We start from the raw sequence: 121,896 nt of genomic DNA on the forward strand, positions 1-121,896 counted from the left end.
TCCTCCAGCTGCACAGAAGGCAGCGCAATTGCAACCTGTGCTGTGTGCTGCTCTTACATGTATCACTTGCTTGAAATGGAGATGGCATCACATATGCTAACACATCAAACATTTATATGAGTAGAACTGCATATGCGGTAAATGTTTTACCAGTACAGCTACCTTGGTAAAATGAAATTATAGCCCTGCCTAATTATAATGAAATAAAACCAGGCAGTAGACCAAGACACAGTGGTTAATTCTTTATTACAGTGTGTTTCCAGCTGCAACAGAGTATAAATATCACCTTTTCCCGTGTGGGTTATTTTAATTTTTTTTCCATAATGTCAAGGATTTATTATTTCTAAACGCAATCATGACATCAGCTGCAATGGGAACATTTTTATCTTTGCCCCGTGTTCTGAATAGACAAACCTCTGTAAGGCAAACAGCGAGCTCTCAAAACCCAGCTTATCTCCGTGGTTAGACAAGGTGTGGCCACTCTCGGGGCCTCCTGCCCCACGCAGATGCTGCTTTTGCAGCCCCTCACAGTGGTCCTCAGTCTATAATGTGAGGAAAGTTTTATAGCTCTATATTTACACGTTTTTAGCGCCGCCGTACACTTTGTTTTCAATGGAGACATTATATTTAGAAGTTGCTCAAAATGTGGAGCATGTGTTAAATTTCTTTTGCGTAATCTGTCAAGACTAATTTGATTCGAGACCGGTGCCTTTTTTCCCCCCATCTGTTTGGGAAAGTGCAGTTGTAGAGACATCAGTCATGTAACACTTTCTGCGGAACAGCTTTACTGACAGTTGGGAGTTGTCAGTAACCATGTGCACTTCAAGCTCCCAGTCTGGCTGAGGAGAGAAAAACCCTCTGACACACAGTTTGCACAGAGCAGCACAACGCTGGGCCGGCAGCACCAGCACCAACTTTGGAGTGACCTCCTGCCTCGTGGTCAGAGTTACTCGTGCTTCGGGCCTTGGAGATGCAGAACCGCCAGTGCCTGGGACCAGCATACACTGCACACTCCCTAACACACTGTGTTAGGGACAGTTCTCTTCAGTGTTTTCATTAACGACTTGGATGCAGGAACTGAAGGTACACTAACTCAGTTTGCAGATGATGTTGAACTGACAGGAGCTGTTGACTCTTCTGAGATTAGAGAAGCATTGTAGAGAGATGCTGATAAACTGGAAGGCTGAGCAGTCACCAACCACGTGAAGTTTAGCAAGAGAAAGTGTTGGATTCTGCACCTGGGTTGGGGCAGCTCTGGGTACCCGTACAGACTGGAGGACGAGACGACAGAATGCAGATCCATAGAGAGGGACCTGGGGGTTTAGGCTGACAGCAAGATGAATGTGAGCCAGCAAGGTGCCCTGGGGTGCACCAGGCCCAGCAATGCCACTGGGAGAGGGAGGGGTTGTCTGCTCTGCTCTGTGTGGCCTCAGCTCCAGCACTGGGTGCAGTTTGGGTGCCACGATATAAGAAAGATATAAAGCTATTAGAAAGCATCCATAGGAAAACGACAAAGGTGATGATGGGTCTGGGGAGCATGATGTGTGAGGAATGGCTATGCTGCCTGGCTTTGCTCATCCCAGAGCAGAGGAGCTGAGGGGAGGCCTCATGGCAGCTGCAGCTCCTCAAGGGAGCTGCACATTTCCTTGTTGAACCTTGTATTTCTAAAGCACCCTCCTCACTGAATCTTTGCCCTTTGTCCTGTCAGGCCAAATAGTTTAATGTCATCAACATATATGACTGTGTCACCATCAAAGTTGTGGAAGAAGGTATTAAATGATGTGGATCTCAGTACTGACCTCTTGGGTGACCTGGTTAGTGGTGCCCTGCCTTATATTGGGCCACTGATCACTACTCTTTGAACCCAGCGTTTCTTCCATGTTTCAGACAGTCTTCCAGTCTGTCCTGGCAGCCCACACACTCTGAACCTTCAAGTGACAGTGTTGTGCAAGATACCATCAAAACCCTACTAATGTCGAGCGTAGATTACATGCAAAACTTTCATCTTCACACATTCAGTCATTTCCTCTTAGCAGGTTTGGCTGGGTCCAATTTGCTGTCTGTAAATCCATACTGACTGTTCCCAAGTTGTCCTTTATAACCTTAGAAAGAGATCCCAAGAGGGAAACACTCCATGATCTTCTAGTGACTGAGATGATGTCCACCAGCAGACAGTTCCCCAGTTTCCTTCCCCATGTTTCCCACCCATGATAGGTGACGTGTTAGATCTTTTCAGCTATTGGGGACTTTCCCAGTCACCAAAGCTGTCACAGACAGCACTCAGCGGTCACACAACGACCCTGAGCAGCTCTTTCAGGAAATGGGTGTCTTCCTTCATGTCCAGCTCTGCTGTGCTTCCCTTCTGCATTTTGTTTCAGCAGGAAGATGCTCATGTACTGATCAGGTCTTCTGCCAGAATTCCACCTTCCTACATAACAGGGTTGGTTTTTTGCTGAGCTCTCAGTAAGTGCTCTTTAAAAATCATTCAGATCTTCTGGGCACGTTTCCAATTTGTGGTTGCATCCCAAGGGATTCTATTTAGCAACTCCCTGAGTTAACTGGGCTTCATTTGCTGTGAAGTCCAGAGCTTATGATTCTGCTGCTTACTTCCCCAGCTGCCTTCTAGATCCTGAATTCACTTGTGGTCTCATCAAAGAAGCCCAGGCAAGTGGTGAATATAGTCACAGTATACACACATACCTACCTACCTACATGCATACATACACACACACACATATATATATATAGGACTCCCCTGCATTCACAGCAAATGAACACCAGTGCAGTGTAAGAAGCTCCTGCATTGCATGCTTAGTGTTGTGATGTCCTTTCAGCACATGCCTGGGTGGTTGGAACCCTCCAGAAGGAGACTTCTGACAACTGTCTCTAGAAAGCCCTGTGCAGGGGGATCTCCTGGGTGGGTGCTCTGTGAGAGGCTGCCTTGTCTCCACTGGGATTTTCCTCTGCTCTACAGAGATCTCCTACCCCCAGCTTTCTGGCTGGAGCTTTGTGCCATTGGGGAACTCCTTAACAGCAAGCATAATTCATTGCTCACGTTTGATTCTCCGTGACTCACTAATCTTGACTCATTCTGAGTCTCTTGATTCACGTCATTCTCCTTTTCCTGATCAAAGTGTTACCAATCTCTAGCCTTATAGTCAAATGCAGTTGATTCTCAGAAATCTAATTCCCCTCCTTATTATCTGCCCTTTGTGTAGAACCATATGTGACAATAACATACATTTATTTGTCCTCCAGCTCTTTGAGCCTGAACCGCACAGAATCCAGTACTCTTCAAGTCAAGACCCTCGTGCATGATGACATTCAAGGACAACCATACTGTCCACAGACAGCTGCACTTGCACCCCAAAAAAGTGGGAGGTATCAGAGGGAGATGAGAGCAAAACTTTGCCCTAATGAAAGTACCACACCAATGTTAATACCGGGCTGATCTGGCAGAATTTTGTTCTTTATTGGTTAATCTCCCACAGCCCCGAACAATCACACACAGAACAGACTCTTTGGAATGAGAGTCACATATTAACCTGGTGTTTATATTTTGCTCCAACTCCAGTTGAGTGATCTTTTTTCCCCTCCCTTTCCCACTCGTGGGTTTGACCAGGACTGCATATAAAAGAAGAACAGAAGCAAAGTTCGTAACTCTTCGTTTTAAATCAGAAATCCCGATGCAGAACTTGTGCTGTTCCCGCTGCCAGGAGGCAGAGCAGCCTGTCTGAACGGTGACTCATGGCCCTGTGCCACATCACAAATAATGCTTGTATTAATCTCTCCTTGCTTTGTTCTGGCCCCCCTCCTCCCGGTGTCTGATTTCACGGTGCGGCATAGCCAAAGGTCAGATAAACTACACGATGGCCGGAGCTGCTACTGAGGAAAGAAATCGGAAATGCCTCTCCCAGCATTTCCAGCAGCAGGAATGAAAGATCATTTCTTTTACTATCAACCTGCCTGATTTTTCATCTCTGGTTACCGGTTCAGTACAGAAAGCTGTGGTACAGACAAGGGGAAGTGGCCAAGCCCAGCTCTGCTAGAAACGTTTCTTGGTCTGCCTGGCTGGGTGCATTTCTTCCACAAAACATTCTTTCTTCAGGCGTTTGATCATTTGCACCAAATGACAGTCCTGACCTACAAGAGATGCTGAGCTTTGCCTCCGTGCTGATCTTACTGACTGATTCATTAATTACCCACTTTTCCCCAGGTTTGATTCAACGTGCTGCTCACAAAAAGATAACTAGTCACAAATTAGTCAAGCTGAAGTTCCATGCGCTTTGCTACAGGGCAAATGTTTTAGCTACCAGTTTCAGATGACTGATTGCTCCTGTGAAACTCGCAAGTGCTTCTCGCGTGTTGTTTCTTTTCCTCCATGGCTACCAAAAGTGTTTTTATTCAAATGAGAAGGAGCACACACGCACCGGGCTGGAGCGCTGTGCCAGCAGTTAGCGTGAATGGATCAATCGTGAGCGCTTACTGTAAAGGTTGCGTGGTTTTCCTTGCTTTCCTTTGAATCATGTGGGCCTGTGGCTTCTGATGACAGCCGTCTCTGTGCTACAGGCTCTGGGTAGTGCTGACACATAGAGGACTTATCTGGAAAAAGGGAGAGGAGCAGAAGACAAAAATCACTTCCTGTAAGCAGGCTTGTCTTTCTCTGTCAGATGGCAGGAACCTGTCAAAGCTCCTTCCCAGAGAAACACCCTAGGTTGTATTTGAGTGACTTCAAGGACCAAGAGAAGCTGCCTATGGTTAGCAAGATACGGAAAGCAGTAGGCTCCTTCTGCAAAAGCTTCACGTAGCCATGGGTAGGCACTTCAGCTGCAGCTTCATGTTATGACCTTCAAACCCACGTGTGAACAAGCTGACAGCATGTGGGGCTTTGTCTTGAAGCAGGGCTCTTGCTGCCCATGTAGATGTCAGGCTGCTGGTGGCTGGACTGGGCAGCGTATTGTTCCAAGTTATGGCTCAAAGCACACAGAAGAGGAGGGAAGGATCTAAGCAGTCTACGTTCAGTTTGGACTTTGTGACAGGCAGTGCCAGACAAGGACATGGAGAGATGCACAGGCTTGGCCATGTAGATGGGCAAGCAGAGGTGATTAATGGTGATATGTGTTCTTTTAATTGAGTCATGTTTGGCTTCTCGCTTTTGTCAGCACTCTGTTTTTTGCTGTCGTGGTGGTGTGAATTTGGAATTTAAGTATAAGAAGAGCCCCTCAGCTGGCAACATGGATGAGACTGAAAATTAAACTGCTATGTAAATCTCACCAGATCAGGGCATAAACTGCAGCAGGCTGTGGGATGGCTGAGGCTTGAAGATGCTGGAAAGCCGCTCTCTACTTCAGTCCCGTTACTATAACATCAATTTACATTGAATACGTTTTTCTCAAATAAGCACTCACCCCACGTGATTTGATGTTACCAATGAATGCAGGAACTGGATCTTAATACGCTCCATGGAAATATTCCACGGAGGTTTTATTAGTTCTAAAAATACGTTGTGGAATCGCCATACTTTGTCATTAGAATTGCCAGGTTCAGCGACACAAATATGCTGGAATTGTAATTAAAATGCTGCAGCACCAGCATCATCATTCTGTGTTGAAATCCCAGCTCCTTTCCAAGGGCTTTAGAACCACAGCTGATGAGGTCCTCCCGCCGTAGCCCTATGGTGTTTATTGGAGTGAGAAGACACGGGTAGTCCTCTGTATTGTGTAATGGTGATGGTGCCCTGGGGGGTGTCTGCCAGGGCCACACAGGGTGATGAGCTCATGCACATCCTCTGCCTTGGGGTACCTCATCCTCTCCTGCCCATGGAGAGCAGGCCATCAGTGCCAGCTGTAACACTGGGATGGGGAGCACATGAAGGCCATGAGCTACAGGCGAACAGTGGATCCTAGTGCTGGATGGTTGCTGGGGATGGCTGCAGCTCTGCAGTCCCCAGGGAAAGCGGGAGGGAGCCCCACGGACACAGAGGCACGCGGTGGTGAGAAATCCCACCGGGCCTGGCGATGAGAGGCACGGCCAGTGCAGCAGCATGCCTGCCACGCTCCATCCCCATGACGGCCGAGATGGTTGCTGAGATTAAAGCGTTCTGGCAGGGCGGACGGATCGCAGGGGAGTTCAGTGCAACCATACAGAGCCCTCTGCTTGTAGGTCACTGGCTTAAACCTGCCTCCAGTTCGGAGGAGGTGGAAGTCCCCGCTCTTCGACAGTTGCTTGGAGCTCCATCTGCAGCACTGTTGGGGAAAATAACATTTGACGTATGCTGCAAACTCTTCAGCTGGAGACGGTTCGGTGTCAGCAGCAGGGCCTGCGTGCTGCGGGCTGATCTTTGAAATACAAAGATCCCATGGGATCTCACTGGGGCCTTTTGAATGTAAAGCTTGCTGCTGTCTCAAATATGTTGTTAGGTGTCCAGGCCCAGGTGAAGGTTAAGATCCCCAAATGAAGACTGGCAGAGGAAAAGTGCGGAGATGATTTACAACAGCAGTGTTAATATTTTCCAAATCCTTTTCAGCCATAGTTACAGCTCCCATTTATTCTGTCACTGATTAATTTGATCAAACATTGTGAACAAATAATTTGTATTAAAAATCATGCAAGTTCCACCCTTTGTGTAGTTCGCTCCAGGCAGGTATTTATTGGATAATATAGTCTCAGACTAGTGAATGTTGACATTTAATTAATATGGAAGCTTAGCACTGTGAATATGAAGAATAGAAAAGGGCCCAAGAAAATCCTGTGATAATGAAAGGAGATGACAACCAGGTTCTGCCAGTCAGACAGTTCTGTTGACATTGAAGGGTCAAATGTAGATATCTGGTGGAGGGCTGCAAATAACACACTGTGGGTCAGGTTTTGCATGTACAAATAGCTTCGCGTGATGCCTGACTTACACCTGCTTGAGCTGTTTGCACTTACGTCTGCAGCGCCGTGCAGGGTATTTTTGTTGTGCCTGCACAAGGAAGATGCTACCAAAACAGGGAGGTGGTATAATGTACTGAGACAAGTGCTGTGGTTATGAACGTGTGCCGCACAGCCATGGAACTGCTTTCCTGGTAAGAAACGAAAATTAGGTGAGTAAAACAGCATCTGTTTGAGGGGATTAGCCATTGTGACCTACATACCTATGCCAGCAGAACCCTGTAGTAGCTCACAAGCACTGAGTGCTGTCTAAAGTGTGACGGGTAACATCCACCCCCACAAAAAGCAAACAAACACAAAGGACTTGATTGCAAGAAAAAGAAAACATTTCATCATAGAAATCTACAGGAACTGTTTCTCTTGTCATTCGTAAATCACAAGCACGAGGATATCTGAATTTTCCATTCCATTAACCCCGCAGTTCTTGAGTTTAGATGAAAACAGTTTTGGAGAAAGGAAACAGAATGAGCTATTCTGCACTACATGGTGGTGATGCAGCGAGACATGCTAAATTGCCCAGCCACGCTGATGGGCATAAACCTGCCACTAAGTTCTATTCACTCTGTGGCTTACCTTAGAACAGGGATTGTATTCAGGATGCAGTTTATGGTGCGTCCAGGAAGGATGCTATTCTTTCTTTAGATTACTGGGCTTTATACTGGGCTTTATTACTTTATACTGGGCTTTATAACGGCACCCCTGTACTTTCATCTGTTCCATGCTGAAATTTGACAGAAAAAAAACAACAAAATAATCCCAATAAAACAAAAGATAAGTCTGTCTTCCTCTGTGTCACACTGAGATTGGACAGAGAAGTTTCTACTGAGTGGAAACAGATATTCCATTAAAAGTCCACTGCTGTTGTGTAATTTAAATGCTTTTTCAGCACCGCAAACTACCTCAAGCCAAACAGCTGGTGTTGACTAAGAACAGTGTTTCAGACTGTTACATGCTGTGATTATTACTTCCCAAACAAGAGTTTATACTTCATTTTCAGCGAAGATTAAATTAATTAGGGTGGCAACGTGAGATGGGAATAAGGAGGTGAGTGAAATTAACAGTTTTCACCTACTCTGAGGTTTGTTTAATTAACTGTTTCCATTTGGAAGAGTTCTGCTGGGACTGTCTTTTAGCAGACATGCTTCTTTTTGAGCAAATATTAGACTTTGTAGGTCACACAAAACCCAAAAGCTCACCAGGAAGAGTTACTTCTGTTTTGACTACATATGACATGCTAAAAGGAAAAAAAAGTCATGCTGAACAGACAGCAACGATGTATTTTCATGGCATGTACTGCAAAGCAGCAGCGATCTCCTGATAAATAAGAACTAAGGGAATTTATGAAGAAATCGTATTCTGCTTCTTTATTACGTTTGAGGAAATTCTTTCCTCGTGCTGCAGGGAAACTGTCACACAGCAGAGCTATCGATTCCTCTTTTCCTGATTAAAATATAGTGAACATTATCCTAAGCCATCAATATCGTTTGGAATGCTTCTCCTTCCACGGAGCAAGGATTATTCCCCCGTCATCAATAACAGAATGCAATGTTTAAAAGCTTAGCTCTGCATTCACAATGCATTGCTGAGATAAAAAATCCTCACTATTCTTACAGTTGCCTCAGTATTCCAGCAATCATTTAAAAATGGCATAGAACATCTTTAGGGACCAACCCCTCAGAACGTGACTGTACACAAGCATTGGCTGCCCTCACGTGCCCTTAATGACCACTTATTGGCAGTAACATAACTTCAGGTTTAAATGGATGCTTAACTAGGCTTTTGACTACACAATAGCATTTGTAAAAAATCTAATTATCACGATGCCGTAGAAATTAGAAAGCAATTTGTAAACCTTTAGATCGGTGTGATTAATACAGTAAAACCACAGCAGCCCAAGCACGTGTGTAGCTCTACAGATGGCAGCAGCCTGCACCTAAGGGAACCGCCTACAAATTACTGCAGGTTCAGGTCACAGAAGGTAAAGCAGCATTTGTTTGACTGGGTTTTCATTGCCACAGAGATGTGGTATACAGCATAACCAACGCTCCTCCAGCTCCACAAGAATGGCTTATATTCCACCAATTGCGTGAACAGTCTCTTTTCTGATTCGACTGTCAGCTGTGAATACATGCTGAGATTTGATCACATCTGTTATTTAAAATCATATGAATAGAACAGAACGAGTGCATCTCAGTTCACAGTTTCTTCACAAGAAACTCCAGATGAGCATTTCGCCATCAGAGCAGGATCCCAAGGAACACTTCTATCCCTCAAACACAGCCTGGAGGTTCCACCATCCATGGCAGTCAAATCCAGATTCTTTTTTATACATGTATTTTTGGTTTAAAACGACCATATCAGTAAGAGTCTCATGGAGGTGGGGCAATATTTTGTCCCTCTGAAGTACATTTGAAAACAGTGGCTACAAAAAGAAAGAAACAGTGAAAACAACTTAATTAAACAGCAGAAACAATCTGTCTCATCGCTCCAATGTAGCAGCCCTCCATATTGCCAGTGTTTTGCTTCAAAACTTAACGTTTCAAAAAAGAGCAATTTAGATGACAGGTCTGCTATTCCAAAGAAGTTACAGTCACGCAGTTCCTTAACAAATTGCCCCTTAGTGTTCGCTGACCAGGGCTATTGTTGCTCATCTGCCAAACTACGCTCTGCCTATGCAAAAGTCATCCATGAGCAACACTTGGCAGCATAGGACCGATGTTCAGAGTGGTGCTTTTTGACAGAATCCTTTTAAAAATGTGTTTCCTTTTGTAATTTGGATACGAGCGAGCCACCCATATTTCATAGCGACAGAGAGGACAGAAGCATTTTGTTTCTGTGCAGTGCAGAGTACCTGTTTTGAGTTAGCTCTGTCTCGTCTGCCTCCCCTGAATGATTCTATTGATTTCAAGGGGTCTCCTTGCATGAGAACAGTGAGCACAGAGACTGGATGCTAGTTTTATTGTTTCATCCAACACAGATTCATTTTCTAGGATCAGTTATTCTGTGTGATGAATGGGAAGTGCAACTAAAAAATGGAACCTAGAAGCCTAACATTAGCAGAGCCCCTATGAAAGTCTGCCTGTGAAATATGATCCAGAGCGCATTTCCTAACAGACAAAACTTGAGAATCATTTCTCACACGGGCAAGACTGTTAAAGTCAGTAATAGTTTGCTTTTCCACTGCAGCCAACAGGACTCCTGCTGCACAAAGGCTGAGCAAAGCAAAGACAGACAGATCTGCTAATCGGAGCAGCTCGACTTTCATTTACTGACACCTCGTGCGTGCAGAAGGTGGAATTAATTCAATTGCAAATAAAAGTCGAGAAATAAATGAATGGAATGGTACTAAATTTCGCAACAAAAATATGTTATGCATAAGATATTCCTTTGTGTCCCTCGTCTTACAGAGAGCGAGACAAAGGAAACAGGGCAGGGGAAAAAAGGCTGTGCTGAAAGCACATGCAGAAATCAAACACAGGAAAACTGTTGGGGACTTAATAGTGCTAGAGGTAAATTGGCCACTATTCTTTCTATCAGAAAGAGACCAGAGTATTTGATTAAGTTAAACAGGAGCCATTTCTTTGTTCCCGAGAAGAGAGAAAGCAGCATTTCAACCAGACAGCCGAGACAGGGAACCCAGGGAAAAAAATCTATTAAAGAGATGACAAAAGGGAAAAACACTTAGACTAATTCTGTCAAAATTCATACAGCATCCTGAGGGGTTTATAAAGGCACTGTTTGTCTCAGACACATACAGACCACACCACAGCAGAGTATTTAAGGTAGGTCCAAAGGACCGGAGATTTCTCTGCATTTTTAAAAGTTCAAGGCCCAGTAAAGCCTCTGAAATAAGCCAAACAACTAAATCTACAAGGACCAATCGAACGGCACAGCTGCGTGGGACTGAAATTAAATGTTGTGAAGACAAAAGCATTCCACCTCCAGAAACACTGAGCTTTTTCAAGGGGCACTGAAGATAGACAGGGCAGCAGATCTGATGAATGTTTGATCTATTTTACCTAGAACAGGCAGCTCTCCAAATGCAACAAAGGGGCCAGTGCTGGCAGAGCTGGGAATAAGAGGGTAAAAATCTGAGATCTCTTCAGATCAGTCAGATCATATTGGTGCCCTTCTGCCTCCACTATTATTTATAATATTTATCCCTGCCTACACCTATATTCGCTTCAATCGCTGTTCACCCTAAAGCAAAACCAATTCTAACCATCCGCTCTCATTTATTCTTTACAATTTTATATGTGATGAAATCAGCTATATTAAACAACAACAACAAAAAAGCCTAATTCTTCTATTTCTTTTGAATTCGTATAGAACATATTTTACAGCCATCTGTACATTGAACATGTTTGGTGCAAACACCTCGCTCTTACTGGGACAAAACCAGAGTAGGTAGTGATTTGAGAGCAAAATATAGCCCACTACCTTCCATATTTAGGTTAAATGCAAAGATTTATTAGTCCTCTAGGTAAACATTGACCTTGGCTTCACCTTGGTCAATATTTACTTCTCAGGTTAATAAATCTTTATATTAACTGCAATTGAAGTCACTCTCTGCTTAAGAGATAAAGACCAAACAGGACCTCATATGAAGACAGCATTCATCAGATAAACTCTGCAGCTTGATTTATCTTCATGCCCACTTGTCTTAAAAAATGCTAATCCACAGATACTGCAAGATGTTTCCCTCTGGAAGGGGAGGGATTTTGAACCAGTCGTTCTGCGCATTTCACCTGCATTTTAAAGTCATGGCACATGTTTGTGTCTCTTGTGCTTAGAAATGGTGAATGTTTCCAGGGCATTACTTGAAAATTTATCTTCACGGAGTCTATTTATCTATGGGCAAAACCTGGAGACTGTTTTAGCAGTGACCACCCCTCTCCATCACAGAGCTGGTCACTGCTCAGTTGTTTGGAATACATTGTTATTTTGGGAAAAAAAGGTGCTCGTTGGGGATGGTGAGAATGACCCTGCAATCAAACAGCAATAATAAATGAACCAACTAACAGGTGGTGACCTCGAAAAGCAGGAAGCATTGAACTTATCAGAAGAGAAGAGACATCAAAGACTTCACCCAACTACCAGGAATGGGGACCTCCATTCCTGCACAGGAAAGTGCCGTGAGAAGCAGCTGGAGAAGCAAAAAGATGAAGTTACAATTAGAGATTTCCTTGAAATTAACAGTGAAAAGGAAAATCAGAAAAGAACAGCTCTGTACATCTCTCTCTGCAATTTCAAACACCACAGCACTGATTAAAATCCCACTGTGCTGTTTTCTCTGCATTTAAGATGTACTTAAAATCCAACCAACCAACATACGTTCTGTCCACGGGTCTATCTGGCTGAATCCAGACTAGATCGCACCTCATTTCACTTTCAAATGGATTCAGTGCGGTATGAAGGATTTCTGCTCAACTGCTGTCCAAAAACAGAGGACTCGGAGAGAGATAATTGCTCAGATTACAGAGAAATTAAAAATGGAACTTTCTGAGGAACAGAATCAAAGCAGCATTAACCTCACAACCCAAAGAGCCAGGCTGTTCCATTAAAAAAAAACACACATATTTAAGATCTCACTTAAATAAACATCAACCGCTTTACTCATACAGGATTCCCTTTGAAGTCAATGGGATTAGCCATGGATAAAATTCAGCCTAAATTCTGCGCGGAAAGACAGGTACAAAGTCAGTGATTCATTTAAATCCCACAGATTCTCAGCATTAGGCTTAAAAGCTGCACAAGTCTCTTGTTAGTCCTTAGCACCGCAGTGTTTCATCAGCTGCAGATGCGAGGGGCAGGACCTGTCCTCTGACACACGCAGGGACGTGTCCTGCGTTCCTCTCCTCCGAGCTGTGCGTTCCGGATCCTATTGGCTTCTCCACGCGGTGCTGATGAGTTTACAATCAAGTCTCGACGCCTTTCTGCAGGCAGCGCCGGGAAATGTCACGCAAACTCCATTAATAAATCATTCTACAGGCGTAAACTACCGGAATGGCACAGCCAGCTCTTCTGGCAAGGCGCTATATTTTCGTGGTTACGCGTGCGAGAACGGGTGGGCAAAATCTATACAAATACACCGAATCGCCTTCCAAGCCCCAAACCAACTGAGCCGCGCACCTATTTCTTGTTCTTTTTTTTCCCTTGGCTGGCAGCAGCAGCTCACCCGGCGTGCGCAGGACTAAGCGCTGCACGGAGCCGCTGCCGAGCGCTGCCCCTGCATCTCCCTGCGAGTGGCGGAGCTGCGAGCACTCAGCGCCGCCTGCTCTGTGCGCCTCCTCATTTCCAGCTGATGGAAATAAAACACACCCGGGGTTCCAACGCGATTTAAAACATCAGCCGAGATTTTAAGAGGATTCTTTTAAGGATAAACGTAAATATAAATATATATTTTAATTTAGTGGCACTTGTATTCCGGGGTGGGAATTAATCCGCTTCTGTTTGAAGCCCGTACTGCGGGTAAACGGGAGTCTGAGCAAGGGACCGGCAAACAAATCGCGGCGCTGGCAGCCGATATTGTGCTGCAGTTGGCGGCGGTGGCACGAGAGAACCGGGAGCAGAGCGGAGCCAAAGCTGCGCTGCGCCCCGCTTACAGCTGCGGTGCGACAAAGCGCGGCGCTACGGGAGGAGCAGCGGCGTCCGCGGGGTGCGAGGGAGTTTATTCCCTCGTTAACGGCAGCGCCCGCGGTCCGAGCCGCGCCGCGGGTCTCGCCTTTGTTTGTGCGGCCCGGCGGCAGCGAAGGCGTCGCTCGGTGGGAGCGCGGCGGCCCCGGGAGCCGCGGGCAGGAGCTGCCCCCGCCCGCACCGACCCATCTCCGGCCCCGACCCGCCCCGAGGGGACGCACCGGCCCCGGAGCCGGGCGCGGGGCGCGGCGGTGTCAGCAATAAAGCGAATTAAAGGGATTTAAAAATTAATTCTCCTCATTTAGCCACCAATCTGTTAATGAGGCGCGGAAACCCCCCGGGGATCGATAGTCGCGGGTGAAAACGAAGTAGGTGAAGGAGGTGCCTGCTGAATGGTAAAAGGTTTATAGAGGAAGTATCCGCGTTTCGGACGCTGTAAGCGAACAGGAAGGATCCGGATCAATCCTCCCCTGCTCCCGGGCTCTGTTTCCCATCAGCGGCGTTGTGCTCCGCGCAGCGCTGTGCAGTGCGCTGTGGCCGCGCCATCCACACGGGCAGCCTCGTCGTCCATGAACTGCCGGCACAAGCAGCCATGGAGCCGGCTGCCGTGCAGTGCCACGCGGGCACCTCTGCCTGCTCCTGGACGGCTGCGAGAGGCGCCCCTCCAGCTCCCTCGGGCGTCTGCCATGTTGTGGCTTTTGCCGGTGGGACTTCAGCCCCCGCCGCCCTCCTGGTGCAACTGGGCACAGTGTAACAGCTCCGCTGCAAAGAGTGGGTTTGGGGATCTCCTGTGGGGAAAGACTGAGGGAACTGGGCTTGTTTAGCTTGGAGAAGAGAAGGTTCTGGGGAGACCTCATTGCGGCCTTCCAGTATTTGAAGGGAGTGTATAAACAGGAGGGAGATTGTCTATCTGTGTGTGTGGACAGTGACAGGGCAAGGGGGATTGGTTTAAACTGAGACGGGGAGGTCTAGGCTAGATACTAGGAGCAAGTTTTTTGCACAGAAGGTGGAGAAGCACTGGGACAGGTTGCCCGGGGAGGTTGTGGATGCCCCATCGCTGAATGCATTCAAGGTCGGGCTGGATGTGGCTCTGGGCCACTCTGTGAGTGTTGGCTGCTCTGTAAATTGCTGTGGTGTTTGTTAGTACACAGCCTGTCATTTCCCCAATTTTTGTTGGTGGGACGGGATGCAATGCCAGTAGGGCCCTATTGAAGTCAGTGGGAGATTTCCACTATCAGTGTTTCATTTGGGGCAAGAAAAGTCCCACTCCTTTGCTTCCTTAAGTTAAGCCAAGGTCAGTGTGGACATGGTGAGCCCGTAGTGTTACAGACCGGTAGATACTGGACAGGCCTGCAGATACTGTTCCTGCTTTAGGTAAACCAAATTGTTTTAAATTCCAGTTTCAGTAGATGTGATAATGGCCACCTATGAGGAGAAAGCTATGATTGCATATGGATCAGCGTGCTGCCTGGACTTGGTCCAGGAAAGTGCTTTGTTTATGTTATAGAAGCTGTGGTTCATTTAGTAGGTAAGTTTGTTACTTGGATGGGACACCTCCCTAAGAGGACAGGTTGAGAGCTGGGGCTGTGCAACCTGGAGAAGAGGAGGCTCTGGGGAGATCTGAGAGCAGCATTTCAGTATCTACTGGGGGGGCTGTAGGAAAGAAGGGACAGACTCTTTAGCAGGGTCTGTTGTGGTAGGACAAAGTGAAATGGTTTCAAATTAAAGGCAGGGAGATTCAAATTGGATATGAGGAGGAAGGTTTTTACACTAAGGGCGGTGAGGCACTGGCACAGACTGCCTGGAGGGGTGGTGGATGCCCCATTCCTAAAGGCACCCAAGGTCAGTCTGGATGGGGCTCTAAGCAGCTGATCTAGGGTAGGTGTCCCTGTTCATTGCAAGAGAGTTGCACCAGATGACTTTTAAGGGTCCGTTCCCTCTCAAACAAATCTGTGATTCTATAATTCTATGATTTTTAGATAAAAGCTCGGCCTCTGAGCAGCAGGTATGGTCACTGTTACTGGCCCTCCGTCCTTCTGCAGCGATACCAGTTGCTTTGTGTTTTACTTGCCTAGTATGTTATTCACAGTAGTGTTAATAGCTTTGTTTGCGATATTAATAATTTAGGATTGCTGTAAACATGGACTTAACTGTGTGTGGGAAAATATGTGGGATGGCCCTCACACACCTATGAATGATCTTTCACAGTGCAGCCCATTTACCAGCACACTGAGTGTGGTGAGGGAGCCCGGCCTTGCAGGCCCTGCTGCCATGCCCACAAGAGGGGCAGCAGCCCAGCAGCAGCACAGCAGGAGGAATCCCGAGGTGCACGGCTGGTCTGCAGTGCCTGGAGCTGCTCTAATGACATGTAAATGGCATGCAGGTGTCTCTGGCCTGCCTGGTAGTGGAGGAGGGAGTGAGGGTGAGCTCTGAGAGAAATGAGGACGCTTTCCTTGAAAATATATTTTTGTGCTGATAATGGCTTTCCCCTGAGTACCTCCACGAGAGATGAAAAACACTTAATGAGATGATGCTGAGATGCTTTTTGTCCAAGCACTTGTGCTCATTGCCAGAGTGGAGCCCTTGCTAGCTGTGCTGCTGAGCATCGTTCTGTCTCAACCCAGACTTTCTTTGGGTTGGAAAAAAAGCTCCGAGCAGGAAGGCGAGAGGGACGGTATCCCCTGGAAACTGCAGGGGGCACAGTGTCATTGCTGGAGGTACGCCGGGCCTGGATAATGAGATGCTGCTAACTTAGCTTCCCTAATGAGAAACCAACATGGAGTGCAGAATGCCGGATAATGAAGTCCCGGGTTTGATAACTTGTATTGATGCTGAGGTCTGTAAAAGCTTGGTGCTTTTGCCCACTGCCAGTTGGAAGAGCAATACCTGCTGGAGTATCTATTTCACTGGTGGGGCAGTTGGTCATTGAAGGAGCTCTGCTGCCTGGGCATTCCTTTGGCCTCACCTCACATAGCACAGGGCAGTGCAGCTGCAGGTGTATGAGCGGCTACAGCAACGTAGCAGACCGTGAAGCGTGGGTGGCTGGTGCAGACCGACAGCATTACTAAATCAGCACTGTGCGTTTCCTTCAGCTGCTGAGCCTGGTTCTGAGCCAAGAGGCAGCTCCACGGGCAGCAGTGCGAGCTGACAGCGAGGCCTGTCAAGAAGCCCCATGTCACATCACGGACAGAGCTGCTGTCACCCTGTAACACAGCATTTGTTCTGTGCTCATCAAAAGAAAATGCGACGCAGGGGGATTTGCTGAATCCCAGCATGAAGGGTTTGAGGGGAGAGGTTCACTTCTCCTTTTCAGAGTGCTCAGAAGCACTTTGCGTTGACTACAAATAAAAATAAATAAAGAAATAAAGTTAAATTTGAATACATTCTACTGATAAATAATACTTCAAAATGAGCTGGTTTGGAAGCTGAATATATTCCATGTTACTTTGGGTGTCTTTTTTCTTGCATCTGTGAGAGGCACTTCCCTCTCACCTGTTCTGGTGCAGCGGTGTGAGGAATTCAAGCATCAATTCAATTTCAGTGTGTGGCTATAGGTACAGTCATTCCAATGGTATCCTGTTGTTGGTTGCTTTTTTTTTCCCTGTAGCAATGCCTCATAGAGCTGACATCACCAGCTCAGCAATCTACAGTGCTGAATAATCGTAAACATGTTTGTCCTACTTATTCCCCTGGAGGATTTTTCTGCTTACAATATTTAAAGGAACACGTCCTTGCTGTGACGTGGGTGTATTGCAGAAATGCCCGAAGATCATATACTAATTATGAAGTTCATGGCTTCAGCAGTGATCTCCCCACAATTAAAACTCCAAATGTTTTGCTTATAGACAAATAGCGCTGCCAGTTGAAGATGTTATAATTGTCCAAGCAATAATATTTGTTTTATTTTTGGAAGGCATCATCTGATACTAAATACATAGGTGTTAAGGGAATGTTTTGTCTTCAAGCTGATGCATTAACTCTAGAAATGCTGGTTTCTTGGCATCTCTGTGAAGTGCAGCCGGCTGAATAACATCTGATACTGCTGCAGAGCTTGCTTTGCTGTACACCTGTGATAGCACTGGGTTATGTAGACCTTTTCCCTTTAACTAATTATTATCTGAAGGACTGAAGATGCAGGATTTTTTAATAAAAATGATTTATATGAAAAGGGAAGTTGATGAGAGAAGGATCGCTCCAAATTGTTAGCAACAAGGATCGGTTGCTGTTGCATGGGGTTAATGTTTATCTTTGGTGCTGGTGTTGTTTGAAGCTTATCAGTCAAACGAATGCCCCAGTGTGCCGTGCTTTATTCACATTCCTTCCTACAAAGCTGGTTCATTAAGGAAATGTATTAAATGCCAGCTGGGAGATACCAGTTGTGTCACTGCAGTCATTCTGATCATATATCCCCCTTGATCATATATCCCCCTTGTACATAAAATGGGATTCTTCCATTTATCTTAGCCCTCCCAATAGAGAAGAACCTGCAAAGTGCTTTCCAGAGGTGGAGTTACTTGAGTCTGGTTTTTAACTTGAAAGGCTCCTGTGGTGACAGGGGAGTGGTCAGAGAAAGTACACAACGCTGACTCGTGCAGGTGAGTTGTAGCTTAGGGCTGGGTGTGAGGTCAGCCCTCACCAAGGTCTGCACCCTGTGACGTGAAGAAGTGCCTCACCCCAGTGTAGCTGTAAGCGTTGGAGCAGCTGCACCAAGCAGAGACCTGAGGGGATTCTTTGTTCCACCTCCGCTCTTTGCTGTCAGCACCTTTCTGCAGCTGTGGCCAATCTCTGGTATTTCTGAGGAAAACCAAAGCAAATAATTCTGTTAATCTGGCTTCACCAGCGCCAGCACGTTCAACAGATTTGTGTTTTGTCGTCGATTATGAGCTCAGCGTGAAGCTCTGCTGTGATTGCTATGTTCTCACTGTGCCTTGGTCAGTGCCTTGAAGTGTTACCTTGAAGGATCGTACAACCTTCCTCTGTGCTAGGTTGCTTACGAAGTCCCCTTTTCTACCTGAACACTTGCTTTAAGGCAAACATGTAGGAACTTTGTAGCTGAAAGTAATCAGTGCTCCTCCATCAGGATTGGATAAAGCTGGCAGGAAGGTCGCTGGGCTGGGCATGTCTATGGGCACACGATGCCTGTTGGTCTGTGCTTCTTAGGAAGCAAAGTTGCAAATGACACCCATGTCTTCTAAGTTCAGAAGCCAAATTATTACATCTGTGTGCAGGGGGAAATCCTTTCTTTATGACTCCTGTACTTGGTAGGAGAAAGCTTAAAAACAAAACTTGGAGGAACAATTGCTGTCATAATGGAAGGCTGCAAAACTTCTGAGCCTGGCCAGCAACCACAGAGGAGCTGTGTTGGGAGCACGTTCCGGGTCAGCCAGGGCAAAGGCTCTGCAGCCCAGCCTGGCTGTGTGATGGTTCCTTGGCTCAGACTTTTACAACTTGTTTCCCAAATCGTTATCAGTTTTGTGAAGCTGTCTGTCAGGAAGATGAGAGGTCTTTGAGAAGTGGACATCAAGACTGAACATAGTAGTGTTCTCAGGAATGCAGTGTACTGCAGCAAAATGAATTCCTTTCACTCAGCATTTCCATTCACACCTTGTGCCACAAGTTTGCTTTCTGGAGCTCATTTGAGCTGACCCTTCTGTTCTGAAAGGACGATTTCCTGAGAAACTGATTTTCAAAGTGGTCTTCTCTCCTTCCAGCGTTATCTGTATTTCTGATTAGTGTGTGAGCATTCCAAAACATCCTGTAGGACTGTGAGTGCTTAGTGCAGCTTGTAGGAATAACCCCATGTCTACCACTTTCTGCAGCTCTTTGTGCCATGTGCCTGCTGTGCTGACCAAAATCCTTGTGCAGCTCATTGCCAAGTTTCTTAAGTGAGAAATAGTCCCAGAAGCTTCACCCAGGAGAGTCTCTTTCACATCCTTTCTCATACTACTACATCTTATGTTCAGGTGTTTTTCAATAAGGTAGATTTGATCTGTTTAACGTATGCCTTGTTAACTTCAAGTTAACAAGCAAGTTGTGTGGCACTGAGTTGGATGGCAGGGAGAGATCCAGTGACAGAGTAGCCATTGTTGGAAGTGGAGTTTGGCGCTTTCCTGTGTTGTCCAAGCAGCTGGGAGTGCCCAGGCAGAGAGCTCAGGATGACAAGTATGAGATGCCTGTGGGTGGAGGACAAGGCAGGGTGAGCTCAAGGAGGAGTGGAGATGGGTGTTTGCTCAATCATGCCCCTGTTCAAAGCAGGGATGGGATCCGGGGTTCCTCAATCTCACCGTTCTTCTGCAGTCACCAAATAGCTGAGAAATTTTCTGATGAGTTGTGCCTTTTGTTCCCACCCAGTGTTGGTCCACACAGTTATAACAACCTGCTCTTGTTGACAGTTGCTTCCATACCCTGAGGCTGTTTGATGTGGTGGACCAAAGGATGTCAGCCCCAGCAGGGAGCCTTGTGGGTCAGCATGAGTCCATATGATAGATTTTTTTTTTCCTCTAATGTAAGAAACTTCAAGCATGAAGAATGTCTGAAAAACAGTATTACTAAAAGTGCAAGTTCAAGCACTGGAGAAACTTGGTACCTCAGAAATGAGTGTAACTGTTGCAGATCTTTAACTGAGCACCTGTAGATCATACCGTGTGTATGGATTTGATTCCATGTCCATACATGTTTTCCACGAGTATTGTTGAGCAAGGTGCCTATTCTAGGGAATAAACAATGCCACATGGTGAAAGATGAGATGGACTGGACTGCAGGCTGATTTCATCATTTGTTGTAGAGGTGGTGTAGTGGAAATGCTAAGTTGGCTTGAACCAATGACTGAGCACCTGGTGGGAAGGCAGGGCCAGCCCAGGGGAGCTCAGGTGCATACAACCTCACTTAAGGGCTGACAGTGGAGGCAAGGCTCTCTTGCTGAAGATCTCTGCCTACTGGAGGCCTTCCAAAGGTAAACAGTTTTTCTTCCTTTGTTCCTGTGTCTATGGCTGCTGAATGTGGGTTTGTTCTGCTTTGCTGTAGCCTAGGATTGTGCTATTCCACTTTTGCTGCGGTACTTGCCATAGCATTACAGGTGTTAAGAGCATTGTGTAGAATTTAGAGCAGTTAAATGATCTGTAAAACTGGACTCTATGCTGGGCATTGCTACAGGCCTCTGCATTTTCCTGGTCAGGTTATTTAATTAAAAAGATTATTTAATAAAAAAGGTTATCACTGTTTTCATATTTGGAAAATAAGTCTTGTGAGAGTGCTAGATGCTCAAAGGTGATGGCGACCTAATGGGAACTCTGCTTTGAATCTCTGAAGTTCTATATACCACAAAATCCATTGGAGAGCAGGCTCTCTCTAAGTGTGACTTACTTTTTCCCCTAATCTGTCTGTGTTCTGTAAAATGGGAGTAATAATATCATCTTCCAACCTAAGAGAACAGTAGTAACAAATTAGCGAAGTATTCCTATATAGCAATAAATGCTCATAAAGAAAAGAGGGTTTCCTTTTTTTGGTAGCGGAATTTAAACAGCACATAAAAAAAGAATGTCTTGGGTTATACCTTGAGAACAGGAAGGAAACAAAATGCTAAGCTGCTCATTAAATTAGCACTGTCTTCTCTGCATGGAATAACGTAGAGGCCTTGCGGAAGGATGGTGTGTGACTGCGTAATGAGATATCATATATGGAAATCTAATGAATATTTACGCTTCTAGAGGCAAATAAAAGTTGCACAGATACTTAGTTCTATTATTTTCCCAAATTAAATGTCATTAATCCACTAATGTGAAATATTTTGCTTCAAGAAACTGCATGAAAGATTATTTATCAGGAAAACATAAAGAGCATGACGCGCTGCTGTGTGTCCATTTCCGCACACTCCCCTCCCTGCCTGTTGCCATGTCCATATCGTAAATCCTCTGCATTGTTGCTCTCTGAGGAACTGTGCAACTGGTTCATTGTTCGTATGTCAGTTTGCATATGCAAATGACACGATGCCATACATTTCAGCTGCAGAAAAAGCTGTTTCTGTAATCAGGAAAACTAGCAATTAATGAGCTGGGAGTAGGAGCAGATACTGCTGTGGGCAGGAACAGCAGGCTTTTGTGCCCTCTATGACTTTCTGTGTATCTGCTTGGCTTTTAAAGCTGCCACATCACTGACAGCCTCTGGTTGTCTGTCTGGTTGATTCTGCCTTCCAAGGGCTCAGTGCTATGTGAACATGCAATTGAAAGCTTATTGGCTCCAAAAATGAACTTAAAAGTTGGGAGGCTTGATCTGAGAAAATATGTAAGAGAACAGCAAGCTTATAGAGATCTTGTTTCTTCAAGCAGTTGTGTTGCTCTCCAGGTTGTCTTACAGTTGAAGGAGGGAAAACAGAGCAGCAACAACTGAGGCAAGCTTTCATCAGAGGTAAGCACATGTATGAGCTGGGAGATGCTGTGCAGAGGGACACGAAGAGGAGGCATTGCCTGCTGAAGGCTTGCTTTGCTGTGCTTTCTGCCTGTACTTCCAGGTAGTCCTTGTGTTCTTCCACCTTTATGTAATAGCAGCCTACTCTAGTACAAAGTAACATACTGTGCAAGCGCTTTTGGATTGTAGCATGGTATTTAAAAGGAAACACAGATGTTAGTGAACAATTCAGAGAGGAAATGAAAAGAGGAAGAGCATCTGGAGCCTTGAGTCTGGGCTGGAGCTCTGTTTGTGGTTGATTTAGTACTGCTGGGCCTTTGCAGTCAGGTCTGGACTCTGCTTTTGAGTAGGTGCCCCAAGTATTCCCCAGCATGGCTGAGTGTGCTCTGCTCTGGGTGCAGTGCTGTGCAAAACCCCATTTAGAGGGCCTGGAGAAAGGACAGCTGGATTTCTTTGACATCAACTCCAATTGCAGCAGCCACAGCCATGAGTTTTACATCCCTTTCAGTTCTTACCAACCTTTTGGAAACATTTGGCTGCCCAGAGCAGCTGTGTGCGTTTACCCACATTTAGCAAAGGGCAGTTACCCAGAGGGAGGGAGGCTGGGGACTCCTGTATCTCCAAGGGTTTTGTGTGGTTCAGTCACTTTTCTGAGCTCGGGTGAAGGTGGTAAATCTGCTCCTTTTATAGATTTAATGGAAAGGTTTGTGAGTGTCTGTAAAACAAACTGTTACACCACCTGTGGTGATAATAAATATTTTACGCTCTGCAGAAGTGAGTTTGTCTTAACAAAGCTCTTGGTTACAGTTACCTGCGTGTTTCTGTTTAGCTTGCGCATGTTTGCTGTATCTGCACATCTGAGCAGACCTGCCAGAGCATTCCTGCCTTTATTCAGCTCCTCTCGCTATTTCCTGTGGGTGCGTTTGCTCAGCACCCCAGTACTGCTGTATGTGCTGCCCTCAGCATCTCGGTGTCCTTGGTGAAACAGATTCAATGAGCTCTGTGGCTTACACGTGTGCCAAGTCTCTCTTTGGATCTCTGTTTTATTATTTAAAGAAACAGTTTGATATTTTGCAGCCTTCCATTGATTTATCAGTGTGTCCTGGAAATACAAAGTGAGTTATCTTTTGCTATCAGGGACGTGGTTCATGTCTCCTAATAAGTAATATAGGCATTATCTGTGTTTAATGTAGAAATGCCCACCCTTCCATGAGCCTTGGTGCTGTATATTGCATGCTGTCTAGATCTAGGCAAACTTAAAAGCAGCCTAAAAGACATTTGATGGGATCAGCCTGAAGGTCAGTTCTTTGTTGTCTTTGGAGCTTGACATGAATAGTTCCAAGGAAAGGGTAGAACCAGAGAGATGGGAAGGGACATGGATTTTTTTTCTTCAGACTATTTTTTTCCCCCAGTATATATTCAAAATGATAAAATGCTTCAGGAATGTAAACTGTAAGGACAGAAGTTGTCCCCCTGCCCCCTTTTTTCTTTTAATTATTTTTTATTTGTGGGGATGTAGCAATTTCCTCCTTATTTTTTCCCCCCTCCAGTTAGAAGGACATTTTATTCAGCTCTGGGGTATTGACCGTTCTAATCCTCAAAACACACTGTTCAAACCTCCTGGAGGTTTCTGCCAATACAGCTCATTCAGGTTTCCAGGAGTGCAGGGAGAGGAAGGTATTAGAATACATGCAACACTTGTGGAGGCCAAAGGTATTGGAGGCTGAGGGAGGGGTAGGTCCGCTGAGAGCTGTTAAACGTAATGGTCCAGATGCAGTTGTGTTAGCAGAGATGTGGGCTCTAAATGCAGGCAACTTGGTGCAAGCAGGAGATATTGAAGTGTTTGTGTATTTGTGTTTGAAGACGCTTTTATTTAGCGTGTAGCTGGTTTCTAAATACAAGTCATATATCTATTCTGCAAACGTATTGGTTGTTTTCCTTTCTCAAAAGACAGAAAAGAAAGTGTGTCCAGCTGTTCTGAAGCTTTGTCTGAATAATATGCAGGGGAGTATGAGGGCTTCACGTTTAGGCCATCTAGACAATGCTCTTCATGAGCGACTGCTTCTGTTCTTTCTGGAAGTCCAGTACAGTATCCAGTACAGTACAGCGATGAGCAGACTGAGCCTCTAATGCACAATACATGAAATGTAGATGGACACAACTTCTATACGATAACACTGCTGAACACAGCAAGTAACAGAGCGTACATATGGGTTATGTGAGCTGCAGTATTTAGAGGAAAAATGATGAAAAGAAAGAAGAAAAGCAAGCTGCTTATGGAAATCATTTTCCTGCTATCCTGGGTCATAAATAATTTGTGCCAAAATGTGAAGAACTAAAAATATTTCTTCAATACGGGTTTGACTTTTGCAGTATTGGACCAGGCTGTTTAGTTTGAACAACTGCTGAGTGCACAGGTTATGTATATGTGTGTGTGTGTGTATACACTTATAACTTATATTTATATTTATATGTAACCTATAACAATTAATTGCACCATCCCCTGAGGTCTGATGGAATAACTGTCATCTCAGCTACAGACACAAGCCTGGTCTCTGATCAGCCTTTAACGTTTTACAAATGAATGAAGAAGCTGCACCCGTACACAAAGATTTAACTCCTTTATAAAACCCAATGACACCACTGGCTCTATGTGAACAAGAACATGTGCTTTTTTATTTTAACCCATATTCATTGTCTTTTAAAGACACTGCAAGTTTTGATGGTGCCTTTATGTGCCATCATTCTCTTCATAATGTGAAAAATGCTTTCATGTTTCTGATAGGGAAATGATAATTTGCAATCTTGAAGAGATTGTCACATAAAGGAGACTGCATGCACTAAGCTGCATGTGCTGCACAGATGAGGTAATGTCTGTGGTGCACACCAGATTAACCTGGTTGGAGCACAGAATACCATTTTAATGATGAATTAAAAACACAAAGGGGTGCGTGTGTGTGTGTGCGAGCGTATTACTTTGGGCTAAAGGGTGAACTCCTCCTCAGAGAAGGTTAAACGTGAGAGAAAAGGGCTGTGCTGCAGAAATGAACCGGAGAATTAATGCATTGTCAGAGGGAGAAAAAGAGGATCGTCCCGAGTTGACGTATGGCATAATGAGGGGCTGGAGAAATGGAGTGGAGGTGTAGAAGGGAAACAGATAAAAATAATTCTAGTTTCCTCTTCCCATCCGAAAGCCAGGTGTTACGTATTTTCTTTGCCTCTTGAGTCTAATAAAAGACCTGTGGGAGTTGATGAAAATATTCTTGTCTCTGTGTTCTATTTTTCCCCAATAACAGAAATTTCGAGGAAAAAAAATGAAACACCGTGGTAGTCCTTAAGGCATTTCTTTAGATGATGTAGATTGGAAATTATTTCCTTCCAGGATGAACGGTATAATCCCAGATCAGAGTTCAGCTTTTCAGACAGTTTTGATCTATTTTCACAAAACTAAGACTTAAGAAATTTAATTGCCAGATGGTTTGAGAATCTACTTCCTATTGCACGTGCTGAGCTGGGCTGGGACGTACCCTTTAGAGAATAGTTTTGGTGCCATCAGTGAATAAACTACCTGCAATGACATGCTTTAAGTACGGAGTGGGGGAAGAGCACGTTTCATACATGACTGCTCTGAAGATTCAGAAATGTGGCACAGTATTGGGTATCTATATCATTTTTAGCAAATGCTGAGACTTTGTAGCTTAATGATTGAAAGTATTTACATTTTCCAGATGGTAGGAATTTCAGTCTCTGTTGTGCAGAAAAACTTTCTGCTTTAATTATATATATGTCTTTTAAACTGGAATCAGAAGCTGCTTCACTGGCGTGCTCCATTTATCATAGAAGTCCACCTTCAGAAGTAGATTTTTCATAACTGCAGAAATAGAGAAGCAGAGAGATCGGTCCTTGTTAATTAAAGGCAGCTAGTAAACGGATGTGGACAATCACAGATGTGAGCAAAACCTCGGTTGTCTGCTGATGTGCCATTACTGTGATCAACAATGCACTACGTTCATACTAACAGTCCGAATGAGTGTATTAACACTGTAAAAGTCTTTCAATGAAGGTTTATGTTTGACTATCATTTTTGATAGCCAAGTGCCTATTAAGGAATTGTATTCGCTGTCAGTAGTTTTATGCCAGCTGATGCTAATCCTTCACTCTAGGGAGACAACTTTGGTAGACTTCAACCCAAGGATCATTCTTGACGTCAAAGTACAAGTGCTATTGAGCAGTGATTTGCATTGATGTCCCTTCCTGCACAACAACTGCAGAAGAAAGAAGTATGTATGACTCCTTGCTCTGCTTCATGTCGCGCTTCAGAATAGGAGTGATCCTGGCTGCAGCAGCACCAGAGATGGGTGCTGCCAGGTGGGCTGTGGGGCTGCTGTCCTACAGCCACATCTGTCAGCCATCACCCCACTTCTTTCCCATTAGTGTTTCCCTGCAGAATGACTGTGACTCCCAGGGGCACCTCTGGGAATGTTCCTTTGGTACACACACCAAAGGTACCTCTTTTGTTTTTGTTTGTTTCAACACGAGCTGTGTTTGTCTGTTTGCAGCCCCTGCCCTGAGGCCACACTCACAGTCAGCTTCTGGAGCCAGGGGTCTGTCCCTTCACCGCCATAGAAAGCAAAACCCCAACCTCGGTGAACTTTGACTTATTTTCCTAATTGATGTGAATGGGATGAAAGGGAAAACTGACTCCCGTGACCTCCGCAGCCTAATTGTGTACCATGTGTTGCGTGAATAAAGGGGCATCCCATAGCTGCACAAATGTGAACTGACACCATCCTACCCTTAACAGCTTTGCTCTGCGTCCTCCAGGTAAACTAACAGCTGTTACCCTTTGCTCCTCTTCTGCTCACCTTCCACATACCTGGTTCGTCTGCATGATGCAGCTTGGTGTGTCTCACAGGTTGGTGCTCAGCATTGCTGGGATTCTAAATCCTTCAGTGCAACTGTCCAGAACGGAGCAGGCAGAGCGCCGGGGCAGGTCCATGCCAAAGCGCATCGCAGTACTGCATTGCTTCAGCCAATCCAAAGTTGAAATGTTCATGCTTGTGTTCTGAGTTATGCATTTAAATCTCTTTATTCTAGAACTGAGAAGAAGGTCAAATAATGACAGCATGAGCTGAGCCCCCTTTCCTTGCCCTCAATTAGGATAGAGTTTCCCCACCGCGTGGAGGAGTGGAATGGTACTAATTATGATCTAGGAACACTAGCACATATTGTATGCGTGTGCTGGAGCCCTATTTGTCCTGCCCTCATCTGGTCTGTGGGGATGCATGTGACAGTCAAAGGGATGTTTGAGCTGCGGGAGCATCAGACAAATGGGCTGGAGATACTGCTCAGGAGAAGGGCTGTCTGAAGGGCTGCCTTGTCTCTGATGGTATTTAATAGAGTCAGAATATATTACCTCTAACCAAATGAACCTTTGGTGACAGGTCTGGCTCACCTCTTATGGCTGCTGTTGTGGTTTTGGTACAGATGTACATACAGTGCAAATCGGGATATACTTCTGGAAGCATCCTAAATACTGAAATATATGATATGCATGTATAAATACAGATATATAATGTACATATTATGTACATGAGTAATACGTGTATTTATAGAAAGACTTCCACCACAGTATGTTCAGATCCATAATTAGAGAAACTGGAAATATGAGTTTGTGCTGGTACTGTCAGAACAGCAGCACCTTGTAGTTTCAGCAGGACAAACCAGTGTGCGTTATTGCTGATGCAAATGTTCTGCTTGAGGAGTCGGGTTCAATACCTATTGTGTTCACAGGGAGCCTTTCCTGGGCGCTGGGTCAAACTTTGATTTCTAACTGTAGGTAGTTGTAGCTAGAAGCCACTTCAAGTGCCTTTGGGCTTCTTTTGATATGTGGAGTGTGTTATAAAATAAGCAATGGTGGAAAGGAAGGGCTCGAGCTTGGCGGAATGGGCTTCCTGTTTTAGAAACAGTGCCACTTATGTCTGAGCACCGTAAATCTTAGCTATAGAAAAGTCACACTTACAGCAAGATCTGTCTGTGGCCAGTGTGAGGGGGGACCTGCTGCAGAGATTGAAACACCTGAGCAGGGCGCTCTGGGTGTGGAATTGGTTTGGGAAGGTAAGGGCACATGTTGTGCAAGGAGCGAGGAGGGGCTGAAGAGCTCCACGTGAGCAGCTGGCTCAGGGCGCATCGAGCTGTATGGGAGGTCTGTTTAAAACCACTTTGTTTAGCAGAAAAGCAACAACTAGGATTAGAAGCAGTTTGTCTGTTAACATGTAGAATTAATTTCCTGGCTCTGACTTCATGTTGGCATCTGCGTCGTGAAAGAATTAAAGCCAAACTTTGGTCAGACATCCACAGAGAATCTAGAAAGTAGCAGAAGTGTCTGTATGTGATCCCTGGCTGGGGTCTATGAGCTCACTGAACTTTTCCACCTCCCATTGTCAGGGTGAGCTGGGACATGTGCCTCTGGTTACGCCGGGCTGTGGAACTGCATTTCCTAATAGCTGGGAAGCCCCATAATGGTGCAGCTCCACGTATTGAGAGAAGGCAGTTCTAGAAATATGATGCTCAGTGAAGTCCATTGGCTTCCCCTGTGGCCCCTCCCTTCCCCAGACAGCTCAGCTGAGTTGCTTTCTTCCACAGCACAGCCCCTATTGTTATTTGTGCTGTGGCCCTGCAAAAGCTGTGCAGGAACGTAAGGAAGAGCAGCTCCTCTCTGGAGGTCTTTAAGTACAGAAACTCCCATTTAGGAGAGCAGTTTGTGTTTAATATATTTGTATTCTGACCTTCCCGTGCTTCCACATGCCCAAGGCCTGACCCTGCAGCTCAGTATGTGCTTGGCAGATGGGCGACTCCAGGCCATCAGCCTCCCCCTGCTCTGCCACAACGCAGGCATTGGGTCTTGTGGAGGGGTGGGTAAGTGGAGCTGCTGCCCTTTCCCCACGAGGGCAATGGGTTCTAACTGGTGCCCTGGAGACTGGGGGTGATTGGGCCACCTCACTGTGGGCCTTAGGGGAATGACAGTACTTTCACATCTGTCTTCTAATCTCAAAACCCCGTTCGTTATGGATGGGCCAAGTGGGTCCATCGTGTAGCCAGATGGGAGCTGTGTACAGGAGGAGGGCGTGCAGGCTTTGGTGCTGTCAGCCAGTACCTGTATGGGGTTCTGTACACCAGGCAGGATGTGTGCAGAAGCATGGCTGAGATTTCCTTACAATATAACTCTTTTTATGGGGGCAGTGGTAAAGTACATAGAAAGGAAGTGAAGTGCTCCAGTCCTGGGCTTCTGATGCAGAGTCAGGGAGAAATAGCGGAAATACTGGAAATGGAGAATGGCAACAAGTTAAATCATGTTCTAAGCTTGTGTGGAAGTGAGAAACTGCTGCAAAACACTTGGCTCTCACAACTCCATTGACACCAATGGGATGCACGTGGCTGAGTGAGCAGGACAGGGAGCAGAGCAAATCTTTATGAACTTAGGAACAGTGGGCAATAACTGAAATGCCCGAAAATCATCACAGCACCAATAGGTGTGAATTTATGCCAACTTGCAAAGAAGCACTTTTTGTATCTTAATTATTGAGGAGCAGATGATCATGTTATGTCATTTCACTGGAGGGGATGAGATTAGAAGCCTGGGGAATGGGAATAGCATTAGAAAAGCAAAGATGTTATTTGCTTTGGGAAAAAGTCCATAAGAGCTTGGCATTGTTCTGCAGTTACAGCAACAACTGCAGCCAGCAGCTGAGTGCCCACTTCCACACCGCGCTCTGTTCAAACAACGATGGCTGTGCGTTCCCGGGATTAACTGCTAACTGGATTACTGGGAAACTCTCAAAATAAAACGTGTAATCCCTTTACAAAATGTAGCTGACAATCGAGAAGCACCATTTTAGTGGGTTATTTTTATTATTATTATTTTAGATTTTGGCATTAAAAATAGAACAGAGGTCATTCTGCCTGGCTCAACTGTGTTGATTATTTTGTTAAATAAGGGGATATTCACATTCTAATATGTGCCAAAGCTAATATTTACTTTGTATAGGACGTAAAGGCAGAATCGCACTGAGTGAAACTGAGAGCGGAAGAGAACAACCTCTTCTCAGAGTCCACTGTAAATAGAACAAATACTGATGGATTTAAATTGTCCTAATGCAGCCAGGAAAGATACCAGGAAAAAACGTGTGTCAGTCATACAGAAGTGAGGCATGGGAGGGGTAGCAGATCTCGCTGGTAAGCATTAACCCACTTCTTGGCAGGGTTCACCTGCAGCAGAACTGCTCCAGGACAGATGTAGCTCCCTCTTGAAGTCCTTTCTGCCCCCATTTTCTAATGCTTTTAATAAGGCTGTTGTTTGCCAGTTCAATCTCCCACACAGTCTTTGCCACTTGAAGATGCTTCTCCCCAGCTCAGCCACTTGTACACATAGCTGTGCAGCATGGGAGCTGTGCAGGAGCTCAGATTGATGTGAGGTGAAGGCAGCACTGCCGGCAATGCACAGCTGCTGCTCTTTGCTCTGCATTGTGAGGGGATGGAGAGCGCCAAGTTGCAGCACCAGCAGCTGCCACAAGGGAATTGAGATGGAAAGGAAGAGGTGAGGCTGAATTCTCCACTAAGTTAACCACTTTATTTCTTTTCCCATTACATAAGAAATAGGAAAGTTTGAAAGACACCAAGAAGGAGGGATAGCAGAGACAGGACAGACACTGCACAACGCTGGGGTGAGAACATTGGAACATAATGAGCCCATGATGTGGGGACTTGCTGACCAGTACCACAATGGGAAAGGAGGGGTGAGCACGAGCGGGTAAGCTGGTGTTTAGATTGGATTATTTAGATTGGACATTTACATACACAGTTTATGTAGAGAAAAAAGGTTGCCAGTAAGATTTCATTTCTTTCATTGCAGTCCCAGCATGAGTGAACCCATTGACTCGTATACCCTAATGGCCACTACTGCTTTCTTCAGGTTAGAGGGGAAGAAAATGTAATCAGAAAATATATTCTTTTCCTACACCGGAGCACATACATGCACCCCAACTGCCTGCTGGAGCCAGCAGTGCTTCACACACTGTGTGCCAGCAGCAACTGCAGGGAAATTCGGTATCCATCATCCCACACTTGTGGACAGGCAGGGACAGCACCAGGATGGGCAGAGAGGTTGGGGTGGGGGCAGTGGGTGCCAGCTGGGGGCTGCTGCCACACAGGGCTGCAGAAGCAGCTCAAACGGTGACCTGGACAGGCACCCGCTGCCCTGCAAACAGCAGTCCTGGAGCAGCATGGCTGTGCTGCAGCATGAGCAGCTGGAGCAGCCGTGCCATGTGCAGGCTTGGGTTAACGCTGGAGGTATCATTAAATGAGTAATTAAGAAGCGGATTCTCTCCCTTTCCCATCATTTCACCTGCTCTTAATAGAACAGCTCCTGCACAGCCTTCCCTGTGGGGAATGTCTGTGTTATCATTAAGTCTGTCGGGTGTATTCCACAGGTAACAATATTTCTGAAAATGTTGTCTTGCTACGTCTGTGCGGTAAAACAAAAGGAAGTGAGAAGTGACAAAGGCATTAATTAAGTCAGTCAGAATAAAGAACAAAACCTCCTTTTCTGCCACTTGGGCTGTGCAGGCTGTTTCATGTGCTGGGAGCGCTGATGAGCAAAGCCTTGGAATTCCAGGGCAGAAAGCCCCTTCTCCTCCCAGGAATTATCTGGGCTTGTTCCCAAGTATTTTCACATGACTCTTAGCTCAAGCCCTTACATGTGTTGGCAAATTCTGCCAGTCCTTCCATCCCTTGATAAATGTAGGACATCTTCCTTTTCTTATAGTAAGACCAGGACTTTTGACTGTGCTTCATGGTATTGGCTACGCACTCATTTTAACGCCCAAAATTCGTCTGTAAGTGAGCAGAAGCGGCTGAAACATGAGACCAAAGGAATTACCCAGTGAGTCATCAAAGTGCTTTATTTTATAAAGCCTTGCTCATGGTTGGAGTGTAATCTAAGCACTAACATATACAATAATGAGACTTCCTTGCCCTGTCCAAATAAACAGTTTATCAACAATAATGAGTGACAAAACTGCTACGCAGACAGAAAATGGTACATTTCTAAACTGGTCTGAAAACGTACACACTGATTGGCCGCAATTGAGCATCTACTCCAAGCACGTGTACCTCATTTTGACTTCAGGGTCTCGCTGCGGCCTCACGCGTCAGGAAGCCACAGGAAATGAAACTCTGGTGATAAATGCAGACAATGGAGGAATACGGGAAAAGACAACAAAATATCAAGCCACAGTACCAACTGATTTAAATACATACAATACAAAAGTATACACATACATTACAGTGCTGCAGACATCACTAAGTCAAACGTAACAAAAAATCCTGTAGGAAAGGTAGGGGAGATGAGAAAAGAATTAGTACGCAGCAACAGGGATAGCATTGCCTCTGGCCACCAAAGAGTGAGATGGGCTGCTATCTATAGGCTCCTCGGAAGTAAAACGTACATTATGCACAGGTGCAGGCTGAGTAGCGCTGATGTTAGTGATGGAGAAGGCATGCTGGCACTCCTGATCTCAGTTAGAAATGACGTCGGGGAGGGCCTGACTTCCTTTAGATTGCCTACAAAACCTAACAATTTCAATAAAGAAATCTCAAAGGCACGGCTTTAGCACAGTGTATAAGTAGATAAACTTTAAGCATATGTAAATTTGTCTTTCAAGCACGGAATCTGCCAGGGAAAAAATACAAGAAGAGAAGAATTACAATGTCGTTGTTTATAAATTTTAAACAAGTTAAACATGATGAGCTCAGTTTTAGGCAACGCGCTGTACAATCAGATTCGAGTACACGGCAGGACACGTCGTTCTGCTGATAAAACAAAGGCGTCCTTGGGAAAAATCCCCCTGCAACATCCTGCCCCATTTCACTGTAAGAGTCTGCTGGGGACATGAGTGAGACATTCACTGTAGTACATGGCTGCACGTTACACTTGGAAGGTGCCGAACATAACTTCATCTGTACTGCAAAATAACTTTACATGTAAACTTAAAAGTCATATATTGTACACAGCTCTAAAATTCAGAAATATCCCTGCTTTCCTAATCATGTAAACAGTAAAATCCGGGGTTAATTTTTAGAGGGATAATCCATCATAAAATACTGCTGTTTAAGCAGTACAATGTAAGCATTTGAACTGCAAATTCCCATTAAATTACAAGAGAATGGAGTTTCCATCCGTGCGCACATCTCTCGCGGGTGAGACACAGCTACTACTGCCAGAACTACACGCTCCTTCAGATAAGCTTTTATCCACTTGTAACATTATTAGTTCGTCTACTGCAAGAATATAAAACAAAGGGAAACTCCAGGTAACAAAGTGAAATAAGCGAGGTTTGCCCTTAATGTAAGTTCACGGTAGCATAGATGTACACACAGCATGAATTACACGTTAGCTCTTTGTAAGGTTGGAGACATCAGCTCCTGGTGCCTGAGAGCCCAATGTGACGTGTGGAAGAAAAGGGAAGAAATTGGAGAGAGGGAGGAAAAAAAAACCAACAAACCCCCGCGGCTGCAAGAACCCAATGGGAAGAGCTCCGGCAGCACGGGCTCACTGCTGCTGTTGGTAAGGAGTGCCAGTGTGCACGGTGTAAGTGTAACATTCGCAGTAAGGTTTTTATTATTAACATCATCGTCATGAATACTGTCACGGATCTTTTAGTTCAAAAAATAAACTGGTCCACAGTTTACAATTTGCTATCAATATTGTAGGTTTAACATGCATTTACTCTCCCCACCCCCACCCCACACCTCTTTGCTCAGTTGCTCCGTTTCAGCTGGTAGCGTCAGAGTGGGACCGTCACAGCGCACTCTGAGTAAGCTGTTCTATTTATTTAATTTAATGTTTGTTTGTTTGTTTGTTTTTGCACACACAAAAGAGTCAGAAATAGCTAGAACTATGCTGGGAATATCAGGCAGCTGTTAAAGCGAGTATTCCACCCCACTTCAGTCATCTTTGCCAGCAGATGTAAACAAAGGGGTTTCTTTCTGCAAGATGAGCGCTTCTCTGAGTTCCTTTTTCCCCACCCTCGTAGTCACTGCTGCTGTCCCCAGGTCTCGTGTCTGTCCGGTGTGACAGGAGGGGTTACGTCAAGATGTTGGCAATAAAGTCCAAGAAGCGCTTTGAATACTGTTCAGGATTAACGGTTGAAATTTCCGCACCAGCCTAAATTGAGGATGGAGAGGGAAGAGGAAAGAAGGAAAAAGTGTTTAGTGGAGGCTTTATCACCAACAGCATTGTGACTGCTTAACTTGTGCTCTCAGAACCAGATACGACACACATGCACTGTCATCAATTCCACGGCAGAATATGAAGGGCACCTCTTTAGGCTTCACACCGCTACAGGTATGCCAGGCACCCACAGTGTCCTCCTCCCGGTTCCACTGGCTTTCTTTGCTTTCCTTATTCCTCTTTACTTTCGTTGTGTTTCATTCTCCTATACAATTTCCACTGCTCACACCTAAGCACACTACCCACAGATTCCCATCTTTTAAACAGCAGCCTCTTCCTGCAGAGAAAACTGAACTACTGCAGTTGGATCCGATGCATCCCAACTTGGCTGATGCACATTGCTATCTGAATGCTAACTCAGCTGGTCTGGAATACATGGGAACAACGACACACATTTTTTCCAACATTTAAACATGGGCTCTCCCAATTAGCTGCACTACTGCCACCTTGGTGAGCTCACAGGTTCATCCAGACTTTCACTGGATGTTTTCAGAGCCTTAACCACACTTACATTTTCCTCATTTTATGAAAGGAAAAGAATGCACGCATGCAATACAGAGCCACCTTCAGTGTCAGGTGGCTGAGGATGCAGGCAGTGAAAGAAAACAGAATGGTCACACAAACATCATGTTCTGTAGTAAGCTTTAATAATCATAGTTGTTATTCACAACACATATTTGTCCATTCTTTAAGCCAGAAGTGTTTTGTTTTGTTTTGTTCTGAAGTTCATTAATAACTGCCAGCTAGTGGCTGCATATGGTCTGCATCGACTTTCAGCTGCCTTGAGAATGGAGAGAGTAATGAGCATGTTGTACTGCAAGCCTGCCCAGGGCTCACTGCTTGGCATTCTAAGTCGCCTTCTATTGGAAACTCAAAAACCCCAAACTCTTTGATTAAAATCATCCACAGTGCCCTGATTCTTAGAGGAGGGACCCCAGCCTCATAAATGATTATGCTCTTTTTAATGAGCTTAGGAACTTCTGACCTCAAATCACCATAGAGTGATAATGGAAAATACAACTCTTCATTTTGGAAGACTGGGCTGCTTTGCCGTAACTCTTTGGTGTCTGCTGCTCAGCAGCAGTTTCAGCCAAAGATAAAGAAATCCGTGGCAGTCAAATACAAGCCTTCACTGAATGGTATCCAAATACCTAACATGTACATTTTGTACTTAAACCTGCAAATTGGACTTTTGATTTTTTAAATAAATCTTTTAAGGTGAGCCACATTATATGCGGGCAGGTTGCACCCAACAATGGAACCACCACCAGGGCCCCGAGTCACAAGTAAGATTCACAACAGCTTCCACAGAGCTGTAAGCTAATACAAGTGCCTGGTGAATAGCTTTGTCCGCAAGAATAAAATACATCCCACTAACGTGGGACAAAGCCCTAAAAGGGCAGGTCAGTGCTTCTCTGGTCTTCTTTACAGGTAACAAAAACATGTGCAGCTGAAGAGGGAGCTTTATGTATGCAATGTATAGAAGTTACTCTGTATTGGTGTATCACATATGAGACTAGGAAAAAACAATCTCTCTCCTTTGCACAGAGCTCTTAAACTGTGTTTTATCAGTGAACTAAACAAGAAAAATGCAGAAATATAAATTGTATCAGAGGAAGACAAACAGGCACTTACCCCATGCTTTACCGTTTTTGCAGCATGGGCAGCTTTCTTTTTTGCGTCATAGTGAGTAAGAATGTCAATAATGGCCATAAAATATACTTCCTTCCTAGGTGCACCTGCAAAGGACAAGAAAGTGAGAATGGCATTTCAAACATGACTTTTCCTTCCAGCAAAAGAAACTTCTTTAGGATCACTCTGCAGCTCTGGGAGGGTAATGTCAGCCAGACCTACAGTTCTACAGAGACCACAGGCTCAAGATATTCCTAAGTGAAAGTTTAAATGCATTTATATGTAATGTGAACCCCTGCATACAGAATATGTATATGTAATGTGGACCACCAGCATACAGAAATAGAAATTATTGCTCACTTGATGTGGATTTCAAGTTCCTTTACAGTTACACAAACAAACAAGGAAAAACTACATTTTATGTGAGAGGCAGTGCTTCTGAGTCAGCAAGAGCATATTTTATTTATGAACGGAACTATATATTTCTTAATGTAAATGCTGATGAAAAAAAACCAACATTCCTGTCTTGAACAGCCACTGAGAACTGTGATGTTTGAAGATTCAGTAACTGAGCTGACTGCATCCATCCCCACACATCACTACATCTGAGAAATACATTCAGTAACAAAGCTGTGCATCACAGATGCCTTTTTGTTTTTGCTGCACCAAAGAACAACTGATTTCCTCTTCTATAAAGCAAATTTGTATTGCACAATGTAACTTTCCCTCAACATTGTTGTGAAGATGTTTGGATTCCAGTGTAAGAATCGTAACATCTCAGCATGCAAATGTTTATTACTACTTACTTTCATGAGATTTTATTCCATAAACATCAATAGCTGGATCAAATTCCCCAGGAGCCAAAGGCAGGGAGCTGTTCAGTGTATTTCCTGGACTGTCTGGAGGAGTTCCAATGGGGTGCGTCCCGTCGCTTTCACCTTCATCTTCTCCATCATTCTCTTCACACTCTACTTCTTCCTGTTCAGCTCTTTCAACATCATGAATTCCAACTAGCAAGCTGTAGTCCATGAGTTTTAGCTGAGCAAGGAACTAGAAAGTAATAATAAGCAATTTATCAGTATCACAGAAAAAATGTAAGGTCCACTTTCAAATAAGAGAAGTTACAAAGATGTCATCGGTTGAGAAAAACGGGCACTTCTAACAAAGAGCAAAGTGGAGGACTAAGTGATAAAGCTAGCAAAGAGACTTTGAATTATTAAGATATACTGATAGCAGACAGGTCACTTGCAGCTTATACCAAAAAGCCCCAGGATGCTGTAGCAATGTTCCAACTAGGGTTGTTTTGACAACCACACCAGTACATGGGATGCTGTGGTCTGCAGCCACAGAGATCTGCAAGACTGGAAGAGATGATATACAATGATATACAAGAACAGATGAGATTGGCCAAAGGTAATGGAGTGGAAAGCAGAGGAGTGGAAGGACTCCAGGCACATCATTAGGTATTTGATAAATATCAAGAGAGAGAAGAAAAATCTACCAATAATGATGAAAAATTGTAAGAAAGAGAAGAAGAGTGAACTGCAAATTAGAAGAACACGGGTTCTGTGAAAGCACAGAGTAAAGATCATCCAGTTTAAGGTGGAAAAAACACCCTCATGTGTTTGCTCTCAGGGCAGCTCCAGTGGAATGAGGTAGTAGGAAAATGAGGCAGGAATGAACTGAGAAAAGTCATGGACAAGATGCCATCAGAACAGCAGCAATAGATATTACTACAATAGCAGTAGATATCATAATAATACACTTGTTTGAATAAAGGAAAGGGATGCAAGACAATTATAAGAGAAACAGTGCAACAAAAAACCCCACCATTTAATGAGAAAAAAGAAGGGATACAAAGTCATATTCTTCAGAATTCTATTTCACAGTTTGACTATAAATACTGTTCCATGAGATAATTTTATGCAAAGTGCTGTGCATTTCTCTTCACTGTAATAAAATCTGCATCCACAACCAGGTACAAAATGTGTATTATCAGTTAGCCAGCAAGGGCAGAAGAACCAGTAAAAGCAAAACAAGGCTGAAGAACAGGTTGACTTTATTAAAATCAGGTGTCAGACCACTTCACGCTAGTGGTCTTTGTATATTTAACAGTACTCTGTATAAATTTCATAATCATAAAACAGCCTCTCAAGATATTATCTGGAATCCGCCCTTGTGTTTACAATCCAGTAAGTGATGTAAAAGATAGCACACGATCCACCTTCCGCAGCAATAAAGTATCTTCTATATTCATTGCACATGTTTAAGATCTTGTCTGCAACCTACTTCAAGTAAAAGCTTTTGTCAGCAACTGCACTACATTAAAGAGCACAAAAATCAGTTCAAATAAACCTATCTCTAGAGCTGTGACACTGACAGAGCAGGTTTTTAGCACAATGTTCCAAATATAAAAGAAGCATATATTGATATTTCACAAAATACTTTTGTTTTCATAATTACCATCATCATAAATTTCTCATCACTGTGACAATGGGAAATTACATTTCTTCAAAAGCAAATCATCGCAAATTCTAAGGCTCCAGTACTTTGTACAACTGCTGAGCTTTTGAACAATGCTCAGATACAGATCTGAAGAACTAGACAAGTCAGTTCACACAGCCATCCTGACAGAAGTAGCTGAAAGTCTCATTAAGTCACAGGGGCAATCTGCTACCAGGTCTCTTCCAACAAGTGGAAATAGACTTTAGGATTTAAGTACAGGGACTGCAAAATATTGTGTTTGGTGGTAATGTTCTGCTTACAGAAACTGAAGCCAAATTACGTGAATTTGACAGCCCAAAATTTAGTTTTCTTTATTTGCTAACTGGCTAAATCAATCATGATAAGTATGACATTACATTTGTATATCAGCAGTTTTCCAGTAGGTACAGACTACACTCAGCCAATAACAAATTTGTAGGACCTATGCTAATAAGTCCACCTGGAACATAAAGATTCCTGAAGCATACCACTATTGTGATACTAAGGATGACCTAAAACTGGATTACTAAGATGAAACAAACAGAGCGTGCACATCTGTGAGTAAGGGAAGCTACGTAATCTGTTACAGTCTACACTTCACACATGGTTCCAGCTAACATCAGGCAGTCCTGGTGTACCCCCACCTGTAAAACACAACCAGCAATACTCACCTCTCAATCGGGGGCATTTGGAAGGACTATGCTTGTAAAGCGCTTATGCACTAAGTAGTACCATCATTTTAACATCACATCATCAAGGCAGGGACAAAGCATGGCATCAAGCCATTTATCACATCAGCAAAAGCAGAGATCAACTCCTGAAAGTTTAAATTACGTTTCATTTAAAACAGTCAAAACACGAGTTTTCATGTATGAATTACAGGTATTCTTTCCTGAGCTATCTGCTATTTGCCACGCATTTTAACAACAAAGAACCGAGCAGGTGCACTCTTACCTCAACGTCCTTTTTGAGTTTCTCAAGGAACATCTTCTTGTTATTTTCATCAATATGAATCTTTTGGCCATCGTTAATAAAATCGTTGTCTTTGAAAGTTGGCAGCTCTTTGGCCTAAAACAAACAGAAACTGCTGTAAGAGTCAGAACACAAACAGAAGTGTGGTGCAGTTGATGGTTCAGAATGGATCCAGATCAAAAGCTTCTCCAGCCCCACCAGGAGCTGAACCCTCAAACCTCCCAAAATGTGGAAGGCTCTCCAAGGCCCAAAAGAGGGCATTAGTGAGCTGCAACGGCTGACAGCCCCAACACTTCTGCAGTGCCAGCAACTATACTTCCGCTGCATGCAGCTGCTCACAACTGCAAGCAGAAATTCTCCTCCCTTGCTTATCCACGCTGTGAGTGGCCTAGAAGGTGTATGTTCTCTGGGAACTGAGACAAAATATCGAACTCAGTACTTCATTTGCACCTAACCTCCAAGTCCACGCTTCTTCCAAGATGTCATTTGTCAAAATGACAGTAAGTGAAGTTGAGACACAATCTATACCTCATAATGAAGTGCTATTGCATCAGAGCTTATAGATCAAGCCAGACTGGATTACACTTTACATAGCTTCTGTAGATGTTTGTAAGTGCCTAATACCAAATAACTGTTTATGAAATATCGAGTGAACATGAGTTATGCAATGCTGCTTAGAAGTGGTGAATGCCAGAGAAGACTGCTGCCCTTCAAATACATGATTAAATATTCTTGTTATTGGAGCATTAGTTGATTATCTTCATCTTTAACTCTCCCATGAAGTGATATGCAGCAGCATTAAAGAAAGCCAGAACTCTCACACGACCACTGCAGCAACCACTGGTTTTAGTACTAAGACCCTCAAATGGGCTGTTTGCAGAGGGCAATGACTGAAAGCTTCATTTAAAGAAATACCCAACCAAGAAAACAGATGACAAAATAGTTCCTCCAAGGTATTTGGTCAAGTGACCCAGAAGTAATCACAGCTCCTACAATCAAAGCCTTGAAAGATTCTGCCCATTCAGCCTTTCTCCCTGCCCTCATCTCTAATAAGCGTTAGGGAAGAAAAGGCTTTGTTTACAAAGAAATGTTGCAGAACACCTGAGTGTTAATCCTCATTTGCAAGTCCTCCCACTAGGAATGAAAAGCAGCTCACATCCGCCCACTGGAATATCCTCCACCAGCCTAAACAGTAACTATGTAACTTTACCAATGATGGTACTTTCGGTAAGTTTATTTTCTTTCTACAACACAGTAAGGAGAAGATCTCAGAAGTACTTTTTTCTCCTCTGAAATACACATACTGGAAGGCACAACATTAAAATACAGCTGTCATAGCAGACCCTGCAGTGCCTTCATGCACCTTCCCAATGGGCAGAAGCTTTTCCTGCTATTGGGCTGTGCACAGAAGTGGCCAAAATGCTCAGCTCCCCAAACCTTCAAATTTATTTTCTTGGACTTGGAAATTAGGAATTTAATTAGGCAGATCCCGCAATGCTCTCTTTGCTTAGAGAAGTGACTATTATCACCCAGTTATTGCCTCAAACATTTCGTTATGAATCCATGTTAAATTCACTGCATCCCAATACTTAAGAACCTTGGAAAAAACAGAAGTCCAAACCTTTTTGCTCTGAACCATTACCACACTGCACCTAGAACACTGTGGTGTAGTAAGATACCCTCCAGTGTTGCTCCAGAGGCTTTCTATCTACAAGCTTCAAATGAAAGCCCCAATTCAGGGCACTGCTTCCTCGGGTGAGCTGTTCTGAAGTGCTTCCCTCACAGGTGCCAGAGATGCTTCCTAAAGCCAGCAGTGATTTGGTTACTGCTGTATGACAGCATTGATTTTCTTTCTGACCTATTGAACAAGAGGTTTAGGACAAGGAGGAGCAGGGGGAGTTTCAGATAAGCATTCCTGTCACACACAAACAGCCCCACAGAGGAGGGCTGGTTCTGCAGGGGCGGGCTGGGGATGCGGGAATCTGATGTGTGGGAGGTTCAAGAATGGAAGGATTTGGATGAATTCAGTGAAGCTGAAACTAATGAAAAGAATGCAGAAACCACGCTCCTTCACTGCCAGCACCAAAGGCACTAAACAGTCCTCATCTTGGGTCATGTTTGCGCCCAGCTGTCCCAGTTGTAGATGACATGAAGCAGAGGTTAAAGCAAAACAAGCCCATCGACGCTGAAAAAAATACAATATCAATGCAGTATGAGACTGGGGGAGGCAAGGCCCGGCTGGGCCAGGCAGGGACTACTTTCAATAACACTGAGCTAGCGATGCTAAGCCCCCCCAGGCCTCAACACCCTGTGGTTGCTCTCCCCATGCTACATGAATGATGCCCCCAGCCTGCATCCTTCCTTCTGCCTCCTTCCAGACAAAGCTTTCTGTGTCTTCCTTTTCTTGTGATGTGCTAGACAGCATCACACCCCATATTTACTTGAAGCTGAGCAGCCAAAGGATACTGCTGTAATCCCAAATATTATTAATGACAGCCAGCAATTCAAGAGGCACTTTTACTGAAATTAATGGCTTAGAATTTATTTGAGGACTTAGGCATTAAGACCTATGACATACACAACTAGGAGGGGCTCTAGGAGTTACTTAACATTCATAAAGTATATGTTCGTATTGAAAAATTCAAATATGAACATTTTATACTGAAATAAATACAAAGCAAACCAGGTTGTGGCAGTCTGAAACACTAACTGAATGAAAAAACTGAGACTTGGCTTTAATGAAATAATTGATACGATTAATTTTTAATGTAGTCTCAAATATTTCCAATGAAGCAAAATCCTTGTTGGAAAAAGATTCTCCCAGAATGTAATTCATTATAATGAACATATTACTATCATTAAAGAACTAAATATTTTAAGAGCTGCACAGGAGATGAACATCTAACTACTGCCACTAAATTAATAATAGATTTTCTTTCTGAACCACTTCCATCATTTTTAATCCCCTACTTGAAGATGCATGAAAGGCATGGTAGTTTTACAAACATGGAGGAACTCTTTAGTAGAAAAGCAGGCTATTTACACACTTCAGGTTCACATTCTGAAGTCTGTTGTGGTTATACACAACTTTAATGACAGGAAGGTCTTACTGTCTTTGAGAAGGCTGAAGAGCAATGAAGTGGGGTTTTTTTGGACTACAGTGACAGGATACAGAAAGCCAAGTGGTTCTGAACTGAGTCAAAAGTTTGAAGGCACCAGATTCACAAGAAGAAAGAATAACTGGAATCTCCTTTGGAAGTCCAGAGATGGGAGCTGCTTCCCTCCGCTGGTTATGGAAGCCGAGTCCAAGCCTCTCCTGTAAAACCTGCCTTGTCCTGTGACCAAACTGCAATGTTTGGCATGATGGGACTGTAAATAGCAATGAAAATAAAGGTGCAACCCCAAAAATAGGGTTTGAGAGAGAACGCTGAAAAAGGTTTTAGAAGGTACAAAGAGGGATTTTTGTAGGATATAATATTCTGCATGAAACTGTAGATGGATTAAGAATGTACAAAAATAGCTAAAATCTTGCCATCAGGAAAATGAGTCCAGAATTACCCTATAGTGAATATTCTCTAGCTGCAAAATGAACATGAAACCTAAAATGCAAGACCAAGATTCTATTTAAGAAAAAAATATAAAGTAGTTGCTTTAAAACAGAGAATACAGTCTTTTAACTAAAACCAAACCAAAACTCCATCCATCAATCAACAGGAAAAGAGTGATTTGCTTGAAAAACAGTTGCGGGTTGGTGTCATATGAAGGATAAATGTTGAAACAGGAATCTGAACTCTGAATATTTATTGTTGTCTTTGCAGTGTATGGCAGTGTGATGATTTGAAAGTTACGTCAACTGGAGATTTACTTCACAGAGAAACAGAAGTCATGCTTCATATCTGCTGCGTGCGACTGGCAAACAAGCAGATTGAAATCATTAGAAGAAGTAAAAAAATGCGTTTTTAAAGCAGCAGGAAAAAACTGAAAGTTTTGGGGATGATCTGCCTCGAATCAAATTTTACTTACTTCAAGACTGTAAACTTGTTGCTAAGGTCTTGTATTTACTGTCATTTTTATGTATTTATGCTTATTTATGAACAATCACATATCACAGAGGCAGTAACAGAACCCATTTGGCTTTAATTGAGATACATGATTATCAATCTATGAAATTCTCCAAGAAAGATGAAATATGGTGGGTTTCACATCACTTGGCTTTCATTTGCATCTTGAAATTTCTCCCCGAGTTGTTCACCCACCAGCAGCATCCTAAAGTTCTTTACAACTACAAGTACTCCCAGCTGGAACTGCTAATTTGATGTCATACTGAAAGTACAGCATAATTATGAGCAGACAGACCACCAGGGGAGTTGTGCATTATCCTTGTTTCACTTAAGAGGGCAAAATTGTCCAAGGAATGAATAGGAAAATGCCCACCATTAATCTTTTTTAATTTTTTTTTTAGAGATAGAACTAAAGACTAAAAAAAATAAAGGAGCAGCTGTCAGAGCTTGACAACTGTTGAAACACACTGTTCTTTTTATATTCAAGACATCTGTAAGTGCATGTTATGATATTTGTTGCCAAGAAAGTGATGACTTTATTATTAAAAATATCACTTACAATGCAAATGAGAAGAATTGTGTGCTAAGGTGAAATCTAAGGGCTGGAGCTTGTCTCCACACTGATTACCATAAAATACTGAAATGACAGTTTCAGAGCTTATCATCAATATGTTAGGATATGAAACAGTTGAAAACAGTCAAACGGGAGATAAACTGAGAATAAGACAGAAAGTAACATTCTGACATTCTTAAGAGTCATCCAGACAGCTTTGCTTCATAAAATCTTAACCTTGAATCTTCATATCTCTTTTACACTACCAAACTAAAATAGAAAAATACTTATTTTCCCCCTGATTTCTTATTTTATGGTCCAATAAATCTTGTCTGCACAACTGACTGGTTCTTAGTTATTAACTAAGTAACAAAGAGTATTTTGATAGGAAAATGTGTCAAGAACATCATCATTTTATCCAAGATTGTCATTTCAGAGTAATTTATTTAAAATCTACAACCTTTGTTAGAAAGTGACTGAAAGATGCACCTTACTGTTCTCTGGATTCCACAGCTGTGAAGGAAGCCAACATACTATGCTTGACATTCTGAAAACCACTTGATTACTTGAATATTGGTATTTGAAATTAAATATGAATTACTTAAAAGCCCATTAAAACCTACAGCATGGCCAGACATTTGTAACTTTATATTTTAGCACCAAAAGAATATTGCCTTTTATTACTTTCCTGTTTTTCATATGTGAATAGCAATGGGTATTTCTAAGTAATTAATTAATGTTGCTGTTAATTGGCATTCTGTTATTAATAGTGTCACTGCAGGGAGATATTAATAGATTGATGATTTAATTTCCCCTCGCCAAATGTTAGCTAATAAGTTACACCACCAGACAGGTATCCGAGATTGTTTTTTTCTTTTGTTCAGTTATTCAGAACTATTTTTTTCAAACTTGTTAGATTTCAACACAGTTCTCAAGGTCCCCCCAGTCCAGTGACACACATGCAGAAATACATCTCACGATAGCAGGTACTTAACACTGCTTTTATTGCTTCAAAAACCAAACCCTCCTTGTCTGTTCATACACAAACACATCTAAGCATAAGAGCAGTTCTTTAAAAGTAGTTTATGTAAGGAAATCAATTCCTATTGCAGGAGTTCCAAATACCTACAATGAAGATACTTGTGTATTCTGACCCTTTCCAGACCAAAAAAACAGATTTCAAAATGCATACAGAAAGCATGTAATAAGCAATATATCAATTTTTCCTTGCTAGATTCTTAAAGAGCTTGTATAATGTTGTTCCCTCTATGAAGCTACCAGTCTACCCAGTTCATTCTCCTGCTTAGAAATGTTTGTTCTGAGTGGTAGCTTATCACCTCTTTGCTGAGTTATGAGTAGTAAGAGTCTGTTCTAACAGCCAAAGACTGTCTGCATACAGCTCAATACACTTCATGTAGTTCTGTCTCTGAGAAATCAAATGCATTTGAAAAGACTACGATGTGTGAAACTTAGAAGATCGGAAGGAGAATCTGGGGGAGCAATTTTTACATAGCTTTCATATAAATACACAAAATGAAAGGGGAGGCTCCAGACATACAGAAGTTCATAGGAATTTTATCATTGGTCTTGCTGAAGTTAAAATTTCATGTTTCATACATGGAGAATAAGTTTTCTATATAGTTATGCAGCCTTGTTACAGATCAACTATAGTCAATTTCAATTGCAATTTCGCCATGGACTTGTCTGAGAACTAATCACTAATTTAGTGATTTTTTCAGGTTCTCACTAATTATATAGTAATTAGATATATAGTTAATAGCTATATATAATCAGTATATCATGATTTACCTATTATTATTTTGAGACATATTCCTAAAACTCCTCAAAACATAAGCACCAAATATCTGCATAGTATCATCTCTTTCAGAGCTAAACGTGTAGTATTAATAAAACATACTATTATTCCAAGCATTACTATTGTAATAGTACTGAAGCAGTCACATCCAAGTAATTTGTGCTCCTCATTTCTATCGGATAATTTCAGCACTACCAGCAGAGGCTTTCAGTGACACTGGATATCACTTGCAAGAAACCTGAAGAGTTAACATCCATGTTCTAAAAGCACTAGAGCTGTGCTACTAAACAGACTGCAAGAAAAGAATGAAGACCATTCAAGAAATGATCTTAAGGGCCCAAAACAGAAAAAGAAAAGCTAATGCAGATTACTGCAATGGTAAGTGACATCTGTGACATCTTAGCTGCACACCACTGGAAGAATTTTAAGTGCTCAGCCATGCCTTAAGAAGAAGTGGAAAAACTCAGCACATAGAGTTTTTCTTGCAGCTGGAAATGCATCGCTGGCAGCTATTTTACGCCCCTTACCGCGGCTGTGCGATTCACAGAAGAGTTAAAGAGGCTGGTATGGTATGATTAATGCTTAGGATAAAAACAAGTGATAGGAATGGAATTTGGGGACAAAACAAAATGAAGTCTTTTAAGCAAACTGCTGAATGATCTTATGCAACAGCGTAATTCAGAAGAATTATGGGAAACTTAGGAAAACTAGTGTCACAAGTTCCTAGACCATTCAAAATTTGGAGATCTAAGAAGTCTTACAGAATGGAGACTATGTCCCGCTTTCAGTTATCTGCAGAATCTTCAGACAAACCTTAAGTGCCACTGAATTTCACTGGAACCTCACAGAACATTTTGAGAATGTTCAGTTTTCCAAATGAACACAAGTTGCAGATGGAGACAAACAAAGTGACCAACTTGCTTTAAGAGCAAAGTTCCATCTATAGAATTTGAAGGAGGCTGCTCACTCTCATTACATCTATGTATGTCCATGCCTGTCAGCTGTCGCCTCGTTTGAACAACCTTTACATAACCAATGGTTATCATAATTCAAGGTTTGATTCACTTTTACATTTACAATAGGAGTAGCGCCCCATCACATAGTTCCATAAATCTGTATCTATAAATCTTTATATTAAAGAGCAAGAAAAAGAAGATGAAGAAGCAGGAAGAGAATGAAGTTCCTGATGTTTTCCTACAACAGGGCAGGCCCTGAAGAAACTAAGAAGAGAAGAGAAAAAAGGAAAAGGAGGAGGCAGACGAGTGGCTCACTTACCTCTGGACTTTCAACACCAATGCAAACCAACAGTCAAAGGTCTGCAGTAAATAGAGGAAAGATAAAGGACGGAATAAGGTAGAACTCAAGAGGGAGAATATGACAGAAAACAAAGAAAGGGGGCAGAACAGCACTGATTATGCTTGTCCTGACACTAGCTAGCAGTTTAGATAACTGAAAAGTAAACAGAAATGCACCATACCTTTTCTTTGTCACTGGCTTCTCGAGCCACAGTAGAGCCCTGAAACAGAAAAAATGGATCTAAAAATGTGCATATGTCAGAAACTAATTTGAAAACTTTACGATAACAGGTCAAAAAATGGATGAACTGCAACCTTCCGAAATTAAGAAGGTGATACAGGAGGTAGAATGTCTTAAAACTTCTGCCATCACTTGAAGAAGATGTATCATGTGAGAAGAAGGATGGATTAAATCCTCAAACGCTCTCTATCTATTCTCTCTATGACTGATGGGGGTTGCTTCCTCGTGTCTCATCCTAATTCTGAGACAACCTTGGAAGTTCAGTTGGCTTGGCAGACTTCCGACCTGTCTGTGACAATTTAGATGTACAGTTGTGGGACAGCCTACTCTAAATAACTTGGGCACACGTAATACACATTTTAAAAGGATGTCACACAACATAAGACACACAAATCTATTTTAAAAAGATCACAAAGTACAAACAAGAACAATGTACCTCACAGCAGCACAAAGTCAAAAGAAGAGATGAGATCAACAGTGGATCCAAAAGATTTACAGCGTTTGCCAATGGCACAGTGGGTATTTTAAGATACTTCATTTTTAAACAACTGGAACTAGTACATAATGTGGCACTTTCTGAATAAGCTGGAGGTGGCAAAAAAATGGCTGTATATATTTCTTAACAAATTTCTTGATGCAGGACCCTACGCCTTTAAGTACCCAGAGTTTATCAGGTAACAGCACTGCAATAAATAGCACCCATAATTACACCTTCATTACAATAACGTGGTAAGCACTGGATATTGAAAGACTGGTACATCAACTCTCTCTTGTTGGAAGGGTAAAGAAGTACTCGAGAGGGTTTACACTAGTTTAAAGAATGTGAGGATTCACAACCACACATTTTTATATCATATTTTGTTGTTTGCAGAGAAAACGTAGAAAGAACAAAGAGAAAAGACAAATGGACAGCAGACCTTCAGTATTATGTATAGTCCAGCAAGCAGAAATTTCATTTCAGTATATCTTTAGCTGATAAAGAATTCCAACAAAAGTCTACAATATTTTAGTTTACTGAATTACTTATAGTGTATTCTGTGCTCTACCACCCTCCAGGACTATTGGGTCTGGACAACGATCAGCAGAAATCCAAATGAGGAAAAAAACATTTGCAATAGTAAAAAATTTGGAGGTTGAGAAATTTATCACTGAAGTAATCTTTTTCTTAAGTCTCGGTGGACAGGAAAATAACTTTGAAATCCTACGTTGATCTGTAGTGGAGACTTTTGTCTCAGCTGGTGTCAGAAATACCCACAAAAAAAGGAGTCTGAACCTGTAACTGCAGATGCTGTATCAATGAAATGAAGAAAAAAAAACCTATTTATAATCCTTGCAGTGTCGTTACAAATATGCTGGGGGGAGGTAATTTTCAGTAATAATATGACATTGATGCTGAATTTAAATTGCCAGGGAAGTTTATCTTTAAGACAATTTTGCCTATCTGGACAAACTGAACAGTATAAAGAAGTATTCACAGAGGTAAGCAGCAGCAAGTGCAGTGCTGCTTAGATCAACAGTAAGAATGTATTATACGCTATTTGATTTTTGCTGTTGTACTTCTGTCCCTCTTTTAATGCGTATGGTCATTATGATGCTCTAAAACACAAGTAGTTCTCTCTAAGTTTTGGAAGTTACTCATTACCCATTCAGGTATGGGATTCGTCACTCATTCTTAGTGGCACTTCCGGAGAAAATACTCTAAAAAAAGGCAGCCTATGGTTGAATTGTTGCTTTCTGCCCCTCCACTAGTCACATCATGCATCAACTGGGTTATTTCAAATGAAAAACAGCTTAACTCTGAGAGGGTAAATTCAAAGAAGAGCAAAAACAGAATTAGAAACATCTTCTTTCTGTAAGCTCTGGCAAATACTGAAAACTATTAAGTCAACAATCAGGAAATCAGTTCTCACATCAGGTTCAGTTTCTAGCTAAATAGCTAGGAATGGCTGCTGCAATATGTAGCATTACAAACCTCTTAATAAGAGTTAAATAAATATCTTAAAATAAGTATGCAGATGCACGTAGTGATTCAACACAGAAGTTAAATGCATTAGAATGAATAGGTTTCTAAGGGAGATTTTATGAAGGAAATAAAAACAATCCCTAATGTAGAAAGACTATGAATGTATTTCAAGCCTTTATTCTAAGTGCTGAACATTAAATATCAGCCAAATTACATTTTAGAACAAAACTAAAAACAAAAGAAATTCTGAATTTTAAGAGCAATTCTCTTCTTTCTCAGAGCTATTTTTAAAATGCAGTAGGAAATATGAAGCTTCTGTAGAAGCGAAGTACTTTATAGTAGCATTTTATTGGTTTAAATAATGACCTCATGAAGTCATTTTATCTAAGTCCTCTGCACAGTCAGCTGCGGCCTTCCACAATGTTGAGATAAGCCTACAGTGAGCAGAATTCTTATCTTACTTGTGTGATGTGTTTCACCCTTAGCCATTAGTTATACATAACAAGTATCTTTGGTAAAATCACTCAATTTAAAACATTCACAATACAGATAAATCTGTAGTCCAGCTTTGCCAAGCTTAGATGCAGAAGTACACCAGCTAATCATGATTATTACACAGCTCAGGTTTAAATTCATTAAAACTTTGAGCAATCTTCAATCAACAGCAGAATCTAGCATTTATATTGAAGATTTTCAGCTACTTTTTCAGTTGTTTCATCTGCAGTTATTTCTCACCTTTAAATCATATTTTCTATACACAGATAAACGATGGCTGAACACATTCCTTGTAACAATCATATATATTTCAACTCCATCGACAGTGAGCCGGTACATGCCCAAGAACTGGGGGAGAAGCGTGTTCCCATGACACTCCACAATAAACTGCAGAAGCAAAAGAAAAAACAAGAATGAGGATGGATATACAGGATATAAATATGTATTTACACATCTTAAAAGACGAAACAACCAGAAACAACTGGTTTATCAATCTGTTTATCAAACATATATTTGGGTGGAGACAAAGCCCTGCATTCAGGTCAATGTTTAAAAAATAGAACTGTCAGCTGCTTAACTTGTCACTTCTACAGACGATGTCACTGTGAGAGCTGGCTCTGTGTGACAGACCAGCCCCCTGTTGTGGTCCAAAAGTGCACCTCATGCATATTTGGTACTGGCATAAAATAACAAACAGAAACAGTTTTCCAAACGTCACACTACTGTATTTTATACTCTGTTATCCCTTATTTCATCTGTTCCTCCACTCTCAATGTGGATAAGTGTCAACCACTTATGGCGCTGTCACCAGCAACAGGTATTATTTGCTACCAACTGTGCCCCAGCACTTTGCTGCTCAGAGCTGAGCAATGACATACAAGGACCTTTCTTCAATTTCAGATTAATTTCATTTCCCTAAGGACGCACCCTAAAAACAACCCTCTGGCAAGAACCAAAGCGAACAAAGCTTGAAACTATTGGCTGTGAATAGAATAAAGTTTAGACTAACAACTTGGACACACCTGCAATTCAGGCTTTAACAGTTTAGGTTATAACAACATTTTCTGTCTGCCCAACAGCTTTATTGGAGGTTACAACCCATATATAAGCCACAGATGTTGCAGTCTAGCACTGTAAGCTCACACCCCCAAATGCAAAGGAGCCTGATGGCCACAAAGGCAATTTCAGTACTAAGTCCATGAAGATCATCCTGCATCTGAGAACATTTCTGTTTTTAACAAATAGTGAAGTAGAGTTGTTGAATTAAAGGCTTTCTGGCCACAGGACTGCGTACTGGATACACAGCTCATTTTGCCCACCAGTAGTTCTTTCTGAAGATCTGATCATAAAGAGAAATTACAACACTTAATGTGAAGGTTACAGAAAACGTATTTAAAACAGTAATCCCTGTTATTCAGGCTGCACTGCTTACAAGGTTATAAATATCAAGCATTTGGCACGTATCCTAAAGGCTGATGTCTTTCTAACGTTTTAGAAGGTGCTAAAGGTTGTTCTCATAACAACATTCATTGAATGATTTCTTCTATACAATGATTAGTTTCTGTAATGATGATAAAACAAATCCACCATAGTCACCTCAAGGTGCTTTTTAGGAATGGTTTCCTAAAGTTTCCCACTCACAGCTGGAATAAAAGTGAGGCTAGAAAATAAGCTGGTACATGCTTAACGGGACCGCTAAATTTCTGTGGAAGAAAAGACTTCCAGTCCTTTATGTTAATTCTTTCTAAAAAGAGCATTAAAATAATTCTATAAAGCAGCCTTGCTAAATAAATCTGTAACACTTCGCTAATGCATTTACAGGTCCTTATACGAGGTAACAAAATCCATTTTTAAAGAGTGCTAAAATAAACACCCTATCATTTTTTCTTATTAATTCCGCCAATTTTCATTTTTCTGCACAGCATGAGGACAATATTACCATTAACAAAATAAAGTATCGTCAGCATGTTGACACATTCTATCAGCCAAGCAGCAGAGTTTTCAAATATGCAATTTTCTGAGCAATCCTGAATCCCATGCTTAAAGCTGAAAATAAGAAATTCTTTATGACCTTCTATTCTCATTATTCTTTGTATAAATATGGCCTCAAGATTCCTTAATAAGAACAAAACCTACACTATCTCATTTTACATGAAAAATATGACTCTTAGCTTCCTCTTGGTAATGTTAGTAAGCCATCGGGGTGACTATAAGATAACAAAGTGCATACAACTGTATTGGTAAATATTCTCTGCCATTTCTGGCTAGTTTTGAAGAAACACAGGGTAAAATTCCCCTGTTTTTGCATTTAGCTTTTCTCCTAGAAGATAATTTGTGGAATGAGTTTGACATTAATAAAGACTAGTTTCTCCAAGTGCAACATAATCTGAACATGATCACTGGATGTGATTATCTAGGCTGTTTATCTGCTACCAGGAACATCATTCTCGATAATGCTATGATCAGATGAGTCATTGGGCTTCCCGTGTCTTCTGGAATTGCCCTGAACATCATCAGTGGCAGAATTATAGATATACTAAATATGTAAGAAGTAGTTGCTGGTGAAATCCAGGCCTCAATACTGTAGCCAAATTCATTTTGCCATTCTGTGTAGTTAAATATCTAGCTAACGAAACTTCTCATCATTCCATGAAGTTTTTCAACACGTTTTCCAGTAACAATTCCAGTCCATGGTGGTCTGTCCCACTTGCACAGGTTGAATTCCATCTAATACCCATGTTAACCAATTTTCATCTTATTCACACAAGGAGACAGCAGAAGGGCTTTCCCCATCTCTGCTTCTTAGCTAATCTCCCATAAATCTTCTCTCTTACCACACTGGGTCACCTAGAGAGTCAGGGTCACAGTTACACGCAATGCATCCTTTCTTGAATGTTTTCATTTAAATAACAGAATATGATACTGCCTTGCTCTGCCTTTTCACCTATCCTTCCTCTTCTTTCTGTGGCATACACAGAGTAACTCAGGTAGAAACAGGGAGGAAAATGAAAATCCTTGCCACAGATAACCCAAACAATGAAATGGACGGAGAATGACACAACCTTAAAGCTCTGCTTTAGGATGACATTGGCTTAATATAAGCTTTCTTCAGTGCAAATTCCTGGACACTTAGTTCCTGCCCCCTTCTCTGGGACAGACTTCAGTGTATGTGGCTGTCATCATATTTAGGACAAAACTGCATTTAGCTGCAGTAATGATTTTCCATCCATTTATGATTATTGCATTTTTTCCTACCTCCCATTGAATAACCTTGTGCTATTCTTCAGCTTCTGAACCATTTTCTCTTGGTACTATTCACACTTCTTACATTTATTGCCTGTGATTTTTCCTTTTGCTTTTCTTCCTGTTTCTTTCACAGTTTTTCCTCTACAAAAGCTACAGTCATATTTGTGCTGCTTTTGTTTTCTCCTTCATGATCCTCTTTTTCCTTTTTAGCTTGTTTCATCCTTTCTTCTCATCCAGTTCAGATCAGTCCTCTGTTTCCTGCCTGCAGAAAATGGTCAGTTTCTCCCCTTTACCAGCATGCTGCATCTGCTATTCACCACTTCTGTCAGTTGCCATAGAGACAGGCAGGCAGTGCAACGGGTAGCAGTTCTGCATTTATTACCTGTGTAAGGAAGGGATGTGCAGTTGGCAGCCCCCTCTAGAAACCTGCAGTATATCTACACTTGTGATTAGATTTATACTTGGAAGCTTGTACACTGACACTTCCCTCTTGTTCACTTGCCTTGGGATGTCTTCCCAATTTCTCCTTTTGAAATCCATTTTAATGAAGAAAGGTGTGCAAAAGGTGCTGGTTTTGTCGGTTTGTTTTTGTTTTTTAACAAGAAACTCAAGTTATTTTCATTTTATTTTTAAAAATATCCCATCCCGTCTTTCATCTATTCTCAGAGGGCGCAGGATTGCACTGTTACATCGATTTACATCGATTTCATCTTTGAAGCAAGTTTAGCTCTCTGAGAAGGGCAACAATTCTTGTTCCGTTCAGAAACTGGAACATCTCATAGATTGTTGTTCAGCTGGCACTGATTTCTGCCCATGGCAATATTTGTAGTTTGTAAAATATTCATGTTAGCATATTCTGTGTTTTATGTAAATTACTCCACAGAATTTTTGCATGGGGCAATATATCCAAAGGAAACATATAAACGTAGCTAGAACATATACTGAAATTAAAATACTTAAGGAAGATAGAGGGTATAACTGCTCCTTATAGACTGAAAACCTGGCAATGCACTCATCTCAAAAGACTCCACTGAGCTCCCCTTGAACAATCTCAAGGCTCTTAACTCCAGTTTTCTGATCCATGTTTTTGGGGTCTGAGTACAGATTTAAACCAAAACAGCAGTAGGTTTGAAGGCATTTCAAGTGAATATTCCTTTTTGCTCCCAAGTACTATTTAAGTATTTAACATTAATAGGCTTTATTAACTCACACAGTTTTAAACTGTTGTACTACTTCTGAAAGTAGGTAGGGACAATAAACAATGATTTTTTTAGTATTTCAGTGTTGTCCTTTTGAGCATATTAAATGCTTCTAGTATGTTTGATAAGTAAATGATGTTCAGCTGAATGGTTCCTGAAGAACAGCTACAAGAGTCCTGCCAATAACTGCTAATATATCACTACTATAAGCAGCTCAAACCAAATGTGACTAAAAGCAGTATTTCATACTACGTACCAAAAATACCGCAGTAGTAGAAACTGCCCAGCATAGAAACTTACAGCAGAACCGCTTGTGTCACACATGCCTGCATCTACCACAGCACTTAGAAATGCAGGTGGTTCTTAGTTTTTAAGTGTAGATAGAAAGCTGGACCTGGACTTTGTAGTCTTTATAAATGACAGCAGGTTTTGCAATATTAAGTGTGGAAGAAGGCTTTCTCCCCCCATTTGTTTAGGCCAGGAGTGCTATGCTCAGTTGTTTACTTTTCCCCTGGATTATTTTATTTTTCTTTCAGATTTGCAAGAAAAAAATAACAAGCTCTAGTATTCTTATTTGGTACTGCAGGCTTCAGACTTATCTGATGAGCTGACAGAAAGAGTCAGTGTTGAGACTTAAGTGTTCACCATCTGTCTGAGTCTGTAGGTCTGAATGCCACTAACAAAAAACCAAGCATCATGTTGGATGGGATAAACAGAGTCTAATTCACAGTTTTGGATAGTAACTACCATTTACAACTGTCAGAACTGCAACTTACAGTTCAACAGTTTGAAGCTGGAATTGCTATATATACTTGTATGCTGTTTCTATAGTAACTTCTCCTGGTATTCCTCCAAACTTGATACAGTTTTAGTTATTTACACATCTCCTGTATGTAGCCTTAGGCTTGGAATTTGATAACTTCATTTTTACTACTGATCATTAAAAAAAAATATATTAAAAAGTAGTAACAGTACAATAACCTGGGAGCCACGTAACTTGACTAATTTTGAAACATCCCACTCAACATTACAAGAGCACCTCTACCTGGAAAGCAGAAAGCTAATAACTCAGTCAAACTGACTTGTTTTATTTTCACTCTTAAGTTACCAACCATCTGCCTCCTGAAAATAGCCCAGTTTCTCTAAGCTGTGCAGTCATGACCATTATAAGAGGATTGCTCTGAAAATAATGCCTCCTGTTTTGTGACATCACAAGCAGACGCTGGTTGTACTGTATGTAGAGGTGGAACCTTCCCAGCAATATCCTTTTACATTCTGTTGCTGTGTGACAGATGGCAGCAGAGGGGCAGTCTGACAGAATGCTGTCTGAGATGGAAGGGCATTTGAAGCAAAGGTGTGGAATTGAATTCCTCCATGTGGAAAAAATTGAACCCATTGACATTAATCAATGCCTGCTGAAAGGTTATGGAGACAAAACAGTGGACGTAAGCACAGGGAGGCCATGGGTGCTGCTTTCAGCAGTGATGACAGTGGGTCACCTCCAGTGGTGCAGATTTTCATGAGCGTGGCATGCAGGCTCTTGCTGCAAAATAGCATTTTGTAGTAGAGAATCTGCTTTATCAAATAGTGTTATTGTAGTTGCCGTAGAAATAAATAGGAGACATTTATTTCAAAGCAACCTACGTAATTTTGGTTTAGGCATTCCATACTTGGTATTTTTAGACTTAGCGTGCTTTACACAATTCCAGCTCCTTTTGGAAGTACTTAAGCATATAGATTGTGTAACTATAACCTCAGTTCCTCATAGCTCTGAAGAACAATTTCAGACAGACAGACAGAGGGAAAGGACAGAAAAAGATAGGTTTGTGCACTGTACATATCCAATTTCTGATTAAAAAAAACCACAAACAAACCCTTATGTCTATGTTCTGGTGGCAGTCAATGTGTCTAATCTTTTGGTGACTCACAAAAAATCACTGTTACTTGGAGCTGGATTTCAGAAATGTTCATGGGAAAACTGTCCTGCTTCATTTCTCGGCTAAACCCAGCAGCTCTCAGACGCCTGGTCTTCTTTGCTTAAAGATAGCTACCCCTCTTGTATGCATTGCTGAGAAACTCAGGCAGACTGGGAAAATATTTGATAAGATTTGTTTGGTCCTCAGCAAGGATGAGGAGGAGGAGGAGGAGGAGGAGAGAGAGACTTTCAAGGTCTAGAATGATTCCATCAGCTTGAAGCTGTTAGCGTGAGTAAGAACACTGTGAGTAAATATTATGGTTTAAATGAAACTAGTTCAGTGTTTCAGCCTGTGGAATAAATGTGAGATGAGTAGAGAAAAAAAAAGCCCAACAAAGTCTGAGAAAGAGAAAAGAGACGATCTGTCATAAATAGTACAGATTTTGCCCATCATCATGGCAGAAGTAACTGAAAAATAATTACTGCCTTCCTGGACAGATGAAAGAGGGTGCAAGACTCCAAGCATTTAAAAGTTACTCTTCAGAATGGACAGAGGACCCAGTGTTAGGTCCTTTGGGGATACCAGATCTCTGTCAAGGGAGAAGCATTATTTTAAAATTCACATGAATCACCTCCCTGGTCTTCATCTGCCTGACAAAGATTATTCCTCCCAGCAGGATCCCTGTACTACATAACTGGGTCTGAACATGCCTGTATGCTCCTGTCCTTGGAAAGCCGAGCCTTCCAAACATGGGTTTGCCCTAGGAGCAGTCTGACACAGGGCACTGTATAAGGGCATGACACTGAAGTCCCAAATTAGTCAGACGCACTCACATTTGGACCCAGTTAATTTAACTGGGTCACAGATTTTCTCATGTGAAGAATGCTGCTGGCAATCAGTGCAGTGAAACTGGGGGAAAACTAATGAGCAGATCTTTCCCTGAAAATGCGGTACTTCTGTATGTGATTGCAAATAGCCTCATCAGCTGCAGCAACTATTACAATTCAGGAAGATAGTGGGCAGTAAGCTACGTATGTAAATAAGAAGTACGCATCTTTATTACTGAGAGAGAATATGCCAAAATAAAACTAAAACCAGGACAACCTGTTTTGACAAAGGTTTCCACTAGAGTATTCAGTGCAGTATCTGAACAGTCTTGCCATCAGATGGAACCACGGAGGTACATCCATACCCATCTGTTGGACTGTGATCTGGAAGAGGTTCTAACTGGAACCAAAGAACACACATCCAAATGACTAAACTCTTCTCTAAGTCAGGAAGCCCGTGTTCCAGCTGCAAAGTAGGAATAGTAACTGACCTAAGGTAACGCCTAAGTTAATTGCCCAGAATTGTTTGGGAGGCTGCTAGTAGGCTCAAAGGAAAACCACAGTAGGGAACATTAAACTGTTAAGATCAAGTAAGTATCAATGGATGATACCTGGCATTGAATGGTTTGCTAGTACAAGTGTAGCCTAAGGGCAACCTCTGTGCGATGACTTCGCAAAGAGAATTATTTAAAGACCTGCTTTTCAGGACAGTGGGTTCTCTAGACTTTGTCTAGCATAATAAGATATGCTTTCCTTGTCTGAAAAATATCTAGAGAAATGCGAGGACCAGCTGCTGTACTTAACATACTAAGCATTCAATTACCAGCAGCAAAACACAGGACATGTTATCAGCTGTGTCACCACAGTCAGTAGGATTTAATTTAGATTTTCTTTAATTAATTAGAACAATTTTATTCTTTTAACAGCATGTTATTGAAGACACTGAAATTAATTTATTTCATTAAAAGTCCAATTATTAAACTGTTTCTGTACTTGAGTTCTTGGCATTTGTAAAGTGCTCTCAAGTTCAGAGACAAAGAGAAATAGCAGTCTCATCTTTATGAATCTTTTGGAGGCTCAAAGGTATCAGTCTCAAATCTATTTAAGTTACTACCATAATAATGTGTAAGATGTTTCTAACGCTACCTGAGCACATGCTTCCATTCTTACATAGATACCAGCACAAAGGCAAATAAGATGACTGCCACAGGTACCTTGCAAATCATTGCTACTAGTAAGCTCCCTACTATGGGCTCTGATGTTCTGTCTTCATGGATTCCTGAAATGAGATGACTGCTTTGGAAAGCAATATGACTTGTCAGCTGGATTAACAGTCTCAAAGAAATCTGGATCATTAATTTCTAATGCCAAATAAGAAATGGACCAGAGTGTTAATTTTCCTGCACTGCTTCACAGATGAAAAATATTTTAGATCAAAGCTAAAACTGTAACTTTGAAAATTCTAATACCACCAAATTACAATTAGATAATAGTTTAAATTTTCTCATTAGCAAAGTTGTAATTAGAAGATGGTCTTATGAAGGTTTCTGATAGTGACAATACTTTGCTGTTAAAATAAGGACATGCTTATCTCACATTTTACTTAAACAGATGTACTACTTGCAGAGAGGAAAGAGTTCACATCTACCTCACTGAAGGCTTCACAACTACTTGGGGTCTGAATGGAACTCACAGACCTCAAATATACAGCAGGAGATAGAAGGGAGCTGGAAGAAGTGCTTCGAGGATGGCTGGCAATATGTACAGTTGGTAACGCCCCCAAATCACGCCTCTGTCTCTCTTTACTTTTAAAAGTGCTAAAAGTTACAGTATAAAAAATATAATCAGGCCTGGGTACTTCATATTCATGTGGCGCTGCTTTCAAAATGTGCAAGGGCAGCTCTGAAAGTAATGCCTCCTGTTTTATTATGCTGGCCCTCAATGTCAGAGGCAGACATTGTGGTGTGGCCGTAGTCTCCAGTATTCCACTACATTTTATTGCTGTGTGGCAGATGGCAGCAGAGGAGCAGTCTCATAAAACGGTATCTGATGTAGAAGTAGGTGTGAAGCTTATCTGTCAGATTCAGTGGTTTATGACCTAGGAACTGTGTACAGAGCAAAATATCAGCTTTAATGCATTGGAAACAGTGATGGCAATGCTGGAATATCACAAAGTTCGTGCCAGTTGGGTCCACCAGATGCAAACAGAGGAACAGAAAGAACATCGTATGTTAGTTTGCCAGGACGTGTTGAACCAATAAAAGGCTGAAGGTGGCAGTTTCCTGAATTGTATCTCCAGCACTGATGAGATGTGGTTTCAACACTACAAAGCAGAGTCAGAACAGCAGTCCCAGAAGTGAGAGCATGTGAAGAAAAAGCTCAAGACACAGCCTTCAGCAGGTAAAGTGATGTGCACCTTCTTCTGGGATAAGAAAGGGGTGATTCTTCTGTATTTTGTAGAACTCAGACAAGCCATCAACTCTGACAGGCACATCAGGCCACTGTCTAAGCTAAGGCCTGAACTTTCAGTCAGGTCAGAGAAAAAGACGACTTTTCTCTTGCAACACAAGGCCCCATACAACACAATAATGCAAGGCCCCAAACTAGTCCAAAGACTGTGGAGCACACTGCCAGTCTTGGCTGCACTGTCCTACCATACTGTACAGTCTCAATTTGGGGCCTTCTGAATTCCAGCCATTTAGAGCCAATGAAAGATGAACTGTGTGAGCAACATTTGTGGGTAACTATGCCATCATAACAACTGTGAAACAATGGGTCACCCCCACTGGTGAAGATTCTTATGAATACAGCATGCAGGCGCTTGTTCATCACTTGCAAAAATGCATAGCTATTGCTGGTGACTATGTTGAAAAATAGTGCTTTGAAGCTGAAAAACTGCTCTATCAAATGGTGTTATCGTGCTCTTTCTATCTGCTGTAGTTTCCATGGAAACAAATAAGAGGCATTACTTTTGGAGCAACCTGCATAGTTTGTGATTTCTATTGAAGTGGCATAAAATATCAGAACATTATGAAACATCACAAGGCAAATCAACAGAAACAAACAAAAAAACCCACCTGAACATCCTGAAGTCTTTACCTGCAATTTCAACCCACAGAGGTGAGCAGGAAAATGAAAAGGAGGAAAAAAAACACCTCCCTTTGGGCATCACCTTTTAGATCATTTTTAAAAGCTTCCCTTGTTTATGCAGCTTTAGAGTTTATTCAAACATATCCAGAGCTAAGAAAGTTAGAACTGATTTTTATTGAGGTTTCTTGTATTTCCCAAGTTCTATTTCCCTCTGTACCATCCATACAAATCATACACTGACACAGCATGACAACTGTTTAGGGTTGATTTCAGGGATTGCCTCTGTTCCCTTTTGACGTAAAAGCAATTTATATAAAAGCAAGCTGGCAAAATCTCTTTTTGATTAGCTGGAATTTTAGATCAATTATACCAAATCTTTAATTTCTCATACAATGCAATATTTATTATTTAAAGCCTGTAATTATTGAAGCACATGCCATGATTAGACCAAGAAGAAAGATGTAATCTGCAGCATTCGTTCATTTGTACACAGAGATCCCCAAACTAGCCCAGAATAAAGTAGTTACAAGCCTGGAACTGAAAGAATGAGCATTTTTGTAGTAAATAATAGGAGCATATGGACTCCAAGTTAGAATCACTGCACCACATACACATACCATTTTACTTAAAAGCTAGCTTAGATATTTACAAGACTGTAGCCATATGAATAAAGCATACAATAAAGAAGACATGCAAAAGGGGAAAGAAACCACAGTTATTCTTTTCCCATAATTATTCCTTTAAAAGTTTTAACAGTTCAAAAAAGGTTGGCACTGCAGTACATAAGAAGATACTCCACATTCTGGTAAGAAGCAGCGTATTACCTGATGGTATTTCTTCAGTATGTTGTGCATTTCTGCTACGTCTTCACTTGTTATCGTTTTGATGATATATCTTTTGTCGTAAGACGTATGAAACCGGGCACCACTGCGTGCTTGGGAATCATTGGCAAGAGGTGCACTTCTTGTCAATGAGTTCTGTCAATTGATTAAAAAAGAGTTGTAAGACAAACCGTATTTTTCTATCATTTTCTACTGAAAACAAATATAAAACATTTGTATTTATTTTTAAGTATTTTTAAATATTCACTGGGTGGAACTCTGCCAAGCATGTAATCACTTTAAATATTTTGAGAACCAAAGAGTGTTTGGGTGAATGTATCAACCATCAGTGATTTAAAAGTCAGTGAGGATTTACTCTGCTTTGTTACATATGTGTTATCAACTTTGGGGGGAGAAAATGTAGAGTCATTAGAATCCAGAAGAACCACTGTTCTACACCACAATAACCAGAGAATTCGTCCCTAATAAAAGCATCATTTTACAGTGCAGTAGGAGTTGCTCTTAAGCCAGACAGACTGGCTGAATAACATAACCAGGAGTTAGATTTCCAAGCTGTGGTACCAGAGCTATTCCAATGATTTTGTATCTAGTGTTAAGCAAGTGACATTATTGGACAGTTCCTTCTTTGGCAAAACAGATGTATCTGCCTTCCTACAAATTCAGGAGGGGATGAACAGTTAATAACTGTATAATGGTCAGAAGGAAAAAAATTGCTAGAGATTAGTGACCATTTCTAGACTGGGGCTTGAGACTACTTGTGCCTCTACATTAGCAAAGGAAACTTTTTTTCCCCCCAGAAAGTTAAGCAGCATTCAGATCAGAATACTGCTTACCTTACTTTTTAGGCATGCTTCTGCTCTCACTCCAGCAACGAAGGGATCTGGAATCACAAGCTCTAGGAATTCCAGCAGGAGCTACGCACACTCATTTGAGGCAAGTGTTCAACCCCAGTGCCAAGAAGTCAGTGCAGTTGTCAATTGTTATTAATAACTGCAACCTCGAGATGAGGGCAACTATGGTTCCCATTTAAGAAGGTGCTTGAACACATACACACACCTTTGTATTTCTAAGTGCATAAAGGAATCCCATGACCTCAACAAGCATTCTGAAATGTTTAAATCCTGATCCAAATGTGGGATGCTTTCTTAAATCAATTTAGTATGAGGTAAGAATGTTCCTCAAAAGCTTACTTCGTTCAAGTGAAGTACTCAGGAGTAGCAGGAATAACAGCACATTACCTAAAAGCACACAGCCCTATAAGGTCTTATTACAATGAAAAGCTTTGTCGTGACATGTAGGAGAAATAAATCTTCGCAGACTTCTCCCTGTACACTTCTAGACTCACTCAATGAATTACAGTCATTACCAATGTCTGTGACAAAATGTGATTCTATGCTACTCTCTCTATTCACTAAAGAAACAAAGGATGTGGATGCCTCCCCAATGCTTAGAAATGAATAGTTTTCCTAGACTGATCAGAACAGAGATTCTGGGACAACCACTGAAGACTCAGTTTCTGATCTTGCACTGGCTTTTGTCAGTCAACATGAACAGATGCAAGGGCTGCCTACCCTGAACTACTATGGGAATTTAAGTTTTCCATACCTGTTTCCAGATGTTCCCTATTCTCATTCATTCCCCACCACTCCATCACTGAAGTATTTTTTATGTACTGGCAATGTCTACCCAAGAGAACATGAACTATAAATGGACTGAATTTTCTTAATACTACACTTCATATCAGAACTCCATTAATTTCAAAACGGAATCATACATTGAGTTAGTCTTACAAATCATCCTCTGCTGAAACCTTCTAGAGTCAGAACTTGACTTTACTTCCAGGGCTTATATTTAATGGTTTTAAATGACAAACTGATCACAGAATGCTTTCAAATGCAATGCATTCAGTTACTATCACCACAAACTCTAGAAAATATGATGAAACATAATAATGATTCACAGTTTTGAGAAAAGCTGAAGCATGGGTAATCATCACTGTATCCAGTGAATTGAACTACTGCTGAATTATTAGGCTATAATTCAGTTAGCAATAATAAAGGCTACTGGGTAATTATTTGTTATTGTTCCCAGCAGAAAAAGGTGCATTATTCTGAGGTTAACTGTTCCAATAAAGCTGAACTGTTCGTCAGTAACCACACGTTTCTGAACGTATTGCTCCCAGAGATCCCCAGCCTTTAAACTGTAAGCCATGTGGTATAAATCTTGAAAGCAATTAACCTGAGGGAAACCTTAAGTTGTTGTGCTATAAAAAATTGCTCAAAAGTACACTTGTCAGTCTGCCAAGGAACCTCAGATGGAGGAGGGAAAGAGGGAAGATAATAAGGAGGACCTGGACTAGCATTATTGTCCGAAATGTCAAAGGCTGCTGAGGCACATCTTAACACTTCACCAAAAGACTTGTCAGATTTGAGTGAAATTCCTGTCTGTGAGTGCTCACTTAGAATGAAAAACCTGAGTGGTTTTGATACAAGCAGAAACAGCCGACTTCTGAAAGTGTCTCTGAATCCTGGTACTGATGGCAATGTCATGACCGAGATGCAGCACACAGGAAATGATGTTGCTCTGGACTTCCCATATGCTGAAGCTCTGTCAACAATTCTGTGCCCAATAATGCATTTTTACATCAGACATCATCACTGCTATTCTTACAATCCTTCTCTCATGTAGAACGTGTCCTCTTTGGTCTTCACAAGCACTACTTGCACTCATTCAAGTGTTAGGTCTTAAAATAAAGATCTTCCTGCTTTTCAGGTACAGTGTTCCTGAGAACATAACCTCCATTCATCCCATTCTTAACCATGAATTTCTAGAATATATTAATGGAGCAACCCCTTAAAACTGACATATTTATTTTGATTCTTCTTCTTCTTTCTATTTTAGTATTTCCTGTTGGAATGTAGTACTTGATGCATTTAAAAATACAGACAACATAAGCAGTAAGAAATTTTTCCGTAAAAGAAACGACAGATGAAATAATAAGGGAATGAATTAGCCAGTATTTCTTATCATTCTTCTTTCATTGCAATACTGTTAGAGAAAAACAGAAGCTGGTCCAATTCAAACAGGAATTAATAAATTTATTCATATTTCAAACCAACTGGATGAAACCCCATTAAGTCACTTAGTTTTAACTGATCCTTGTCTTTTCCTGCAATGGTAGTTTTTTTAATGGAAATGAATTTTGCCTGATTGCCAACTATAATGACAAGTTAATCTGCAAATACAGCTATCATATTAAATATGTTGCTAACAAGTAAATATGATGTAGCTGTAGATAATTATTTAGTACACAATCTACAGCTCAATGCTTTAACAAGTCAGAAATGGTGATGCATTTATTTTTGAGTAGATGGCTATTTTCCTTCTAGTTATCTATATCAAGTTTAATTAAGAATGCATGTAACTATCATTTTACAATGTACATAATTAATTTGTTAGAACAAACCAAACAACATTGTACTAAGTAGCACAGTTCTATACATGCACAGGTAACGCAGATGCCTTCCCTACAATACTCCAGCTCTATCAATGAATTAAAGATCAGATGTTTATACATTAAACATGTTTAAGATAAGAAAACCCATTTAATTAAAATCATTGACACTTTGTTTTTACTAACTCTCCATTCCTGTAGTAAAACTCTTAATACAATTCTCTCTTCAGATACAGACTACAGCTCATCTGAACACTGAAAGAAGGTGGAACACAAACAATGTTTAAGATTAATGATAATTGCTGTGCATTCTTTGATACATGCATAAATTTAATTAATAGGTACATTTTAAAAAGCTGAAAAATTAAAACCAATGCCATTATATTGGGCTGCATAATAGTAATTCTATTATTACTTTCTTGTGCTGATAATATATGGCTCAGTTTTGTCTGTGGACAGCTTTATTTGTCATGTTCCACACTTCTGTGAATAGAGGGAAGTCCTAATTTCTTCAAAAGCAAAGCTTCCATGTATCATGCAGAGTATCCTTCCTTTCAACTAAACTAATTCCACTCCTTTATAATGAGAAATCAGTCCTCAATAAAATAAACAATACAGTTGCATTATCATCAGAACAAAGAATCTTTAAAAAGATGGCTGCAATTGGTCTGCACTTGGTAAGTTATTACTAAGTAAATTAATGAGCAATGGATAAAACCAGAAGAGTTCATGGGATTCAAAGCGAAAGCGACATGGCTACTTAAAAATACTTCCAAAACACTGTAATTCTCCCATCTTATGTAGGTGAATCTAACTTACCTGACTAAGTCAACACTGTTCTGTACATATCAAACCATTCCGAACCCCATTCAACCCTGCCAAATGCTAACAAATGAACAGCACATCTATTAGAAGCAGAAGAGTCTCTTTGCTGTAAACTGCATCTCTTTTAAGTCAGTACACAAGCTGGCCAACAAGGTCCCACATAAGCCTCTCTGATGCAGAGCCACTAGTTAAACCTATAACTGGTAAGAAATCTCAGACACAAGTATCAGTAGCACCACATGTGGCCTCTGGTACGCGCTGTTCACCACAAAGCACGGACAAATTGTGGGATTTTCTCTTTTGGAATGACATATTAGCCCTGTAAGATATACCTAGATAAGGACAAGAGTTAAACTTATTTTGGGTTTGTCTAAGCTCTGTTTTTAAGAGAGAATCACCTTATCTTGATGCAGACAATAATAAGAAAGTCATGTTGTAGTGGTGATTAGACTGAAAATATGCATTTATATGAACTGTATTGCTCTGTAGTTGAGGCTATTATCAGATGCAGTGCATAGACTTCTATCAAATGCGGTACAGTCTTGGGAGGCAACATTGATCACAACACCACTGATAAACTTCACTGATGCTGTTTGCAAAAAGTGAGCAAAACAGGATAAGAAACTGCACTGTCGACATCTGTGGACAAACAGGTCAGAAGAAAAGCTGACTCAATGTGCTTAAAAAAAGCAGCATAGGGCACTTCCTCTGCTTTCCTGTTCAGCAGTGAACTCATTAGGCGGGACCAGCCACGGTGTTCAGCTGAAAACCTCCTTCTTAGGTGAGGCTTCCATATGGGATCAGGAAGGAAACAAAGAGTGAAAATTAAGTATCTCCCTTTTCCAAAAGGAAAATACAAGAAGGGCTGAGGGAGGGGGAAGGAGATGCAGGAAGAGATAGATGATGGCTAACACCTGATTAAGTTCCCTCGGGCTCTCTTTCTTAATTAGGGGAAAATCAAGTGGAATATGAGCAGATGGCAAGGAGCCACTCCTCACTGAGAACAGAACTATGAGCCACAAAGATAGAACAGGAAGTATATCCCTCAGATACATGAAAATACCCTTTGAAAAACACAGGTTCACCGTCCCAACATCCTTTTTACCATCACTCACTGCTTCTCACTTGCACACTGTGCAAACAGGCAGTGGGGAAATTATCTAGCCACAGTCAGAGCACTATCTTCAGCCAGCGCAAAACTCTAAGAAAACAGGGTCACAGCACCCTGTTCACATTTTCTCAGCTGTTCCAGCCCCAGTCTTCGCCCTCACAACTAACAAACACATCTGCCAGCCACATGCACTCTGTTCCACTTAACAGCTTCACTTAGCAGCTCTCCTGAAGCCTCCTGCTCTCAGCGTCTGTGTTCTGCCAATTCCCTGTTCACCTCTCATTTGCGAAGTTTTAATCTTGTGCCTGCTGGTTTTGGTCTCAGGAGAACGAAGGTTTCGTACTTTTGAAATGTGAATACTTTTATGAGGTCATTTAAAGACTATGCTAAATTACTTGTGTAATTACTTATACAACATGAAGACACGTTTAGCGTGCCAAGTTCAGAGATACCACTAATAGATAAATTTCCTTTTTACGCACCTCCCTCTCTCTCCCAAATGGTTTCCCTATGAGAAATCACCAGCTGAAAGTCTCACAGTCTTAACATAAATCAATATTAAAAGTATCACCTACGTTGCACTGCAGGCAAATCTGCGGGCAACCAGAAATACTCATCTGGTCCCCTGTACAAATCACAAAGAACTTGTCCCACATCAAAGAATTAATTTCTGATTAAATAAACTACATACTGCTTCACATAAAAATGGATAAAAGCTACATTACTTACTAGAACTTCACTTCCCAAAGAATTCTTGATATTAAAAGTTAATCAGCCCATCTAAGTTAGATCACATTTTCACCTAAGAACAGCATATTCTTTAGCAAGTTAGTTAAAAGCTCATTTAGTTTTACTGTAGAGCCCCTCTCCTTCATCATCATGTTCTTCGGTGCAGTTTTATCTTACTTCCTACAGTAAAAATACAGTAGTTAAGGAAAATATTCTTTCCACAGGTCCTGATCCAAAATTCTGTGAAGATCCCAGAAACAAAACAAAACTTCCACCAGATTACATGAGCTTTTCTGGGGCCTTCATGAGAACTTCATAAGCAAGAAGCCAACACAACCGCCACACATCGCACATTCCATTTCACTCAGCTTCTCCAAAAGTCAATTCCAATCTTTGCTTTTGGTCTAGGAACAACTTCCAGTAAGACAGTCTGGATCTTCCACCTTCAAAAGCCAAAGACTCATCACTGAAGTTATTCTGGCCGTTAATCACTTGTACTGCTGAACGTCCCATCACAAGGCATTCTCTACGTTCTTAAACTGCTTCAATGCCAGTTTCCCATCTCTCTTCTGTACCCAAATTGCCATCCAATTTTTTTAAGATGACCAGCAGCAACACTGAATATAATATTAGCTTTAAGTATAAAATAAACAGATGTTCAAAAAAGTTACAGTTCTTCCTGGCATTATTTCACATCGTCCAATTTATCCACCCAAAAGAGCAGTTATTCCCCATCAAAAGCTCACATTAGCGCTATATTCTTGTTCTCTTTGCTCCTTTTCAAAGCTGTCATCTCCTCATGGGCAGACTTTTGCTCCCTAAGTATGTGCTGCCTTTTTTCCATGTAATTATTTATCTGACCACATTACAAGGCATCCTGTTCTCATCTTTATCACACTTTGCAATTTGGACAGATTTTGCTTCTTCCGCAGGTTCCTACTACATTAAATGTCAATTGCTCACTGACAATTAGATTTTGATTCTCATCATTTAATACTCTCTTATTCACGTGGTTTTAATTTTTTATTATAAAGCCCCCTAAAGCTTTTAGTGTTCTAGAAAATGACCAAGTCACAAATATCAAGTTAAACACTGTCAGAGGACTCGCCAAGTACCAGCGATAGCATCACATGGCACACTACCTTCTACCTTGTGCACTGCTCAATAAAAATTGCAGCCTACCGTAATGAAGAAATTATTGTATAATTGATAACTTTAGTTCTACCAACACAAGATGGCAAAAATAGGGAGCTCGATTTTGAGATCAGTATCCAAAGAGATGCTGGCTGTTTCTAAGAGCAACAAGTTAAGCTATTTGGAGCTACATCTTCTGAATGAAGCACATTTTTTTGTCAGAAAACACATGGAGCAAAACCTTCGGCCCTGCTTGAAGTACAGGAAAGGCTTGCCCCCCTTCCTCAATCGCAAGCTGCATTTATAACTGGCAAAGTAGCGCCCTCATCTTCAAAGACAAACTGCTGGCAAAGCTCTTCTTCCTCTGCCCACTTTGCCTGAAATGCTCGCAGCAAGGATATTTATCTCCACAGTGGGAGGCCAAGGATTAGCCACAGCCTCCGAGAGGGTGGAGAGATTTAAAGGTCAATTTAATTAGCTCATTCTAATCTTCTACACAACTAATGTAAATGTCATTGTTTTCTAACTGCTGCTTTAACAGATGAGATTATATTTTAGAAACCTTGAATGTGCGAACTACATTGGATGTAATACAAATTCTTCATGTAACTAAGCCCAATAAAAATCATCATTGAGACAGAGCGCTTATTAAGAAAAAAAGGGCAGCAGGAAAATTCTGGTGATAAAGCACAGAGAGATGTAGAAGAACAGTAATCTTTCAAATTGACTGGCTTAACAGCTTCTCATTGATTTAAATCTTTTCCATTCTGCGACGCCTGGACAAAAAGAAAACAACAGTTTCTGGTACTGTGATCTCATTCAGAAGTCGTGGGATGCTAAAGTGAGTGTCACAAGACATTCCCCTACTGTTTGAACCGCATACCCCAAAGACTAATCAGATCAAATCCCAAGCTATTTATGAGTGCCTCTGGGCAAGCTTTGCATGAACGAATAGGCAAAAACAAGTGCACAGATGATGCTCTGTGATGGTTGAAATTATAGGTCAGAGGGAGAGCCTGGCAGTAGTTCATTGCTGTTAGGGGAACTATGCACATAGGATCTGGCTATTCTTCTGTGGTACTGCCTGGCCTATGCACAGGTTCTTATGAAGACAAGCTTGCAGCTTTCCCAATTTTAATTTTAATTTTTAAGACCTTGTCTTAAAAAACGTGTCAATGAATTGATTACTGATAAAAAAACATATCAGATAGAAATGGTGTCATACTACTGGACATGGAGCCTCCAAGGCTTTCTGCTGCTTTTTAAACAAGCTGCCCACTTCTTGGAATGTGTTCAGGATGGTGCTTTACTCACTGTTCTACAGAAGAAAGGCAAAGCACCTGTGTTATAACAGCAGAAGCATCAAACACAGAAGCATCTGGTTATGTCACACAACAATGGGTAAGGAAAATTTCAGGGTTTGATTTGAACATTGGCTATGTGCATTCCTCCACAGTTGTTGAGCTGGATGGCACAATGGAAAATGCTTTACCTTAAATAAGTCTTAATATTTTTCTTTAGAAGAACAGATTTACAGGAAGACATTTTTCCCATAACATACAGGTTGTCATGTTAAGAGGTGGGAAACTTCAGTGGGAAAACTGCTTTTGCTAAAGCTTGCACTGAAACATTTTCTGGAAAGCACGCTCTGTTACATCTCCAGGCAGTATAAGTCATTCTATCAAGAAACACTGACTGAAACACCAACTTATATTTAAGAAATCTAGCATGTAGGAATGTATAACTGACCACCAATACATCCTACAAACACACTCAGTGGCATGACCTCTCCTTGCCTTTGGCAGCTGTATGGACAACACTGTGCTTTGTTTTCAGTCAGCTCAAAAGCAGGTCTCAAAAGAGCCATGTTGAATGTCACAGGGCTAACAGGAAAGAAAAACAAACCACCCAAGTTCTAGGATACTATGATATGATGTCCAATGTCAGAAATATCAGCTGCTTTCTATGGTCTCATTCAGATGTACACATTCTAAACATTCATGAGCTTTGCTTTTGTGATCAAAACTATGAGTTCCTTGACTTGGTCTAATGAGAGTACAGTCAATAAAATACAAGATTCTTCCCTAAATCAAGTCACCCTATTCAGACAGTCTGGATTTGGAGCTGCCAGTTTAAGGCATGAACTTACTTTGGCAAATACTAGAGATCTTTATGAGGGAGCCTTTCCACTTCAGCCCTGCAAAGCTTGGCTTGCTGCCTCATTTTCAAGGGTTGCCTCCATAGTAGCTCAGGGAACTCCTATCAGCTTGTTTTTTGATGTTGCCAACACATGCTAAATTACTCTTTTCTACTCTTTTGAATACCCAGCTGTGGATAATATTTAGTTTAGACAAGATGCTGCTGAAAGCAAGGTAAAATATTTGTTTTCTCTAGTGAAGACTAGTAGAAACTGGACTTAAAATTGCTGTAGTGTTGCTATACCTGCTAAGGTTCAGTCCCACATTTCCTATTTCGGCTCACACTTATGGCATCAAATTTTAGAACACAGTATTCAGAATGTGTACTTGTTTTTAATGTACTGGAAAGAGCACAGACACCACAGTTGTTAGTATAGCTGGTTCCACACCTTAATATCACAACCACACATGCCCATGTCAAATGAGATGTCAGCAGCTCTGAGGGTCCTGGTGCCAACATTCATTTGGGATCCAGATTAATTAATTCTGATGAATTAATCCAAAAGTTGCAGTATTTATCTGTAGCTACACTACAGTCTGGACTACCAACTACTTCTAAGAAATTCTTCTACACAGAAGGCTGCAAGAGATATTGAAACTGAAGGAGAGACGCACATCAGGAGAAGTGAAAGGCACTAAGTCTGTATGGTATGCTACACAGGAAATTGATTAAAAACAGAAAATATCAGTTTTCATTTCAAGGCATCAAACTTTTACATGGAAAAAAATGCACACAGGGCAATAACAGGGAGCTCTAAATTAAAATGAACTTGTAGACTACCTGCCACAAGCACTTCAAGAATTGCTCATCTTGCACAGCCAACTGCTACAAACTGCTCCTATAGACAGGCAAAGTCAGAAGCGAGCATGTCTCCTATTACACTAAGTACTAAGACTTAAAGGAAAATCCATTGCTCTCCCCCCAGTTTCCCGCAGAAGGGTCATTAAGTACAGTGGGACATCGGTGCCCTCTGGAATGAGCAATTCTATTCATACAGCAAAAACCTGGTCTCCCTCATTTGCCTAGTAGAATCCAGATGAAGGATTCAGCAAGAACTTTAAGCAAGAACAGATGTGTGGGAGGACAGTAAATTAAGTTTATTTTCCAGAGCAACAGGAGCAGAAGCATTTGTAACAGCAGTAGATCCTATTTTTCTGGAGTTGGCTGTGGGGTATCAGTTAGCTGCTATCTTGCTAAATTCTCCTAATTTTGCATTTGCCAGAAGCCAGTCCTATATTCTTCTGCCAAAATTATACTCACATTTATGATTGTAGGGAGTGATTTCCTTTACTGCATCCATTTTCTATTTTATTTTTCTTTTTATTTTTCCTGCTAGGAACAGATAATGCTCTCAAGTATTTTCCTGTCAATGTTAAGACGATCTTTAGAGCTACAAACTGTTTTTCAGTAAAAGAGAAGACTAACAAAGACACCAGTACAAGACAATGTACCCTATCAAGGTAAAATTTGGCATGAAATGCGTTGAGCTGCAGAATTTCTTTGACACTTTTAGAAATTACCTTCAATATGAGTTCCATACGTACCTACTTGTAACACATGACAGCACAGAATAAAACAGAATCTCCTTCATTTTGATAATTCATGGTCTGTGCAAGAGGTTAAAATGGTTTTAAAGGTTTTACAGTATTCAAATGTAATTTTGATTCACAGTAACTGATCATCACCTGAGCTTCCCTTTGCAAGGAAAACATACTATTTTTAACTGATGCCATAAATACCTTAGTAATGGGTGATCAAGAAGAAGGAAGCTCAGGGTCTAATAAAGGAATTTTTGACACAGAAACAAAGTTTCTTAACATAGGTTGAAGATGTAATTTATCATGACAAGTTTATATAGGCAAACTTCAGATAAAACTCGGGGTTTAACTAAATCCATACTACATTCACCACACTGCCATCCATAATAAAGGGTGAATCACCAAAAAAAAGCCAATCAGTCCTAGCAGTGCAGGTACCTCCAGGAAGCCAATCTTAGCTCAGTACTAATCCAGACATCTTTCAGAGATGCCCAGCTAGCTATGAAAGGCAGACAGATGCATGGTAGGTTAACAAAGACATTTCTGTTTTCATTGTGTGAAAAGTGGGAGCCCGTTACAGGAACTGTGGCGGCCACTACTAGAAATATTGGGTATATTTCTAGGGCAGCAATGACATAATATGGGTCCTCCTAGTTCTGAAGCAGCATTGAATGCAGGGGGAAAAAATATTTTTTAAGATTGAATCTTTCTTCACTGTTAAGAGACGATCTCTGTGAGGGGGTCTCTATGTTAATAATTCTAAAGACAAATGGGAGATTTTGGTTTTAGAAGCCCACAAAACTTTAAGGCCTCAGGCTGCATCAGGGATGGTTTAGGATGAATATAGGAAAAACTTCTTTACAGTAAGGGTTGTTAAGCACTGCAATGGGCTCCCCAGGGAGGTGCTTGAGTCACCATCCCTGGATGATTTAGCGGAGGGTTGTCAGAGTTAGGGTAGCATGGTTAGGTTGAGGTTGGACTTGATGACCTTGAAGGTCTCTTCCAACCTGAGCAATTCTATGATTCTGTGACTGTACAAAGTAATTAACATAATGTCAAGAATTAAAAATAATATCGCTCAGAAACTAGAGCATAAACTAACAAACTCTTTTCATGATGCAGTTTTTTGTTTGTTTGTTCATCTTTCCTCATGAGTGAGCACTATCTGCCTTCTGGAAAAACCCATCAAGAATATCAGCTGAACACTCTGAAAACTAAAACATTTTAAAAGAGTGTTCGGCCCAATTTATACTGATGTATCTGACTGATGAAGAGGGTAACTTGGTTTATTTATCTACATTAGTCCTGTCATGCTCACTAATGATAATGACATTGTTCACAATTGATTGGGACTCCTTTCGTGAAAATCATTTTGTAAGAAACACTGCTGTCTGTCCCATAAGCTTTCCCTCAGTTTAATATTGTACATTTTTTTTCCCAAATCATGGTTAGTTCTGAGTATGAGACAATCACTTTAATTGACGTTCACTGAAATAACTCCTTGAATACAAAGATTACCTGGAATCTTATTTATTTATTTATTTATTAATAAATAAATAAAAAAAAGTGATAATTTAAGTTTAAGAAGGTGAGCAAATATATCACTGCTCAGAGTAGTTTTGGGGTTTTTTTATTAGAACAGCCCTGTAGAATAAGAATTCAGGGTGATAAACTGCTTGGATTGAGGGGAAAAAAGAATAGAAAATGCAGATACTGCTTTCCCTTAGTCAGAATTATATTGGCCTTCGTTTTATGCTAGATATGCTTGAAATACTACATGGCACTGAAGATTTTTTTTTGTAAATAATATGTAAATGTTGAAGCAAAAACAAGGATGCGGTTGCATTTTCCTCTCTTGAATTGTTTGGTTACACCACCAAAAGCTGATAAAACAGATAGCAACAAGGAAGTATTTACTTTCTTTATAATCCAGAAATCTGGAAACTTTATTTAGCGATGGTCAATAAATCCAACAAGTATTCATTACAACAAAGGGATTCCTGATGTGGTTCGGACAGTACTGGAGATGAAAACAGCCCATGATGCTGTGGAATGCGGCATTTTAGATTATGCCAATTTTCCCAGCTTTAACCAATGACAGTATCTTAAGTCTTCTGAAATATAATTACCAAAAAGTAACTTAGTAATCGCCCTATCTTCCTAAAGAGACCGATCATGAGCTGACACCACTGTATTAAATTTAGGACCGATCACATCTTCCTCCCTTACACACTGATCCTTTTCCTTTTACCAAGAAAAAGGAAACCTTCATATAAAGGGATGAAGTATGTTAGGGATTACGCATCTTTCTTAACGTATTTTACTGATCTACCAAGAAAACTAAACCAGGAACGTAACTTGATATTTTAACCCCAATTGTTGTAACTGTGGAGAGGGGAAAGGAAGGGAGGGGAAGGAAACGGATGGGAGAAAACCATGTTCTTCATTAACTAGCAAAATATCTTCCCAAAGTTACAGTGGCCATCACTTAATCTCTACCTACAGTCATGCAAACACATTTTAACCAATGTATGCATTTTTAACATGCTGCTTTAAATTGAGAAAGGGGAAAATTAGTATAGAGGACTGCTGCAAGAATTAGATTTGGGCTACAGCATCCAGGTTATTCTGCATTGCATCACAGATGTATTCTATATAGCTTTTTTAGCTACTTGAAATATTTATTAAAAATTACTATTATTTATTAAATATATTCTGATATATCTCAGTGACAGGCTACAACAAAAACTGCAGCCTGTACTGAAGCAGCTTAAAAAAGTAAAAGAACATGCCTGGAAGCAGACTCTCATTACAGAGCAGGAGCTATGTAGGACAGGCTGTTTACCAGAGTGACTGCAGAAGGAATTATCCCTGTGGTAGAGATGATGTGCATTAGGAACAGTTAATGGAAAAGGGAATGTCAGTAAGTACTGGCAAATCAGACTGAAGCAGAGTTCAAGAACTTTCTTTTGCAAAGACTGAAAGAGGCTTTGACTACAAGAAACATTACTGCCAAATGTAGAGCAATTTCTTGTTTTGCTGTATCTGCTCTGTGCAAGCCATTTCTTTCCAGACCCTTTTTAAAAAGAGAAAAGAAAGGGTAACAATGGAGCATGATATTGGCTGCCACAGACTATCCTTTTCTAAACAAAAAAATACATGAAGGTAACATACAGCTGTGGTGGTTTCAGAAACCACATCTAACACGGACACATCCCTAAAGCAACCCTTATCAGAGTGACTCAGCTGAACACAGCATCTCTTGTCAGCAGTGCACAGAGATGGCTCTTCCCTCCTTCTGCAAGTTTTAACATAACTTCTCAGTTTTAATATCTCAGCTTATGACTGGGAGGTACAGTGGTGGGAAACAAGGCGGGCTGAAAATCATGGAAAGCCACTATAAGACAGGTAAGACAGGCAAACCAGAAATCTGCTGGCTCAGGTGGGGGAAAGAGTAGGAAGAATGGCTACTTTTTCCCCTTAGGTTTTTTCCAACTAATGCCCAAATAAAGAAATACTGTTTTAACAGGTTGGCCTGTTCACAACTGCAGCATTACCAAACTTTAAAGCCTGTATGTATATCAGTCTAGATGTTCTGAAAGTGAACTTACCTGGAAGTCCTGATCATCAATTCCAAACCTCTCTCTTAGATTACGGAAAACCATTGGACAGTATTCCTTAAATTTGAAATGACTTGGCATGTTTTCTCTGAAAGAATATAAAACCAAATCAACTTCATTTACCTGCATATGCAATTAATAACTCTTACAAACCAGAGAATAAGGAGATTTACAATCTCTCCTCTAAAGCCCTACTTTTTTGAAAGAGATTTGGGCTCATGGTATTTTAGTCTTTACTATGTTCAATAAGTTTATACATGTTTGTCTCTAACAAGCTGAACCTGCACTAAAAAGCAGGAAAGAGTGTTTTGCCATTGCCCTTATATTATTTCCAAGGTGGAATCTCAGACTGCATTATACAAGAATTACCATACCATCTGTGACACCAGAAAGCACGGGCAGTGCCAAAGCTTCACAAAAATTGGCCTTACTGAGCGCAGGGCTTGTTTTAATATCCCACTGTTAATTTCAGATTTCAGAAAGTAACTTTGAACTTTTTCAGTGAGTAGAAGGATCAAAGTAACAGAATTCGGCATTTTCTTAATGCATTATTAAACAGGTTATATACTAACAGCTTTATATGTCTGCACATACAGCTCATGGGGAGACAATTTTAAGAGATATGGATATTATGTTTAACTGTCTTACTACTTTTCGTATACGACTGCTATAATTTCATATTATGGATTAGTAAAAATTGCACATCGTTCAGTGTTGATATGCACCTTAAATCTTCATTCTTGTCCAAGTATTTCATGTAAAATATTAACAAGTACATGCACCTGAATTTATGTTTTAAAAAATACCCAAATAAGTGTCAGGAACAGCCACAAATAAACACACCAAGAGAGGATCACCTTCAATATATAAGATATTCACAAGGCTATAATAAACCATATGGAAGAAGAATACTGCCCAGCAGCCCCTGCTGTTGCTTTTCAGAACAGCACAGATGGTTATGTTTATCACAGGATTAACTTAATCATCAAAACTTCAGTCCCATCAGCTGAAAAATAACAGAGTTCACAGTACTTCATAAAAATATCACTGCCACTATCCCCGTCTACAAAGAATTGTTACTTGTACTTACTTGTTGAAAAGGTGATTGTCCACCTTTATCTTTGAGTATGCTTTGAAATCATCTGGCATCAACATAACAGGGATTTGAACATGGCTCAGTTCATTGATCTAGAGAAGAAAGAATATATTTAGTTGATAATGATTTTGCAAAGATTCTGCATGTGTTTTAATTAAAAAAGAAAAAAAAAATACAGTTGTGTGGCCTGCAGTTGCTTGTGTATGTGTGAATGTGATTGAAAGAAAAATGCAAAAACAGATTTATTATTTCCAGATTAAATGTACTAACAAGGTAAACTCTTTGGAAAGAAGAAAGAGCACTTTATATTGATACTAGTTTCTGAAAAAAAGTGCTTCAAAACACATCTGGAGCATGTGCTTTAAGGAAAGCCTGGGAGGACACCAGCAATATATTCTTAAATCCTAATGCACTGTTCTTGTTTAGCCAACTGAGCTACATTTTCCAAAGACTGTATTTAAATGTATGTACATTTTCAAATCCTGTATTAAAAAAGACTATTTACCTCTGCAGCTTACAAACGACTCTTACCTGTTTGCTTCCTAAACTACTTACAGAAAATCAAATGTTGCTTCCATATGAAGGCACGAGCTTTGGACTCAGGAAGAGCCTTGTTTTGTACAACAGCACAGACTTCAGCCAAGCTTTTGCAAGTTACAGCATTCAGGCATTCTTTTGATTACTCAGGCTCAACAAACTACTTAAGTATCCAAATTTGTGCTTAGAAATAAATGCAGAAGTGTGAAGGTTTTCCTTATTTTGTTCTATTTATGGGTACTACTTGCTCTTTCTAGTTTTGAAATAAATACTGTCTCCATCCTCAGTATTAAAGTTTTCATACATACTTGGAATTTCAGAACTATCCACTTCTGGCCACATCTTTATGACAGAACGTAAACAACTTCAGTTACTTAGTTTGCACGCATGTTTTTCTAATTGGGTGCATTAATCAGCTCGTATTTTAGTAAATTTTGAGTAAAGCACAAAAAAACTTAGCAGAATATTGCTAACTTGTAGCAGTTCTTTCAAATCATCAAGGAGATACACACTAAAGCACAGTCATCAAAGACCCCTCCCATACATCCTGCCTATGTTCTAATGGTGATGCAGACCCGCACAGCACACATTGTTTCAGCAGCTTTCTGGGGGTGCAGGGGGAGAATTCTACATGAGACTACCAGCCTGCAACAGAGGCAGATGTAAATGTAAAAAATAATGGCAGATGTAAAAAAATAAGTGTGACCTGCACTCTTAGCGTTGGTTGTCTCCCAACTGGGAATCTGTTCCTGCCCTTAGCTGCTATCCTGCTTTAGACAGCCTCTCTGAGACGCCTTCACTGTTGTAGGTTATAAATATTAGAGGAAAAAATGCGTGACCTTCTGCAGAACTGAAGTTAAACAAAACCTGAAAGCAGTGAGGAACCTTTTTCCTCTTAAAAAGAGAGAAGAAACTGATGCAAGCAGGCAGGTCAGAAAGCCTCATCACTCTTCGGTCTTTTTAAGTCTCAGTAATGCGTCTTGCCATCTCTCATTTTTATTATTCAGACCCCTGCGGCCCACATGAAAACTGATAAATATCAGTTGAATTTCCTTTACAGAGTGCTTCTTTGGAAAGCCCTGAGAAGTTACAGATTGAGGCATCACAGCTGTACAGCAGAGCAACAAACTAAGAGAGATGCCTGGATGGGCTGAACGTGTGCTGCTCCTTGGAGTGCCAGGGAGAACGCTCCTTCCTCCTTCCAAAGCAGGACAAAGAAGGAACTCTAGTAAATTTTTGAAAACACAGCTGTACAAACCTAATAAATCATGCTGACACCTCATTAACTATGACATGAAATAACAGCACATATATCGAACATCACAACATCTAACATACATGCTCTTTACTGCATTTGATATCGCTGCACATCAATCTCACCCTGGAACCGCAGAGCAATTTCATGAGCATGCAGAATTAGCCTAGCTCTTGTACAAATAAAACTAAGGAGAAGCAGATAGATTATATTGAGATACTGAACTTTGTTTGCTTATAAAGAATTAGCTACTCTCTTAGATTGCCAGATTGTGTAACAAATTCCATGCTTGAAAAAGGGATAACAGAGGCCCATACCTTTCCATCCCAGTCAAAAGTGATACCAAGACCATTTTCAGTCAGATACACTTAATTATGCTGAATTCACACCTCTCCAAATGACCTATTGATAATAAACACAAGCTCACTGCCAAATTAGGGGGTTTAGATGATCAAAATTGCATCAACCAAACTTCTGCATGCATTCACTTTCTTAATTTACTAATGTAAAATGTCACTGAGTACATCTGTAGATTGGCTTTTACACTGCAAAGATTTAACTCTGTGCTATAGCGGCTGTACAGGTACAAAGCAGAGTAACATACCCACGTGTACTCCTATTTGAATACTTTCGAGCTTGTTATATTGTAAATAGAAATTTCAAAACACGTTTCCCAGGAGGCTCAAGATGTGAATGCACATACAGACCTACCTTCAAAAAAAACCAAAGAAAGCACTCTAACAGAGTTCTTTTCTTTATTTAATGGAGGTCCACTAACTCTCAGGTCTGCAAATATAATTTCTCTAATATTTTAAGGAATTCCCCTCTAGCAGGAGAGAAGAGAAACCAGGTGATGAACATATAGTAGAAGTGACCTTTGGTATAGCACACCAGCTGAGTAATGGCATGTCCCAGCGGCACAGGCCATTAATTAATTTAAACCCTTCAAGTATAATAAGGTCTGTTTCTTTGTGCAGTAATGCATTTTTAGGATGGATTTGAAGAGGCTAAATTTGAAAGTGCGCTCAACACAGAAGGGAATGGTTGTGACACTGCACTGTGGTGCAAACTGGAACCATATTGGGAAAAGAAACAATATCCTGACCCCCCCCACAAATGGGCACTGATAAGCTGAAAGGAGAAGGTCACTGGGATCAATTCTCCACTTTGCTATCACTGTGTGAAGGAGCAGCTATTCTTGAAATCGACCAAATATGAAACACTCAGAGAATATTTTCAGCCTTCCAAATTGTCTCAGGCAAGATTCAGAAAACCAGTTCCAGTTCTGCCACCGACAACCTTTATTTGCCCTGTGATTCATTTATTCTTTGCCAATACAAAATTTTGCTGCTGTTTTTCATGTTTTGTTTTGTTTTTTCAGCAGACAATGCTTACCACATCTTTGAAGAATTTATATCCACACAACAGCCCTGGGGAATGGATTATTTTAAAAGATGACTGATTGGCATTTTAGTTGCACAGTATCCATGCACATTATGTGGAAATACCTCATGTCTTTTAATAGTATTTTCTAATTCATATGCAATAGTAAAAAGTCACCTGCAAACCTCTCCTTATGTAATTTATTCAAATATCTTCATGCTATTGGCACAAAACCAACTGCTTATGTGAGACAGAGACATTCTCCGTGAATTAAAAGCTTTAAAGACGACGCTTTGAAAGCCTTAGATGGCACCGCTCCTTTAAATATATGGTACAAAAAAATCTGTCTGTAGGGATCTGCTCAGACCTACGGTTCAGGGATGGTAGGAGGGAGGGGGGGAAGGGAAAGGAGGCTTTCAGGGAAAAACCTACTGATTGCAACTCATTTTGCTCCTGCAGGTTCAGGATTGAATTCACACTGTCAGGAAAACAGAGGCTGTAATTAAACTGCAAATAAGGGAATAATAAAAGCCTACTGGACATTGAATGAATAGTAAGACTCAGCTGGTAATGATTCTGAAATTAGCACACAGAGAGGTGTTCCCACAAAGCCATCTTATACTGGTGACATTTCAAATAAGCTTCTCTAATTTATATGATTTGAAATCAAGCAATGAATATATCATAAATTGTTAGGCGTTATTAATGGCCTTTATTTAATTCAGATACGTTCACCCTAAACACCACATTACTAGGGCAATGCATAATTAAACATTAGTTTTCATTCTGTCAGAACATAAGCAGCAATAAATTGCTTGTATGCAAAGCAGACAATGAGATATTTAAGCAGCATATAATAAAGGCAATTTACAGCATATATTGCATGTTTAGCTGGAAGAGCCAGAACAATGATCCCATTCTCCAACAGATACAATCTGATGCCTATCAGTTCGATGCTGCAGTGAGAAACATGCAGAATGCACTACAGATGGTATTACTGGTGAAAAGAATATATAATGGAAGAAACCAGGTAGCCCAATGACCAAAATTTCAGTCTAAACATACCATGAATCTCAAGCAGACCACTTAGTACTATTTACTGGATGCTTTTGAAACTCTCTTCCTACATAAAACCTTTATTCCATATGTAGTTTCTTGTATTTAATAACTTAGCTTTAATATGAAGCACAAATATTGCTTTCTTTTAATTCAATTTATCAGCCAACCAGACTCTAGCTCAATCTATGGAGGGATTAGGTATTTTTCCCAACCTACAGCTTGATAGAAGACCTTAGTCCTGGTTCTGGCCCTTGGCAGTTGAGCATACATGAAAACCTCTGCTCCTTCTGTTGATGCATGTGGATGAAGTTGGGGAAGCCCTCCTTCCTTTTCAGCTCTGTTCATCCCCCAACACCCTGTCTGAACTGAAAGCCAATAACTGCAGTCAGATCTGCTGACACAAACAAGCTACACTGGTTTCTAAGTCTGAGAGAAAGTCAAGAGCACTTTTCTCCAATTTATTTATTTTTAAACACAGACTTTGGAAGAAGTCGGAGTAGAAGAGTTTGGAAGAAAGAAATTACTGAGGTCTAAAAATAGAACTGAACTTTTAACACCAGCAACAGTTCTGGTATTTTTATGTTCATCGTTTGTTTTCTGCGTCTCAGTTTCTTCCTTGGCAAGGAAATGCACAAAGAGCTCCGAAGCAAAAAAACATTAGGCAGCGCTTTTTGTTAAGCTACAGAGCCGCCATTTTGGTGCATCAATCCAGGGACAGTGCCTGAGTCAGTTCATCTACTTCTAAGTCAAAGCCTACACGAGCAAACCTACTGGACTTGCCCTTACCAAGCAAAGCTACAGAGCTGATGAGTAAGAATGCACTGAAGGAAGCTGAGGGCCTAAAATGTCATATTTAGGAGACGTATCCTTCTTACTTCTGGCGCCTCCCTGATAACTGAACAACCCACAGGCCTTAGGAAATGGTACTTTCTTGCTTACTGGAGTGCATTCATCTGGAAGATAAAAGTTTTGTACCATAACTCGTTCCAGTATCCAGCAAAAAGCCATTCCTGACATTGCTCCTGGGCTGCAGGGAGCTCAGCGTGAGGCCCTTTGGATGTGTGGTAGGGCAGGGCCTGGCTGGCTCCCAGCACCCTGCTGCCATATGGGAGCACACTGCAGCACCGCTACCGGGGCACTAACCGCCTCCTGCTGAAGTATAAACTGAAAATGAAGTGATTATTTTACAGCACTTTGAAATCTACCTTGCAGGGTCTGGAAAGGGTGGAGGAGGTCAGCAGCTAATCAATTTTGTGGAAGACATTTGCCTGTTACGGGGCAAAACCATCATTTGATAAATGTCATTTGACAGTTTAAATTACACTCAAAGCCATTCTTGCAAGAGAAATAAAAGGTTAAGCTAAGTTCTGCTGCAGAGAAATAAATCAGTTCAGCAAAATACTCCTTAATTTGTTTTAAACGAGGTTTTCATCATTTCAATCACACAAATTCATCTCTTTTTTTTTCCTAAAAGTACAAGGTAAAAAAATACCAACTCAGACATTTTTTATTAACTATACAATATGCAACGAGTTTAAACGCCATAAGAGACTCCTCCAGTATAAGTAATTTCTACTTACAGATTTACAAACAACTCCTGAAATTAAACCAATTATATGGCTGAGAGAAAAACACAGGGTAAAGTATTTCACTTTTCTCTGAATCTTTACGATCATTTTTACTTAAGGTATATGAAGGGGAAAAAAACAAATCAATATAAAAGCCCACCCAGCTGACAGAGGAATATGTGTTGAAGTTCTACACATCTCAAAACATTTATCAGTAATTAGCAGAGAGCAGCTTCAGGTTTTTACAGCTGAGGTGATACTTGTCATTAGATTGTTGTCTTTCAATGAATGTGAATAATATGGTGCTGGAAAAGCAGCCTTAGTTGAGCCAAACGTTTTTATATTGCCTTACTGCATTACTTTTTGCTAAGCACTAAAACACAGAATATTTGAATTTATTGGCAAAAATATTTAATACATTTTATGGACTTAGAAATTCTGAGAAATGGATGCATCAATTAAAAATTATTTCTTTTTTATATATTAAAAAGAAAGACTTTTCTGAAGTCTTATAGTCTGTCTTTGAATTAAAATGAACAAAAAACAAAGTTTCACAGTAAAAGAACAGATGTTTTATTGGGACTTTTTATTCACAGTTCTCAATGGTATGATGCTCTTTCTGAGGAGGGATGTACGTAGTTCTTGTATCGCCTGGAAAGCAGAATATCATGACATACCTGAGAAAGACCCAAGGAGGTATTGTGACATACCAAAGAAAAGCCCCAAAGCAGAGGAAAAAAAATAAAATAGTTTTGAAAAGCAACGATTTCTTGGCATTCAACCTTAAATTTGGAATACGAAGGCCAAAAATTCAAACATAGAGTTGATTATCACTCAGTTGAGTTTGATCATCGCTCATGTCAGAGTGTGTTTAAAGAACATACAACAAAAGCACACAAATCACACTCCTTTTACAAATACCTGATGCAAGATTTTAAGTCTTTCAAGTCTCTTGGACATCTCCATAGCATACAGAATCCACAACATCTGCTGTACACTGTTGGACTACCATAAAGCCACGTTTCTACAGATCTCGTTAAACTTCCTGTGCATCTGCTTACACCTTTCAGTGGGTGCAAAAATTAACACCTTATAATGTGCCAAATAATCAAAGAACCAAAATGAATTAAGCAGCTCAGATATAATGGATATAATGTCATGATAATTCCCCACTAAAAAGCTGGGCAAAATGCAATTGTGTGCAAAGATACTGGAGTGTCTTGATGAAAATGAAGGTAGAGTAATGGGAATGTCAATTAGAGTGAATATTTTTGTAAAGAAGAATGGTTTTGAGTAGCAAATGGCAGACAGAAACAAAATGTAGTCTTGGAAATCATAATGCAATGAAAGTCCTCCAGATCTGGATGAGTTCTGATGCACGCAATACAGATACATGGTTAGAAAGAAAATAAGACACACAGCTCAGACAACCATTGGCATGCTACTAGCCAGTGGACTTGCAACAAAACCCCTCAGAACATACAAATATTATATATATTACATATATACAAATATATATTGCCAGAAACATCTCAAGTGATCTTCTTCAAACTTCAACTTGTGTGCTGTGAAGTTGATGTACTTTAATAAGATTTCTGATTGCAGGTTGTATCTTCAGATACTGTTTGAAATCCTCATTTAAAATAGAACTACTTGTCAGAAGGGCTGATAGCAATCTGGTTTCTATTCTTCTAATTAAAGAACAAAACTCCTTTGGCAAGGGATAAAATTTAGTTCACTTGGCTGTGCTCTCAAAGCTTCACAAGAGACTATCTAAAAATAGGAGAATGCTAGGAGACAGTAAGCATTTATTTACGACACAGGAAAAGGTTTAATAAAAACACGTTGAATTCTCTAGATGAAGTAATACAAAAGTCAGATAAACGTTCTGCTGATTTCCTGAATGGCCTATTGTGGTTTTTAGTAGAAGTGTTCAACAAAAAGGAAGAAAATGAAATAAAATTGCACTTATAATCTACGAATTACATTTCTCACTTGGAAAACAAACAATCAGGCTTAAAGAAGTCTATGAAATAATGATCACTTCTTATGACAGCCTTTAAGACCGTATTTGCCAAGGATAACTTTTCTGAACAGGAAAAATGAGTTCATGCAATTAAACATAATAACACTCTACTAAACAGTTGAACAAATACGTAGATGCAGTATTCTTACCTAAACGCTATAACGGTAAATGAAATTCAATAGAAAAGAATCTTTTCAACAAAGAAAGGATAAGTATAAAACCAAAGGGACAATTTTACATATAACACCTGCAACTCAGCTGCTTATTCAAGAGGAAGGCTTCAAGAGCATCCTCCTTCAAAATCACAGCCTGGCCTGGCTAGACCATAAAGCAAGAATCTGATGCAGTAGATGGGCACTACTATTGTCCAGCAGCAATAACAAACAGAGAGAAGCCAAGCATTTTGGTTACTTTTACAGTGGCGTAATACAGCATTATTATTATTTTTTCTTTTTTTTAGGGAGGAGGATGACTGGTTTCTGAATAGGCTTTTTGGTCGCACATTCCAATCTCACAAATATTCTGCTACTAAAGAAATTGTTGACTTGTGAAAAGATGACATTAAAATATAGTTCTTTTTGTACATTTCGAACTACTTATCAAGCGAATGCAAAAGCAAATTTACAGAAAACCAGAAGCAATAAACCCTCTGCATTATAGAAATGTAACTTATGAAATGAAAGGAGTTACACCAGAGGTGACTGAGGCAAATAAGGGCTGCTCTTCAGGTATTTAAATGTTCTGCAAGGCTTTACCAGAGCTGTTAGTTGTAACACAGACCTTGCAGAGTCACCAGGCTCCATGCCATACAGAACACGTCAGCCTATGGCTATAATTTTTCCTTAACTACTGACCTATATCCTCCAGCTGAAGCAAGAATTTTCTGTGCAGCACCAGACAGAATACCACACTAGAAATCCTAATGGATGAGAAGACCTGCAATCCACCTGCTATGAGAAATCCCTTAGTTTATCTCCCTGAGGCATCCTGGTTGCACTGTATTCTTCTTGCATTTACACCGCTCTTACTTCCAAATACTGTAACGCCTTACCAACAGCTGAGGTCAGGCTAGCAGGGACATAATGATGCACAGGCACTCAAACACTCTGCAGCTTCTTGCTACTGAAATCATGATTTTATCTGCCAGTTGTTAAGAATTTGGGAAAGAGCAGACTCCTGCTGGGTTTACTTGAACACAATGAACTGGGTTTTGCTTCTGCTCTGGATATAGTTTTTCCATGCTGAATTCCAGTTTAATTTGGCAGTAATGCTATATACAAATACAGGAATGATTACCATTGCTTACTGGAAACTAACTGCCCAGACATAACTGCTGCAGTGCTGATTTGCAGCAGGCCGAATACATAGATCATGGTACAGTGCTTGATAACCCCAGAGCCTGCCCAGCCTCGGGGCAAAGGACCTTCAGGGCAGTCTGAAGGGGCCACTGGGAGGGCACAGTGTGGGATTTACCAATCACACGTCCCAACACATTCCAGTTCTGATTAAGTTGGAAGTTGAAATGCTTAAACAATTCAAGACCAACATCTTTCTACCCCGTGATACGAAACAAGGCACAATTTGTTAAAAGTATTATAAGTGTATGACCTTCTTCCCCAGTTTACAGGTCAGACTTTTGTTATCAAAGGATTTCACAAGCTTATGGGGACAACAGGACACATTCAATAGGCAAGTATACACAAATCCTCTTTCTATTTATATTTGTCATAGTCCATAAATAAAAAGCAGCTCTAGTTGTTTTAGTGTTGTTAATCTGAATGCACATTGGTGTTGTGGTACTTCTCTGAAGGGAGATCAGACTGAAATAATCAAATTTTGCCACTCAGCAAGCACAGCAACCACAGAACATTAGCCATAATGATCAAGACAAAAATACACTCTAAGGTAAGGCATTTTATGCATAGCACTGCATATACAAAAGCCTCAGACATATCCTTGTTCTGCCAGTGGCTGTGGCAGGACGTATGCTGCCGCTAGAGCAGGCTGGGGCTGTGGTTGAACCCCATGGCACACTCAGGGCCCAGCTCTGTCCCACAGCTCTAGTGACAGCAACAGCAATAAAGTGTTTTCTACCATGCTATCTGTGATGGATGTGTCAGTCAAAAGCACCTTTCCCTGAGTACCTGGTCAACGTTGCACTTTGATCAACCTCCATTTGTTTTCTCTTTAGGATCAAGTTTCCAAGACCTGGATGGCAGAGCAGGACTAGTCTACAAAACCGCTCTCTTATCACTGATGTTCATCTCAGGCTACGTATTGCTGAAGAACCTCTTGAGGAAGAAAATCCAGCTTTTCGATCATTTCTATACTTGAAAATCCAACACTGCACCAAAAAGTGAGCACTGCTCTTCTGAAGGTTCAAAGCCAGGCAGCACCAACATGAGCCGTGTTCAGGCACAGAGGCCCCAGTGCAGCCGTAGGAGCCTGGCGGGGAGCACAGCTCCCAGCTGCTCTGCATCCCTGCGCCAGCAGCAGCGCTCTGGAATGTGCACTCCTGTGCCCTCCGCATTCCTTGCTGCACACATACGCATTTTTCCATTTTTAGTCTTAGATTAAAAAGCATTTGTTTTAAACCTGTTAAAAAGGAAAGAATAGTCTTAGATTTAATTTGAACATAAACCAAAAGAACCGATTTTTCTTTCATACGTTTCATCATACATTTTATTTCTGGGAGCCTAAGACCAAAAGATGTCCTTGTTTAACATTAATCTCTGCCATTTCCAGTGTGAGAAAAGCAGCTGAAGGGTAAGTAGTGCCCCCCCACACCACAGGAACCTGATGGATGTATGCACACCACAAGAGAAGGAGCGTGTTTGTTGTTCCACCATCAGGATAGGTTTGAAAATTAGGACACACTGAGCATATTTGCTTCAAGCTTGTAAGCTCAGGTCTTTTCTCTTGTAAATACATCTTCCCAAATGCTTAGGTAAGCATCGGTAGTCCACAAAGATCACAACTTCTGACTGAAAATGCACCGGAGCATTTTTCAGGAAGGCTAGGAGAGGCCTCTGCCTACTACCAAGAAAGAACTTGAAAGGAAAGAACGTTCCGTGAGCCATAGTTGCTTTCAGAAAAGCATAGGGAGGTCCATGCTTCAACCAGCAGCACCTGAAGCAGAACTTCTAACCTTCCCCAGTTTCTTCTGCTTTTCCACCATCCCTTTTCCTCTTCTGACAGATGTGGGTGTGTGGTTCTCATATGCCAAACCAAAGTCAAAAAACCAACACAGCTATAAATGAACCTGCTAGCAAGAATTTTTGTTCCTTTGGGTCAGTTTGTCAGTTTCACCCACTTTCAGCTCACACGAGGGTAAAGACAGGAAAAAAAAGTGGTCCTTTCTGCAATTTGTTGGCTTAAAATGTTTGGATGCAAGCTCGAAAACCTCAAGTTGGAAGTGCTGTGTGCAGTCTTAAGTTTAATTATTACAAGGTGAATAAAGATTAATCAGGAAAGGTGCTTTTGAAATTTAATTTAAGTTTTAACTTTAGTATCTTGTAAACGTACCATAAAATCAGAAATAACATGAACCTGCTCTAATTACTGGGCTTACTGCTCACAAAACACCTTTGACATTTGCTTTTGCTGCCAGCAAAAGGCACTTAAATCAGAGTTTGCTGAACTGTAAAATCAACTTTGGATAACAAACTTCTTTTTCAGGTGCAGGCTGAATACTTTCTTCATTTCTACTCATTCAACTACAAGAGATGAATGGAAGGTCACATGGAGTTAAGGAATCAACTGGGAGCCAAAAAGACAAGATGACTTTCTTTCATTTTCTGGTTCACTAACAAAAAAATGATATGGAAGGGGTGATCTAATTTTGGTTCTGTTTATCCATGATATTTAAGATTGTTTTATTTAACCTAGGGAAAAGAAAGCTTGTTTAGTGCACTCCTTCTCAATTTATTGGACACAACTTCACGAGAGTGAATTAAAAGAGAATTCTTCTGTTAAAAAAACAACTGTTGCCTGCTAAACTCTGTCAAGACTCTTCAGAGGTGATGGGAATACATCATCATTTCTACAGTCAATAATCACTACATTAATTACAAATGCAGAGCAGATTTAAAAGCAGTTCTGTCAAAGCAAACCAGTACACTGACTACCCATTTAAATAATATTTTTATTTAAATCATAACATACAAGATTATAAGTTCAAATCGCAGAAGCAGAATTTGGAAGAGGACGTGAGTAGATTCATCTTCTGCTTTTGGAGATTACCAAAAATTGAGAGTTCAGTCAACTAGTAGAAAACAAAATAAATCAGACAACCAACGAACCATCAAGAAGAAAAAGCCCATAGCAACCCAATGTTCATGAAACACATCATGCATTTAAGTACTAACAACAGCAAAAAGACTTCTAGCCCAAAGGTTGCCTTAAAATTTATTAGAGACTTTGACCTCATCTTAGAAGGTTCAACTAAAGAGAGCTTTATTTGACACATTTTTGTCTTAAAATATCTTATGGATGTCTTAAAGAATAAGATTTCTTTAATTCTGAAGTGGACAGAATTTTATCCATTCATACCACGAATAGATACAAGCTGCTAAGAGGTACCAAAAAATCCCCTATAATCCTGAATACTTCCCTACAAACTGCTATGACTAAGCCTCAGAGAGACTGAAAAAGTACACAACCTAAAAAAGGGCAATTAGATTTCTTGTTATGTCTTAGAATACTATCATTCTCTAATTCCAACGTAGAAGGGTCTGGGTTGGAAGGGAACTTAAAGATCATCTAGGTCCAATCCCACTGCCACAGGCAGGGACACCATCCAGGTCAGTAGGCTCAGACTGCACAGGTCCCCATCCAACCTGGCCTTGAATGCCTCCAGGGATGGGATATCCACATCTTCTCTGGGTAATTTATTATATCAAATACAATGTAAGTGTCCTGTCTTAGTCATACAGATATAAGAAAAAACAAAATTAAATTCCCAAATCTCCCAATATTTAAAGAACCAAACCACTTCATACTACGTTTGTAGAATTTCAAAGTTTCAAGCAATTGAGACATTTTCAAGTGTTCTCTGCCTCTGCTTGCGCTTACATTTTCAAGTCTGACCTTCAGATCATCAGTAAGCTCCTTATCGCCCAGCCCCTCATACTGCAAACCCCTGAACTTGAACTCAAGCAGCAGTGAAACTAAAAACTGCTACAGTTTTGGTTAGGAAGATTATCTTTCCAATGCTCATCTCTGTTTTTTTTCCTTCAACCGAAGACTTCCTTGAAAGTTTCAAACACAGGAAGCCTGCCAGTAATGCAATAACTTTTTCTTGTCTCCAGGCCTTCTGTATTGTCTTTCTCCTGCTAGTATTGCATAACAGTAGATAACCCTGGAAGGCAAGGCAGGCCAGCTAAAGCCAATTTTTAGGAGAGCTGCACTTGGCACAAAATGAGGAATATGTTGTTTTTCTAGAGTTATATTCCAGAAAAAAAAAAAAAAAAAGAAAAAAAGGTAGAAAAAAAAAGTAAAAATAAATGCTCTAGACCACACTGTGTAAACTCAATGGGATAAAGATGACTCATACGGCCCTGTCTGGTTCAAGTGACCTTAAATACTCACACTAATACTAAACTAAATAAATACACATTCCAGAATCACATACCATCTATCCGCCAGTTCTAAAAATGGCTCTGTATTAATCTCTGATAAAGTACTGAATGATGGATAAACAGATGCTGTTGTACTCTGATCACTGTAACGTCAGCAGTGAACGTGCCTACCCACACCCAGTACACAAAGACCTAGAAGCAAGAATACTTTGTTCTATGTTTGTACACTAGCAAGGAAAGGAAAGGTCCTCCTCTGCTTCCAAAACAAGGACCCCTGAGCACCACCTGCCATGCAAATAGGCAGTCAAGATGTAAGCTGAAGATATACCATTTTGCAGGTACACAAAGAACTGAGAGAATTAATCCCTCTCTGCAGAAGCAGAAAGGTTTTGTTTCTCAGATGCTCATTAAGGAAGCAAAATATGTTCAAGAGAACTGAATATGAATAGCTCACATGAATCCCACATGGAAAACAGACAAGGATCCCCGTCTCTGCGGTGAAAATAAGGCAAGTATCGCCCAAGAAAGACATCTGAGAGACTTCTTTTAAGATTTTAGCCTATGTGAACATTCTATACACAGAACTCTGTAATTCTGCATTTCATTTTGCCTCTCTATCTGGAAATTATTAGTTTTATCTAGGTCATAAAGAAGTTAGAGCTAGCCACCATTTTAAAATAGCACCACTAAACCACAATGTAGGACTACTATATGCCAGCAAAAACGTGCACTTTCGCTTTGGTAGCTTAGTTTGTCTCTCAGAAACCAGAGACACTGGCACAAGCCATTCTGGAAGGAGTGTGATTTTGTGGGCAAACAGACAACACACAGAAGCACATATCAAATCTGCTGGTCAGGAATCTGTTTCCTTTAGAAGCACAGTTTCACATCTGCGACTTCAGTGCTCAGCCCTCCACCAATCTTGGGGTGCTCAATTCAGAGTATCTGGCCTGGTTTTTGCAAATGCACAACAGAAACAGCTCCTATTTAGTTTGGGAAAGTCTATATACCAATGAGCTGACAGATGCTTCTGACTGGGGCTTGAATGTGAAGATAAACCTCACTAGGCCCAAGCACTGAAGATCTACTTAGGTCAAAGTCTGAAAACCAAAGTGGCATTAATTGCTGTTGAGATGTTTCCTATGAAAACTCTGCCAGTTACAGTATAAATAAAAGCCCACGTATTAGCCAAATATTTATGGAAATAAGTTAGCATTAAGTGATTAATTGTTGACTATTCGTACCCTGTAATAAATAAGGCAGTGACAGATAACTGGAAGGGCTTCAACTTTAGAAAGCATGAATGTTGACACTCGAGGAAACTTCTCTTTGAAAAAATGCTGATGACAGCACAATAATTACATTAAAGAAAAAGAAACATCACTAAAACATCACATCACTTCAGTAATGTTGCTTTCAGTTCGAGACACCATCTCAACACACCAGGCATCTGAACTCCGGTTTAATGGATACTCTGAAGGAAAAGTCCAGCCCACGAAAAGGTTTCACTCAGAGAAAGAGCAGAAATGTATTTTCAGCAAATTACTGAAATACTTGTGTGGCTTTTTCACAACATCTATGTTGCCTTTATATAAAACGGTCATTAATTTTTACTTTTAATACGCTCTTTGAAAGGAGAGTACTTAAAAGAATGCCTCAGACAATTATAAGGATAATTTACTTAGAACATCGACTTCATTGTCAACACCTTAAAAAAGTATTAGGTACAACAAGGAAAAATATCTGAAATGTTAAGTAAACTGTTTCATCAAACAAATGGATGTAACTTGAAACATTGTTACCTTACTACTAATTACTGCTTGCCTTCTTTCCTTGTGCTCATTTAGCAGTCTGGATTTGGCAACTAAGTGCATAGGCACCCAACTTTGCCACCTTGCAAGAGCAGAACCCAAAGCAAACACGACATTCACTGGCTGTGATGGGGGTGGAGAGTGAGGGGCTTCTGAACAGTTCACCTAAGTGTGTTTCTCAACAAACTCCACACCCCCAAACACCCAGGAGACACGCAGCTAACACCTACCTACCTTTCAACTTAGTTGATAGCAACTTAGTGCCAGCAACCAGCTCCCAGTCACAAGCAGACTGGTAAATAACATGCAAGATCCCAAATTGTGCAGGCTGTTACCAGCTCAGTTGACCAAGAAGAACATGAAGTTCCCATACTGAGCCCATTACCAGCCTCTTAACCTTGAATCTTAGATCACTTCTACCAAAATCAGCCTTCAATACATGCCACTTTACAGGAGACAGGCAAAAACCTAAGTACATGCATGCTCACTCTACTTTCCTCCTTCCTTGAGTAAATTTGGTCTCTTGCTAGTGAACAGAAATTAAATAATCCAGCTTTAGGCTGCCCTAAGATTTAATGCAATTGAAGTTGTAAACAGTTTTTGCAACTACTGGTAAAGCATCAGAGCAGCAAAACACAGAGCAGGATTCAACTGACTATGGAAATGCTGAGGCATAAGGCTCATCTTCATGGAGGAGTCCGTATCAATACTGTCACAGTTTAAAACAGGCTGTAAGATAATGCACCTTTTTCAGTGATAGAACAAAGGGCAATGGGCACAAACAGGAACTTCCATATGAACGTGAGAAAGAATTTCCTTAATTTGGAGGTGACAGAGCACTGGAACAGGCTGCCCACAGAAGCTGTGGAGTCTCCTTCTTTGGAGATATTCAAAACCCATCTGGACACTGACCTAAGTGACCTTGCTGTAGGGAACCTACTTTAGTAGGAGTTGGTATGGTTGGCCTCCAGGGGTCCTCCAACCCCTGTGGTTCTGTGATTCCTCATAAATGCTTTCTGGCACTAAAAAGTGTTATAATGACAGGACTTTCCAAGTGAAGGTGCCTTTGGACTTGCAGTAATGCGGCATTAAACTGTGATGAAGACACCTGTGGTGTTTCTGAATGCAAAGTAACTACACCCAGAGAGTTTCAATCAAAATGTAGCAGACTGTTGCATCCTTTGAACATAACAGGAAGTATTTTAAACATCAGCTATGCTACCATAATAATACACCTTCGTAAACAAATCTCAAAGTTGAGCCTCCAGTGATCAGCAAAGCCTTTACTCTGTTTTATCTAATGTTTGTCATGGAAATGTGAAATACAAAACATACTCAGAAAATGACTTCCAATTCTTTTAAAAGACAAGCTCTTGTAACAAAAGGGAATATGATATGAACGGTTTTGGAGCAGGCAGAAGCACAGCAGTTGTCTGATCTTCTTGGTATGCAGTCAACATCCTATATCCAAAAAGGCTACATGAGATAAGAAGGTGGACTACAAGAAGTGAAGGACATGGGAAGGTTTCCTGCGTCTCCTGATAGCATGCACAACGTGCAGCCACTGTGCTATAAGCAGAACCTGACTGTCCTCTCATTTGAAAGGCTGTAAATCAAAAATAACTGCACTGATATCTGTGGAGCTCCTTCATAAAGCTACTGAAATAAAAAAGGTGAGTCAGACCGGCAATGTTTATCTTCCCTGTGCCCAACAGAAGTAGGGCTGGGGCTGCAGCATTCAAACTACTGTAACTTAATGGAAATTCCCACCGACTTTGACGAGTTAAATGAAAGAAAAGCCAAGAACTTCAGAAAGAGGCTCAAAGAACAAGAGTGGAGCTTGGGAAGGAGGGTAGCCAAAACACAATCCAGGCAAAACAAAAACACCACCAAGGTATCAGCATGACACTCGGTCTGAAACATCTATTTCTGGAGTTACACGTTGTTCTGGGCACAACATCTGCCCAACTATCTTTGCAGCTGTGCATGTTCCTAAATAAATCAATAGAAAAAGCTTACCTGGCCTTTCACACGCAGCGTTTGGAAAGGAAACAAGAGGAGACTGACCAACAATACGGGCAAAATGACAGTTCTGGATTGTAAATAAAGCAGTGCAAATTCAACAGAAAAGAGCGTTATTTTTGTTCCAATCTCTTCTGACCGAAATCTTGTTATTGCAAGGAACAGCTAAGTAAGCTGCTTTCTGAATTAAATTTAACTGCTTTTCTATAAAGCTGAACAACAAAAATCCCACAGCCTGAGTGTGAAGAAATGGCAAAGGGCCCTTAGCAGCAGCCTTTCCTATTTTCCTGAAAACCACTCTATGCCTAAGTGATTTTTCATACTCAGCCCCAGACAGCCTGAGCAGACCCTGCATCCCCACCCTGGCCTTTCTCTTTGACCTGCCTTTACCCCCAGTCAGTGCCCAGCACACATTTGCTCTTGTTGAGCCAAAAGGAACACCACCATGGTCTGCAGCTCTCCTTGCAGTGAGGCAGCACAGAAACAGCTCAGCTCCAGGCCAGCACGTCGCCAAAGCTGGTGGGAGGCAGCAGGACAGGGATGTAGGGCAGAACAGTGAGCAGTGACTCAGGGAGAATACAGCTATGTGCCATAGCTGTGAGGTAATCCCTCTTCCCACACCAAGAATTTTCATTTCTTTATTTCTGATGTCATCAGCTGATGGCACAAAGCCATCAATTGCATCTAAACAAGCAGCGTCTTGCCTCAAATTTAGCACTTTCTCAGGAGACCAATGGGACAGGACTGGAATGGTCTGATTTGTAGGACCACAGTTAGAAATAAAAGAAGTGACAGAGCATACTCCATATTGTTTTTGGAAACTCCAGAAGCTTAATCTTATCCAGGAGATAAATCTAAAAACATGAACTGTAGGATCTCACCAGAAAATACTCTTTTTGTGTCCCTGCCCACAGAGGGGGACAAGAAGAAGATGGGGATGCTGACCGCATATCACTCACTATACTTCTTCCAACCAGTGCCTAACAAATAGGAAACAGACAAGCTAGAAAACCCGCATCTTACAGATTTTAATACATTCACACTGAAGTGCAGTTTATGAAACTCAGAGAAGGCAAAACAACAAACTATCACTGACCGGTTCTGTCCTGTCAGACCAAGCATCCATTAAATAAATTAACGTTGTTTATGACACTCTGCCATCCCATCTCTGTCTGATACAGAAAACTGAGTCCATCAAAAGCTAGAGGATTGTGCTGAGAAAATGAAAGGGGCACTGAGATCACAGAAGTACATCAGTAATGCAGGGAAGGAGGGAAAAAGGGGAAGCCTGGTCAGCAAAATTCACTCCGACTCACTGCATCCCATGTTTTGCTGCCTAGCAGGTAAGAGATGGTGAGTAAGGAGGAAATGAAGAAAGGAAAATATTTACAGAAGGAACAAGACCCATCAGTTACGCTTCTTCTGGTACAAGCTTTTATGTCAGCATAGCAGCCAAGCTGAGTCAAACCGCTTAATGGACTGAACATTTTTTTCTGACATCACTCAAAAAGGAACTTTCAAACTCCTCATTGATAACGCTTAATAAGAAGGGAAAAGGCAGCACCAATAGCACTGTTATTGCTATATACTGTTTGGTTCATTAGCACATTTAACCCCTAAGGAAACAGTGAGCATGTGAATGGTCATTGTTTCAAGCACAGAGATTTTGCAGTACCCTTGTCTTAGGTGTTTCCTGCTAAGTGATCTCCAACTCAAGGCAGAGTGATGTGAAAAAACTTACCATGCAGGTAATCAGAAGTTAAAAGACAGCCACAATCAGGTGTTGCATCTCTTTTCTTATTAGCATAGACATCTAGCAGAGTGCATAAATTCAGTTTGTTACTAACATGAAAATGCAGGCTCTAAGCACGCAGTGACCAGTGCTCTGCTCCATTTCCACTAGGATCCAGGTTTCTGCCAGCTATTTAACTTTAATTATCCCCTCTGTCTTTGGGTTTAAGATTTCACAGAAACTCGTGAACAAATCATTATATGTGAACAAACAACTCATTGAGTAAAGATCACACTACAGCTGGCCTCCTATTGTTCCCTCCGTGGCTTCAATATTTAGGGTTTGAAACGAGATTTCAAAGGAAATGATTGTCGGTTTGAGTTCTTTCATGAAAAGCTCCAATTGCCTCCTTACACAGGGATGTTTTCTCATTGTAACTGGATCAGTACTAGCCATTGCTGTCTCGGGAGGAACGCGGTGTCATCATCTGACACACGCAGCCCCTCCGCGGCTGCAGAAACACAGCCAGGCTTGTCCAGCGCCTATTCTTTTTCCATTATTACAGAGCAAAGCTGGGATCTGGGCAAATTTACATGTTAAAATATTTAAGCACTGCTCTGTAAACCGGATTCTCCAATTACAAAAGGGTATTCAAAATCTTCATCATTTGCAAAAAGCAATTAAAAAATGAGATGCAAGAAATCTGGCACAGCTGTTATTTATGCTCTGCTTAAAAACTCTTGCAATGTTATTTTCATCCAAACTGTCCACTGTAAGAAAAAGGGCTCAAAAATTTGCGCTATAAGGAATCGGTAACAAAATTAGACCAGAACACTTTAAGGGCACACACAGAGAACTGCAGTTCTCCAATGGCAAATTTCAATGCAAAGTGATGATAATTGTAAGCAGAACCATGGTACAGCCTGACCCCTTTCTACCTGCAAGAAAAAAAGCCAACTCAAGCTTTGAGTCAGATGCTGTCATAGGAACTGTCCTGTCTGGACAGTAATTCTGCAGTAGGGCTCAGAAAACAGAACAGAACACGATGATGGTTTTACGGTATATAGTTTCTATTCAGATATGTCTGCCAATGAGAACTACCAAAACAACTTAGATCTTTTTAGGTCCAAACATGGATGTATTAAAATGTACAGCTTAGGGGAAGTTACGATCCCAAATTCCATCCCCAATGCACGTTCTGCACCAAAGCAGAGGCTGAAGGTTTTAAAAGTTCTGTGTTGGCTTTAACTACCTGCCATGCTTAATGTGTCAGTGTCACACCCCAATGCACCCAGCACTTATGTGGTCACACCGCCTGGTGCTGCCTGTTGCTTTTAGTGGGCTCCTGTGATGCTGCTGCTACAAGCGACAAAGTCCCATTTGGGGAATTTGCAATAACCCTGAAGTACTTTACTGCAAACCAAAGGTATTTCAGAACTGAAAATGAAGGCAACAACCTACGTGCTCTTAGCTTCAGCTCATCATCACGAGTGTGGTCAGGATAAATCTGGAATGCTCAGCAATATTCTCCAGAAGCACCAGAGTGGCCTATCCCTGGATGAGGAAGGCAGAGATGTGACACGAAGGATGAGGGTCATGAATAACTGCAGCGTGTTATCAGTAGGAACATCCTTACAAGCACCAGAGGAAATGCCAGTCTCTCCTACAGGACACATACTTCCCTGCACTAAGTACCACCAGCATGACAGAGAACTCAAAAATGTAAGATTATTTCCTTTTCTGTGTAATAAAACCCACACTTCTTATAAACCCTGCAGTAACCCCACCTTGCTGCTGGCACAAAGTAGGTTTCATGAGTAAAGATACCCAATACTGTTTTTCTCTTCATATGGAAATAAGTTACATGCTCACCACCTTTAAGAAAGCTTCTGTAGGAAAATTAGTGTCATACAAACTGTATACACATAAAAGCAAATTGACTTCATGCCTTCCCACTCTGATTTCACTCCCTCCCTCCCCCACACTCCTTAGCATCCAGATGCTGTGAACACCACATAGTTTTGCCACAGGGAGGAAATGTGCTTGTCTTGGCCTCCTGAAATTTCTGTGTTTTTTGATTGGTGGTAAAGACTTTATTTTTGACAGACTCTGTATATCTTTCAGGAGTCACTAATTGATTCTGTGTAGTTTTTTTGTCCCCCAAATCCCTTTGATTTCGGTTTCTGTAGCTGCTAGGTCAGGCTGTGTGCCCATCATCCTCTTCCTCATTTGCAATATACATTTGTTTTCCTCCACAGTCAACAGGAAATGGAACAGCATACGGGATATGCAGTAACTTCATTGCAATTCCTCGGGATGCAGTCTGGCAACTACCCACCAGAGCCTTCCTTTTGGCCTTTTGGTCCTGACATAAACAACACATTCCTCAGCTTTTACAGCTAGGAATGGTGCCCCTGGTTAACAACACAGCCCAGCTTTTAACCCTTTATCCTGCTGCCTTCTATGGTCCTTACTATCTACATTTCTATTGAGACTAAATATCAACCACAGCACCTCTGTTACAAAACTCTACAACTCCACAGCTTTTTCAAGTGATTACAGAGGTCACACCTAGATGAGCTTAAAGGCTTAAGGCTCTAAGATATTTTCAAGCTTTTCTCTAGCCTTGTTTTGCTACAGAAAGGAGATACAAAGCATAGAACACCTTGGGTTTTATCCTCTCGCCTCTGCCTCTAAATCCCCCATAGAGCATAATACACTACTTCACTCTGAAAAACTTACCGGGGATGTCCCAATGAGCAAACTGAAGTCTTGAATTTAGTATTTTTGAAGCAAAATCATTGTGATTTTGATCATTGTGCATTGTGATGGGATGAAACCAAGGCCTTTCTGTCTCCATACCCACCAGCAAATAGGCAGTGAAGAACAAAGTTCCCTTAGAACATCAGCCCCATTGATTAAACTGGAAGCTGGATCAAGCCTTCAGCAACCATTTCTACAACAGTGCTTCCTACAACTTCAGTTCAGCCACTGCTTGTTAGGTTGAAACACCTAGCCTGCACATTTGCAGACAGAAATCAAAGCATGTAATCCATAGAGCCCTGAAGCTTAAAATCATAATAATCTTTGAATGGAGCTTTAATTTGCTCCCAAGCCTTGTTTTCACACATCTGAGAACCACTGACCACCACACTGATGTTTAGCTCTCAGATTCATCAGACAGAACCTGTCAGTTGAAGTTGCTTCATAAGTAATTAGAACCTGAAGTGAAAGCAATGATTTTTTTTCCTGTGTCTTAAAGAAGCTCTTGCTTAAAAGGTCCATGTAACTTTTCAAAAACAGCCTTTTATCTTTGCAATCTAACCCTTGCCTGTGTCCCAAAGCTTTAGGCCACATTTGCCTTGTGCATTCAGTCATTTTCTGGATATAACAGGATTAATTTGGAGCCTTTAAAAAAAAACAAACACAAAACCACAAGTAGGTATGACTAGATTTCCTATTTTGTTGTTGTTTGTTTCAGGGAAAGAGATGCCTGCAAAAGGAACCTTATCCCCATGCAACTCCATGTGAAATCATCCGGCTTTCTTCAAATCAACCCTCAGAAATACAGATTTGTTTCCCTCAAGAGGTGGGGGAGGTAGAAGCAAAAGGCAGAAGGAAAGGAAGGCAGCTGGTTTGCTGTGTGCTAGCTTTTATACCAGCAGCTTTAAACCAGCAGCTCTGCTGGGCAGCTACTAGTAGGGTCATAAGCAGTACAGAACAGATAAGACCTTTCATGTATTTTCTCATTTCACGTACATAGAAGCTCTATATAATGGACAGAATGAGTACAGAAGTGTTTCCTAAATGTAATGCATACAATCCTCAAGGTCATACGCCTCCGGAACTGAAACAAACCCTTGGAATGCCCAATCTGACCAGACAATTGCATTGTCCCACTCTGCTCAGTGTGCACAAAACCAGTGAAGGTTGCCTTGGAACAACCTCCTCAGCTTCCTTCAGACGTGTAGCAGCAGCCACCTGGTTCTTACATCTGCCTCTCAGATGCAGGAACAGGATCAGCCAGCTTTGCATGGCAGAAATTAAACAGCCTCACAGTACACAAAGCAGACAACAACAAAAGGGGCAAAAAAGAAGGCAAAGGGAGCTGAACTACAGCCTTATTGTGAAAGCACTGCATATTCTAATTCTGTAAATATAAACTAAACTGCTCAACTTAATCCAGTTACCCATGTACCTATCAACCAACCAAATGCAACTGATAAACCTAATTAAAGAATAAAATTTCCATTCTTTCTTCTGGCAGTGTAATTTTTCATTTAAACTGTGCTAAACAATCTGTTTCAGACAGGTAGGCTGTTCTGCGAGTAACAAATTACAGGCACTTCACGTTGCTGACATTCTCTTCACACTTCAGTTTGCTAACTGCACTGGAATTTGTAAGATACAAATACTGCAATAAAGAAAGGAAAAGCATTTTACTGACATATTTAGTAACTGCCATTTGTTACAGGTATTTCAGTGAATAATTACAAATTGCAGACAACCACGGTGACAGAGTTTCGTCTGTCAGACACAAACTGGAACCTGTGCTTCCTACAGCACCAACTGAAGGGGATGTGGCAGCCATCCCCTGCTGCACCTCCCAGCAGCCGGCTTGCACTAGATGATGGGTCTGTGCTGAAATTAGACAGCATTTGCATTTATTAGGATGAGCACAGTGCTCTTGCAACCTTGTAGTAGCGTATATTTGAGCACATGGGCTGCGGAAGGACCCACTGCTGCCATTTCATCACTCCATCGCTCAACTTGAAACACTGCCCCGTGCACTGCTTTGATACCTAAGCTCCCCACGCCAGTAACTCCCCATCTCTGCCACAACACTTAAGAGTCCTAGCAGGCTGAAGGCAAAAGTGAGTTTTAAATAGATAATTTATCACATATTTAACCATAAAAGTTAATTTAATTTCCAAAGTACTACCACACTTCATTATTTTCTCTCCCTGCAAAGCACGAGTATTTTTCATTCTGGGAGGCACTTACAGCTCTTCCTGCTGCTTTTGGCTATGTTATGGCTACATAACATGTTTGGTTTTGAGTTTTAGCAGCAGTTTGAGTCCAGACTTCAGAAGGTCCTAAATTTCTTACAATCCAGCTGGATTTGCATGGCTCAGGGCACTTTATGGGGTCAATATAACAGCTCAGAGCACCCCAGGGGGCCAATATTGCTCCCTCCCCCCTGCTTCCAGCCACAGGCCCCATTCTCCTCCCTGTGAGTGGCTTCAGTTCACAAATGGGGAGAAAAAGCATGAAGGTTGCTTCTATCCTAATGAGTTAAATGAGTTCTCAGGTCTGTTCTCCAGCACAATCCAGACTGAAGTCACTTGTGCATGCACACCCATGCAGCACACGATGCAGCACTGAGGAATTCAGCCCAACAGCTGCCAGAGTACTCGTATCACACACTGCATCTCAAGTCTGAATATACTTCTGAACATGGGCAGTTCCATCACTCATGTTGGTTCTTATTAAGAGAAAACTAAGAAAAGCTTTAAGACATTTTACTACAGTTCCATTCCAAAATTTGTTAGAATTTATTATGTAGCACTTGTGAAAAGTAGATTCAGTACAGTACAGAATAAAGCTTTATACGTTCACACTTCCAGCAACACCAGAGGAATGGGCACATGGACATGGAACAGACAAGCTCACTGCTAGAGAACGATACTGGACCCAAAGACTTACAAGTACAGGTGGGAAGAAGGCTGGGGTTCCAGTGCACATTGGTTTCAGCAGAAGTTGACTTAGGAAGAAAAAAAAACGTATTTTCATCTTCTCCCAGCACAGCTATAGACAGGCATGAGAGAATACATGGAAGGGTATTTATGACTGATAGCACATACAGAAATATTAGGGAGAACTAAGAAATTTTATATTGAATACATCATTAGCATCTTTCAAGCTATCTTTTCCCGTAAGTTCAATTTAATTGAGCACCTTTATTGATAAGGCACAATTTAGGTGCTTCAGGAGACTTCGTAAGGGTTTACACTGTCAAATTATATTCTGTGATTGCAATAAAATATTTCTGTCAACAATAAAAAGCTTCCATCTAAATGACAAGAGCACGCTAACCATGAAGCCTTTGGCTGTACACACCACACATTACACAGAAGTAACCACTTTCCTGTAATGCGCTGATATTTAATGCCACCCACATCAGATTAGTAACTCCACTCAGATCTATTAAGGCCCATACAAGCTTCAAAGCAGTTTTACTGTCTGTTAAGATACTGTGAAAAGATTACACTGTCCATCTCAAGCGCTTGTAATTTTTATTTTACTTTGGCCTTTTTTCCCATTAAGTCTCAAATGGAACAAATGGCAGCTTTAGTCTTCTCATCACTTGCTACTTTATTCATCTCCTTGGCTAAAAGCTTTAGGGAAAGAAAATAAAATTGCAGCTCATTCTTAGCCACCTCTTAAGACAAAGCAAATCACAGTGATATTCCATGCAAGATCAGGTTTTAGTTACTATTTCAGAAAGAAAAAGAAAACAGCACTAACATAGCAAGAGAAGTACCAATACACCAAAGGAAGGCAGCAGTCCATAAAAGCAAGCAGCCGGTCACTGCTGGGTGACACCACGATCATGCTTCACACGAAGGTCTGAAGCTTGACTGTAAAAATCCCATGTATGAAAAAGCTATTAACCGAGCTGCTGCTCGGATTACCCAAATCAAGGAAGCAATCTTTAATTTCAGCTGAGGTGGCGTGCCAAGGACAAAGGCAAGATTTACTTCTTACAATAAACTCTTCAGCAAAGCTTTCCCTCCGCCCACCCTATTACAAGGAAAAGCAAGGTTCAGCATTTCGATTATCTGCGTGAACAACTGAAAGCACAAAGATTAGATGGTAAAGCAAGAACTCAACACAGCTCTTGATTATCAGTTGCCTCCCTCGCCCAGTTATGAACCCTTTGTACAGTATCTAACAAAACTGATTGAAGTCTCACAGGTTAAACTGAGGAAGGGAACATGAAGTTATATCAGAGCAGCATCCTCTGTGTGAGCTCATACAAGTAACTACACATTGCACTGTGTGTTGGTCAGAGGTGTTTGTATTCAGACTGTTTGAGAAACAAATATGAAATATATAACCAAACTGCAAAGAAATAGCCAGAAAAGCCTTTACAGCAAGTAAAAACAGAGCTGGCACTACATGCAGACTGTTTTCAAGTTCAGTGCAGCAAGATCATTAGAACACAATCAGGTTTCTACTGTAATAACACTGTAATAAGTTGAAATATAGAAAAATACACGTTATGAACTGATGCAGCAATAACTTGTCATTGATAAAGCAGATGCTCATCACATCACACTCATCTTTTAAAGTGAAGCAGAAACAAAGTTGTACTGTCACATACCAACCAGAGCACAACATAAATGCACGTGCTGTGGCTCAGCTGAAAGGCCCCCAGCCCAGCCCTCTGTATAGCAGCGACTCCCCACCCTTCAATGCAAGCACAGAACATAGTTGCTATGCACTTACTAACACTCAGTGGGTCAGGCTTATCAGCACTCAGCCACTATAAGTAACCTTGAATTTATGTAAATTCTTATCATCCACAAAACCCTTCAGCAATGAGCTTGATTCCTCCCTGTAAGAACCGCTGCCTGTTCAGTTTGAACCCAACTCCCACATCTTGCATGGAAAAAGGTAGAAGTTGCTTATCCAATCCTCAGTTTTGCATTTGACTTACCCCATTTCTTTCAGTCATCTTTCTAGCACAAAGGGTCTCAACTTATTAGACAACTCTTTGCATCAAAGCTGTTCCATGTTTCTGATCACCCTCGTTGCCCTCATCTCAAAGCAGAGTGAGCTTTACTACAGTTCTTGACAGGAGATAAGGACTATAGCCTTCAAGATGTGGATGCAGGCTGGACTTGCACAGTGCTGCAGCAACCTTGTTTGGTTTGCCCCCTATTCCTCTCCTAGTACTTCACAACAATGGCTTGTAGGACTCCGCTGCATGTTGGCATACCTCTAATATCTCAGTTTTGAACAGTTACGGTCAGCTTCAATACATTTCTGTAATCATATACATCCATCTCCATGTCATCTCGAGAGATGTGAGCCTTAGAGAGCTGTCCGGTTATTTTCTTCATTAGGTTTTTGGTGTGTTTAGTTGCTTTTTTTCTTTCCCACCTCCACTTTTTACTACCATCTTTTTGAATGAGAGACCTTGACACAGTGTGTGACACTCAAACCTCAGAGACACTCAGAGACACTCAAACCTTTCTTAAAAGAAATACAGACTAGTCCGCTCTCATCATTTGAGTCATTCTATGTGATAACAACGGCGTAGTAAGTGCAGCTGGCACACAGTACTGGTGTTACACAGACACTACTACTTATTCTTCAATTCTGAGCCTCAGTCCCTTAATAAAACAGGGCTGAAAACCTAAAGACAGAAAAATGGCTTTGATAAAGTCAGTTTTGCAGCTCTCAAAAACAAAACTGGACAGTAATTTATGTGATAGCTGAGCTTTATTTGTTAACCAACTCCCTACAATACATCTAGTTTCCACATCAGTCATCTGTATCTGAATTAGTAAGGAACACCAACCCAAACTTCATAGTCTGGGTTCCAGACTGAAGTACTTTGCTGAAAGTTAATACGTTCACACAGACTGACATCTCCATGTAGACATGGCCCATGTGAATGTTCTTGACCAACTACACAAACTTAACTTTGTTCACAAACCCAACCTGCTACTGGGAAACAACTGCAAAGCAGCAGAAAAGTGAGCGAAAAGCAAACAGAGCCCTTCTCTTTACCCTTCTGAAATGGAGACATGGAAAGTATCATCTTGTGGTTACTGCTACAGCTGAGCGCCAGTTTAAAAAACAACACCACCATCACCACCACAGGAAACAGAAAGCAGTCCCACAGACAGCAATCCAGCACACACACATCAGAGCTAGTGCTCAACCAACAGCTTGCACCAGGAGCCGGCGGTGCACAGCAGCTCAAGCTCAGGTGAACAGCTCACATTAATTGCTGGCTGATAATCAAGTGCAGCTGTGAAACCATTTGTGTCCAATCTACCGCCATTCCTGAGAGCCGACCATCTCCCTGCCAGCACAAGAAACTCATTTTTCTTCCATGATAAGTCCATCTTTTCATGGCATTCCTGTCACTGAGCAGCACCATGCATCCAAAAAGGGAGGGATCGTCCTTCATCTTGTAGCCATACATCCCTTAGCCAAGCCTCAAGCAGAGAGGAGTCAGCACTGTACAACAGCAGGCAACTGGCCTTTAAAAAATAAACAAGTGAGTCAAGATCCTGGCTTAAACATACACGAAGTCTAAGAGTGAGCAGACTACTAACATTTTCAGCAGACATTTGCTGTATTTAACTCTGAAGATTAGATTTATACAGATTTTGAACTGAAGCATTTCCTAAAAGAATTAGTAGCTGCTTATCTTTAACCTGATCCTTTAATACGTATTGTTCCATATGCACAATTCTGCAGTTGAGGCTCTCCTGCACCTGAGGAGTTTTTGCTTAGAACACTTCAAATGGATTACTTGACAGAATGGAAAGTTACATACATCAGTAATTTAAGTAAATGAGATGAACCTGTTTTTACAACTAAAGCCGATGAGATGCAAGTTATTTAACATTTTTATTTTGGTCAGATACCCTGAATAACTGGATGTGAGCAGCAGAAATTAGAGGTAAGGGATATAGGTCATAGCAATGCTCAACATCTGGGACAGTTCACATATGGCTTTACAGCTATACAGGACAGAAAAGCAAAGCTCAATATTTTCCAATATAATTACTGTAGGAAAAAAATCTTATAAAAGTCTCACTGAAGATGCCTTAAAAAGCAAACATTTTTAATGACATGTTCTGTACATACCACAAGAAAAAAAAATCTCCTTTTTAGCTAAGTCTTCTGGGACACAGTTACCTCAGCCCAAAAACCAGCACTGAACAAACAGCAGGTAAGAGCCAGACAGACCTGAACAGTGCCATGCCTCCACTGTGCACCACTTCTCACACAAAAGAGAGGTATAAACATGTATAGCTTATTCCATAGCGTTATCTTTGTAATAGCTATAGAACTAGTTCCATCAGTGTCTGGAATAGAGATGCTCACAAGGTTAGTATATTTCAGAACAGTTTCTTGGATATCCAGAGTTAGATGGGCGCTGCTTCACCTATTAGGCACAGAGGAGACTCACAAACACTAAAACCAAACACAGTTATTATTAAAGTCACCCCCCCAAACAAACAAATCCAAAACCAACCCAGTGTTTGAAATAAGATTAACAACACTTGGCACTTTTAGCATACAAGTAACATTCATGCTTGGCTTCCAAGTATTTCTTCAGACAAGCAGTAGGACATTGATTTTAAGCCACACTGAAATAAATGTCCACACGGTGTTCACATCACAGCAACAAAGTCACTCAGCTACAAGTTTTTTCAGTGACTGACAGAATGAAGCTCCCTTGTTTTCACCTCCCTTAGCCTCAGTTTTAATTGCCTTAGCCTCCATAGAACGTAATTTTTCTAACCCCTCTGCACAACATGCATTCCCAGCTACCTATTCTGCTACTGATTTGATACTGCTACTGATTTCTGATACTGCTTTGCACACCATCACCTCCCTTCACTGTACAGCCTTGACTCACCTTGTCAAAATAAAAAACGCTGAGCAAAGACTTGTTCAAGGATGTGCTCCATACTGCTGTAGTCTCATCAGAGGTGCAATGGAGTTGAGTAGAGCTGAGCAGCCTGATCACACAAATAAAATCACACAAACAGCCTATCTGCTCAACTCCAACACTAATTTCCAAGGCAACTCGGAAATTAATTTTACTAATCAGCACAAGGATCCAAAAAGAAATGCAGTAATGAACCAGACAGATCCTTTTCATGAATAAAAAGCAGTAATTTAAAGATCAGATCACCACACTAAGAAATGCAGCCTATGTAACTGTGCACTAAAACATGGCCATTTTAATGCAGATTTTAACAAGGCTGGGGGAATTATAAGGGTAGTTTGACGACATTGGGAGACTTCTTTATACAGTACAGTGACAGAACTGAAATGATGATGCAATTACATACAAGTAATCAGGAACAAAAACTGAGCAAGTGCTATAAACCTAATTAAGTTTTCACATCATTCAGACAGGCAACTTGTATTTCCTTTAAAGAGAGCTTCATCTGAAGGCTCCTCAGACACCTGTCTTTACACAAATGTGGCTGATGTGTGCCCACTCACTTCATAGACACCTACAACATTCCCGCATCAGCTGTCTGAAATGTTTTCCAGACACAGCATTACCTCACCTTTCATCGCTCCTGCATTCAATTAGATTGACTCCTTGACCTGACAATCCCTTCATGCAAGGAACTCCTAATACACTTCTACACGGAGAGCTGGACTAATCCCACATCCATTCAGCAATCACAGGAGCACTCCTGCAGATACTACAGTAATCTACTTCCCCCCCTCTCCCAAACTAGTTATGGTATCAGAATAAGAACCATTTGCAAGTATTTTAACAGGAAAGCACTTGTATGTAACCACCTGCATCTTTGACAGCAGACTCATGGATCTTATTTTGACTCTTTGGAGTCCAAACTTTTCAGTTTTGGGTCTGAAGTTCTCCATTTCTTGCAAATGAAACAAAGAATAACATCATTCTGCTGCCTTGCTTTAATACGTTCTTCTGTTTATGGACACATCCCGAACCACGAGGGCTGACCCCACCATTCCACTTTGTCGCTGCCACTGCATCAGCAGTAGAACAGCTGGGACAATAAGAGATCCAGCAGGCTCACAGCCAACCTGCACCACCAACGTCCTGCCAAAGGCCAAGGATATCACACCACAATCCTGCAACACTGGAATTTCTGTTTGGTTAAACAGTTCATTACACCAGCAATAAAACAGACTTCATAACTAATGCAGCAGTGCTTGGTGGGAGGATGAGGCCGCTGACAAATATTTTATAGCTTCTGAAATACCCAGGTTGTTTTGACTGTGTGTGGTACCCAAGGAAACACAATGCAGTGGGTTACATCCCCTCACTCACACAGCACGGATGTTTCAGCCCTTACTGCTCTTAACAGAGGTAAGATCCACACCATAGGGATATTGCACACCTCAGCCTTTGAGTATCAGAACAGGTTGTTAAATAAAATCTCAATATTCAGAACAAGCGCATTTTAACACACAGAAACACACAGAGTCAGTGGCCACGGTTAAATTTAATCAAAATGCACTCTATTAGCACCTGGAAGCTTTCCAGGAGCCTCCTGCGTCCTTGGCCATCGGCCAGGACAGCTGACAGCGTTTCAAGCCTGCTGAAATTACCAGGCTGCATGTGAATATGCCACTCTCCAGTTTCAGTGGGGTATTTACAGTTCTGTTGCACATACAAGAAGTGGCTACCTCAGCACCGCTGTTATACTGGCACTTCACGGACACAGCCAGACGTACTTTGTGTCACCGAGATTTCAAATGCTCAGAACATTTTGCAAAGCAGCAGCTATCCATTATGCTTCCAAGTTTCATCAGCCATAGGAAAGCAAGGCACTGGTGATGCCTAACATGAAACAAGGGAAGAAACCACAAACAAAACACAGAACTGAAAAACCAGCACTCTGGTCCTGAACACTCTGTATTATGCTCTGTATACTCTGAGCATTCGATGCACAAGTCCCATGCAGAGCCCTTTCAGCTCTGAAGATGCCTCAGGCCCAAACTAGGGTTTGCTGTCACTAAAACAGGAAGAGCTGGAACACTGCACAGAGCAGATGCACCGCAACTCATGCACAGCCTGAAATCTGGTGGTGAAAGCACACTAGCACCCAAGTACTGTCAAGTATCGGGCTTGATGTATTGAAGCCTAACAGAGTGAGAAGTGAAAATGCTCACTGTCAGACCAATTCACTCTCAGAAGAATTCTAAATTCAGACTTTGCCATACAACACAGGGCTACAGCGTTCACTCTGCTCATGCTCCACTCTGGCTGCAGCTCCGGGGCTGCCCAAGTCTGCATAAGCAGCAACTCCTGCACTCCTACCCCAGCATTTGTAGGCTCTTTTGGAGCCCCCTTGGCAGAACCAACCCGAGCAGCAGCCCATGCAGCCCAGGCTGGGGTTTTACAGCCTTTGCTTTGTGGCTGAGCTGAACTACACAGCTTAGCACGCATAGCAGCCTCCATCCCCTGCCTTTCTCCAGCACCTCTGCTTTATCAGAAAACAAACTAGTCCCATCTATGATCCCAGGAAAAGCAAGAACAAAAAGCCTAAAGCTCAAACTAGCCTTTTTACCAGATTAGTTTCTAGTCTTCTGGCAAGCTGAATTGATTTACTGGATGATCAGGCAAATACTAGAGCCAGCATGAACTAAGCAAGAGGCACCAGGCCTCCTGTTATTAGAAACAGATGCAGCTGGGAAAGGCTCAACTACAGGCATTCATCCTTTTACCTTCCATCACAGGTAGTGCTGGGATCGACCGTGACTCACACTGACTGGACACAGCTTGGTGGAAAGCCCACCTAAGAAAAGACCAGTTGCAAAAGCAGCTCGCTAGAGCGGTCACTTGAATTCAAAGTACATCTTCTGCTGGAGTGGCAGAGATGAGAGTCTTATGCCAGTCTCAACAAACACCACTTAAATCAGTGCACTGGATAGCAACAGATACAGTACTGAAGTTTTCAGTAAGCTGACGTTAGATGTACCACAAAGCACATGGCAACGTGTGGTTACTGTACAGACAAATGTATGTCATTTCAAGAAGAGATTTTTGCTCAAGTAAATATTACACCTGCTTGAGATAACTACAGAATAATACTGCTGTGAGAGTCTGCAAGCATACCCAGCATGAGTGAGGTTAAAACTGGGAAGAACGAGGTTGAAGGGAAACCATCCAAATCAAGCACCTGCTCACCTGGGGAGGGGACCAGACCCACTTCCAGCTGCTCCTCTCGCCCCGCAGGCTCGCTCTGCTGTGCCTTCTGCACCACCACATTCCACCAGAAAACAACTACTTGCTTTCCTAGAAGTATCTTCTCCTCCCCAATGAGCTTTCCCCGCTGAACTGATAAGTTAAAACAGCTTGGCCAGGGGTATGATACTGAGAACAATGAAAAAATTGAAGGGAAAAAACCGGAGCTACTGCTGCTAGAAGGGGACAGAAGTGAAGCAACACATCACAGCTGTATTAAAGTTATCCTCTCCAGGACTCCTCGACACACTCACATTCCCACAGCACATGGAAATGCAAAGCATCACTCATCACTCACAGGAAGGATTTCCTCCAGCAGTCACAGACCTGACAGGGCCACAGACAGAATTGGAAAGCAATGGACATCCAAAACTAGAAGGCAAGAGCTGCTATATAAGCAGGGAGAGAAGGGTACCGTATTGTTTCTGTAAGGAAGACCTTCCACAGTCCAATATAATGCCAGGAAGGAGCTCATACCAGAGGAGTAAATGAAAAGAGAGGCATCTTCTAACTTGTGGACAAAGATTAAGGAAAGCAGACTGAGGTTTCTGTACTACTGCTGCAAAAGCCAGAGCACTGAACACTGCATTCTGAGATGGATTAAGTTTAACACATTGACTGTTAGGTTTAGCAAGAGCCCTGATGTCAGTCTCGGCCACTGGTACAAACAGAAGCGTTTCCAAGATCCAGAAAAGTTACTATGGATTTGGTCCATCTGCATTCCGGTTTAAAAATAACATAGATTGCACACCTCCACTTCCCCTCCATTTCTGTTTGGTTAACATTTGCAGCAAGGAAAAAACCCTCAGCAGTAAGGAGTAACACAGCCCGACTCACGGCATGTTCTCCTGCCCACTAATTGCTACCACCAGTGCTTAAAAAGGCCACGAGGAGAATTAAGTCATTTTGAAGTTATTTTAAACTAAACCAACTTGCATCACTCCTCACATCTCTGCTCCTTCCCTGCTTCACACAATGCTAATTTCCAGGGACTGGAGCCATGCCTCAGTCCCCATCTCAAGCAGACATTGCAAAGCACAGCTCCTCCCCAAAGCACACAGCACTGCAGCTTCATTGCCTTCACGTTCACTACTGTGCTTCTGAACTTAAGCACTCCTTGGAGGTAGGAAAAAAAAAACAACAAAAAAACACCAATAAGATAATAAATAATTGAAATTGTTCATTAGTAAATGATTTTATTCTATGATTCTAAATCACCATGCAAAGTTATCAACATTAATTAAATACCTTCTGTTTAACAGCACAGGAACTAAATGACAAGGACAATGCCACTTGTTTATATTAACACAAAATACTTCATATTTCCAGTAAAGCAATGCAGCTTCTCCCTGGAGACAGTCAAGGCCAGGCTGGATGTGGCTCTGGGCAGTCTGGTCTAGTGGTTGGTGACCCTGCTGTGAGCTGGAACTAGATAATCTTTGAGGTCCTTTTCAACCCAGGCCATTCTATGATTCTATGTTATTCTGCAGCCAATGTCTGGATAGTTAAATGCAATTAAACATTAAAGAGAATCATCATTAGTTGTTAGCTTAGCTCAGAATCGAAGCAAGTCTTGCACCATTTTTTTTTTTATTTTTTTGCTGCTCTCAAACTTCTGGTGGGAATTACCCAAGAACTCCAAAATTTGAGATATCCACATGATAAGCATCACTATGTGATTAGTCACCTTGTAAACATTTTAGAGTGGATTTCACTACCCGTTCCTTGAGCCAGTGTGACCAGCCCAGGCGCAGACACCTACCTTGCACTCTGTGACCATGTACCAACTGCTGGCCATGCAATGTGCCCAGAGGCAGCCGGTTACATGGCAGATCTCACTTTCCCACTAGCATTACTCCTGCAAATATATGCAAATACACAGAGCCAAGGCTTCAGGAAACACTCGACAAAGCAGTCGGTTAATCAGGCAGAAAACGATTTCCTCTGTCCTGGAGGGGCACAGTAAGATTCAACAATGCCCATTTTTTGACTAGTCTGTTCCTAAAAAAGAAAGCATTAAATTGCAAGCTGCCCTCAGTTCTGCAGCAGCAGAGCTGTGACTCACAGCACACTGTGTATTTTACGGTCACAGAGTCAAACAGCTGAGCATTTTTATTCCTGGTTTGTCAGACTTGTTGGAAAATAAAGAAATAACCTCCAAAGCCTCAGTGGAAAAGCCACTGCAATGGCAAAACCCTCCAAGCCACAGCTAATGTGGCTGCACGCTCCTGTCTGCCCCACCTCGAGCTCCAGGCTGTTACATCTGAAAGCTTGGCCAATACTGACAGATCACTAAGAGACACGTGTGTTTTTAAAGGATGGAAGAGGTTGGCACAAGTTGTAGCTGTGTACTGTATGACAACGCTGCATCAACAGCAGCACTGCAGCAGGTTTCGACTTCCTGAACTGAACACATTTCAGTAACTAAGAGATCATTTGCACCAATTAAGTATTTGCAGGTGTAAGATAAGAGCCACAGTATTATTTCTTCTTACACAATTTGCCAGGTTAACAGTGCTGTCCTCAGGATGGTAAAGCTCTTGGAGAATCTTTTCAACAGCAGATACAAAATGCTTATTTGAACAGCAAAGTTCTTGAGCTGCCAAGATTAAAACATACAGAGAAATGGAAGTGAAAATGGAAGGTAAAATGCAACACAGATGAAAAGCTTACTTTAGGGTTTACTTTCTTAGTTTATCAAATGGGAAGGAAAAATGCAAAACATAACTGGTAGGAACAGAACAAACCAATTCTCAGACAAATTTGTGAGCTAGGAAGGTAATGGTAAATAATGTAAAGCATGAAGCCACATGCTCTTCTATCTCACTTCTCTTATTTCTTCCACCTACCCGAAGATGTAGGTATTAAACCTCTTCCAAGTGACACATGCCAGCTAACATCAGTACTTGAATCAAGTAAAAGAAAAGCAGGGAGATCTTTGCACTTTAAAATCCTGTCTAGACAGGTGACAACACAATTTCCATCTTGAGAACTACACAATCAAACCTATATCCTTTTTTCAAGGAGTCTGGGCTTTTTATTATTATTATTATTTATACAGCGCTTGCCATGTAAACATTAATTAGAATTGAATTAGCTTAGTCTCCCAAGTTAACTCTTCCCAAAGGCCATGACCTGCAAGTTCAATGCATATCAAGTAAACACATAAGATCCACGCTCCTTTTTATATTAAAAACATCCCAACAGCTTCTAAGGAGAAACTTGCAATACACCTTCTCAGAAAGAGTCAGCAAGAACAAAAGATTCTGAGAAGTAACTGGTTTGCTTTTCAAGAGAAGAGGAGCACTGCAAGCCACAGGTAATGCTGTACTTGGGGGGAAAATCCCTGATAAGTGGTACTGGGAGATGTGGTAGAAAAGGAAATCCTGCCACTTTCACCACAAAGATGGTGCAGAACACGGGCACAATTCAAGATGCTCCAGATTTGAAGGCTGTTTTGCATTGCCATAGGCAGGGATGCTCGCTTCAGTGGGAAGAAGGCAGGAGTGTGAGCCAAGAGACATCTGAACCTTATTACATCCCTGCACCAGCACAACCCTGGGGCACAGCTTGCCCTAGTGAAAGAATCTGCTATAACTATCTGCTGCCATAGGTAGGAAAGAGAAAGCAGCATTGTTGAATCAGCTGAAGAACAGCTGAAACGGTTTCATCAGGAGCTTGCAGCATCTACAGAATGGGCAAAGGCTGCTGAGAACAGGGGTTGCAAGACTTTGTCTGTGAGCTGCCAGGTGTTAACGAGCACCAAGATTCTGTTTCTGGAAATTATTTTTCCTCCAGCCTATAAAAGACAAGCGGTAAAGTCCAGAAATTGCTGTGTGTGTTTGGTTGTGCTCGCTGTGCACGAGCAGAAGGCTGCCTGGCTCACTGCAGGCCGCAAGTGCAGCATGAGTCAGACTGAAATCCCACTGCACTGATGATTCTGCTCAGGCCCAGGAAGAACAACTGCGCCAGAAAATCTCATCCCCCCTCCTCCACCACCAGCCTGAACTTTGCAACAGGGGAAAAAGCACTGGGTGTGGGAAGCAGCCAGCCCCCAACCCACCATGAGGCACCAGCTGGGGCTGGCAGGGCTCGGCTGCAGCTCAGCCCTGAGTCACCCCCTGGGCTTCCATAGCTGGGCTGTGGGGCTGGGCATGGGTTTTCCCAGTGAAGTCAGTGTGTTTTAGGCCGTTATCTTTCCCAGAAACACAACCACATATTCCGAATAGTCAACAGAGAATAGGTTAAGTAAGTACTTCCCTCTCAGAGGCCTTACAGTAAAAACCTTTATATTTCAAGTTATGAGCTTTTAAGTGCTACCACTGCTTCTACCAGGCAGCCTCTAATACATATCTTGCAAATCAAGAACTGATTTGCATACCATCTCAAAAAATGCAGTTGTATCCGTGGGCTTTATGAGCAAAGTCTGGAACAGACCACATGATTTTTGTCTCAATTGGAAAAGGCACGGGAAACCCCTGGAAACGGAACAGCACGTGACAAGTACAAACAACAGAGAAGAAATTAGGAACAGGATCTGAGTGATGGCTTTTATCATTACCTGCTAAAGAAAATCATGCTTCGTGAAATAGGGAAGAGGTCTATTAAAGAGACGTGAGTTTTCAGACCGATCGTCTGAATCAAAGTGTTCTTTCTGCTCATCTCAAAATTACACAGAAGCAGAAAAGTAACCTCATCCACCAGCTGTTTACAATAAAGAATCCTTAGGATTGCAACGTCAAAGTCTTTAAAAGAAAATCCCACTCTTCATTCAAACGCCCTCCCAGTTTTTGGTCATTTGCAACTGGATCACCCAGATCTGGCTCTAGATTTAAATCTAAATACAGAAATTCAGAAAGACTTGACTAGGAACCTTGCTTTCGTTACACAGATCTACTGGTATTTCAGACACAGCCTACCATAATGTCTGATTATCACACCACAGCAATTGCATTCTTAATATACACATCCATGAGCTCCTTTAGGAAGATTTCATCGAGATCCCAGCCCATGCTTAGGGCCACACTACAGCAGAATACCGTAAAATCCTCTCTAACAGCAGTTTACAGCACTGAGAAAGAAAATCAGTACACACAACAAACAGAAACCCAGCCTGTAACTACAACAACGTTTTTGGTTACCCAAATGATCTTGCAATTGGTCTACAATAGACTGGGCAGTACGATCAAAGCAGAACCAACCACTGCAAAGCAGCTGTAAGTCTACCTTGCACCATGATGCGCCTCCCCTAGATAAAGGGCATTATAGAAGTGCTATTAGTTTTGGTAACAGAGTTATGGAGGCTTGGCACCAAGCTAATCAGATATTGCTCGGTTTCAGCTCAGTATAATAAGACTCTTATTAAGCTGCCTTCTTCAGGCTGGTCTCAGACCAACCAAGATAGTTCTCTCCTCCCTCCAAAAAGGGGGACTGCTGTAACCACAGGCTCGATATTGCTCAAGAAAATCTTTAAGATAGGACTCTCATGAATTATTGCTGAGAAAGTCTTCTGGCCATTGTCATTTACATCTAAGAGCAGCTTTAAAAACTGCAGCCACTAGGAAGCCACTGCAGCTTTTCTGTCATCTACCCAGATAGAAATTTAAAGCTTAGAAGCCTCAGTGTCTTCCGTAAGACCAAGGAAACTGACAGGTATAACAAATTGCTGTGTCCCTTACAAAATACATGCCCATGTACATGCTTAAGAAGGTTAAAATAATTGGAAAGGCTTCCACAGTGAGGGCTCTAAAGTATTTTGACTGGGTGCAAAGGTTTGCCTCCAAATGTGAAATTGAACTGCTGATAGGGAAACTGAAGAGCATAAACCAGAGCTAAGAGTCCCACCAATTGTCCTAAGCAACTAAGCCAGCCTTCATGCTCCACTACTACACAGCATTTGCAGCTCCTCTGAATACGGCTTATTCAGCTAAAAAAAACCAACCATCCTATTACAGGAGATGGAATAATGTAGTTTCCCCTCTAGTGCATTGCCCCAGATGAACTCACTCCATGATGAGCTCAGTGCCAAAGAGTGGAAACAAGTCCAGCAGCAATTGCAGAGGTTGTGGTTTGACTAACCTTATTCTAGTGTAAATTGGCACTTCCATACAAAGCAACAGCTTTGCTCCACCTCTTATGCTCTACCACATTCTGTGCTGGCACCGCTGTTTGAATGGCTACATGATGAATTCTGAGCATGACGGTACATCTAAGAATTGAACGTATATTTTTGCTGGGCTGTTAGTTTGTAGCTGAATAATTACTGATCAGGAAAAGCAGATATGGCTGAGCCTGTCAACCAGGAAGGCTGGAATGGCAAAGACACGATTGATAAGATGCACAAACAGGAACAGCAGGATTGTGAGCTGCACACAGCAGGGACGCCAAGAGGGGAGCCTGAGAAAAGTGGGATTCGGTGACTTCATTCAGATGGTAACAGGGTGGTTCTGCAAACCCCAGCCCCACTGCAGAGCTCCACAGGCTTTCCAATAAATAAAAATTCCATTTGTTGCCTTCGGTTTTCTCTTCGAATCTAAAAGGATCATGTATATGCTCACAGCCATGTTAAGATTGTTAAGGTTGCCTTGGGAACTTCAAACGTTCCCTAAAGAGCTGGATTAAACTAATTACCTTGTCTCAGTACACAAGGTGGTAGTTCACCAAGCGTGATGAAAAATAAGCATTCCAAAAGGTGCATAGCCACAAGTATTTCTACTGCAAACGATTCAACTCCGCTCTTTGATGACAGATCCAGTGTTTCCTTTTCAGTTTGTGACACACATCAATACAGCATTCAGCTGCTTCCAACAATTTTCACAACACCATTATTAAGCACTCTCCCTCAGTACAAAACTAATTAACTTATGATCTTCCTATAGAGCCCAGATTCTCCAATCAGACGGATGTTCACATAGCAAACCGCATTCAAGAAGTTACCATCCCAACAATTCAAAGCTAGTCCATTTCACCGTGGTGCCAGGATGCAAACCTTGAAAGCTAACAAGATTTCTCATTACCATCCCGTAGCAGCAACATTTTATTAAACACTGTTGCAGCTCTTTTGCAAAAGAAGATGCACCTCACCAACAGTGAAAAGGAAGGAAGAAAAAGCAGGGCTTTTGTTAGGCATCTAAATAGCAGACATCAGGTCTAGAGAACAGAGCAACGTGGAAACGAGATGCAGCAGTAAGTATAAATCAATGAACTCTTAGTGGAATTCAGTTATCCACAAAAGAACTCAATCACTTAAAAAACAGGAGAAAGCAAAAACAAATGCATACTTCTCTCAAGTCTTTAAAACGCCACTGTTAACAACACTGACCTTTCAACAAATCAAGACACCTTTAAGCCAACGTGACTACAAGTCTGAGAGGCTGGGCAAAATTAAACTCAACATCAGTAAATAGCAGCTAGTTCCATCTTATTCCTGAGGTCTGAGGTAGCTCCATACTGCACTGATAGCTCTGCTATCACAAAAAGAATGCGCGTGTGCAGCAGGTACTGCAGAACAGGTGGGTGTTAGAGTAAACAGAGCTCATCACCCTAAAGTATAGGGGTAAATAACCATCTATTAGCCCATAGCCAGCAGGCATAACACACTGCTTTAATGAACAAGTTCTGAAACAACCCACCACAGAATTTCTTTCAAGCCATCGCGATACTCAAATAAGATGACTCAGCCGAGTCAGCAAAACCAATCTGCGTTGCCCGTTTGCTTTGCTGAACATTGTCCAGCCCTCCTTGTTGCGGTTAACGAAACTCTGTTTCAAAACCTGGTAGGCAGAAGAACCTCCTCACTTCTGCAGCACCTCACGCTGCAGAGAGGAAGAAACTACAGAGCACAGTTTAGAAACTGCTGCGAGATCTCTTTCCATCTCCCTTCCTGTCTCACCCCAGCAGCAGCTATTGCACGTTTCCCTTTCAGTAGTTCAGAGGACACGCACACGAAGCATCACTCCCTCCTTTATTTCACATCAGACCGTTTGCTCCCTTCAATCCAATCACAATAAATATCTGCAGTTTGTATTTTTAGCAGAGCCTGTCCGCAAAGATGCCAAATACAATATGAAGTGGACTCGAGCAGCAACACAGAGCTTAACACCCAGAAAAGCACCGAGCTCTCAGTAAATAGCTTTTCCTGCTCTACTTCCTTCTATATACAAACAGCTGGGCTGAGCGCCCAGATGACTTCTCAAAAATAGTTTTAATTGCTTTATTATCTGCTCTGCTGTAATCAATGCTTTTTAAGTTCTCACTGCTTCTTAGAAAGTGCCTTCTCCCACATAATCTACCACCACCTCCATTAAACAATTAATAAGGAGGGTTTTTTTTTCCTCCAGCTCACTGTTAAAACATCTGGAGTTGACTCTAAGATCAATAACTCAAGTTTCATTACCCTGCCTCACTCACTTTGAAAAGCCGCTATCGGAGCCCATTTGCAGCAGCGATGCCCTGCGTTAATGTAAACACCAGCCACAAAGCTGACAGCGTTACCCAGGGGCAGCCCTGCCCTTCTGCAGCTCCCAGCCCATGCCATGAATCAGCCCCACAATTCCACATCCTCAGGGTTTAACTCCTCCATCATTTAAAAGCATACAAAAAAAAATCCGGAGCCAGAAGCTCCCCAAGTGCAGTAAGTTCTGCAGATGTATAACCAGTAGCAAACACTGTGCGGTTTTCTTAGCTATGATAAACACAAGCCAATGTTTTTTACTGCAGAGGGCATAACCTATCCTGTCATTATTGAGCATCTCTGCAGAACTGCAGGTTTCCTGATGTGATGGCACAGACAGTGGGACACAGGAGGGGGAAAGCCACAGTTCCTTGTCACGCTGGTTTTCTCCTCCCCACATCCAGCTCTAACAGTAAGGATGTCACACTGGCAGCCAGCAGAGCTCCACAGCTTTCACTCTTTTTATTACGCTGTCCTCGCGTTGTTCCACTTTTCTTAAAAAGATCAAGCCAGATTAGAGCTGAGAGTGCAACAGTAGCATCAGGCTTCAGGGCGCCTCATGGAAGCAGTTGAAGGCAAATTTGGAGTTGATTATCTGTTGAATTCTTCGCCCACAGAAAGTATTTGCTTTCTGATGTAGCCTTCAAATATGCTGGGGGAGAAGAAAGGCATTTGATCCACGCGTTCTTATTGTTTCACTCGCTCATTAGGCAGCAAGTGCCACTGCAAAGTCAAGCGCTGGTAAATGTTTAGATCAGCTTGTAATCATCCCGAAACAGATGGCCAGTACGGATTCCAGGGGCTGAGTTTTAGTGCCTCTTGTTTTTAAACTCACACATTCATTATTCTCGAGAACTTCATTAGGTGTCCGTTCTCTTCTGTGTTAACCACTATGTACAGTAGAGGTGAGGCCTCCAGTGTCTCACTCTTTACCTCTGAGCTAGCCAGCTAAAATCCATCCCTACCGCTGTATTCTCCCCATATTTGTGGGTGGTGTGTTTTGAAGGAGCTACACCCAGCTTCCTACAGATTCCCAGCCTTCCCAACCAGCTCCTAACAGGAGCATCCACGCCAACATGAGAGAGCAGACCCAGCTCCCCGCAGACCTTTTCCTCATTAGGAATCCACACGCTTGCTGTAAAGCCTTATCGCTCCATGATGCTGAGACACAACACTTCCTTTCTAAGGTCAGATTTCCTTCTACGAGGGATAGGTTAACAGTTCTTGTCACAGTTTCTTTCTATGCCTCTTCTTCACACTTGGATGATCTTTGGATTTTAAATGGAAAACCTGGCCATCAAGTGTATCAGCACTGCAGCCCTACACTCAAAAAGCCTACAGAAAAATAACCCAAAACTGCTTTTCCCATTTTATCTTCACCAAGTGCTTTATTCCAGTGCGTACCACACTCTGCTGAGACATAAGATCCACGTTTCAGACCCACCCCTTCTGCACATCTTATTTATATTTAAGGCTCAGAGACCATCTCATTAGTCGCTGCACGCAGCTCTGGAAGCAGCCTTAAATAAGGTTTTTCAGATGAATACTACGTCCTAAGTTTATTTAATTACCATCATCATTAAGTATAATTTATGCTCATTTCCTAGTCTAACTTTTTCTTCTGGGTTTCTGTTTATTTTGCTAAGAAACATCAGCGTGCCTAATTGCTGACCTCAATGAATGCACACAGGTGCTCTGTGCTTTGCCTGCACGAAGTTCAGACTGAAGCTGTTTCCATCACACCAAGCATTCATTTCCATCTGTCGGCCACTGCTGCATCCAGCGTTACACACCGACTGGGTAAGCACGTAACGTGGGATCCAACAGCACTTCAATGCAGCAGCTGTAGCCAAAGAGATACCTAGATTTGGACACACCTGAGTTATTTCTGCACGGTCCCTGACTTGGTGGGGGGCAGCTTCCAAATGGCCCAAAGCATTACTCATGGTCACACCTTGCTGCAAGGTGAGGACATCGCAGAGCATCCATGGCACATGCTCAACCCTACCGCCTTCCTTCATACAAAGGTAAACCTGCATCTCTCCAAGCTTGCCCTGCCCTTCCAATCCCCTCACCAACTCCAGGCCTTCTATTTGCCACTTATAGCTTTACACATACAAAGCAGCGTGCCTTTATGACATCTGACTGGAACAGCCGTGCACTCCATAGTGGCACAGGACAGCAGGAACCACACACAGCACCGTGCCGGTCCCTGTTTGCTTTGTTATTAGGCACAACCCCGGAGAGGGCACAGGATTTCACTGCTGTGCCCAGAGCAGACACACAGCACCAGCTGGGGCTGCCGCACACAGCACCGCGGGCTCGGCTCCAAGAGCAGCTCTGCTCCATCCAGCAGCATCTCAGCCCGCTGCCCTCCAGGAGCCTCAGAGATGTCCTTAAAACTAATACCGTGTATTCGGAAGGGACGAGAGGATCCCGCAGGCCGGATTCCGGCCGGCAGCACCCCGTGCTCTTCCACAGCGCTTGGCTTTGAGCAGCTCGGCTCGTTCCCGTGCCGCAGGATGCCGCCACCGCCTCCGTGGGGTCACCGCACCGCAGCGACAGCACCGCCGAACCGAGCACAAAGACGGGCGGCGGGTTTGGATGCGTAGGAAACAAAGGCAACACCGACACGACGCATCGCCTCTACAAAACCGGCCTCATTCAAAGCGCACGCTGACAACTACCACAGAGCTCCGGCACGGAGCGAGGCGGGGACGCACCCGCAGCCGGCGGCTCCGCAGCGGGGCGGGTCGGGCTGAGCGGCACAAGGGCTGCGGACCCGCCGCCATGTGACGCTCCGCCGGGCGCGGGCGGGCACGGAGCGGAGCCACGCAGCGACCGAACGGAGCCCGCCGCACCAGGACCGGGAACTTCGCGGCGCTACGAAGCTCTCCATCACCATCGCTGTACGGTTTTTGGTGGGGGGAGGGAAGGAACCGCAGCGCATTTCCGCACCAACGCCCGGGAGGGGCCGGGGCAGCTCCCGCCGGTCCCGGCACTTACCGAGTGGTTCACCCCCCACATGAGGACGCTGAGCAGCGGGTCGCTGGCCCGGAACAACTTCACTTTTTGCGCCACGAAGTGCTTCTTCTTGGTCTTGGTTTTACTCGCCATGACGGAGGCGACGGTGCCGGGGGCCGCCATGGCGCGGGAGGCGGGGCGGGACGCGCGGCGGGAGCGGGCTCAGCACGGCAGCCCCGCGGGCGGCTCGGCGCGGCACCGGGCGGACCGAGCGCCCAGCAGCGCCCCGCGCATCCCGGCCTCGGCCGCGCCGAAATGGCCCCGCTCTGCCCGCGGCCCCGCCCAACCGCGGGAGCCGCCCCCGCCACGCACGGCCCCGCCCCCGGCCCCGCACGGAGCGGGAACACAACAAGACTTTCGGTTCTCCGCGCCACGCTGCGCACGCGCCGCGGGATGGCGCCTGCGCCGTGCGCTCAGCGCTGCCACGGGAACCGAGCTCAGCCGGCACAGCTCGAGGCCGCTCCATTCCATCCTAGAGCTGTTAGCTGGTACAAGGGGCCAACACCCGCCTCACCACAGCCTCCATCCAGGCAGCTGTAAGGTCCCCAAGCCTCCTCTAGACTAAGCAATCTTAGTTCCCTCAGCCGCTCGACATTAAACTTGTGTTCCAGACCCTTCACCTTGTGCACACAAGCACTTACAGCAGGCTGCCCGCTGACTTCTTAACTACCCAGGTGTACCCGCCTGCTGTAGCCCTGGCTTCGTGAGCAGGCTGACCCTGAAGCAAGTTGACCCTCAGTGATCAGCAGCGGAGATGTTCTATGAGAACGGGCAAATGTGAGCTCACGGCTGTCCCAGTCTAGGGACCAGTAGGACCAGATGCCATAAAGGTTGGGTGCAGGGC

The 121,896-nt window shown here is 41.8% G+C and overlaps 1 protein-coding gene across 2 annotated transcripts; it reads right to left on the reverse strand.

Moving 5' to 3' along the window:
• Positions 1-31,913: 31,913 nt before the first annotated feature.
• Positions 31,914-121,320, reverse strand: PIP4K2A (phosphatidylinositol-5-phosphate 4-kinase type 2 alpha). Of its 2 annotated transcripts, XM_015853300.3 has the most exons (10): positions 121,035-121,320; positions 76,594-76,691; positions 75,495-75,591; positions 60,876-61,028; positions 50,014-50,160; positions 47,257-47,295; positions 39,332-39,445; positions 36,700-36,943; positions 35,897-36,000; positions 31,914-34,195 (listed from the first exon to the last, which is right to left on the reverse strand). In XM_015853300.3, exons 1-10 carry the CDS (start codon positions 121,173-121,175, stop codon positions 34,115-34,117), a joined length of 1,218 nt encoding a protein of 405 aa, XP_015708786.2. In that variant the 5' UTR covers positions 121,176-121,320; the 3' UTR covers positions 31,914-34,114. The 2 variants fall into 2 exon arrangements, with proteins under 2 accessions (XP_015708786.2, XP_015708787.2); XM_015853301.3 differs by lacking the exon at positions 47,257-47,295.
• Positions 121,321-121,896: the final 576 nt, after the last annotated feature.

This window comes from Coturnix japonica, chromosome 2 (assembly GCF_054131305.1).
Source record: "Coturnix japonica strain WE chromosome 2, WE-NBRP24, whole genome shotgun sequence".
In the NCBI taxonomy this organism is placed as follows: Eukaryota; Metazoa; Chordata; class Aves; order Galliformes; family Phasianidae; genus Coturnix; species Coturnix japonica.

Coding starts and splice junctions, on each gene's coding strand:
- PIP4K2A (XM_015853300.3), bottom strand. CDS start 121,175: ATGGCGGCCCCCGGCACCGTCGCCTCCGTCATGGCGAGTAAAACCAAG. Junction 75,592..76,593: donor GACAATCACCTTTTCAACAA/GTAAGTACAAGT, acceptor ATATTCTTTCAG/AGAAAACATGCCAAGTCATT. Junction 47,296..50,013: donor ATAGAAAATATGATTTAAAG/GTGAGAAATAAC, acceptor TTTCTGTTTCAG/GGCTCTACTGTGGCTCGAGA.